Source organism: Pongo pygmaeus, chromosome 22, assembly GCF_028885625.2.
Source record: "Pongo pygmaeus isolate AG05252 chromosome 22, NHGRI_mPonPyg2-v2.0_pri, whole genome shotgun sequence".
NCBI lineage: Eukaryota > Metazoa > Chordata > Mammalia > Primates > Hominidae > Pongo > Pongo pygmaeus.
Genome location: NC_072395.2, coordinates 54,501,475 through 54,645,653, shown reverse-complemented (window position 1 = coordinate 54,645,653; position 144,179 = coordinate 54,501,475). Strand labels below are relative to the sequence as shown.

Below are 144,179 nucleotides of genomic sequence, written 5' to 3'. Positions count from 1 at the left end.
CTCAGCTTGGCTTTGACCTCGCACCCTGTGTGTGTACCCAGCATGCTGCACATGCTGTGTGTGTGTGTGTGTTTGTGTGTGTGTGTGTTTGTGTTTGCGTGTGTGTGTGTGTGTGAGGGGGACAGCCCTCCTGGGATTGCATTGTCCTGAGGGCAGCCCTGAGTCCTCTGCACCGTTCAGCCCAACAGCAGAGACGGACAGACCACAGAGAACCCGACTGGAATGGCTGGAGACTCTCCATTGGATTTTTGCCTCCAGGGTGAGCTTAGGACCCGCATGGCCAGGCTTTGGGCTCGTTGCTGGAGAGCTGCCCCTGCTGTGGAACTCACAGTGTAGCCTCTGGCTGGATCACTCCCTTCCCTTGGCTCTGCCAGCACTTGTCAATCTCAAAAATCCAATCCACCCTTGAAAAGCAGAGGTTAAGCAATGTGCTAGGGACAGAGAGGGGGCCACGGAGTGGATGTCTCAATTTACTGAGTGACACCAGGCCAGTGACTTGACCTTTCGGAACAGCTTCCTGACCTGGAAGGTGGGGGTGAAAGTGCTTTCCTCATGGGTGGCTGTGAGAATTAATGGATTATTACAAGCAAAATACTTAGGCACAGTGGATGGCACATAATAAGAGCTCAACAAATAGTAGTGATCATTATGAATATAATGTAGTTTTCCAATAAGTGGGTGGCCCCCTGAGGTCCCCTGAACTCTGTGGTGTCTGTTTGAGGTCAGGTGTGTGAGTCGCCTGGCACACCTGCACTCTCTTTGTTTGCCCAGGTAATTGCTCACCTCCTGCAGAGGCTATTCTGGGGCCAAGCGACTCCTCCCTGGGCCTGGGCAGGCAGTCCTGGGCCTGTGACAACACTGGAATCATAAAGACAAACAGGTTGGCCCTGTCAGCTGAACTCACCTGGGTCTTTGGGAAAGTCCCCACTGCAGCCATGTCCTGCGAGAAGCTGGGAGGTTTGCAGGTTGAAGGCCCTGCCTGCCACAACTTCCCAGCACATGGGGCTTCCTCCAGGCCAAGGCACTGAAGGGGCCACGGGCAGAGTGGCCCGGCTTAGGATTACAGCTGCAGAGCCAGGCCGGGCGGGGGCATAGTGGGGTGGGGGAGTTGGGCAGACGGGTCTCTCACTGGTGGGGTGTTTCCCCTCCCCACCTCTCACGCCTGGGTATGGAGGAGTCAGCGTGGTGTGTGATGCGAGGGGTCTGTCATCTGGGGCGGGAATGAGCCTCTGTCTCCCGGACCTTGGCTCCCCCCACTCCCTCCCTCGTAGGCCTGGCTGCTGCCTGGCCCTTGTCACCCTGGACAAGTTGATGACACACGGATGGACGTTCGCTCAGGTTTTCAGAGGTTGGGGAATTATTCTTCCCGTAAATGTTGCTTTTAAAAAATTATTGTGATAAAATATCTAACATGAAATTTACCATCTTAACCATTATTAAGTGTACAGTTCATCAATATTAAGGACATTCGCATTGTTTTGCAACCAACACCATCATCCACCTCCAGAACTTTTTCATTTTCCTAAACTGAAACTGTCACTCCACGAAGCACTCACTCCCCATTCCCCCTCCCCAAGCCTTGGCACGACCCCTCTACTTCCTGTCTCTCTGGATGTGACTACTCCAGGGACTTTATATAACTGGAATCAGACATTACTGTTCTTTTCTGTCTGGCTTTTTCACTCAGCATAATGTCCTCAGGGTTCATCCATGTCAGAGCATGCGTTAAGATTTTCTTCCTTAAGGCTGACGAATATTCTGTTGTATGGACAGACCATATTTTGTGTATCTGCTTATTTGTCAATGGACACCTGGCGGCTTCCACCTTTGGACTGCTGTGAATAGCGCTGCTATGAAAGGGACGTGTGATTATCTCTTTGAGTCTCTGCTTTCAATTCTTTTGAGTATAAACCCAGAAGTGGAATTGCTACATCTACAGTAATTCTGTGTTTAATTCTTTGAGGAATTATGAATGCTGCATTTTTCTTTTTTGAGACAGGATCTCCCTCTCTTGCCCAGTCTGGAGTGCCATGGCACAATCAATCTTGGCTCACTGCAGCCTCAACCTCCTGGGCTCAAGTGATCCTCCCACCTCAGCCTCCTGAGTAGCTGAGACTACAGACACAAGTCACCACGCCCAGCTAATTGTTTAATTTTTTGTCGAGATTTGTTGAGGTCTTGCTGTGTTGTCTGGGCTGGTCTCAAACTCCTGGGCTCAAGCCGTCCTCCTGCCTTGGCCTCCTAAAGTGTTGGGATTACAGGCGTGAACCACTGTGCCTGGCCATGAATGCTGCATTTAAAGCAGGGATTTTAGAATGTGTCAAAAGTGGGATGAAGACATGTTGCACAGAATGAAAAGGGTGCCCGGATCATGTCTGTCTGGCTCTCCATGACCACAGACAAGTGATTTCACCTTTCTGAGCTTCTGTTTCCTCGTCTGTAAAACAGAAGTGCCTTCTTCCTTGTGCTGTGTGGGGTTTTGAGAAAAGTTAACTTAGCTTGGAAAGTGCTGAGCCTGGTGGTTGAGAGCTGGGGTTGGAAACCATGCCACCGCTCTTGTTTTTGCACTGCTGGAGAGCCAGGAATGGTTTTCTCACATTTTGAGTGTTGTAAAAAATAAAAGAATAGGTGACAGAGACCACATGTGACCTGCAAAGCCACTTTTTCCTCCCTGGCCCTTTGTAGGAAAAAGTTTGTGTTTTAGTTTAGAGATGGGCTCGAAATCAGACGCTTGTGTCCCTGGGTGGCCTCTCCTCATATAGGCCTCCTGACCTTGACCAAGTGCTCTGTGATATGGTTTGGCTGTGTTCCCACTCACATCTCACTTCGAATTGTAATTCCCATAATCTCCATGTGTCATGGGAGGGACCCAGTGGGAGGTAATTTGACCATGGGGGCAGTTATCAGGGATAGTGAGTGCTCATGAGATCTGATGGCTTTGTAAGGGATTTTTCCCCCTTTTGCTCGGCACTTCTCCTTGGTGTCGCCGTGTGAAGAAGGATGTATTTGTTTCCCCTTTCACCATGATTGTAAGTTTCCTGAGGCCTCCTTAGCCATTCTGAACTGTGAGTCAATTAAACTTCTTTCCTTTATAAATTACCCAGTCTTGGGTATGTCGTTATTAGCAGCATGAGAATGGACTAATACAGTAAATTGTATTGGTCTGTGCCTCCGTTTCCTCATCTGCAAAATGGGAATAACAAACCCACGGGGTTCTTCATCAAACTTGCATCAAGTCACTGCTTAGTAAGAAAACCCCAACTACCTCGTTTCAGTTGGGACACACTCAGCTCCTTCCAGCACATTCTACAATGCATGTCTTGTGTTTGCTGAGTCATGCAGTTAGGACGTGAGGCTCTCAGCGGCAGGGGTCTTCACAGGCTTTGTTTGCTGATGTGTCTCCGGGGTGTACAACAGCACTCTGCAGAGAGCAGGCACTCAGTATTTGCAGAGTGAATGCAGACCCCACAGGGTTATAGGAGAAAAAGATGGGTTAATACTTGGGAGACATTGAGAGCAGTGCCCAAGACCCCCAGGCATGCTGGGGGAAGCCTTACTCCAGGGGAGGTTCCTGGGGTGCCTGCTCTGGGTTCTGCTTCAGCCAACACAAGGCAGATCCAATGCTAGGTGGCAGAGTGGAGAAGGCCAGTAGGCCTCCTGGGGCACGCAGAGAGGCACGGTGCCAAAAGGGGTACTATTGGCCAGATGACCCAAGGCCAACAGTCAGCTTTCCTGGGACCTGCCCAACGGGTCCCTGACACCTTTTTGAGCATCACCCAGGAGCCTGCCAAAGACCAAAGCATTAGTCCTGTTACCGCCATGGGTCGCAGAATCTGAAGCTGCCCTCTGCAGAAGCCCAGCTCTGCCAAATTTGCAACAGTTGACAAATGCCTCTGCTGTACTCACTCATTTCAGTGGAGGTAATAACCTCTTAATGATGACCCTACAGGAAAGAAATCATCCCCATTTTATAGATGGAGGCACGGAGGCTCTCAGAGGCAAAATGACTCACCCAAGCTCTCACTGTTACTAAACACCCATTACTCGGACTTGATCCCAGGGAGGTAACCACTGGGTCTGCTGTTCACAGAATGGGTGAATGGAAGGTGCATGTAAGAAGGAGGCGTCGGAATCACCGGTGTTCTGGGGAAGGGGTAGGGAAGACACTGCCTCTCCTGGAAGGATCAAGGATGGGGTGGGAGGTCCTTCTTGGGGCAAGACTTGTGGCTGGGAGGGGAGGATGAGGGGAGCGGGGGTTGACTTCATGTTGCAAAGAGACACAGACTCTGAGTGATGACTAATTTTAGGTGTCAACTTGACTAGGCCATAGGGTACCCAGATTAGGCATAATTTCTGGGGGTGTCTGTGCGGATGTTTCCAGAAGAGATTAGCATTTGAAGTGGTAGACTCAGTAAAGCAGATGACCCTCCCCAGTGTAGGTGGGCATCATCCAATCCCCCGAGGGCTTGGATAGAACGAAAGTGGAGGAAGGGGGAATTGACCCTGTATTAGTCCGTTTTCACGCTGCTGATAAAGACATACCTGAGACTGCGAAGAAAAAGAGGTTGGATTGGACTTAAAGTTCCACATGGCTGGGGAGGCCTCAGAATCATGGCAGGAGGTGAAAGGCACTTCTTCCATGGCGGCAGCAAGAGAAAAACAAGGAAGAAGCAAAAGTGGAAACCCCTGATAACCCATCAGATGTTGTGAGACTTATTCACTATCACAAGAATAGCACGGGAAAGACCGGCCCCCACGACTCAATTACCTCCCCCTGGGTCCCTCCCACAACAAGTGGGAATCCTGGGAGATAACATTCAAGTTGAGATTAGGGTGGGGACACAGCCAAACCCTATCAGTCCTCTTGTGCCTCCTGCCTGCTGAGCTGGGACATCTCCTCTTACCTTCTCTGGCCCTGGGACTGAGAGTTCCACCATCGCTCTCCTGGTTTTCAGGCCTTCGGATTCAGACTCAATCTCAGCACCATCACCAGCACTCTTGGTCCTCCAGCTTGCAGATGGCGGAGCGTGGGGCTTCTCAGCCTCCATAGCCATGGGAGCCAGGTCTTCCCAATAACTTTCCCTCCCTCCTTTCTTCCCTCTCTCTCTAACTCCTACTGATTCTGTTTGAGAAATCTAAATACCCTTCTCTTTGATTACCTACATCTGCACACTTGGAGGAAATGTCTTCTGACTGGCTGGAGGCTCCTGCACTTGCCTCTAAAGACAGTGTGATGGGGGACAGAGTGCGGTGGACATCAAACCCAAAAGGCTCCCATTGACTCTTCATGGCCTGTCATCGTGGCCTCTGGGAGTTGACTTAACCTCACTGGTGTGCTGACCTGACTCTTCACGCAGCCCAGGTCATTGTTTGTGGTTCTCTCCAAGGCAGGCCATGCTCCCAGCACAAAGCCATGTTGAGTAATTCATCCATTCACCAGCGAGGGCAGGGGCGGAGGTGGCTGGAAGGAGGTGGGTGGAGAAGGAGGTAAATGAGGTGGTTTTGTTGACAGATAAGTAGACCTGTGTCATGGAACAAGTGTTCCACGACAGGAAATGCAAGACCAGTAATGTCCAGGAAGTTCCAGGACAGCCAGCGACCTGCCACGGCAGGCAGCAGCCCCTGGGCCTGGGTCAGAAAGGCACAGCTAGCAGGTTGGAGGAGCCCCCCTTGCCCCTTCCATCAGAGGCTGGAAAAGGAAAATGAGATTGTCTGCAGAGACAAATGGAAAGCCCTTCAGACGGCAGCCTGGGACCGCGCGCGCCTTCTCCAGCTGGTTCAGCAAGAGGGATGGTTACTGGAACGGGAGGAGCTGGCAGAGGAGGAAGGAGCACTGACTAAGAGTGACTCGAGTGCCCAGAGCGTGGCTGCACACTTGGAGCATTTCCACACTTGCAGCACAGGAGCCGATTGTCATCCCAGACTCTTCCCTCAGCCACCTGAGGGAAAAACGGCAGGTAAAATGGGAATCATGATGTTTTCTTAAAATGAGGAATTATAAACACACGTGAATCTGTGATCAGTGAGAGTTTTGGAGGAGAGAGGGGGGCTAGGGCTCCTCCCCCAGACCACACCGCCATGCCCACAAATGCGTTTCCAATTACACCATCTATGGAGGATACGGCAAGCCCTTGCAAACTGGTTACCTGGAAAGAAAGGAGAGAAATTTTGTGATGTGGTGAGGTGGGGACCTGTGTCCCCACCAAATCTCATGTTCAGTTGTTATCCCCAGTGCTGGGGGTGAGGCCCCGTCGGAGGTGGTTGGATCATGGGGTTGGATCCTTCATGAATGGTTTAGCACTATCCCCTGGTGCTGTCTTGTGATAGAGTTCTCATGAGATCTGGTTGATTAAAAGTGTATGGCACCTCCCCCATCTCTCTCTCATGGTCTCGCCATGTGAGACGTGCCTGCTTCCCCTTTGTCTTCACCATGATTGTAAGTTTCTTGAGGCCTCCCCAGAAGTAGATGTCCCCATGCTTCCTGTACAGCCTGCTGAACCGTGAGCCAATTAAATCTCTTTTCTTTATAAATGACCCAGTTTCAGGTATTTCTTTATAGCTATGTGAGAACAGACTAATACACTTTTTTTTTTTTTATGTTAGTATTTTTTGAGAGTTTGCTATGGGTCTGGCACTGACTTAATCCTGTGGGTACCTTATTTCCATTAATCTCTATTAATTTTTGAAAACTGAGCTGGATGCTTCAATGGCTTCAGCTTAGAGAAGAGGAAGCAGAGGACAGAGAAGAAACTTGCTGTGATCATATAGGCAATAGAGGTAAAGCCAGGAGCTCAAATCCACCCAGAGGTCACAGATGAGGCATATCAGGAAGGTCTGTGCTCAGCCCAGCAGCTGTTGCGGACCTCGCAGATGCTGCCTTGGTCTCAGAACAGCAGGCCCACTGTTCTGATCAGAAGGTCCAGAGTGAGGACTGACCGTGGCTTGTCACACCCTGAATGATGGCCTGGTCATGGCTGGTTCTGCAAGAGCTGGTCAACTAGAGGATCACTAGACCCCGTAACACCACCTGAGGCCTCTGTAGCTCAGAGAGTGTGAGCTAATGGAGAAGTGACTGGAAGGCTCAGGTGTGACTCAGGCAGGCCACTTGGACCGCTGCGTGGACCTTCCCTCCCCAGGAGCCTCAGGCCAGAGCCAGGCTTCTTGGAAGGGAGTGGCTGCGGAAAGAAGAGGAAGAGAAATAGGTGGGCGGGATTTCAGCGGGAGGGAAAGAAGAGCCCACCCGGCCACATCAGTGCCCACCGCGTCTGAGCTGTGTGGGACGGATGAGGACTGGCCTGCTGTTGGGAGCGCATCACAATCCCAATAGACACAATCCCGAGTGTCGAAATCCTGAAAAATCAGAATCCTAAAAATATGATTCTGTAAAAAATAATTTTAAAATGTTAGAAAATATTTATATTTTTAAAAGGGAATTTATTTGCAAAACATAAAAATAAAACATAAACATACGTTTTAAAATTAAACATAAAACTAAACATTAAACATAAAAAGCACAACGGAACACTTCATAGGCCACTTTAATAAAATGGGCAGTAAGAACACATGTTTTTGTAAGCACAGACAGGTGTGCTAATGAGAGGCACACAGGTATATCAGCTATGAGCAGATGAACCGTATTCATAAGGAAATGGGTCAGAAAGGGAGATGTGGTAACGCAGATCACTATGGTTGGTGATTGTGTGCACCTGGCTTATAACTGCGGTCACCTGAAGTGCCGTGATGGACAACCTAAGTCTACTGACAAGATCGCTCAGCAACCTCGATGGGTCCCCGCCACATACATATGCAGTCACCCAAACAGCTGAGAGAGATCTGGACAAATGTTGTCTTTCACAAATGCAGATGTACAAAAAAGATATCTTTTCATTTATTAAGGAAGTTTCAACGCTTTTACGCACACACACAGCTTGCAAAGAAGCATTGTGATAGTTCACTTTTATGAAGTCAGATTTGCAAAAAATGCATAAAAAAATCAGAACTCTAAAAATCTCTACAAGCCTGGGTGACATGGTGAAACCCTGTCTCTACAAAAAATACAAAAATTAGCCGGGCGTGGTGATGTGTGCCTGTAGTCTCGGCTCCTTGGGAGGCTCAATTGAGCCCGGGCAGTGGAGGCTGCAGTGAGCAGTGGCCGTGCCACTGCCCTCCAGCCTGAATGACAGAGAAAGACTCTGTCTCAAAAATAAATAAATAAAAAATAAAATAAAATAAAAGTCCCTATGCAATTTATACCTCCAGTATTGGAAATGATGCAAAGATGAAATACACAGCATACAGAATTGTGAATGAAAATGCTGACAATTTAAAATAGTGAAAAAAAACTTTAAAAAGAAAAGAAACACAAACAAAAAACTTGTCCTGTAATTGCCAATTTTGGGATGTTAGATGTTGGGGGTTTTAGCGATTTTGATCTTTTGGGATTTCAGTATTTGGGATTGTGGTCCAAACTTGCTGCTTTTCTATCTTGTGCAGTCCAGGGATGCTGGGAACAGTGAGGGAGAGGAAGGTGATGGTTTTACGGAAAGTGCAAGTTTTCTTTGAGGGACTTAACAGCTGCATGCTGAGATGGGGCTCTAGAGCTCTCCCTTGTCCTTGTGGTCCGCAATGGGTGGTTGACTGCCAAATCCCAGACTCCTATCTTCAATACATGACCAGTATTCCGTCTTCTCTTCTTTCCCTGCCACGGTCTAGGCCAGCCCCTCTACCTCATCTGGACTGGTGCGTTGACTTATCTGCTTAACTCTGATGGCCCCTTCCTGGTTCCATCCCATCTCTGGTTCAGCTGCTTCTAGCTCTGACCTTGGGCAAGTTACTTAAACCCCAGTGTAAGCCTCTGTTTCCTAAGCAGTGATTATGAGGGTTGAGTGAGTGAATATCTGCAAAGGACTCAGAACACAGCCTGTACACAGTAAGTACTGAATAAATAAATGTTGGTTGTTTTTTATGATTGCTGTTTTTTTTTCCTACCACACTGGAGCCAGCAAGCTATTTAAAAACACATGTGATTATGTCACATTCTGCTTTTGAGTCCGTAAATGGGAATTATTTTCTGAATGATATTGGAAAAGAATCAGGTTAGATTTTCCCTAATTTATACCAAGGTAGTTTGCCTGTGAATTTAAGATAAATGTAAAACAATATATATTAGAGGACAATACTTAATGGATCTCAGTTCTGGGAAGAAATTGTTGGCATAAAATTAATAGAAGGAACCACCAGTGAAAGTATGAGTACATAAAATAAAAATCTCCTGGGGTAAAAATGATGCAAAGAGAAAAAATTTGAAAAAATATTAGCATAAATATGGCAAGCAAAGGGTTGAACTCCTAAATATATAGAAGAGCTCCTATAAATTAATTAAAAAAACACTCCACTAGCAAATCGGCCAGAAAGCATGCACAGAAATTGCACAAACCAAAGGAAGCTCTGAGAACTCTGAGAACAATGAAGCTAATGTTGATTGCACACTCAGGTCGCAGACACCAGCGGAGAGACCTGTGTGCATGACCTCATTTCATCTTCACGAGAGCTCCCCAGGTCACTAGGTCCTCATCAGCAGAGCCAGGGTCTGAACATCTCTCGGACTCTGAAGCCTGCACCCTTGACCACTACACTGTATAAATACACTTTTTAAAGGAAGCTCATTTTTCAAAGCTCAAAATAACTGACAGTCAAAGAAATGCAAATTAAAACAATGAAACAGTGGCATCTTCACCTGTCAAAGTAACAAACACTTGAAATCATGACTTCCGGCAGGCATGCCTACACTGTGGTGCTGGAGCACAGATTGTTCAACCTGTTTGGAAAGCGATTTTGAATTATGTATGAAGAGCCTTAAAAGTGTTCTTACTCTTTGCCCTGGAGATTCCATTTCTAGAAATCTATTCTAAGGAAGCAGAGATATGATCAAAGATTGTGAAGGAGAAGGCTAATTAAGGCATTATTTATAATAGCGAATGTCAGAAAGAGCCTAAATGATCCCAAACCAAGGGTTGATGAAATAAATTATGGTGCATTGATAGGGGATATTATGCATCTATTAAATAGCACATTTTGAAGAACACTGAAAGTGGGGGAAAAATCATAGAGGCAGGCAGGCCACGTGACACAGGAAAGCAGACCTTTAAACTAGATTTTGAGGGAAAAGGAATTTTCCAGGCAAAGGTGATGGTAAGAACACTGCAGACAGAATTCAAGGTGAGCAAGAACTGGAGGTTTGGGAAGCTCTGGTGTTCTGGGGTGGGCTGGGGGAGTCTTGAGGGAGCGCAGCTGCTGAGGGGCAAGGATGGAGAGTTGATTAGGTCAGGTGTCAAATGGGCCCAAGAACCAATCGACTTTTAGACAATATAGAAATATTGAAGAGTTTTAAAGAATCCCCACTCCCATTATAAAAATAATACATTCTGAAAGCAGACAATTTGGAAAACATCGAACATGATAAATGGGAAGACACAGACCTCTGCCATCTCGCCACCTTGGTGAACGTTGTTTGTCACCATGTGCTGACAACATTCTGTTCTAGGATATAGGTGAATGGCCAGGTATTTCATGAAAGTAGTCACTGTAGATTTTAATATATTATAACAACAATAACTATGAGCCTGTCTCCCCTAAAGAGTATGGACACCTCAAAAGTAGAGTAGGGACGGTGGCATATCAGACTTCATACTCCTAGCATCCAGCATGATTCAGGGCTAAATTATTATTGCATGGATGAGTGGATGGATGGATGGATGGATGCATGCATGGATGAATGGATGGATAGGTGGATGGACAAATGGATGGATGAGTGGATGGATAAATGGTTGGGTAGGTGGATGGATGGATGAGTGGATGCATAAATGGATGGATGGGTGGATGGATAAATGGATGGATGGATGGCTGGATGGATGGATGGATGGATGGATGGATGAATGGATGAATGGATGGATGAATGGATGGATGGATGCGTGGACGGATGGATGGATGGGTGGATGGATGGATGGGTGGATGGATGGATGGATAAATGGATGGATGGGTGGATGGATAAATGGATGAATGGATGAGTGGGTGAGCAGGATTTTCTTCTGTTACATCATCTTTACACAATCTGGTGACCCTCCCTGTATGAGTGAGGTGACTTGGTAGAAAGGATCTTGGAGCAGGACTGCTCTGTGACCCACTGATGGGCATCTTGGGTAAGGTGTTTCACCTCTTCAAGCCTCAGTTTCCTCATCCTTAAAATGGTGAGAGACTGAGTATACAAACAGATGTGGGGACCCACTCCACAGATGTCATCCAGAGGTGACATAAAGATTGCTTTAAGCTGAAGACATTTGAGATTTAATAGATGCAGAAAAAAGCCTCCTCAGACCTTCCATTATCTGATTAAAAACAGCAACTTCTGGGCAAGGAGGCAACCATAATTCTCTTCTTTGGGGAAGTTTTATGGCCCTGAAGAAGATGGAAAGACCACTCATACCTGTGTAGACGAACATTATCACAAACTTTATCGCCCTTCTCTTCTCCTAAAATCCCATTTGTTTTTCCTAAAGAAAATGATTTGTTTTTCTCATAAAAGCCACTTCTCCCCCATTTCCTTTTCCCTACTAAGTAGGTGTACAAGTCTTTAGCTATTTATCGGCCAGCTACTTTTTTTTTTTTTTTTTTTTTGAGACAGAGTCTTGCTCTGTCACCCAGGCTGGAGTGCAATGGTGCAATCTCTGCTCACTGCAGCCTCCACCTCCTGGGTTCAAGCGATTCTTCTGCCTCAGCCTCCCGAGTAGCTGGGATTACAGGTGCACACTGCCACGCCTGGCTAAGTTTTGTATTTTTAGTGGAGACTGGATTTCGCCATGTTGGCCAGGCTGGCCTCGAACTCCTGACCTCAGGTGATTCTCCCGCCTTGGCCTCTCAAAGCGCTGGGATTACAGGTGTGAGCCACTGCACCCGGCCCTGGATACGTCTTTTGTTGGCTCCCGTAGGCACATGAAATAAACCCGTTTCTCCTGTTTATCCGTCTTTTGTCCATGTAATTTGCAGCCCTCAGTTACTGAACCTTAGAGGGTAAAGTAGTTGTTTCCTTCCCTACAAAGACAATTGAGAGACTCACAATCTTTGCAGCAATCAGCCCAGAATGGTCAGGAGTTGGTTGATGACTGCCAGCTTTTCTAATTTTTGTTCCTACTTCTAATTTAGAGCCAACCAGAGAAAGTCAAATATGCGCCCCTAGCCAATCCCCTAGGATGTCCACTTCCACGAGCCTTCCCGGCTCCCTTTTGAAGACGGCCTCATCGGGGCACCCCTGGAGCCTGTCGTCCACTACGAAGCTCCCCACTGCCTGCCCTGAGTCTCTGCCAAACGCAGGTGGTGGAGGTGGCCCCCTCGGTAGAGCCTGCTCAGAATACACAGCCTGCGCTTAGTCTCAGGTGGGTGGTCTTCGTTTGTTTCCACAATGGGGCTGATAGTTGTTTCATACATGTCAGATGCTTGACAGGAACTGCTGTCCTGCTTCGGAGCAAGGGGACTTAGCGAGAGGCCCCTCCACCCTGCGCCAAAGTCTCACACGCCTGCCAAACTGGAGAAGGTTTGGCTTTGGCAGACGTAAATATCGTAGGTGGTTTTCCATCTGCAGCTGCTCAGCAGAGAAACAATTTGGAGAAGGAACAAGAAAATGCTGCATTTAGGAGTTGAAAGAAGCAGCAATTTTGCAACAAGGTACAGAGCAGCTTTCTTAAGCGTGATGCTGGATTCGGAGCTGGGTTTATATCCCAGTGGTACCTGTCTCTAACCTTTGCTAGGTACTTACTTCCCTGTCCCTAAAGTGGGCCTGGCATTAGTGCCTACATCATAGGACCCATGTGGAACTCAGAGGAGAACGCAGGCTGACTTGGTGAGGAGGTCTAAGTAAACACAAGCGTCATTTCTCACCATTCCTGCGTCCTAGGGACAGTCCCTCATCCATCCTCTTCTTCGGGTAAGGTCATGGCTGCAGGCAAGGGCTGAGCCTGGGAAAGGCATTTCCAAAGCGGCCTCCAAAAGCAAAGTGGGTGCTGATGAGTGAGAATCAATAGCACTCATCCTCCCACACCTGCAGGAAGGAAGGAAGCTGCTACCTCTTGCCTGGGGGCAGAGATAAAGGAGGACTTGGAAGAGAGTCCTCAGAAAGCTAGAGACACTGAAATGGAGCTTGGGCTTTGCCTGGGGGAGCTGGGAGGACCTGGGGTTGGAGGTCCCTGTGGATGAGAGGAACTCCTGCTGATTTTGCAGCCTGGAAGGCTGAAGTCTAGACATGCTTGTGCTTGTGGCTTTGGGGGTGCAGAACTCTGTATCTCACTCTCTGTGCAAGGAGGGGATGATCGCTGCTCTGCTTCCTTCTGAAGAGCTGGTGAGTGTGCAGTGATGGAAAACCTGGTGTGAATGTTTCTGTTGAAGAGCTGGCAGGGTCCTTTGCTTTCCAGATATGTGGGCAAGGCCATCTGGAGAGTAAAGGCGGTAGAAGACTCCCTGATGCCAGGTTCTGAGGGCTTACATAGGCTCTGCCTCCTTCTATTCCCTTGATTGGAGCAAAACTCTTTTTGGAGATGCATCTGTTTAGCCCCAGCCAGGCACCCTCCACCTATTATCTGAATTTTAGTCATGCCAGGAAGCCACCAAGGCAAGTCCTGCTAGCACCACATCCCAGGTGAGGGGTGCAGGTGCCCTGTTCAGCAAGAAAGCTTCAAACCTGGATTGAGAGGATCCCAGGGCTTCCCTGTCAACCCACCCTTGCACATGGATCAAACTTTATCTCAACGAGGCCCCTGTTAAAACTCAAATGTTCAGAATATGACCACAGTATTCATTTCCTGGGGCTGCTGTAAAAAATTACCACCAACTCAATAGCTTCGAACAAAACAAACTTAAATGATGTTGGGAAAACTGGATATCTACATGTGGAAGAATGAAATGAGACCCTTATTTCATACATATACAAAAATCAACTCAAAATGAATGAAAGACTTATATGTAGGACCTGAAACTGTCAAACTGCTAGAAGAAAACATAGGGGGCAAAGCTCTATGACATTGGTCTAAGCAATGATGATTTTGGATATGACACCAAAAGCACAGGCAACAAAAGTAAAATCATAGACACATGTGATCATGTCAAACCCAAAAGCTTCTGCACAGCAAAGGAAACAAGCAACAGAGTGGAGGGACACCCTATGGAATGGGAGGCGATATTTGCAAGCCACACACTTGATAAGGGGTTAATAGCCAAAATGTATAAGGAATTCAAACAACTCAATATCAAGAAAACAACCCAATTAAGAAATAGGCAATGGACCTGAATAGATATTTCTCAAAAGAAGACATCCAAAAGGCCAATGAGTATATGAAAAAATGCTTAATATCCCCAACCATCTAGGAAATGTAAGTCAAAACCACAATGAGATATCACTTCACACCTAATTATCAAAAAGATGAAAGAAAACAAGTGCTGGTGAGGATGTGGACTATCCTCTATGCACACTATTGGTGGGAATGTGGATCAGTGCAGCCATGACTGTTGGTGGGAATGTGGATCAGTGCAGCCATGACTGTTGGTGGGAATGTGGATCAGTACAGCCATGATGGAAAGCAATATGAAGTCTCCTCAACAATTAGAGTAGAGCTACCACATGATTGCTGGCAATTTCACTTCTGGATATACATCCAAGGATGTCAGTATGTTGAAGGGATGTCTGCTCTCTCATATCCATCGCAGCATTACTCACAATAGCCAAGAGATGGAATTGACCTAAGTGTTCATCGGTGAATGAATGGATAAGAAAATGTGACATACTTACAGAGTGGAATATTAGTCTGCCTTAAAAAAGAAGGAAATCCTGCCATTTGCAACAACATGAATGAACCTAGAGGGCATTATGTTAAGTGAAATAAGCCAGGCATAGAAAGACAAATGACACAATCTCACTCATCTGTGGAATCTACAAAAGCCAAACTCTTAGAAGCGGAGAGGAGAATGATGGTCACCAGAGGCTGGGGGTGAGAGACTTGGGGAGATATTGGTCCAAGGACACAAAATTTCAGTTAGACAGGAGGAATAAGTTCAAGAGATAGCTTGTATATCATGGTGACTACAGTTAATAATAATATATCATATTCTTGAAAATTTCTAAGTGAGTAGTCTTTAAGTATTCTCACCACATAAAAATAAGTATATGAGGTAACACATATGTTAATTAGCTCAATTTAGCCATTCCACACTGTATATATATATTTCAAAACACTATCGTACATCACAAATATCAACAATTTGTATTTGTAAATTTAAAAAACTGAAAAAAAGTAATTAGAAAAAAAACCCGATGAAACAACATAAATTTATCCTCCTAGAGTTCCAGTTTGGGTTGGTGTATGTCTCAGGTTAGGAAATGAAGTAGAGCTGGAATCTCCCACCCTGTGCCTTCATGAGAAGGTTAGCCTCACATCAGGTGCAGCCAGAGTAGCATCCAAGAATGCAGAGGGAGGAAAAGAAAACCGGTGATGAGGGCCTGTGTGGGGTGACCCGGTGATGAGGGCCTGTGCGGGATGACCCCGTGATGAGGGCCTGTGCGGGATGACCCGGTGATGAGGGCCTGTGTGGGATGACCCGGTGATGAGGGCCTGTGCGGGCCGACCCTGTGATTAGAGCTTGTGTGGGATGACCTGGTGATCAGGGCCCGTGCGGGATGACCTGGTGATCAGGGCTTGTGTGGGATGACCTGGTGATCAGGGCCTGTGCGGGATGACCCGGTGATGAGGGCCTGTGCGGGCCGACCCGGTGATTAGAGCTTGTGCGGGATGACCTGGTGATCAGGGCCTGTGCGGGATGACCTGGTGATCAGAGCTTGTGCGGGATGACCTGGTGATCAGGGCCTGTGCCAGCCGACCCAGTGATCAGAGCTTGTGCGGGATGACCTGGTGATCAGGGCCCGTGTGGGATGACCTGGTGATTAGAGCTTGTGTGGGATGACCTGGTGATCAGGGCCCCTGTGGGATGACCTGGTGTTGAGGGCCTGTGTGGGCCGACCTGGTGATTAGAGCTTGTGCGGGATGACCTGGTGATCAGGGCTTGTGTGGGCTGACCTGGTGATGAGGGCCTGTGCAGGATGGCCTGCCCTTGGAATGATCCCATCGCTCTCCTGCATTTGAAATATCTAGGTGTTGCAACAGAAGCCACCCTGACAGTTAGGAGGCTGCCCTGTTATTATAACGCCAGAGAGAGTTCATTCTAAACAGTGAAAAGGAAAGAAAGAGAGAGAGAAAAGAGAAATTTAGAGTTCGGACAAAAGCTACCTGAAGCAGCACTCCTTGTGAATCAATGTTATACCTGTTCATCAAGAGGATGTCAAATTTAGGCATGGCAATGTTTAGCAGTGATGACAGTGTGGGGGGAGTTGCACCCTAATTTAATTTAATGGAAGGGTATTTGAGTTTCGAGTTGTTTTTTATTTTTGAGACAGAGTCTCACTCTATTGCCCAGGCTGGAATGCAGTGGCGTGATCTCGGCTCACTGCAAGCTCCGCCTCCCGGGTTCACCCCATTCTCCTGCCTCAGCCTCCCAAGCAGCTGGGACTACAGGCGCCCGCCACCATGCCCGGCTAATTTTTTGTATTTTTAGTAGAGATGCGGTTTCACCGTGTTAGCCAGGATGGTCTCGATCTCCTGACCTTGCGATCCGCCTGCCTCGGCCTTATTTGAGTTATTTTTAAGGCTCTACCTCCTGATGTGGGGTCAGGTGAGTCATGCCACGCGCCAGGACCATCTTCGGCTTTGCAGCAGAACTCCGCTGTGTTCACCATCCTCCCTTCTCCCAGGCTCTTCTGGGACCGGTGTGGCCGTACACTTCAGGTCCTTCACCAGAACCTTCGAAAAGGGAGAGTGAGCGAGGCAGAGCCCGGGAAAGGCAGGACATTCCAGGGAGGGCCTGGCGGCCATCCGGGTACCATACTTTCTTTGTCCACCTGGAGTTCCTGATGGGCTGGACAACGTTACAAGTCAGCTTTTCTTGGCTTGCCAACCCTCTCTTTAAATTTCGTCATCTTACAACATTTACGAACCAGGAGACTTCAACTAAAACTTGACGTCCTGCGGCATTGGACGTGCTTGCCCAGGAGTCTCCTTCCACTGGAGTTGAACCCGCTGTGCCCTCTGTGGGCTCCAACTCTCACAGCCCCGGGACCCCTCACTCATAGACCCCATGTCCCAGGCCCTGACTGCATTGGCATTTGTAAGACCAGATAAAAACCTCTTGTCCTCAATTCTGAAGTCTAAAATACACAGAAAAGCCTGTTCTGTAATTCATTTGATGGCAAAATCTGATCTGATACGTGACTCATGCAGTAGCAGTTTCTGACCTGCTATAAAAATGCATTTAATGATCCTGCTCAGGGTGTGGGGACTGTGCTCTGTCACAGAAATATGAAGAGTGCTGCCCTTAAATATTAATAGACCCCACCATCAGGTTTGGGGATTGTTTGGTACGTGCACCATTTTACTTTCCTGAAATTCAAAAATTCTGAACCTCTCTGACCCTAAGTGCTGAGAGGGGCTTGTGCAGTGCTGTGGGTGGGGCTCACAGTGAGTCAAACCAACCAAGGCGCCCACTCACCTGATCGTCACACACCAGCCCCATTGATTCTCACGGCAGCCCCTGGTGAGGGGCTTCTGTGGTCCCCATTTTGCAGATGAGGAAACTGACATATGAAAGCACTAGGAAAGTTGCCCAAGGACACATGGCACAGGCAGGATTTGAACCCAGGTGTTCTGGTTCCAGGGGCCAGGTTTTTAAGCAATATGGCATGATGGCTTTTGACGCCTGATCTCAAACAGAAAAGATACTTCCTGAATTCATGCTAAAGATGCAGCTCCCTAACTCCACGTATTGAATAAGGTTTCCCCAGAGCTTCTGTCAGGATAGGAAAGGCGCTGGGCTTTCATGGTCCAGCCATCTGATTCCCGAAGAAGCAACGAGGCCCTGGCTAAATCACAGTGAGATGAATCCCTGGGGACTTGAGACTTGCATAAACATCAGAAGAGGGTCCCCCGACTTTGGCAGAGGAGAACACCCTGAGAGACGCAGAATGGAATAAGAGAAGCTCGCGGACATTGGATTCAGCCAGAGTTGGGTAGGAAGCCCAAATGAGTAGCTCGAGCCTTGTGACAATTGTCAATTCATTGTTCACTTGTAAAATGTGTAATGTCCTTCATAGGTGTCTTAGTCCATTTGTGCTGCTAGAACAAAATCCCATAGGCTGGAGGGGCTTATAAACAACAGACATTTGTTTCTCACATTTCTGGAGGCTGAACATCCAAGGTCAAGGCCCCGGCAGATTCAGCGTCTGGTGAGGGCTTTCTGGTTCTTAGAGCGCACTTTCTCGCTGTGTCCTCACTCAGCGGGAGGGGAGAAATCTGATCTTTTCATCTCATTATAGGGGCGCTGTCCCATTCATGAGGGCTCCACCCTCAAGAGCTGATCACCTCCCAAAGGCCCTGCCTCCTAATATCAGCAGATCGGAGGTTAGACTTCAATATATCACTTTGAGGGTGGTGTAACCATCTCAACCCTAGCAAGAGGTTTTAAGTTCCTTGAAACTTAGAGTGCTGTTTTCCTTCCTTCCTCCCTTTTTCCATTCACCATTTATCAGACACTGTGTTAGACACTAGGCAATTAGAGCAAAAACCCTGCTCCCTGCCCTTGAGGAGTTCCCAGCCCCTCCTGCACTACCTGAGGGCTTGCCTGTAGCAAGCATTCAGTAAGCTACAAAATGCAAAGTATAACAAATGGATCTACCCCTTTGGAGTAGAAAAACCCCAGTGTTATCCCAAGAATGGCCACGTGGCTTGGTCCTTGAGATAACATGATGTGCAAACACCAGGACCCAAGGACTCGTAATCCATTTGGCTATTGATAGCAGCAAAGACATTTTTCCTTCCCCTTTGGGAAACAGTCATGGTTGCTGTTCAAGCTAAGAGTGAGGGTCTTGAAAGCAGCTCTGCACCGGGAAAGCAGTTTCAAGTCCATACCCCACTGCCCACCTGCCCCACGCTGCTGATTCCAGACCAGGGAGTGGAGCCAGGCAGTTACCTTAGGCCCCGTGCTCTGCACCCTGAGGGTGACTTTCCGAGGGTGTCAGCTGGTGGCCATGACCACAGGCATGGACACCTCACTGTGGAGGTCCCCTGTCTTGAGCAGGGAGAGGCTGGTACACTGTTGACAAGAGGGTAGTGGGGTGGGAGGGCCAGAGGCACCAGTTCAGGTCCCCCACCTCTGAGTCCCTGAATATTCCTGGCTTGTGAGCTGCCCTTGAGTTTCCCTTTGTCTCCATCGCTGCCTCCCCTCCCTCTCCCAGCAGCAGCACTGCCAGGACTGTTCCCCCGAAACCAGGTGTGGGTGGGGGTGTTCCCAGATGCAGGAGACAGGAAGACCCAGGAGCAGCCTGTGGTTGGCAAGGTGGGGTCCAGGAGTGGTGTCAGGGGATGTCCTGGCTGCTCAGCACAGCAGGAGGCAGGCCCAGCTAGGAGGCAGGAGGAGGCTGGGGAGGGGTCCCTGCAAGGGTGGCAGGGAGTTGTCATTTGGGAGGTGGGCTAGATGTGGGGGAACTCCACAGGCCTGGGGCTCAGGAGCAGCTTCCAATTCCTAGAGAGGTCTGGAGCGTGCAATGAGTATTGGAGAAACAGAAGTTCCAGTTGTGGAAAAACAGGGGTTCCCAGCAGGGTGACAGGCACTGGGGACAAGGTGGGGTCAGTTGCTGGATCGTGTACAAGACAAGGGCTCCCTAAGAAGAAAGCAGGTCAGAACTGAAGGCAGAGCTGGGTGTGTGCCCCCTTAACCAGCCCCTCCAGCCACAGGCTCAGGCTCAAGTCCTTGCGGTTGGCTGAACAATGGCCTCCAAAGAGAGCCTCATCCTAACCCCAGAACGGGTGAATGTGACCTTACCTGGCGAAAAGGACTTTGCAGATGAAAGGAAGGATGTTGCAAGGAGGAGATGATCGTCTATGATCTGGCGATCCCTAAATGCCATCACAAGTGTCCTTACAAGAGGGAGACGGAGGGAGGTTTGAGTACAAAGGAGGAGGAGGTCACGCGACCACGAGGCAGAGATGGGAGTGATGCAGCCACAGGCCCAGGGACCCCCGCAGCCGCCGCAAGCTGGGAGAGGTAGGTAGGATCCTCCCAGAGCCTCTGAGGGTGCTGCCCACACCTCGGTTTTCACGTTTCACACCTAAGACTCATTTCGGAATTCTGGGCTCTAGGACTATAAGATAATACATTTCTGTGGTTTTAAGCCACTAAATCCATACCCATGAATTCAGCAACTGCAGCCGCTCCTGCAGTCCCAGGGGTAGGAAGTCAGGTCCATTCTCCTTGCCCCGGGGCCATCTCAGGAACAGAAGCTATTTGGGAAAACATTTTGTGGAGGTGGGGCTGGGAGAGGCTCTGTTTTTATTTTATACCTTCCTGTACTGTTTGGATTTTCTTCCAGTACAGGTCTTTGTTTTTCGCAATGTCTCCAGGAGTTATCCACGGGGAGAGATTTTGTGCTTCCTTGTTTGTACTCGTCTGTGTTAAAAGAAAACTCTCACACCCACCGCCTGGTCGAGGTCGTGTTTGCCGGGTCCTCTGGTTACTCACAGCGGAGGAATTTCGTATCTCCAGCTCCCGCCCCACCCACCTCTCCTGGCTCCTCTCCCTCCTCCCTTTTCTCTCCCTCCTCCCTCCCCTCATATCAACCCCCTCTCCTGCAGGAGAAAAAATAACCTAGTCTCTCCCTGCCCATAGCACCCCAGCCCGTCTTGTTACTGACACCCCTGTCCTCAGGAGGCCTTTTCAAGGTACATTTTCCCACTGGAAGGTGGTGCCTTTTCCACGCAGCACATGCTGCCTCCCACGGATGATGTATTTCACCTTGTTACAAACTAATGATAGCTACCATTCATTGCACACTTATTTGACACCTTTTGTAAAGTCAGGGCTTGACCAACATGGTTTCTATCTGCACAGCCATTTCATCAACCGGCTGCTGTCACCCCACCTCCAAAACAGCAGCTAGTTGGTGAAATAGCTTTGTCAAGGTGAGAAAACTACAGCTGTGGGAAATCTGGAGACTGGTCCAAGTCAATGTGGCCAGTGATGACCGACTAGAGTGTCACTGGCCTGTCTGACTTCAAGGTCGGCAGGCCAAAGTGGGCGCTGCTTTTGTAGACATCTGCAGCTGGCCGCTACCGGAGGCTGTGGGCTCCTTCTTCAGCCTCAGGGAGGAAGCTTCTTCCCCATGGGAGCAGCACCTGTGCTGGGGAGGCCCTCATGGTGATTCTCACATGGCCGAAGTGTGCACAGGAGCCTATGTGGGCTCATGTCTTAGAAATCAGATGCTGGGAATGACTTCTCCTATGCAGCCTCCAGCTCCACTCTGCAGCAGGTGAAGATCATTTTTCCATCCTGCCCTCAGAGCTACAGGTAGAGAGTCATTGATTTCTTCTATCATTATTTTCAGTGGGTTTCCGAGTAGAGGTGCTCACACATGCACTTGTGTTTATGAACACACACACGTAAAGATCAGTAGGTTACCTTTAATCTTATTTTTTTCAGCTTAACATAGCCTTTATTGTGTGAAAATCTGAAGCAAAAATGATGTAAGAAACCAAACAAATCTGTCTTTATTGTTTGAGTCTGTGATGTGTGTGCATGTGTGTACCTATGTGTGTGTCTGTGTATGCATGAATGAGTGTGTGTGTGGTTGTGTGTATGTTAGATACATGCCTTTTGACTGATCTCAGCTCCCAAATCCATTTCTGGAGCCTTAAGAAAATGGATGAAATTTACACGGTCAGCACCCTGTGGGGGCCACAGGGCATTGTCTGATACCTCGGTGAGCAGGTGGGTGAGAACAGCCTCTGTCTAAACTGCCTGTCTGCAGTGGGTGGACCTGGTTTTTTATTTAAAACACTCGCAAGTGTTGGATGCCTTCTGAAGATAGCACAGGGGATGAGATGGTGACAATGAGGGGACTCCCCACCCCACCCCTGGCCACCGAGAAGAAAAGTGGAGAATACAATTGCCTTCAGAAGGTCAAGCTACAAAACCTACACATGTCTGGGCAGAGGTCAGGCCCTGTACATGGGCTGGCTGGCTCTGCGTCTGGGGAAGCCTGGATGTGCCAGGCCTGGAGGTGTGTGTGTGGGGGAAACCTGTTTAGGGAAGAGCGGTCCAGCTGAGGAGAGCAGGTCTGGAGGCCTCCAGTGAGATGGCGGGAGGCGGAACATCTTACAGCAGAAGCAGAAAGTGATGGCGCGGGAACGGTGAGCCTTGACAGCTGCCTCTGTTCTGGAGCCGCTTGGCCCAGCGCCCCTGCCTCTCCGTCCAAGCGCCCCTGCCTCTCCGTCCCAGTGCGGCCTCCCTGCTTCCTTCTGATAATCCCCCTGTCTGCAGGCCAAGATGCTGTGCGGGTCACTCTCTGGGCTGCCTGACATTCATTCTTCTCACCCAGGAGAAGCAGATTTTCTGGTTTGTGCCTCAGCCTCATGGGTGTGCCCGTGCCAGGCAGGGTGCGAGACCTGAAAAACCTCTCAGCCTTCTGAGTCACAGGTTGTACCCATTTTGCAGATAAGGAATCAGAGGCACCACGAGGTGAAAGGACTTGCCTCAGCTGCTCAGTGAAGCTGGAGCTTGGGCCAAGGTAGTTGGGGCCCAGAGCCCATGCCCTGGAGCGCTGCGTGGGTGAGGTGCTCAAATCGCATGAGGCTGGAGTTTCTGGGCCTGCCAGGGTGGGGAATAGAAGGCTCACCGTGGAGGCACTGACCCTGCTCCAAGGGGCTCAGAGTCTAGTGAGGGCCAGACACAAAGCAGGTCATTTCTACATTGTGATCGGGGTACTGAGAAAACTGAGGTAGCGGGAGATTGTGTCTACTTCTGTAGACAGCCACGGACACAGCACATGGCGGGAGACGAGAGAGAAGCCACTGACCAGCAGAGGCTGTCCCAGAGGCTGGTGCTGGGGGCCCTGCAGGGGTCCAGGTGCCCCAGAGGCTGGTGCTGGGGGCTCCCCACAGGTCCAGGTGCAGAAGGGCTTTCCCAGATGAGGGAACAGCAGGTGTCAAGGCTTGCAGCAGTGACTGTGCTGATGATGTCCAGGGCCCCCAGCTGTGGGAGGTGGCGGGAGTAGGGCTGTGGGGTGAGGTGAGGGGCCTCGACTAATTCACCAGCAGCCCTCGAGCTGTCTTATGGGCACTGGACCATGTGAAGGTGGCTCTGGGGTCTGATTCATGTTCCGAGAGTTCTTCAGCTGCCCTGGTGGGGGTTGTGTGAGAGAGCGCCAGTGAAGCAGGTACAGGAAAGTTCTTGTCCCCCACCTCGTGTTAGTGCAAACGGAGGTAAACTGAGGAGCACGGGAAAGGCTGTGCTTCTGCAAGGGAGTCACGAGTGAGCAGAGTGCGTGCAGGCGGCTCACCCAGGCCTGCTGTGGGTCCTCAGCCCTGCCTCCCAGGAACCCCGGAGGGCCGCCCTGCTCAGGCTGTTCCTGGCATAAGCGCGTGACAGCAGGGAAGGTACAGATGTAGGATTCTAGACTCTTCTGCCAACAGAAGAACCGAGCACCATGGAGCCTCCTCCCAGCTGCCCTGGGCACGCTGGAAATACCTCCGCAGGCTGTTTTCTTTCTCTTCCTTTCAGTGCCGAACGTGTGTTGTTCTGTGCCCAGAGGAACTGGCTCTTCGGGTTCTGTGAGTCCAGGGGATTGGATCCATTGGAGCCCCGGGGCCTGGGAGTCTAAATTTGACCTTGAGATTTGCTTATTTTGGGGAGTCAGGGCTGGTTGCCCACAGCAGGGTCTTAGCATGGAGCCAGGGTTCCACGTCCCCCTAGTTCCAACTCAGGGCGAGGAGGCGGAAGGGAAAGGAGGGAAACAGAGCAGTGGGGAGTTTCACTTTTGTTCTCTCTTTTCTGTGTGCTTCCTTATGTTTTAAATAACATTTATGTGTCATTTACCAGGCGGCGTGTGCGTTATAATTCCCTCAATTTTACTGATGAGGAAATTGAGGCAGGAGGAAATTGAGTAGCTACAGAGCTGCCCTGCGGAGCCGGGCCGTCTGGCACTGGAGACAGGCTTCTATCCACTCTGCCTACGGTTCACAAAGTGGGGTCCCAAGCCAGCGGCACCAGCATCACCTGGAACTTGTGACGAATGCACATTGCAGGGCCCTACTCCAGACCCATGGAATCTAGGGCAAGGCTCAGCCATCTGTGCCTTAGGGAGCTCTCCTGGAGATTCTCACACTGGTCCAGGGGGTTCTTCAATCAAAGACACCTTTGCTGAGCACCTACTTACTACATAAGCCATTGATGAGATTGTGCTAGAAACATGCAACTATGCTAAAAACAAAGACTATCACCTGTCCTTTCAGAGCTATGCAGAGCAGCCTGAGACTCACAGCAAAACAGCTTTTGTCTCTGGGCAGTTACAGAGCAGGTTTGTTTGTTTGTTTGTTTTGTTTTATGCTTTTTGCCAAATACTAGAGGCCAGAACTATGGAGAGGCTGCTTAATCCAGGGCCAAGAGGGCTCCAAGGAGTCTGCAAACCTAGATCTCCGGGAGGCCCTGGTTAAAGGAGGCTAAATCCGTTGGGACAGACATGGGTGTTTCAGGTTGGGATCTCATGGCTGAGTGTGCAAGCTGTCAACCCTCCTGTGTATGCTTTATTCCCGTGCTTTTGTTTTTTTTTTTTTGTTTTTTTTTTCCAGATTTAAAGATTAATAGGAAATGAGCAATGGCAGCTTTGGGGACCTTTTGTCTTTGCTTTGGCATTTTGGCCATTGGCTGATTTTAAGAACAAAATAGAACTATCTGGTGGCCCCAAGCCCCAATGCATAAGCTCAAGGTGGAGTCCCCAGGGCTGTGTCTCCCAGTGGAGAGTTTGGTGCCCACTCTGTGATCACAGGGGAAGCTGCTGGGCCATTTTCACCTCCTCCTCCCACATACACAGGCATGCTTGCGGTAGACTCACAAGAAGTTACAGAACGTCAGCTGCCCCCCAAAAGCATCTTTTGTGAAAGATGCTTTTATATCCAAAAGCAAGGATACAAAAGCAAGGATATATTAAAAACAAGCAAGCAGCTGAGGCAGGCGGATCATGAGGTCAGGAGATCCAGACCATCCTGGCTAACACAGTGAAACCCCATCTCTACTAAAAATACAAAAAATTAGCTGGGCATAGTTGCACGTACCTGTAGTCCCAGCTACTTGGGAGGCTGAGGCAGGAGAATTGCTTGAACCCAGGAGGCGGAGGCTGCAGTGAACCAAGATCACACCACTGCACTCCAGCCTGGGTGACAGAGTGAGACTCCGTCTCAAAAAAACAAAAAAACAAGCAGGTGCAGGTGCTCATGCCTGTAGTCCCAGCTACTTGGGAGGCTGAGGTGGAGGGATCACTTGAACCCAGGAGTTAGACCAGCCTGGGCAACATAGCAAGACCCTGTCTTAAAAAAAAAAAAAAAAACCCGAAATTGAAAAAAACAAAACAAGCAAATAGACCTGAAACACTCCAGCTACCCCTTGTGTAAGGAAAGCCAGCAAGAGTTAGTCCCAACCTCATCCCACTCCCCAAACCCCTTCCCAGACCCCACTGCCCACTTCCCATGGGAGGGAAAGGGGAATCATTAGGGCATTCCTTACATTCCAGCTGTCTGGCAAACTTAAATCGGTTACACCTGGAGCCACTGGCCCCACTTAGTAACCCAAGGATACTCGTGGATGCAGGCTGCTTTCCTGACCCAGAATTCGGTGCCCACGAAACAGCCTCTCAATCTGAGGACAGGATTTTGACATTATCCCTGTGCCTCTTAGAAGAGCCCGCTTCCCCTTCAGGAGATGTTCCTATGTGGAAAGAGTGTATGGACGGCCTCTGACCTTAGACAGTTCCGCAGGCCAAGCCCTCTGGCCTCTGCCACTCATTAGCTGGGCCCGTTACATAACTTCCCTGGGCTCTGCCATTCGGCCTTCCCACCAGCAGAAGCTGCAAGGCTCGGAAGGGCATGACGTCACTTGCAGGGCATTCCATTGGGCATCGTGAGTCACAGGCCCGCCCAGATTCCAGGGTGTGGAAGAGACTCCGCCTCTCTGTGAGAGTTGCTGTTAAGTCACATTGCAAGGGGGTGTGAACTCAGGGAGCGGAACAATTGTGGCCATTTTTTTGTTGTTGTTGCAAACAATCTACCTCACAGGGATGGCTGCATTTAATCCTCACAGCAACCCCACTGGCCAGATAGGGAAACTGAGGCACAAAGAGGTGAAGATCCTCAGCCCCATCAGGAATTGCAGGGCATAAACCCTGGTCTGCCTGCCTCCAGAGTCTAGGCTCTTGTTCTTACCCTCAGGGGCTGGCCTGTGTGCTGGGGACCCCAAGGCACATGGCCCAGTTCTTGCCCCATTGCCCATCGGTGCTCAGCTCCCAGTTACCGCAGTCACCCTAAGGCACCTGGAAAATGGAGGGAAGCAGGAGCAGGTTTGCTTCTGGTGCCTCCGGCTGCCTTGGAGAAGTCCAGGCCTTCCTCTTCCCTGCAGAGGAAGCTTATGGTTTTATCTGAGTCCTTTTCGCTGTGTGCTAAGCTTCAGGGTTATAGACAGGCTGCTCCCTTTGGTGGCCTTTGTTGGAACGCCATCAGTGTGTACCTTAGGTTCATAAATAATTCAGACTGGCAGCTACCCAGGAAGGAAGCAAACGCCCAGAGCTCACAGCCAAGGCAGGTTACAACAAGAATGCGGTGAGTAGTGCTGCAGATGGAGAAGCAGGGAGGCAGGAATTCAGGGAACACTTGCCAGCTCCCAGCTTTCCAGGTGGTCTCGGGACCACGCTTGTCTTGCAGAAGCTGCGTGCCTGGCCCCCAGCGTGCTCAGGGTGGCCACGGGTGGCTAACCTAGCACCCTCCCCAACCTTCTTCTCCCCTGCCTGCTTCCACCCAGAGGATGGAGAGCTAAACACCATCGTAGAGTCCCCTGCAGACAGAGGTGACTCAGAGATGACCTTGACAAAAGATCCAAGAACTGCTGACATCCTGGCTCTGAGAACGTGAACCTCAGAAGCCCCCAGTGGAGACATCGCTCTAGTCTTCTTGTGATGGGAGAAGGACAGTCCCTACGTGTTTAAGGCACGGTGGATGGGTTTATTCTGTGACTTACAGTCCAGTGCCTCCTGATAGTGACAGAAATCGCCAGAGTTCTGACTTGCTTTTTCCGACCTGCTTTTATTCTGCTCACTCTAACAGAGCCAAGTATTTGGCCAGTGTTCCAGTCCCTCCTGTGGACCTGAACACCACCTCAATGGTTTCCTGTTTACCTCTTAGGCTGCTAGAATTAACCACTCGCCATTGCGCCCCTGCGTCTCCCTACAGCCCCTCCCTCATGGTCTTGCCACCACACTGAGCTAATTTCTTTTGAATTTTTTGTAGAGATGGGGTTTCGCCCTTTTGCCCAGGCTGGTACTCTTCTCAAGCCGTCCTCCTGCCTCGGCCTCCCAAAGTGTTGGGATTCCAGACGTGAGCCATGGCACCCGGCCGGCAAAAATTTCTTAGAGACAACATCAAAAGTATTCGATGTTTAAAAACAAAAACTAAAACCATAAATTGGACTTCGTCAAAGTGAAGAGGTTCTTCTGCTTTTGAAAGACATTGATAAATGAATGAAAAGACAAACCACAGGAGAAAATACTTGCAAATCACCCATCTGATAAATGACTTGTAGCCATATAGATAAAGATTGCTTGAAACTCAATAATAAGAAAACAAAGAACCTAATTTTTTTAAAAAAGAAAAGAATAGGCGGGGCGCAGTGGCTCACACCTGTAATCCCAGCACTTTGAGGGGCTGAGGTGGGTGGATCACCTGAGGTCAGGAGTTCGAGACCAGCATGACTAACATGATGAACCCCTATCTCTACTAAAAATACAAACATTAGCCGGGCATGGTGGCAGGCGCCTGTAATCCCAGCTACTCAGGAGACTGAGGCAGGAGAATCACTTGAACCCAGGAGGCAGAGGTTGCAGTGAGACAAGATCGTGCCATTGCACTCCAGCCTGGGTGACAGAGTGAGACTCCATCTCAAAAAATGAAAATAAAAAAAAGAGAAAAGAATAGATACTTCACCCACCATAAAGAAATGGTAAATAGCACATGAAAAGAGATTCAGCAGCATCAGTCATTAAGGAAACACAAATTAAGACTACAGTGGCTATTACTACAAACAGCTTAGAATGACTGCAAGAAGAGCTCCCACACCAAGTGTTGGCGAGGATGTGTAGAGACCGGAACACTCACACCCTGTGGTTAGGAATGTAAAATGGTACAACCACTTTAGAAAACTGATGGTTTCTTGACAATTAAACACACAGCTACCACATGACCCCATTGTTCTGCTCCGAGGTATTTATCCAAGAGAAAAGTCTGTGCCCAAGTGAAGACTTTTGCATAAATAAGCAAAAGTCATAGCAGCTTTATTTGTAATAGCTAAAAATAGAAAAAACCCAAATGTCCATCAACGGGTGAGATGGATAAAGGAACTGCAGTATATCCACACAATGGAAGGAGGCATATGCTGACTATCTTGTTGATGCTGAACATCTTGAACACATGTTCAAAACTTGCACGTGTCAACACATGTGAATTGCACACTTTAAATATGTATAGTTTATTATATGGCAATTATATCTCAATTATGTTGTTTAAAAGATGCTTTTGATGCTTTCAAGATTATTAGTAATTGGGGTCAGGGCTCAGGGGAGGGTCAAAAGAAAACTTTTTAGAGTGATGAAAATGTTCTATTTCTTGATTGTGGTGATGGTTACACCACAGCCACCAATTGCTAAATTAAAATAGGTGGATTTTATTGGATATAAATTATAACTCAGTGAAGGTGAGGAAAAATAAATTTGCACTAAAATATCTTGGTATATAAGGACAAGGGGAAAATACTGTGGTGGCGTGTAATTTTTGTTTCTAATAAAGTGAAAATTGTAATTGCAGAGAAAAAATTAAATGCTCTTTCAAAAAGTAAAAAATAACATATGTTTACATTAAAGCAAAAAACAAATGCCTTCTTTGTTGTATTGATTATCTGGATATTAAAAAGCAATTACAAGCTGAATAATTATTATTTTTTTTGTGACATAGTCCAGCTCTGTCGTCCAGGCTAGAGTCCAGGGGCGTGATCTCAGCTCACTGCATGCTTGACTTCTCAGGCTCAAGCAACTCTCTCATGTCAGCCTCCTGAGTAGCTGGGACCACAGGCATGCACCACTGTGCTCAGCTAATTTTTTCATTTTTATTTTTATAGAGATAGTGTCTCCCTATGTGGCCCAGGCTGGTCTCAAACTCCTGGGTTCAAGAGATATCCCACCTTGGCCTCCTAAAGTCCTGGAATTATAGGCGTGAGCGATCGTGCCCGGCCTGAATAATTTTTCTTGATACCTATTCACATTCTTCAATCAGTTTTTAAGCCTTATTTGTTTCTATTGCCATTAGTGGCATTTTTCAGAAGAATGTACTATTTTCAGAATTGCCTTATTTTAATCTTTCATAAAATTGCCTGGAATCTTCTCCAAGAAGACATTTTTGTGGCTAATGAATTTGAATTTGCTGACCAGCTAGGTGGAATCTTCTCTGTAGACCCTGAGGTTGTCAGATGAATGAGCAGCTGTAGAGGTAAGATCTGAGTTGACTCTGCTCAGGGGAAGACAGTCTCAGTATTTTCTAATGAAAAGGTCGATATTTCACCCAGATATTGTCACAGGTCCTGTGTTCTGAGTTCAATCCAAAGTCTTTCATAAATGTCTTTATAGGGCAAAATGAGTCAAATAGGCTTTTTTCATGTATAATTCCTTTGAATGTTTTATCAAATTTATGTGCTAAAAATCACAGGCCTTTTCAATTTCATTCCATTCTCATACATAATAAGCATACATACAATTAAAATATGAGCTTTAGCAAAAATCTGTTTCATAAATTGAGATGCTCCAAGAAGCAATTTTAGAATTCTGAAGTTATTCTCATACACTATTCAGGTAGACATTATGCGTTTTATTCAGTTTCTCTCTTTCTTTTGTGGTAAGAAATTTAAATAGTCTTTCTGTTTGCAAACTTGTTTTTAATAATTGCTAATAATTAAAACAATAATAATTGTCTTAATAATTGTTTTTAATAAAAGCTTTACATTTATTTAATGATTTGAATAAAAATTAAGTTATTATTCAAATTAACTGAATGGGCTTTTCTGTTGGAAGCATCTGATAATACACATATTATATCCACATCACTTAACTGTCTGTGAAATTCTGCTCATGGAGGTAACACAATAATAGCTATCACGTCATCGAGTAAATTCATAAGAAAACTCAGAGTTGACAAAGAAGGAAATTAATGGGCACTGACATTTGATCTACATGAAAAGTCCCAGAGTGACAAGGCTGCAGGCGTCAGTCACTGTCTTTGGCTGTCTGAAAAGAGTTACCAGCTTTTGAGGTCGATGCTGCTGTTTCTTCTGCTTTTCATGTGCTTGGTGATGTCACTGCATTTACCGCAAATGATGAACGTTCACAAACATTTTGTGTAAGTAGACATCATGATCAACTTTCTGGAGGAACAGAAATCCAATAACTTAACTTCTTATTTCACATGCACTTTCATTTTGTTTTCTAGCTCACCATGGCCCAAAGGTCTTATTATGAATATAAAAACACATTTTGCTAAATGCTGAGAGCATTAGAGCTACACCACGAAATGTAGAAGGACCCCATCGCGGCAGCGTGGTCAGGCGCCGCTCTGCACGCGCTCCGCTGGCACAGCTCAGTCTCCATGTTCTGAACAAATCTCCCAGCGCCCAACTTGTCATTTCCAGCTGCTTCCCACTGACCTTGCCAACTAGTGCCCTCATAGCTTTCTACATCTTTCTGGCCTGGACTCAGGCCACGGCACAGCCGCTGGTGCACCCACTGGGCAGAAGAACTGGCAGTGTCAAATGCTCCTCCCGCCAAACCCACCAAGACTAAAGGGGCTCCCCTGCTCCCAGCCACTGTGTCTGGGTGCCTTTGGATTTTTCAGGGAGCTCCTCATGTTGTCCTTGGAAGAGAAGCTTTAGTGATAGGAAAAGGAGGAATGGCTGATTGCTGGCCTTCTTTCAGAGGTAGCCAGCGTTCCAGTGGGGACTTGTGCCTCCTGTTCACTTTAACAGGAGAGACTATGGCAGAGGCAGACCTGCAGTGGAGGTGCCAGGGCAGCAGGGAGAGCGCCCTTCTCACCAACTGTCACCCAACGATGCCACCTGCTGAGGCTCATTGCATCTCAATTATTTTGCAAAATGGGGTTTTCTAATTCTGTAATTTCTTCCATATTGATCAGCTTGAATTCCCTGTAGGAAGAACTGACCTACAGCAACTTGGGCTATGTTTTAACCCTGCAAGAAACTGTCTGTGGAAAAACAGAACAATGGTTTCATGACTTCCTTCCATTGCTGATTTTTAGCGTGAGAAGTGGCGTCCTCATCACGTCTGTGGTGCCCAGTGAGCTGGGCATTTGGCAGGTGTAGGCTCTGGACTCGAGGACTCCTGTGTCCAGTATCTCTGTCAGTCACACCCATTTTGTTTGAGGCTGTTTTGTCCTGTCTATGGCCATGAACCGCCGGCCCTGCTGTCCTCCCACTCTTGCTTCTGTCCCCACAGGCTGGCCGGGCGCATCTCCCCGTCTCTCTGTGGACCTGCAATGGGCCTGCCCCAGGGGCTCTGCCCCTCAGCATGGGGGTGGCATCACCAGCCGCAGGCGGGCCTGACCCCTCACTTCGGCGCCTGGGAAACTGAGGCACAGCTGATGTGAACTGTCTTCCCTGGGGTCACATGCTGGCCGAGGGCGAGCTCAGCCTCCTGATCCCGTCTGTTCACTGCCCGGTGCCCCACCGCTCCTGCTCTCCGTGGCTTCCGCATGGGCTGGCTCCCTGTGGTGGCCCCAGCCCCGGGGAGGACAGCAGGGTGGTGGGGGTAAGGCGTGGGGTGCCTGCAGGCTGCTGGGAAGACACACACAAGTTAGCTACATCCCCTCCCTAGAAAGGAAAAGAAAATACAGCCCCACACTGTGGATGCCCACTTCTGTTTGTACAAGTGAGTGTGTGTGTCTAAGTGTGATCTTATGTCTGTGTGTGGTGTGTGTGGTGTGTGTGTGGTCTGTGTGTGTGTGGTGGATGTCTGTATGTGCGTGGTGTCTATGTGTGGTGGGTGTCTGTGTGTGGAGTTTGTGTTTTTTGTGTGTGGTGTGTGTGTGTGGTATGTGTGGTGCATGTGTGTTGTGTATGGTATATGTGCTGTCTATGGTGTTCGTGCATGTGTGGTGTATGTCTGTGCGTGTCCATGTGTGGTGTATGTGTGTGGTGTTTGTAGTGTGTGGTATATATCTGTGTGTGGTATGTGTGGTGTGGTGTGTGTGGTGTGTATGTGTGTGTGTGTGTGCTGTTGTGTGTGTGTGGTATATGTGTGCATAATGTGTTTGTGTATGGTGTCTGTGTGGGGGTGTGTGTATGGTTTGTGTGTGTGGTGTGTGGTGTTTGTGGTGAGTGGTATCTATGTGGTATGTGGTGTGTGTGTGTGTTTCTCTGTGTGTGGTGTTTGTGGTATGTGTGTTGTATCTATGTGGTATGTGTGGCGTGTGTTTGTGGTTTGTGTGGGGGGTTGCGTGTGGTGTCTATGTGGTGTGTGTGCGGCATCTATGCAGTATGTGGTGTGTGTGTATGACATGTGTGAGTGTGGTTTCTGTGTGTGTGGTGTTTATGTGGTATGTGTGGCATGTGTGTGTCATTTGTGTGTGTGGTTTGAGTGTGGTGTCTATGTGGTGGGTGTGTGTATGTTATGTGGTGTGTATATGATGTGTGTATGTGTGGTTTGTGTCTGTGGTGTTTGTGGTGTGTGGTGTGCGTGTGGTATATGTGTGGTGTGTGTCCGTGTGTGTCTATGTGTGGTGTATGTGTGTGGTGTGTGTAGTGTGTGGCATGTATCTGTGTGTGGTATGTGTGGTGTGTGGTGTGTATGTGAGGCATGTGTGTGTGTGTGGTGTGGTGTGTGTGGTATATGTGTGCATGGTGTGTGTGTGTATGGTGTCTGTGTGTGGTTTGTGTGTGTGGTGTTTGTGGTGTGTGTGTGGTATCTATATGGTATGTGTATGTTTGTGTGTGTGTGGTATTTGTGGTGTTTGTGGTGTGTGTGTTTTGTCTGTGTGTTCTGTGTGGTGTGTTTGTGTGTGTGGTTTGTGTGTGTGGTGTTTGTGGTGTGTGTGTGGTATCTATATGGTATGTGTATGTTTTTGTGTGTGTGTGGTATTTGTGGTGTTTGTGGTGTGTGTGTTGTGTCTGTGTGTTCTGTGTGGTGTGTTTGTGTGTGTGGTATTTGTGGTGTTTGTGGTGTATGTGTTGTGTCTGTGTGTTCTGTGTGGTGTGTTTCTGTGTGTGGTGTTTGTGGTGTGTGTGCAAGGTATCTATATGGTATGTGTGTGTGTGTGGTGTTTGTGGTGTGTGTGTTGTGTCTGTGTGTTCTGTGTGGTGTGTTTGTGTGTGTGGTATTCGTGGTGTTTGTGGTGTGTGTTGTGTCTGTGTGTTCTGTGTGGTGTGTTTGTGTGTGTGGTATCTATATGGTATGTGTATGTTTGTGTGTGTGGTATTTGTGGTGTTTGTGGTGTGTGTGTTGTGTCTGTGTGTTTTGTGTGGTGTGTGTGTGTGGTTTGTGTTTGGGGTCATTGTGTGTGGTATCTATGTGATGTGTGTGTTTGTGGTGTCTATGTGGGGTGTGTGTGTAGTTTGCATATGGTGTGTGTAGTATATGTGTGTATGATGTGTGTGTGGTTTGTGTGTGTGCTGTGTGTGGTATATGTGTGCATGGTGTGTGTGTTATGTGGTGTGGTGTGTGTGGCATATGTGTGCATGGTGTATATGTGGTGTTTGTGGTGTGTGTGTGGTTTGTGTGTGTGAGGGAGTGTTGTGTGTGGTGTGTGTGTGAGAGAGACAGAGAGAAGTAGGGGGTGGTTGGAGTCAGCTCCATCCTGCCTCAGTTTCTCTATTTCCCCTTGGGTCAGGAGGGCCTCATTGGCTTCGGGGTGAATCCACAGGCCCCTGGGAGCTGGTTCTGTAAGGTTTCTGGCGCACAGGGCTCCGCACCCCCATTCCCTCCTGTAACGCTTGCACTAGCACCCAGTTGCTCAGGTCATCTCGACCAGGTCTGTCTGCTGGAAGACGGTCTCTGTCCACCTTGGTGAGGCCCGTGACCCGGGGCTCTGCCACCCAGCAGGGCTGTGGGGCCCAGGCCAGCCGTGTCCTCTCCCGCACGGCCTCTGGCTGTGGCCAGCTCAGGTGATCCGGGCCAGGCCACAGGTGGCCCAGGTGTCCCTGTTGCTGGAGAGGGTTTTCTCCAAGGGCTCGTGGACACTTTTCTCACCATCTTCTTTGTCTTCATGGAAACGGATTCAGGCTGTGCACTCGCTCACTCTCATACCTGCTCTTGAGGGCAGCCTCTTAGAAGGACCCACAGGCCAGGCCCTGGATCAGAGAGAAAAGATAAGAACCGTGATGCCGCCGGCATGACCTCACTCCTGGGTGAGTGAGCCGGCCCCCAGCAGCTCCCTGGGCGGGACTCAGGAAATGAGGTTCCCTTTCCTGCCCCAGCAGTGGTTTCTCGGGTGGTCTGTGGCTTCCACCACCGTCCTCCTTGTGCGAAACTGTCCCTGCCCTTTGGAAGCCTCTGTAAGTGTTTCAGCCGTGCCACGGACCAGTGCACGGGACAGGACGCACTGCCCGGAAATCTGAGCTCCATTCTCTAGCTGTAATCCCTTCATGCCCCAGGGAAGTCTTTTAATCTGGCTGTGACTGAGTTTCCTCAATGCGAGTAGCCAGCTAACCGTTCCCTGCCTCCTCTCCAAACCCCCACAGGATCTGGCATGAGAACTGAGAGTTCTCTATAAACGCAAGCCTTCATTACTCCAGAACGCTCACCTCCACAGCAGGCACCTGACTGTAAGACCCTCAGATGTTGAGGGCCCTCCCAGCAGAAGGAAGGGGTCTGTGCCCGAGACACGGCTGGCACCACCTGCGAGTGCAGGCTCCCTCCTACCCGAGCTGGAGTTCTGTCTCAGCCTTGCTGCTGCTTCTTTGGGAACACAAAAATCTCTCTGCTCACAGTTTCAGGCCTGGGTGCCCCGGGCAGTTTTGCCTGCTGTTTCATTACCCACCTTGGCTTGGGGAGGATTGATTTGACAACTTTCCACCCCCAAAGGAAAGACGGTCTTGAGAAGGAGACAGACAGAATGCCCATCGTCTGTCAGGACAAAGCTTTACTCTAAGCCTCCGTCTTCGGAGTCTCTGGGTAGCTGCCACTGACTTAGGGCCCAGCTGTGGGTACCCCACCTCCTATGACAGTATGTAATAAGTGCTGGTTTCTTTTCACCAAAACAAAATTACTCAAAAGAAACTGGACCTTCTGGGAACTGCCTGCTCTCATTTGAAGGTCAATTTCAATCTTTGGCTTCATTAAAAAAAAAAAAAAAAGAAAGAAAGAAGAAGGAAAGAAAGAAGAAAGAAAAAAGAAAAGAAAGAAGAGAGAAAGAAAAGGAAGAAAGAAAGAAAGAAAGGAAGAGAAAAAGGAAAGGAAAGAAAGGCAAAGAAAGAAAAAAACACCCAAATCTGACTTCCACCTCCCAAGGCAGAATGTAGCCCAGCCTCGGGGTTTTCTGGACCCACTGCAGGGCAGCTGCCATTTCTCCCTCCCTCCCTTCCTCTGTCCACACCTTTCTCCATGATCCTGATCAGGGGGAATCCTGCACCCCTTCTGGTCTGAGGAGCAAACTGGCCCACCCCATATCCCTGTGCACCCCATGCCTCTGCCTGGGAGACTCTGGGGCTCTTTATCAGGCTCACGGGACACGTGCTCGCTCAGAAGGGCAGCCAGCTCACACAGTGCCATGCTGTGATCCTACCAGGGCATGGTGGGTGGACGGCAGAGATGGAGGACCGGCCGCCTCCCTCGCCTCCTTCCCTGTCCCCCTCCACCTCCTGTTGCTGCAGTAACCTGGCAGATGACCTGCTGGACTCGCCTCTTCTTGGTGCTGGGAAGCCACCTGCCCACCTGCGTGCTGACCCTTAGTCAACAGAAGCCAGCCGGGCAAGCCCCGCACACAGGCCGTGGCTGGGAGATTCTGAGAACTGTAGGACGCGACCCAGTGCTCCTGGAGTCGCAGGCCAATCAGGGAGAGCTTGCTGTGGAGGCTGCAGGTCCTTCACTGCTGTGGTCCAGCACCTGGAGTGTGTGCTAACAGATAGCCCGGGATGAATGGAAGCCTCAAGGGCGGGTGTGCTGCCTGATTCCTCCCTACACGCCCAGCACGCAGCCCCACCGTTTTCATGCCCAGCAGGTCTAAACAGACGTTGCTGAGGTTGCAGGGGCGCCTCTCCTCATGGAGGAAGTGGGCTTCCTGCTCTCCTTGAAGGATGTGTAGGGCTCTGCTGGGGATTGCTGTGGGCTGAATAGACCCTCAAGTCCATGTGTGGGAGCTCCAACCCCCAGGGCCTTGGAATGGGGCTGTATTTGGAGATGGGGTCTTTACAGAGGTGACTAAGGTAAAGCCAGGTCATGAGGGTGGCCCTGATACAATCAGATTGGTGTCCTTATCAAAAGAGGAGGTGAGAACAGACACACAGAGGGAGAAGATGCCACTGATAAGCCAGGGAGGGAGGCCTCAGGAACCAGCCCTGCAGCCCCTGGGATTGACCTCCAGCCTGCAGAGTTGTGAGCAAATACATTCCTGTAGTTTAAGCCCCCAGTGTGTGGATGATCATTCAGGGATGAGCTCTTCTGGTGGGGGATCCTGGCCACCCTGCGGGTCACTACGGGAAGGACAGGGTGAGGGGAGAGATGCTCTGGTGGTGGGTGGGGTGTGTCTAGGAGACCTGATTTTCTTTCGCTGGAGCTTTGTTCTCCTTTGACCTGATAAACACCTGGGAGTAGCTGACGAATGCTGGTGCTGGGCCTGCTGCGGTCACCAGGGTCCCGGAGGTCCCCGAGCCGGCTGCTCGAGTGTAATTTTCTGGCACCCAGGTCAGGGGAGCAACTCTTCCATAAAAGACAAGCCAGAGCCCCCATGGGGGGCTGTGTCATCCTGAAGGTGCTTCCTCCTGCCTCCTGCCCTCTAGATGTCTGGCTGAGGTGCAGCAGGATGTTCCATGGGAGAGGGTGCCGAGCTTGGACCCCAGAATCTCGCCACGTTGGGGATCTGGGACTCTCACCTGCTCTGAGCTCCAAGCGCCTCAGGCCCCGCGTGGAAGCACCGCAGGCCTCCTCCTCCCGCTGCTCATAGCTCCCAGCTCCCAGACTGAGCCAGCCCATCTTAGCATTCTGCTGCTCCAACGCCAGGGATGTTCTAGATGGGGCTGGATGAAACATTCCTCAGAAAATCCCCAAAGTCAGAGCCAGCACTGACCGAACTCTCAGGGCTGGAAAACTCAGTGGCCATGGATTGGTTGGGCCGGGGGTGAGGCCTGGGGAGTGCTGGCCAGGACCCCGGCTCCTACAGGGCCCCGGAAGTCCCAAGTGCTGGGCTCCGGTCCCAGGGCAGCTGGCCCTCCTTGGCTGGCTCAGCAGACCCACAGGGGCGCTTGGCAGCATTAAGTCATTAATCCCCACACTTTCCTTGTGAGGTAAGCGTTATTATCCCCAGTTTTCCGGCAAGATGAGACAGGTAGGTCGCTCTAATGCTTAGACCGCGGGGCCGCCCAGCTCAGGCAAGCCAGTGGGGGTGGGGGCTGGGGTGGAGGGTCCTGCAGCCCGCAGTCTGGGGGGCAACAGAAGGGGTAAAAGGTTGGGGGAGGTCGGGGGGTAGGGACAATTTGCATGGGGGCTCAGATCCCCCACCTCTGCATCTCCCCTCCCTTCCTCCAACACCCTGAAGACCCCACATTCTACCTGTGTGTGGGGGTAGGGCAAGGGGTGCTATGTTGGGGGCATGGGGTGCTGTAGGCAGCATGGGCAGAGTTGGGTGGATGTGAGGATTCTGTGGAACAGGACAGAGGCTCAGGGGTGGGGGCACAGGTCTTAGAGCCAGGCTGGGTGGGAAACAGGACAGAGGCTCAGGGGTGGGGGCACAGGTCTTAGAGCCAGGCTGGGTGGGGCTGCCCAGCTGGCCGCAGGGTGAGGGGCAGACGCTAGCCCCACCTCGCCCGGGGCATTTTCCTTTGAAAAGGAGTCCAGATGACGAGTCCCAGAGCCCAGAAGTCTTGAGGACAGCCCGGCACCCGCTAGAGAACGTGGTTTTCTGAAACCAGATGACAGCGCCCTCAAGATGGAGTGGCTCTGGGCATCTTTAGCCCCTTGGGGGGTGGTGTTGGTGGGAGGTGCCTTGGCTTGGAATGTTAATTTCTTTTGGAAGCACCTGCTGGCTGATCCATGTCTGGCTGTCCTGGGAAGTTTCGCCCAGGGATCTGCCCCCGGGGTCTCTCTCAGGTAAGTATGGCGCCGCGAGCCAGGGCCAGTCCCCGTCCTAATTCTGACGCCCACTGATCATTTGGTCACCTGGGTCCTGGGTTCCTCACTGGGACAGTCCGGGGAGAACTAACTGGTCTCAGGAGGCTCCTCGCTTCCATACCAATGCTGTGGGTCCCGCCCTCGTGGCTCCCCCTGTACCCCGATACTCAGGCATCAGGTTCTGGCTGATCTCAGGGCTTCTCATGCCCCTCACCTTCTCAGTTTTCTACAGAGCATCTTCCCCTGAGAAAAAAATCAGGAGAAAAAAATTGCATCTCATTTTTACCAACCTTTAAGTGAAGTTCAGAATTTCCTTCTATTTTGAAAGTAAACCACTTGCAATGGTGTTCCTGGTTAGCAAGTGACCTTGTTCCCAGCTGAAGTCACAGAAAGGTTCATATTGCATCTCAGGTGTTGCTGCTGTCTAGAAATGATGTTTTCACTCATCATGGTGGTAAAAGTGTGGTGGTCGTTAGATCCCATGCCCAGTCTTACAATGAAATGTGCTCATAGAAAGCTCAGACACTATCATATCTAACTTTGTTTTTTGAAGTCTGGAAAATGTGTTTTAACATCATTAGTTTCCTCTGGAATCCTACATGCTATTTTAAAACACTCTGAGCAGCATCCGTGGTACAAAACGTTCAGGAAGTCCTACTTTATAAAAACACATCTCCTCCCGCACCCCAGGCTGCTTCTGGTGGGGGCTGCCCCCTCCCCTCCCACTGGCTCTCCTGTACCCCCAGGGCTAAAACTCATGCCTTTGCCCAGGCCCAGCTCTGGCCACACACGTTCACGGAATGCCCCTCTTTACAGAAAAGCATCCAAATGCCCTGGAAACCAAGGCTCTCCGTGAGCTGACCCCACCCCAAATCCAACCCCAATCCCATCTGATGAATCTGGTGTCTGTCCCCAAGCAAAGCATGTTGAATGAATGCTTGTCAATCAGTCATCAAAACCAGGACGGGGTCAGCTGTGCCTGGGGAGGTCTCGAAGGCCTGGGTCCTGCCATTAACGCATGTGCTTCCCCTCTCTGCCTCTTCCCTCTTCTAGAATGAGAGGCTGTGCCCGTTTCCTTGGCTCATAGGTAGTGCAGAGGTGAGGTCATCCTTGGAGCTCCCCAGGAGAGGCTGGAGAAGGCGCTCTTATGACTTTATCAGATGCTTTCCCTTGGGGTAAGCAGCCCAGGCAGGAGGCCCACCTCCCTGCGGCCCATAGGGGATGGTGGAGGGGGCAGCTAAGAGTGCACCTCCCCTTCAGATACAGCCCCAGAAGGGAAGGGTGCTTCTCCCAGAGAGGCCCCGCCGGGTCCTTTGGGGAAGGCTTCCTGTTGCCAGTCTATTCTCTTTTCTCCATTGCTGCTTCCCCACGTCAGGTTGGCTTGGGAGCAAGGTGGTCCATGGGTGCCCCAACTGGAGGCCGTGGAGCACAAGGAGGAAAGCAAAGCCTTGGGGTGTATAGATCTCCAGCCCTCAGCTGCAGGGCAGCCTGGCCCTGGGCCTCACTGAGTGTCAGTTTCCCTGAGGGTAAGATGGAGTCTCGATGCCTTTCTGGTGGGGTCGGGACTGCCATGTGCATGAGGAGTGCCGTGTGTGTGAGGAGTGCTGTGTGTGAGGAGGAGTGCTGTGTGTGTGTAAGGAGGAGTGTCACATGCATGGGGAGTGCCATGTGTGAGGAGTGCCGTGTGTGTGAGGAGTGCTGTGTGTGTGCGTGAGGAGTGCTGTGTGTGTGTAAGGAGGAGTGTCACATGCATGGGGAGTGCCGTGTGTGAGGGGTGCCGTGTGTGTGTGAGGAGTGCTGTGTGTGTGTGTGAGGAGTGCCGTGTGTGTGTGTGAGGAATGCTGTGTGTGTGTGTGAGGAGTGCCGTGTGTGTGAGGGGTGCCGTGTGTGTGAGGAGGAGTGCTGTGTGTGTGTAAGGAGGAGTGTCACATGCATGGGGAGTGCCATGTGTGAGGAGTGCCGTGTGTGAGGGGTGCCGTGTGTGTGAGGGGTGCCATGTGTGTGAGGCCAGCCCTCGTGCCAGCCTCAGGTGGTGTTCAGTCTCCAGGCAGCTTTGTGCCCTGGATGGAAGGGCAGTGATGACCTGATGCCACCCAAGGTCTCCTGGGCAGCCCTCCCCAGTGGACACAGAGGATCCCAGTGCCACCTTTCTCCCATCCTCTGCAGAGGTTGAGCTACTCCAACTGGAGCTGTGACCACCAGCCAGCAAGGCCCAGGCCAACCACTGGGACCACTGGGCCTCACAAGCAGCCGTCCTGCCCGGGAAGTGAGCCAGGCTAGTAACTGCTCTACAAGATGCCAGTGCTGTTTGTAAACACACGACCCAGCTCACGAGGCCCCTTCCTTGACTGTCGGAGGGGCTGTGCTGTGAGGACACGGGCCCCCTGACCCCAGAGGGAGCTGGGGTCCACTCATGGGTGGGGAGGCCTGCTGCCAGGACACCCAGGACCCCATCGCAACCTGTAAGCCTCCCTCTGCCACCCACCCACTGTGTGCCAAGTTCCAACAGGGACCTGAAGCAGGTGCTGCTAGGCTGCCCACATACCAGCCTGGAAGGGGCCATGCAACCTGGCGGTTCCCTGTGCTCCGGAACTAAGGAAGAGCAGGGAGGGAGCCTCCCCAGAAGGCTGACAAGGACCCTGGGGGCTCTCACTCAGAAGACAGGGACAACATGGGGCAAGGGCTCCCGCCAGCGACATCGGTCAGCCCAGCGACAGCGCCCTATCCAAGCAGCCGCTGCTTATGTGCAAAATCACAAAGGCTGAGGACCCTGTCCAAGCGGACACTGCTTAGGTGCAGTCACAGAGGCCATCTGCAGACCGAAAGAGCATCGAGGCCGGCAGCTTTTGCACTGTTTGCCTGCTTTTAGCAGAACAGCTCTGCCTTCTTTAGAGGAAGCTTTGAAGATGCTGATAGACCGAAGGCGGCCCCACATGATCTGCTGGGCTCCCCCAGCCCTGTCTGAGCCTGCAGGGGTTCCTGGAAGCCGCAGCGTGAAGCCCCCTCTCTGTCCCAGCGTGTCTGCTCATGGGGAGATGGGGGCCCGTGGGTGAGGCAAGTTCCCTCTCACATTCCATGCCGGCCCCAGATGAGTCAGTTTAATCCTGTAAGCCTGGGTCTGGGCGCTGCCCCTTTCTGAACATAACATTGGGTTGAAAGCCAGCCCCACGGTTCATTGACACATTGTTCAGGACTGCTTTCCCACGACAACAGCAGAGGCGTGTGACAGAGCGCAGCGTGGCCCACAAAGCTGAAAATGTTCAGGATCTGCCTGATTCACAGAGCCATTTAGCTGTCCCCTGCCAAAAACAAACAATCAATGGGGCTCAGGGGTGGGTCCAGGAAGGAGAAGGAGCAGATTGGGCTGGGAGGGGCCGACAGCACCCAGTCGGGTTAGATATGGGTCGTCTGAGCTGCAGCTGAACCTGGCGTTGGAAATCTCCCGTCTGAGTGGCTTACTACACAGCTTCAGCGCACTGGGCCTCCACGACCAGACCCAGGGGCTTCCTTCTGAGGAGGTATCTTCATATCTTGAACTTAGTGGAGGGATCACAAGACCCTTTTGCTGGAAGGGAGTTAAAGAGCCAGAAACCCTTCTGGCCTCTTGTCACCTCCTCTGATTTAGCACCTGCTGTTTCTGCGATATTTTATAGTCTTACCTGACCGCCAGAAAATTCAAGGAGTCTGCCAGTAGGGGATTGTCAAGCTGCTGGAGAAGTGGCCATCACGATTTAAGTCCGTACTCACACGCTTGCTGGATAAACAAGAGCCCCCTCCCTCTGCGGGTAACACCCCCAGAGTGCGACAGTTTTGAGAGTCAGAACTGCTGAGGGGCACTGTCAGGTTCCCCCGTAAGCAATTATACCCACCTTGGCCCTGCAGATTTCAGAGAAGACATGTTGGTCCCTTTGATTTTGAAAAGTCAATCTCTGCATGAAGACATTGAAACAAACAAGAGGGCTTGGGCGTCAGCTACAGACGTGCAGTGAGTCACAGCAGCACACGCTCCCGACCCTTGCCCGCGTCTGACAGAAGGGAAGTGAACCTCTTTTGACACAGCCTCTGTGAAGTCCCCTTAGCTTTGTTGTGTTCTTTCCTGTGAGCAGGGCTCAAGGCACATGGCCTTGCCACTTCCGTAGGGGACCTTAAAGTGGAAGAACGCGCCTTCACGTGCTGGCTGGGAATGCGAAGTTCCCGAATACCCAGCCAGTGTTCCTGCCAGTGTCCTGGCTGGTTTTACGGTGCGAACACTGGGGCTTCTCCTTAAGTGTCCGGCTTCAAGTCAGCCCTGCAGGTTTTCCTCCTCTGTGTGCAGCCTCTCCTGGAGGACCCTTTCATGCCTAGCCCCAGGGTGGATGAACACTGGATCCTCCACAGGGCTTACTCCTTCTCCAGGTGACCCTCCTGCCAGGGCAGCCCCTGTGTCCCATCTTGTGGTGACACACACACCTGGCAAACGTGAGTGTTTGGGGTCTCGTGGAATACACCGAGCTCATTACAATTGCATCTCTTTTTTTTTTTGAGACAGAGTCTCACCCTGTCACCTAGGCTGGAGTGTAGTGGTGCGATCTCGGCTCACTGCAACCTCTGCCTCCCAGGTTCAAGCGATTCTTTTGCCTCATTCTTCTGAGTACCTGGGATTACAGGTGCCTGTCACCACCCTCGGCTGAATATTTTTAGTAGAGACAGGGTTTCACCATGTTGGCCAGGCTGGTCTCGAACTCCTGACCTCAAGTGATCCTCCCGTTTTGGCCTCCCAAAGTGCTGGGATTACAGGCGTGAGCCACCACTCGTGGTTGCATCTTTGATCCTCTAAATATCAATGGTTCCGTTACTGGTGCAAAGGAATACACCTCCAAGGATAAACACTGGCAAGGTGTATTAGTCTGTTCTCACACTGCTGATAAAGACACACCTGAGACTGGATAATTTATAAAGAAAAAGAGGCTTAATGGACTCACAGTTCCATGTGGCTGGGGAGTTCTCACAGTCTTGGTGGAAGGTGAAGGCAGTTCTTACATGGTGACAGGGAAGAGAGAGAAAGAGAGCCAAGCGAAAGGGGCTTCCTCTTATAAAACCATCACATCTCATGAGACTGATTCCCTACCACAAGAACAGTATGGGGGAAAACCCCGTGACTCAGTTATCTCCCACCAGGTCCCTCCCACAACATGTGGGAATTATGGGAGCTACAAGTGAAGATGAGATTTGGGTGGGGCCACAGCCAAACCATATCACAAGGTCATTTGTTAGCCAAGCTAGATGAACAGGGGCTGAAATACTAGATGACATGATCATTGTCTCTGCTCTTTCCTGGGCGTGGGCGGCCCCTCCAAAGATCACTCTCACCCTCCGGATCTCAGATCCAATATCACCTCTTCTGAGAGGGCTTCCTGACTACCAGACCCAAAGATGGGCTGCCATGCCCCGTCCCTAGCAGCTGCACCCGACGTCCTCACCATGTTGACTCTCTTGACAGCACAGCACCTGCCATCATTCTGGGTACTGGTGCATTGTCCGTCTCCACCTGGAGGATGCCAGCTTCAGGGAAGTAGACATCACAGATGCATGGACCTCCGAGTCTGCAGTGCATAACGCAGTGCTGGGCATAGGGAGGAGCCCCATAAATATTTGTGGAATGAGAGAAAGAAAAAAGGAATGAATGAATGACTACAGGCTATTATCTATGTTAATGAAATTACCAGTAGCGTTTTGCTGCATTGGGGTCCATTCATTCTCAGCTTCTAGTTTTTTCTCCTCTTTCTATCCTGCTGCGGATTGCTCCACCCACTGTTGTAGGTGAGCCTCTGTTCTACGGCAGGGCCATTGAACCTGGAAGCTAAATTGAAGCTGCCTCAGTTAGGAAGCAGATCTCAGATGCCATGTGGGACCAGAGACTTTGTAAGTCCACAGGTGAGGTTAGGGACCATGCAAGGCTGACCCCATTGCTACAAACACCAAACGTCAGCTGCATCACTCAGCAGAGTGTCCCAGCCACAACTGCAGGGGGCCACTGGACCACCATGAGCCTGGGAGCCCTGGCTCTTGACAAAGGTCCTGGGGTGATGCCTGGGTCCCTCCACAAGGGCGGAAAGCCAAGAGAGTCCTCTGGGGACAGGAGGCTTTTGTAGGAGCCCAGAAACTCTGCATCCTAAGGGATGATGGCATTCTTCCTTGCAGGGATGGTGCAAAAGCCCAGGATTGTTGGCTTATCTGAGCTGCCATCTCCTCCCTTGTTTTATGGGTTAGACTGATGTGGCTGGAATGGAGTATGGTACTGAGATCAGGAGGATCTGATGGGATCCTCATCAGATGATCCATCCTCATGATGTGACTCGAATGGAGTATGGTACTGAGATGGGATCAGGAGGCCCCAGCCCACTTCTCCAAGAAACTAAAAAAAACTGTGGAGGCCTAGGTGGGCAGATCTCTTGAGGTCAGGAGTTTGAGGCCAGCCTGGACAACATGGTGAAACCCCGTCTCTACTAAAAATACAAAAATTAGCTGGGTGTGGTGGCATGAGTCTGTAGTCCCAGCTACTAGAGAGGTTGAGGCAGGATAATCACTTGAATCCAGAAGGCGGAGGTTGCAGCGAGCCAAGATCACGCCACTGCACTCCAGCCTGGGCAACAGAGCGAGACTCTATCACACACACAAAAAAATTGTGGTAAATATACATAAATAAAATTTACTATGTTAACCAATCATAGATGCACAATTCAGTAGTGCTAAGTATATACACACTGGTGTGCAAACAACCTCCAGAACTTTTTCAACTTGCAAAACTGCAACTTTGTGTCCATGTAAAACAACCCCTCTTTTCTCCATCCCCGGAGTCCCTGGCAACCACCCCCAAGGGATGTTTTAGTGACTTCAGTGTCTCCACATGATAAGGACGTTGAGAATTTGAGGTGAGCACCAACACGTCAGGTGCTACACAGTGGCCCATGAGAGATTTATATATAAATTATTCCTGGTGGCCAAGCCCATGGCTCATGCCTGTAATCCCAACAGTTTGAGAGGCTGTGTCAGGTGGATCACTTGAGCCCAGGAGTTCGAGACCAGCCTGGGCAACACAGTGAGACCCCTGTCTCTACCAAGTAGTAATACTAATTATCTTCATCTCCTGGATCTCCAGTGCAACAGAGAAGGACTCAGGTTTTAAGAAGGGCCTGCAGAGGTTCAGTTCCCAGCAGTGTAGTCATCTTCATCTCCTGGATCTCCAGTGCAACAGAGAAGGACGCAAGTTTAGAGAAGGGCCTGCAGAGGTTCAGTTCCCAACAGTGTAATCATCTTCATCTCCTGGATCTCCAGTGCAACAGAGAAGGACGCAGGTTTAGAGAAGGGCCTGCAGAGGTTCAGTTCCCAACAGTGTAATCATCTTTATCTCCTGGATCTCCAGTGCAACAGAGAAGGACGCAGGTTTAGAGAAGGGCTTGCGGACACTCAGTTCCCAGCAGTGTGACACTGCGCACCTTGGGGTTCACACCTGACAGTGACGTTGGGGATCCCTGCCTGGCTGCACCGTGCTATTCCCTCTGCCCTTCCCAGCACTGTGGATGAAACTGGCTCCTTCTCCCCGCTGGCCTTAGCCCTCTCCCACCTCCTAAAGAGGCAGCCCCAAAGGGATGGCCATGCCCACCGAGCCCGTGCCACTCTTGCATCCCTTTCTGCTGTTTTCCTTCAGAGCACCTGGCTCTAGAGCCACAGGTCCTCACAGTGGGCGTCTCCTGAGGCTACCATTTCTCAGCACACCCTGGAGAGGGTGAGAGAGAGCACTGAGCGGATCATCAAGAGCGTGGCCGCATTCCAAAAGTCCTGCTTTGGAACGGACTGACGTGTGTGAGGCATCCACAGCTGCCCTACAGAGGTTGAGGGGGACAGGCTTTCAGCTGCAAAATGTTCCCGTAGCTGCTTCTTCCTTCATGCTTGACCTTCTGAAATCAGCTATGCATTACTTCTGAAATTTAAAAAATTCCAGAAAAAAAAGAGAAGAAAATCCAGACAGGCTAAACAAAGTGTCTCAGGCAATTCTGCCGATGAACCGGGTTTGGAAATGCTAACTTCTACCCTGGAATGTTGGCATGGCCAAGGTGATGCCAACTGGCTCCAGGTAGCGGGACGCAGCGAGAGTGTTTGGCAAAGGTCGCGGACTGGTGACCTGTGAGTCAGCCGGATCTGACCAGTCCAGTGTCCTGGGCCAAGTCTTCCCAGTGTAGGGTAGTTGCTCACACTGCAGTTCACAGAGTCCCCTGGGGCTGGTGCACTCTGTACTTCCTGCCTGGCCCTGTAGGTGTTCAGCTTTGCGATAGCTGGTGGGGAGTGGGGGCAGAGGGGGGCAGCTCCACCAACTGCCGTAGAGCGGAACCTCAGCCCTGTCCCAGGACTCAGGGTTGCCCACATGAGGGCAGGTGCATGCTGAGGTGGCCCCACCCGGATCCCTGTACCTGGAGCGGTGTTCTGGGCCTAATGGCAGCCTCCAGAAGTGACCCCTTACTCCCAGTCTACAACCAGGGCCTCACTGCCTGATGTGGGGTACAGACACAGCACTTTTCCTCAGCAAGGGGCAATGCAGTGGTGTGACCACACGCAGAGGCTGTCTCAGCTCTTTCCTTCCCCACGGCCCCCGGCTTGCTCAAGGCCCCCTCCCATAGCCACTCATCTTTTCAATAGACTGGCCATGAGAATCCCTCTCTCAGGCTCTGGGTCTAGGGAAGGGGTCCCAGGAAGCAGACTCTGCAGATGAGACCCCGTCCAGGTGGGATCCCTGCCACTTGGGCGGCCCTGAGGGTCCCAGCACCTGGGATGAGAAGATTCTCAGCCCCAGCGTCCAGGGAGCTCCCCCTCAGCCGGGTGAGTGGGCGGGTGGCAGTGGAGGGAGGCACAGTGGCTGGAAAGTCACAGGAATGGTGGTTGTAAAGGCTAGAAGTGGGCAGCTACACCTTCAAAGAGGAAAACAGGCCATCTCGGGGCTGAAGTCAAGGGTCTGAGACACGGGGAGGGGACCGTGAGCTGTGGGAGGGAAATACTTGGGCAGGTGCATCTGAAGTCTTTAAACCCCAGATTCCACTTAATTCTCTGGGCTTGCAAAAGTGGTCCCCTGCCCTTTGCTCAAAGATAGATTCCCCCGTTCGCCCTCACCCTCTCTTCTGCTTAAAGGTAGAAAGGGGCCTGGTATGGCGGTGTCTTGTGGGACAAATCTTGGCCTCCTCAGCACCTGCCTCCCTCTCCTCTGGGTGTCTGCTCAAATCGCAGCACTGCCTGGCTGACACCTGCAGCAGGACCCAGAAGACCATGCCTGAAGGGGAGTCTCCAGGGCTTTGGATCCAGGGACACAGGGTGGGGAACCCCTGGGAACCCCAGAGTCGGTATGAAGATTCTTTTAAGCTGAAGTCATATAAGAAAGATTTAATGGATGCAGAAAGAAACCTTCTTAGAACTTCTCTTATCTGACTAAAAGAAACTTCTGAGAGGTGAGAAGTGCCACAGTTCCCTCTTTGAGGTGGCTTCTCCTCCCAGGAGAGATCAAGAATAAACCTGCTATAAATTCCTTCTCCAGGGCAGTTTCGTGACCGTGATGAACACTCACATCTACATAAACAAACTCTATCCTTAGCTTTCTCATCTCCCATTTGTCCTGCTAAAAGCCCATGTGTCTTTCCTAAAGCAACTTTGTTCTTCCTTAGAAACCTGTCTCCTTCTCCCTTTCCCCTATAATTTAGGCACATGCCATGGTCTAAACGTTTGTGTCTCTCCAAAATCCCTTTGTTGAAATCTAATCTCTAACCTGGTGGATTAAGAGGTGGGGCTTTGGGGGAGATTAAATCCAGAGGGCCCCACCCTCATCCATGGGATTGGTGCCCTTAAAAAAGAGGGGAAAGAGGCTGCCTCATCCCTCCCACTGCGTGAGGATGCGGGCAGAAAGTGCCATCTTGAAAGCAGAGAGCGTGCCCTCATCACACACGGAATCTGCTGGCACCAGGGAGGTAGGGGGTGAGGCTTGACTCTGGAGGTGGAGCTTGGACATCAGATCAAATTGAGGACTAGCTAAAACAGGGCTGGGGTGGAAGCAGCTTTCCATCAGAAAGCCCACCAGTGTGCCACGTCAGTTGACCATCGCCATGGCAACGCCTGGGAGTTACCACCCCTTTCCATGGCAATGACCCAAAGACCCGAAATTCCCTAGAAATTTCTGCATAACCCACCCTTAATCTGCCTGCAATGAAAAGTAGGTGTCAATATGACTACAGAACTGCCCTGAGCTGCTACTCTCTGCCTGTGGGGTAGCTCCACTCTGCAGGAGCAGTCCTGGAGCTGTAACTCCACGGCTTCAATGAAGCTGTTTGCTTCTACCTCCGCCTTGCCTTTAAATTCTTTCCTGGGCAAAACCAAGTGTCTTCACAGGCTAAGCTCCACTTTGGGGCTTGTCTGCCCTACATCACCTTGATCTTGGATTCTTCAACCTCCAGAACTGTGAGAAATAAATTTCTGTTGCTTGGTATTTTGTTCACACTGCAGGCACGGACCCTTTGAGTTCCTCACCACTAGCACTCTGCATGTGTGTGTGCTGGACATGGTAATCAACTCTGCCTTTTCTTTCCTTTTTTTTTTTTGAGACAGATTCTTGCTCTGTCGCCAGGCTGGAGTGCAGTGGCATGATCTCGGCTCACTGCAACTTCCACCTCCCAGGTTCAAGCAATTCCCCAGCCTCAGCCTCCAGAGTAGCTGGGACAACAGGCGCACGCCACCACACCCAGCTAATTTTTTGTATTTTAATGGAGACAGGGTTTCACCGTGTTGGCCAGGATGGTCTCGATTTCCTGACCTCATGATCTGCCCACCTCAGCCTCCCAAAGTCCTGGGATTACAGGTGGGAGCCACCGTGTGCCCCCCACCCTGCCGCCTCGCGTGCTCTGCTTTTTCCCTTGCTAATCTGTCTTTTGTCAGTTTAATTCACAGGCCCTCATTTGCTAAACCTATAAGGGTAGAAGGAAAGGTTTTTCTTCCCGAACAACAGAAAAGAACGCTGGATAAGAAATTTACTGTCATATAGGCTCTCCCTGTAGCACAGGATTTGACACCTTAGAAGGACCCTGGGAAAGTTCAATGCACCATTAAGATGGCCCTAAAAAGCTTGGAAAAGCCAACAGTCCATATTAAGTGAAGAATAGTTGCACCCTGCATGGCAGTCAGTGGCTCAGGGAAGGGGCTGTGCTAGAATGCGTCTACTGGGGAATGTTGGAAAACCTATCAGCTGGGTTCCTTAGGAGGGCCCAGGGGACACTCCACGGGGTGGGCAGACACCAACACTACCAAGAATCAGAGTGGAGGCTGTTCTCTCTAGAATGCGGATGATGATAGGAGATGCTGTTACAGAACTAACTCCCTGGCAGCAGTGGGGGTAATGGGCTGCTGGACTGGCAGAGACTATTCAACCCTTAACCATCAGAAGCAAGGTCAGTGCGATCCCTGTACTGCACAGCAAGATCAGAAAGGCAGCCAGAGACTCCTGGCCTGCAGGAATCTGGAGAGCTGGATGGCAGAACATAGTGGTCCCAGAAGAGAGATGGTCAGGTGTGATGGGAGGTTTATGTGCCAGCTTGGCCAGGCTGGAGTCCCCGGTTATTCACTCAAACCCTTGTCTTGATGCTGCTGTGGAGGTGTTTTGTGAATGTGACGAAAGTCCATCGTCGGTTTACCTTAAGTAAGGGAGATTGTCCTGGGGAATCTGGGTGGGCCTCATTTGATCTGTTGAGAGGCTTGAAGAATAGAGACGAGGCTTTCCTAAAGAAAAAGCTCCCCTGGGGATGCCAGCTTTGGTCTGTGCCCCAGAGTTCCAGCCTGTGCCTCCTGACTTGCCTAGGCGGCCTCCACCATCGCACACGCTGATTCCTTGCAATAAATCTCTTGACATGTATTTCCTATGGATTCTGTTTCACTGGTGGAACAACGACTGATACAACAGTTAATACTAAGAATATTATTTAGGCCAGATGCAGTGGCTCACACCTGTAACCCCAGCATTTTGGGAAGTGGAAGGATCACTTGAGCCCAGGAGTTCAAGACCAGTCTGGGCAACATAGCAAGACCTTGTCTCTATTTATAAGATAAGATAACATTTTAAAAAAGAGTATTATTTAATATTTAAAATCAAAAGGTTTTAAGAATGAGTGGCCATCATTCTTAATATCTTTTGACTGGTAGAAAGTCACAGTCCTTTGTCAGTTTCCAGACCTGAGCAGGAACCCATGGAATGGAGAAACCAAGTCCCCACGATGAGATGCTGTAATCCCAGCATGAGAAAAGCTGCAGTGATTCCCCAGGCCTTTCCTGGAGGGCCCTGCAGCCATTTTTTCAGGTAGTCCACTGGAAAAGGAGCATGTCCAGATCTTTTGGGGGCTGTTGGATTTAGAGTCTGAATTAATTCTGACATCTAGAGATTCAAAGCGCCTTCACGGCTCCTTGCTAGGAGGGTGAGGGTGTATGAGGTGAAGTAACACATGAAGTTTTCCAGTTCTCGGCTCATCTCACACAGTAGGTGCATTGGGTCCTCTGACCCATCCAGTGGTTGTAACTCAGGTTCTGGAAGGTAAAGTGTTTTTTGTTTTTTTTTTTTAATCTGTGTGTGTGTGTGTGGCATATGCTCAGAATGGAATTTTATTCAGCCTTAAAAAGGAAGTTCTGACATTTGTTACAATATGAATGAACCTTAAGAACATTATGCTACGCGAAATAAGGCAGTAACAGAAAAACAAATAATGTATGATTTCACTTACCTGAGGTACCTAGGGTATCAAATTCATAGAGACGGAGTAGAATGGTGATGGTTAGGGGCTGAGGGGAGGAGGAAATGGGGAGCAATTATTTAATGATATACAATTTCAGCTTTACAAGATAAAGAGGAATTCTGGAGGTAGATGGGGTGACTGTTACATGACATTATGAATGTAGTTAGTACTGCTAAACATTACATTTAACAATGTTAAGATGGCCAATTTTGTGGTAGTATTGTTACCACAGTAAGAAACTGGGAAGAAATGGTGTAATTGGAGGTGAGAAAAGATGAAGTAAATTGCACGAGGGAAACGCTGATCAACTTACACGGAGGCGAATTAAGCTACTGTGCAAAACTGATGAAAGAAGAAATGAGAGTTAAGTATATTATTTATCATTTCAAAATGAGTCAAGGAAATAATTGGAAATCATGCCATCATCAAATATTAAGGAGAATATGAGAGAGATTTGGCAGTGTGAATGAGCCACATTTCATTTTTATTTATTTATTTATTTGAGGCAGAGTCTCGCTCTGTCGCCCAGGCTGGAGTGCAGTGGCATGATCTCGGCTCACTGCAAGCTCCGCCTCCCAGGTTGACACCATTCTCCTACCTCTGCCTCCCCTGTAACTGGGACTACAGGCAACCGCCACCATGCCTGGTTAATTTTTTTCTTTTTAGTATAGATGGGGTTTTACCATGTTAGCCAAGATGGTCTCGATCTCCTGACCTCTCGATCCGCCCACCTCAGCCTCCCAAAGTGCTGGGATTACAGGCGTGAGCCATTGCGCCCAGCCTACATTTCATTTTTTCTATGAGACAGTGAATAGCATTGTTTGCAATGTATAAACTTAATTTAACACACGGATGGTGGTTGTCATCATATTCCCATCTGATATGGTTTGACTCTGTGTCCCTGCCCAAATCTCATCTTGAATTGTACCCTCTTAATTCCCATGTGTTGTGGGAGGGACCTGGTGGGAGATAATTGAATCATGGGGGTGGTTTCTCCTATACTGTTCTCATGGTAGTGAGTAAGTCTCACGAGATCTGATGGTGTGATAAGGGGAAACCCCTTTCGCTTGGCTCTCATTCTCTCTGTTGCCGCCACCACGTAAGAAGTGCCTTTTGCTTTCTGCCACGATTGTGAGGCCTCCCAAGCCACGTGGAACTGTTAAGTCCATTAAACCTCTTCCTTTTGTAAATTGCCCAGTTTCGGGTATGTCTTTATCAGCAGTGTGGAAATGGACTAATACACCGTCCAATTCACCAGTCCAGCCTTTGCCGAAGCTGGGTGGGTCATGTCCATGACAGTAGACCCCTCCAATCGCAGCTGTTGGGCTGGGTGTGGGGTCTATGCTAGAGATCACTCCAGCCTCTGGTATGATGTTTGTAACCATCTGGCTTCAATACCCACCAGAGAGAAGGATCAGAAGCAGTTTTTATTTACATGAGATAGACAACAATACACATGCACCATCTCTCCCCAAGACTCTGTTAATTCTGCTCTGTTGCAATATAGCTGGTGGTGACCCAGACCACCCGGACATTCTGCAGAACATCACAGTGGCCCATTATATGAACCCCATGCTGATTAGACCTAAGGAGCAAGAAGGGACAAGTCCTGTATTCTGACAAGGACTTGGCAAAACATGTGCATTCCAAAGGGGAGTAGATAAACTCTATATTGCTTCAGGGGCCAGCTGCATTGGTGAATTTTTTAGAGTGGTCTGGGACTTGCCAGAACATTCCCTCCAAAGTAAAGTACAAGCTATTGTAGCTTGCACCTCCTACCATTAAGAAGGAAGCACAATGCTTGGCAGCCTTTTTGGATTTTGAAGGCAGCATGTGCTGCACCTTGGAATACCTCTCTGACCCACCCATCAGGCGAAGTGGAAGGCTGCTAGCTTTGAGCAGAGCTCAAAGAAAGGAAATGTGTGGCAGGTTGAGGCTCTGGCACAAGCAACCCTGTTGCCAGGACCATAGGACTTGGCAGATTCCTTGTCCCTAGAGGTAGTTGAGGAAGAGGAAGATGTCAGGTGGGGCCTTCAGCACGACCAACGGGGGTGTTGCAGGGCTGACGGCTAGAGACCTGGAGCAAGGCCAGCACAGGTGCAGCAGAGAATTGCACTCCATTCACAGGGCCCCTTCCCTGGGCAGCCTGCTGGGCCTTGGGAGAAACAGAGCATCTGCCCATAGGACATATTGGCGCAATGGAATATCTGCACAATGGAACATTAGCCATAAGAAAGCAGGAAGCTCTGACACATGCCACAACACACGTGAACCTTGAAGATATCATGCTGGATGAAAGAAGCCAGACACAAAAGGCCACATACTGAATGATTCTATCTGTATGCCCAGAATAGGCTAATTCATAGAGACAGAAAGGAGCTTAGTGGTGCCAGGGGCTGGGGGAAGGAATGGTGGGGCTGAGGAGTGATGCCTAGAGGGTGCGGGGCATCTTTTTGAAGTGACGAACGTGTTCTAAAATTGACTGTGGTATGTACCCAAAGAAATAGAGATCCTTCTGGCCGGGCACTGTGACTCATGCCTGTAATCCCAGCACTTTGGGAGGCCAAGGCGGGTGGATCACCTGAGGTCAGGAGTTCAAGACCAGCCTGACCAACATGGTGAAACCCCGTCTCTACTAAAAATACAAAAAATCAGCTGGGCTTGGTGGCGGACGCCTGTAATCCCAGCTACCCGGGAGGCTGAGGCAGGATAATCGCTTGAACCTGGGAGGTGGAGGTTGCAGTGAGCTGAGATCATGCCATTGCACTCCAGCCTGGGCAACATGAGCGAAACTCCATCTCCAAAAAAAAAAAAAAAAAAAAATGAAAAGAAATTTAAATCCTTTAGAAATATAAATCCTTCTATCATAAAGACATATGCACTTGTATGTTCATCCCAGCACTATTCTCAGTAGCAAAGGCATGGAGTCAACCTAGATGCCTGTCAACAGTGGACTGCATGAAGAAATGTGGTCCATATATACCATGGAATACTGTGCAGCCATAAAAAGAACGAGATCATGCCCTCTGCAGCAACATGGGTGGAGCTGGAGGCCATGATCCTAAGTGAATTAATGCAGGAACAGAAAACCAAATACCACATGTTCTTACTTAGAAGTGAGAGCTAAACACTGAGCACATATGGACACAAAGAAAGGAACAGTAGGTGCTGGAGTCTACTTGAGGATGGACAGTGGAAGGAGGGTGAGGATCAAAACGCTACCTACTAGGTCTTATGCTGGTTCCTGGGTGATGAAATAATCTGTGCACCAAACTCCCGTGATGCACAATTTACTCAGGGAACGAATCTGCACAGGTACCCCCTGAACTGAAAACAAAAGTTGGAAAGAAAAACTAATAATAATAATAAAGATAAAATTGACTGTGGCAATGATTGTGTAACTTTGTGAATATACTAAACACCGTTGGATTGTACAGTTTACCTGGGTGAATCCTATGGCATATGAATTACAGCTCAATAAAATTATTTTAAAAATATTTTGAATTAAAAAATGCAAAAAAAACTCTCTACAGTAAGGTGCTAGTAGGTGCTAATGCCTCACATAAAATAAACCTTTTGTCCTCGACCTGGTCCCTTGGCACTGCTTAGCTCTGTTGGGAGGCCCTAACTCCCTCGCTGGCTGGGAAACAGGCCTGCGTATCACCCCCAGTGAGTCTCTCCGGCCACTAGTTGGATCTTCGTGATGTCTGGTGTGACCCTCGGTTCTCTGACCTCAGTGACTCTAGCTTGAGTCAGGCTCCATCTCCTTTTCTCCTGGCCCAAGATCTAGAAGAACTGGATCCTCACCCTGGCTGTGTGATCTTTGGTAAGTTACTCCACCTCTCTGATCTGTCCTCTCTTGTTTCATCTGCAAATTATGAGCAGTGCCCTAGGTCAAAGATCATCAGGTTTGATTTGAAGGCTTTGCCATTCATAAATTTGTGTTTTGCATTTGGTCTTGTTAAGAAATAAGGAGAAAGTGTTGTAAAAATTCTGTTTCTCTTTGGTTTTATACTTACCATTTTAGAAATTAATAAGATATATGCCACTTCCTGTTTCTCAATTTCAACTACTAAGAGTGATTTTTAATGACTGTGTTGAGGAAATAAGCCATTTCCAGCAGCAGCAGCCAGGAAGGGATGGTGCCCGTGGGGAGGGCATGTCCATACTCTTTCCCAGAACCCCAAGCCAGCAGGGCCTCTCGGACACAACGATGCTTCGCTGGACCCCTGGGCTGCTCACGCCCTCTCTGCCTCCTTTCCTTGGCTGCAAACCAGACGGAACTCCGGGAGGGAAAAAAAATTGTGACATTGCTGTGAAGTATTTGAGGACAAACATGGGACAATCTCTTTTCACCCCTGGTTGCATTTCAGAAATAAAGCTGGCCATCCACTGGGAGGGAGGCGGGGTTCAGAACACCAGGGAGCAGTTTCCCCCTCACTCTCCTCGGCCTTTTGCAGGGCAGTATATGCAGCAAATATGTGCAACCCATCCCTTCCTGCAATTTGGAAGGAAGGACCTGGGGACGAAGAGGGGACACCCTCTCCGTGTCCCAGACCTAATCCTCCACCCGCTTGGCTGTTCTTCTACTATCTCCTTCCGCTGCTCCAAAGTTCTCTCCTGTTGATGAGCCTCAGCCCTGCAGAGCCCCAGACAAAGTTTGTGACATGCAGGAACCTTGGCTGAAGGAGTGGGCAGGCAGGATAGACTCTGCAGGGCCCAGTGCAAAATGAAAATGTGGAGCTCCTCGTTCAGAAAGTATTAAGGATTTCAAGACATCCACAGCAGAGCTTTAACGGACGCACAGGCCCTTCTGAGCTCGGGAGCCTGGGGGTGCGTGCCTTGGTGGCTGCTCGTGGGCGGCTGTAGGCCTTGGGAATGGACGAGAATAGAATAGAGGAAGAGTGTATTTGTGTTTTGCCCGCACCATGGTGATGAGTATTGTTTAACTAAACAACCAAACCAAAGAAAGGTGCTGCCCTCCAAACAACCTCTCTCCCAGGCTCCCTGTGTGACCTTCTGGCCCTTGGAGGAGGCACAGATGCGTGGAACAGAGCCAGCAGACACCACTTCTCTGGAAGTGAAGATGGAGCCAGGCTGGGTGCAGGATTAAGTCAGTCAATGCAGCTTATATGCAGTCTCAAGCTATTCCTGTTTGGCTACCATGTGGTAACCAGGTTTTAGAGAGCAGGTGAAGACAGAGGAAAGGAGATAACAGAGGTCCAAAATGTCCCTCAATGTGAAAACCTGGTCCCAAAGAACTTACACATGCCCTTTGCCACCTGCAAGCTACTTCACTCACCTTGAGCCTTTTACCCTCCCAGTAGCCCTGCGAGTGTGGAGGAACAGTCCCTAGCTCATTCCATCAACGTGGAGTCCAGTTTTACCCTCCCAGGAGCTCTGTGAGTGCGGAGGAACAGTTCCTTAGCTCATTCCATCAACCTGGAGTCCAGTTTTGCCCTCCCAGAAGCCCTGTGAGTGCGAAGGAACAGTCCCTAGCTCATGCCATCAACGTGGAGTCCAGCTTTGCCCCCCAGTAGCCCTGTGAGTGGAGAGGAATAGTACCTTAGCTCATTCCATTAACCTGGAGTCCAGTTTTACCCTCCCAGGAGCCCTGTGAGTGCGGAGGAACAGTCCCTTAGCTCATTCCATCAACCTGGAGTCCAGTTTTGCCCTCCCAGGAGCCCTGTGAGTGCGGAGGAACAGTCCCTAGCTCATTCCATCAACCTGGAGTCCAGTTTTGCCCTCCCAGTAGCCCTGTGAGTGTGGAGGAACAGTCCCTAGCTCATTCCATCAAACTGGAGTCCAGTTTTACCCTCCCAGGAGCCCTGTGAGTGCAGAGGAACAGTCCCTTAGCTCATTCCATCAACCTGGAGTCCAGTTTTGCCCTCCCAGTAGCCCTGTGAGTGGAGAGGAATAGTACCTTAGCTCATTCCATCAACCTGGAGTCCGGGGCAGGCTGTCTCTTGCTCAGGGTCAGTGGACAGTGAATGGGGGCTGGAACCCAGATTTTCAGACTCCACATCAAATATCTTTTATCCTCTAAGTGCTAGATGGTGCAATTAGTAAGCATCTTCTAAGTTCTGTCACCAGGAACCTTAAAATGCTTACGCCAGCCGAGTGTGGTGGCTCACACTTGTAATCTCAGCACTTTGGGAGGCCGAGGCAGGCGGATCACTTGAAGACAGGAGTTTGAGACCAGCCTGGCCAATATGGTGAAACCCCGTCTCTACTAAAAACACAAAAAAATTAGCTGGGCATGGTGGCGGGCACCTGTAATCCCAGCTACTCCAGTGGCTGAGGCAGGAGAGTCGCTCGAACCCAGGAGGCGGAGGTTGCAGTGAGCCGAGATCACATCATTGCAATCCAGCCTGGGCAAGAGCGAAACACCGTCTCAAAAAAAAAAAAAAAAAAAAAAAAAAAATGCTTATGTCAAGTGAGCTCGCTCCCCAGCACACCGAAGCAAAGCTCTCCTGTTCCGCCAGAGTCTAACCTAGGCTGACGGACTCGGCCTGGGGCTGCCCCCGTGGGAACCATGAGAACTCAGTCAGGCGAAGTTGGACTCATACTGCTTTTAATACATGTTTTTAATTTTATGATTCATCTTTTAATGCTGAATCTGTTTTTGTTGTTGCTTAAAATTTAGCTTTTAAAAACTGTAAATACATGTTTGTACGGAATTGGGATTATGCTATAATAAAGTCTTTTTTTACATACTATGAACATTTTCCCTCATTATACATTCTTCTGCAACATTTTGAATGTCTACAAAATGTTCTATTTTATAGGTTTACCCTAATCGATTCAATCAGCGTCCAATTGTTGGTGGTTTTCAATTGTTTACAATGTTTTATTTTATTTTGAAATCATCTTACTTCAACAATTCCTGAATGTGGTCCTTTAATTTGGGGCTTTTTTTTTTTTTTTATGAAGTCTTGCTCTGTTGCCCAGGCTGGAGTGCAGTGGTGTGATCATGGTTCACTGCAGCCTCGGCCTCCTGGGCTCAATGCAATCCTCCCACCCCAGGCTTCCAAGAAGCTGGGACTGCGGACAGGTGCCACCATGCCTGGCTATTTTGTGTGTGTGTGTGTGTGTGTGTGTGTGTGTGTGTGTGTGTAGAGACAGGGTCTCACTTTGTTGCCCAGGCTGGTGTTGAACTTCTAGGCTCAAATAATCCTCCTGCCTTGGCCTCCTAAAGTGTTGGGATTATAGGCGTAAGCCACCACACCTGGCCTAACTTGGGACTTTTGAAAAAACCAAGACATTTTTGGAAAGAAGTCAGTATTTTGGCTGAATTAGATAAAAGATGACATAATAATGGCAAGTCCCATACATGACTCATTTTGGTGCCTCAATGCAGGTTTCATCTTGTGGAGTTATGTTGAGCTCCCACTCACAGCTGGGAGACACTTTTGGTCCCAGGAGGGACAGACAGGGACGTCTGGGTACGGTACGGCGGCTGCCTCCGGACACGGGACACGGGTCTGCGCTTCACTTCCCTCTGCCTCCCCCGGTGCCCAGCTGGTCACTGGCCATCTTGAGCCGTGAACACTTCTCTGCTCTTCCTGCCACCCTGCTGCTGTGCCTTATCTTCAGCTTCGCGCATCCGCGGAGACATCACCCTCCCTTGGAATGCATTTGCTTTGGGTTTCCAGCCCATTGGTCTTGCAGTCCATACTTCAGTGTTGTAAATGTGGAGCCAGACAAAGCTGTCGGAATGTACGAGGTCCAGAGGGAGGCCACTAACTCCACCCCGCTGTGGCCCTCTCTGGTGGGCTTGTGGCCTCCGTCCTGTGGTCCCAGCCATGGGTACAGCTCCAGCTGGAAGAAGTCAGGAAAGGAAAAGAGGACAGGCGCCTGCTCATGAAGGAGCTGTGTGGACACTGCCTGTTCCCTGTACATTCACATCTGGTGCCACACCTTAGTCTCAGGAGTGGGAGGGCAGGCTCCATCCAGGTGGAACTGGGGCATGAGGAAAATACAGAGGGTCTGGGGTCCTGGTCACCAGTTGCCGTTTTGACCCTAAAAAGGGCTCAACATGGCTGTGGATGTATCAGGGAGAGAGGGACCTGTGTCCAAGTTAAAAGTACTCACTTACTAGCAACTTCAGGAGGCGACGGGTATCCCCATCTGCCTGGGAAGGCAGCATTTTTTTTTCTTAGTTGGCAAGAGTCTTTTAACATGAGGGAGGCTTAGAACTAAACATCAGAATGATGGAGTAAGTCTAACCACAAATATCAGTATGGGGAGAATTAAGTCTAGAGTAAAAATACTGGGCATATTTGGTATTTAAAGTGTTTGAAATATTAAGAGAAATTGGCACATTAGAGGAACAACACATTTAATTAGCCTTGTGATTTGGGTTTAAATCATGTCATTGAGCAATTGTTTTTAGCCTGTGATTTTGCATGGAAAATATAAGAGCATTTTACTGAGCTTTTGCACAATGTTGGGACAGTCCAGGGCATGGATATTCACCTGTTCAAACTCTACTTGTTGGATTTAGTGGAGTGACTTTAGTACTGGAGATGTTATTGCTTCTTGGAACCATTTACAATAACTTTAGAAGACAATAATGAATTTGCAATGCAGTTTAACGTGTTTAAGGGAAGCTCATTTATTAGGTTTGTAAATATGATTGATACCATTAGGGCGTTTAGTAGTTCAAATCCATTTGTTCAAACATTAATCTTGTTTTTTTGAGACAGGGTCTCACTCTGTTGTCCAGGCTGGAATGTAGTAGTGTGATCACAGCTCACCACTGCCTTGACCTCCTGGGCTCAAGCAATCCTCCCACCTCAGCCTCCCAAATAGCTGGGACCTTAGGATGTACCACCACGCCTGGCTAATTTCATTTATTTTTTTTTAGAGATGGGGTTTCACTGTGTTGCACAGGCTGTTCTTGAACACCTGGACTCATGTCATCTTTCTGCCTCGGGCTCTTAAAGTGCTGGAATTACAGGCGTGAACCACCACACCTGGCCAAACATTAACTGAATTGAGTCTCCTTGAAAATAATATTAAAATTGTCTGGCTTGACAAATAAAATGAGTTGATTTGTAAGGTGAACTTCAAAACCCAAGGAAAACTAGATATTGAAATGTGAAACTTATTACATTCAATATTGGTTCTGTCTATATTTTATGGCATAACTCTATTTATCTCATCATTTGGCAACACATTTTTATAGTTGTCATAAACCCTTTGGGCCATGGATGGGACGTTAGGATGTACCACCACGCCTGGCTAATTTCATTTATTTTTTTTTAGAGATGGGGTTTCACTGTGTTGCACAGGCTGTTCTTGAACACCTGGACTCATGTCATCTTTCTGCCTCGGGCTCTTAAAGTGCTGGAATTACAGGCGTGAACCACCACACCTGGCCAAACATTAACTGAATTGAGTCTCCTTGAAAATAATATTAAAATTGTCTGGCTTGACAAATAAAATGAGTTGATTTGTAAGGTGAACTTCAAAACCCAAGGAAAACTAGATATTGAAATGTGAAACTTATTACATTCAATATTGGTTCTGTCTATATTTTATGGCATAACTCTATTTATCTCATCATTTGGCAACACATTTTTATAGTTGTCATAAACCCTTTGGGCCATGGATGGGACGTTAGGATGTACCACCACGCCTGGCTAATTTCATTTATTTTTTTTTAGAGATGGGGTTTCACTGTGTTGCACAGGCTGTTCTTGAACACCTGGACTCATGTCATCTTTCTGCCTCGGGCTCTTAAAGTGCTGGAATTACAGGCGTGAACCACCACACCTGGCCAAACATTAACTGAATTGAGTCTCCTTGAAAATAATATTAAAATTGTCTGGCTTGACAAATAAAATGAGTTGATTTGTAAGGTGAACTTCAAAACCCAAGGAAAACTAGATATTGAAACGTGAAACTTATTACATTCAATATTGGTTCTGTCTATACTTTATGGCATAACTCTATTTATCTCATCATTTGGCAACACATTTTTATAGTTGTCATAAACCCTTTGGACCATGGTGAACTAAAAAATAAAATGAAAGTGCATGCAAAATATAAAATTAAGTTATTGGATTTCTGTTTCTTCGGAAAGTTGATTATGATGTCTACTTATGCAAAATGTTTGTGAAGGTTCATCATTTGCGGTAAATGCAGTGACATCACCAAGCACATGAAAAGCAGAAGAACCAGCAGCATCGGCCGCAAAAGCTGGTAACTCTTTTCAGACAGCCAAAGACAGTGACTGACACCTGCAGCGGTGTCACTCTGGGACTTTTCATGTAGATCAAATGTCAGTGCTCATTAATTTCCTTCTTTGTCAACTTCGAGTTTTCTTATGAATTTACTCGATGATGTGATAGCTGTTATTGTGTTACCTCCATGAGCAGAATTTCACAGACCGTTAAGTGATATGGATATAATATGTGTATTATCAGATGCTTCCAACAGAAAAGCCCACTCAGTTAATTGGAATAACTTAACTTTTATTAAATCATTAAATAAAAATAAAGCTTTTGAGGCCAGGTGCAGTGGCTCACGCCTGTAATCCCAGCACTTTGGCAGGCCGAGGTGGCAAGATCACCTGGGGTCAGGAGTTTGAGACCAGCCTGACCAACGTGGAGAAACCCCAACTCTACAAAAAAATTAGCCTGGCATGGTGGCACATGCCTGTAATCCCAGCTACTCAGGAGACTGAGGCAGGAGAATTGCTTGAACCTAGGAGGCAGAGGTTGCAGTGAGCAGTGATCGTGCCATTTTACTCTAGCCTGGGCAACAAGAATGAAACTCTATCAAAAAAAAAAAAAAAAGTAAAGCTTTTGAACATTCGTCTTGTTGAAGATGTATCATTTGCTCCTTTTAAAAATGCAAGATGTAACTTGCAGTTAACTATTCAATATTGCTGGTGTCATTGTTCTTATGGTGATAATACAAATACAAATGTTGGTGTCATACAGCATCATGTAAAAATGTGCTATTATCAAATTTAAAAAGTATAGAGCAGGCCAGGTGTGGTGGCTCATGCTTATAATCCCAGCACTTTGGGAGGCGAAGGCGGGCGGATCACCTGAGGTCAGGAGTTTGAGACCAGCCTGGCCAACACAGCAAAACCCCGTCTCTACTAAAAATTCAAAAATAGCCAGGCGTGGTGGCAGACGCCTATAATCCCAGCGACTCGGGAGTTTGAGGCACAACAATCACTTGAATTCAGGAGGCAGAGGTTGCAGTGAGCTGAGATCACACCACTGCACTCCAGCCTGGGCAAGAGAGCGAGACTCAGTCTCAAAAAAAAAAAGTATAGAGCAGAAATCAAGTTGGAACTGTTTTTAGTGAATGAATAATTTATACGTGAGTCTTAAACTTTAATATGACTCTAATTGAAGAGAAAGTTGCCAATATTAAAACTTACAAATTTTTTACATGTACCAAAATGCAACATTGCCACAACAATGCTAATAGAGGTGGCAAGAAGGCCTTAATCAGGGCAATATATACTTTCTTCCTTTTTGCTCCATCATTAATCAGATTTTAGAAGTGCACAGCCCCAGAGAAAGTAGTTTATAAATCCATCTAAATGACTTACAATAGATTCGTGTGTGTGTTTGTGTGTGCATAATTGGGTCTTCTAGACTTACCTTGCATTTAGTTCCAAATCAGTGGGAAATCTTTAATCAAACTATTCAACAAATACATAACTAAAAACTTCTTTTGAAACTTTTAGCAAATTATTACGATTATTAAAAACAAGATTGCAAACAGAAAGACTATTTAAATTTGTCACCACAAAAGTAAGAGAGGAGCTGAATAAAATGCGCGATGCCCACACCATATAGGAGAGTGACTTTGGAATTCTAAAATTTATTCCTGGAGTGTCTCAATGTATGGAACAAATTTTGTAGAGCTCTTATTTTAATTGGATATATGTATAGTATGTATCAGAATGCAGTAAAATTGAAAAGGCCTATGACTTTTAACACATAAATTTGACAAAATATTTAAAAGAACCATGCATGAAAAAAGCCTATTTGACTCAATTTGTCCTATAAGGACACTTATGAAAGAAAGATCCTTTGGACTGAAGTCAGAACACAGGATCTGTGACAATATCTGGGTGAAGTATTGACCTTTTCATTAGAAAAAATTGAAACTGTCTTGTCCTAAGCAGAGTCAACTCATCCACAGATGCTCACTCATCTGACAACCTCAGGGTCTACGGAGAAGATTCCACTTAGCTGGTTAGCAAATTCAAATTCATTAGCCACAAAAACGTCTTCTTAAAGAAGTTTCCAGGCAATTTTATGAAAGATTAAAATAAGATAGCTCTGAAAATGATGCATTCTTCTGAAAAAATGCCACTAATGGTGATAGAATCAAATAAGGCTAAAAAACTGATTAAAGAATGTGAATAGGTATCAAGAATAATTATTCAGGCTGGGTACAGTGGTACCTGCCTGTAATCGCAGCACTTCAGGAGGCCAAGGTGAGAGAATCACTTGAGCCCAAGAGTTCAAGATCAGCTTGGGCAACATGGCAGAATCCCTGTCTCTACCAAAAAATACCAAAATTAGCCAGGCATGCTGGTACGTGCCTGTAGTCCCAGCTACTGGAGAGGCTGAGATAGGAGAATTGTTTGAGCCCAAAAGACAGAGGTTGCAGTGAGCCGAGACCATGCCACTGCACTCCAGCCTGGGGACTCTGTCTCAAGAAAAAAAAAAAAAAAAAAGAATAATTATTCAGCTTGTAATTGTTTTTTAATATTCAGATAATCAATACAACAAAGAAGGTATTAGTTTTTTGCTTCAATGTAAACATGTTATTTTTCCTTTTTGAGAAAGCATTTCTTGAGGGTTTCTTGAAAATTAAACATACAACTACTGCATGACCTCATTGTTCTATTCCTAGATATTTGTCCAAGAGAAATGAAAATTTAAATTTAAATTTAATTTTTTTCTCTGCAATTACAATGTTTGCTTTATTAGAAATAAAAATTACATGTTACCACAGTATTCTGCCCTTGTCCTAATATGCAAAGATATTTCAGTGCAAATTTATTTTTCCCCAGCTTTATTGAGTTACAATTTGTATAGAATAAAATCCACCTATTTTAATTTAGCGATTGGTAGCTGTAGTGTAACCATCACCACAATCAAGAAATAGAACATTTTTATCACTCTAAATAAAGTTTTCTTTTGACCTTCCCCTGAGCCCTGCCCCCAGTTACTACTAACCTGGAAAGCATTTTTAAGGCTTTAAACAAGGTAATTGAGGTATAATTGCCATATAATAAACTATACATACTCAAAGTGTACAATCTGACATGTGTCGACACATGGGCATGTCCTGAAACCACCCAAACAACAAGACAGAAAGCATATGCCTCCTTCCATGAGCGGATATACCACAATGTGTTTATCTCTCTTGCCTGTTGATGGACATTTGGGTTGTTTCTAGTTTTGGCTATTACAAATAAAGCTGCTATGAACATTTATGCAAAAGTCTTCACTTGGGCACAGGCTATCATTTCTCTTGAATAAATACCTCTGTGTAGAACGATGGGGTCATGTGGTATTGTGTATTTAATTGCCAAGAAACTGTCAGTTTTCCAAAGTGCCTATACTGTTTTACATTCCTAACCACAGGGTGTGAGAGTGCCAGTCTCTGCAGCAGCTCTCACTGTAGTTATTCTAAGCTGTTTGTAGTAATAGCCATTGTAGTATATATATATATTTTTGACAGCGTCTTGCTCTGTTGCCCAGCTGGAGTACAGTGGCACAGTCACTGCTTACTGCCGCCTTGACCTCCTAGGCTCAAGCGGTACTCCCACCTTAGCATCCCAAGTAGCCAGGACCACAGCCTAGCACCACCACACCTGGCTAATTTTTTCTTTTTTTTTTTGTAGAAATGGGGTTTCATTCTGTAGCCCAGGCTGGTCTTGAACTCCTGGGCTCAAGTGATCCTCCTGCCTCAGCCTCCTGAGTAGCTAGGACCACAGGCTAGTTATATCATGCCTACCTAATTTTGTTTATTTATTTATGTATTTATTTTTGTAGAAACAGGAGTTCACTATGTTCCCCAGGCTGGTCTTGAACTTCTGAACACAAGTGATTCTCCCACCTCAGCTTCCCAAAGTGCTGGAATTAGAGGCGTGAGCCACCTTCCCCTGGCCAAACATTAATTGAATTAAGTCTCCCTGAAAGTGCTATTAAAAACCCAAGGAAAACTAGACATTAGAAATGTGAAACAATACCTTTGATGTTAATCAAAAGTGAAGGAACTAAGAACGGTGCTTTTTGTTACACAGGCTGCTCTTGAAGACATCAAGAATCTCACACTAACTGTTTTCTGCTTTCCTACCTTAGCCCACAGGAAAGGCCGCCCATCCTAAACACACCCTCTCCACTGCCTCCCAGCCAGCCCTGCCGCCCCCCGACAGTCTCACCTCTCCTCTGATGAAATTGCACGGAGATTGGATAACTGCCCTGTGGTTTTAAGTGGAAAATATGGCTTCCCGATTGAACTTAAGACTGTTCTATGAGATAATAGACCCTTTTTCTCTGAATCTGGGTAATTCAATCCTGTCTATCCCCACGTGAAAGTCTGTCCGGTTGGAGAAATATTTAGTAGCCCCTGTGCTCTGCAGCCTGGTGAATTCCAGGGGCTGTGAGCTTTTGAGGGGTCTAAGCCCCCAGAGCTCAGAGCAGGTGCCATGCCTGTGACAATTCCTTAACACACTTGTGCCACTCTCTCAGAGAAATCCATTGTTGGAAAGTCCATTTAGTGGTCAAGATGATGAGATTAGTAAAACTCGGAAAATTTTACTGCTGAATGACTAATGCATGTTTTTTACCAAGCTATTTTCCTCGTATCATGTTCAATTTTGACAACTGGGAAACTGTCTGCATTTGTATCAGAAGAAAGGAGAGAGACAAACAGGATTTCTTTCCATGAACATGCACGCTGCCTTCCTTTCTGTTCTGTGACTCACGGATGTGCCGGCCAGCCTTCTGACGGAGGCCCTGAAATGGGGATATTGTGTTCCTGATGATAGGATCTGAGCACTCCGGGGGCCACGACGTGATTTGGATCAATGGGGTCATTGTTCTTTGGGGGGTTTCCAGTAAGGCATGGGTTTTCTCAAAACCCTGTGACTAAGCTGTGATAAGCTGCTGGCTCGCTGGGGAACCTGATAGGGTCTGGCCCTTTTGACCTTTGTGGATTTCTCTGGCTCTTCCTGGTCCTCTCCCACAGTACCCATAGGATGATTTCTTTCCTTTCTGCCTTCTCTTTTTACCTTTGCTGAAAAGACAGATTCAGTGAAAGCCTGTGTCTTGTTCTATTACCCAAAATGTTAGCATCCACCACACTCAGGGCACTCCCCGTGAGAAGCAGCCCCCTCACATGGTCCTGTCCCTGTCCCAGGGAACGTGCAGCCCTAGCTCTAACAATCTGCAGCATGAAGGGGGCTGGACTCTCTCCTCTGTAGTCGGTCTTTAGACACTCTTTGGAAATAATAAATATTGTGCAAAGAAAAGTGGATAAAAATTGCATTTTAGGCAGGGTATTGGAAGTGCCTCCCCCAGCCCGGGCACTTCCCTGCCAGGTCATTCCTTTTGGGCTAGTCATTGCTTTCCCCTTGAGGCAAATTCCTCCTTAGATGGGCCCGTCCTGAGAGGGACTGAGGTCATTGGAAAGGTGCTGGCTGGGCTCAGCACCTGTGGGCCTTGGTGTCAGAGAGACCAGAGTTTGAGTGTGACCCAGCACATTCTGGCCATGCAACCTCTGCCAGGTTTAGATGATCCCACGTGGATTTCTCTTCTATAGTTAGTGACAGCAACAACCAACATGCACGAGTTAGTTCTCAACTGTGTTTGAAACGCTGGTCACCTTCTCCTTATCTCAGGTCAGACACTGTCTTGGTAACAAGCCCTCAGGAACCGGTGGTGGCATGTCAGAAACCGCTAGTTATCTCAGGGGCACGGCCTCTTGCTTTGACTATTTTCCATTGATGGGACATTTGACATCTCTGCCAGGGTTCATATTAACTTGAAGAAAATGGACAGTGATGCAACTGACTCTGTCTGCTGGCGATACAGTTGAATTTGTCTTGTCGAGATGCTAATAGCTTACTGAACAATAGATCATCACCCAACAGGAACTGTTTTATTGCACCGTAGGGCCCTGTGATCTGGCAACATCCTTCCAGCATACCTTCTGTCAGGGACTGTAGTCTTTCATTCTTTTTCTACTTTTTGAACCAGCTCTGCCACCATGCTGGCTTCTGTACTGAGTTCCGTAAACCATTGACAGATGCTCCTATTACATAAAAGTCATACTTTTAACTTGTAAAAAATTCAGCCTCAGCAAGGGCATCATTCTACCCCCACACCTTTTCAATCTCTGCTGCCTCCCTCACCTCTTCTTTTCTCCACCCTCACATCCTAGAAAATCCATCCAGTCAACTGGGAGCAGTAGCTCACACCTGTAATCCTAGCACTTTGGGAGGCTGAGGTGGGTGGATCACCTGAGGTCATGAGTTTGAGACCAGCCTGGCCAACATGGTAAAACCCTGTCTCTACTAAAAATACACAAAATTAGCGAGCTATGGTGGTGGGCACCTGTAATCCCAGCTACTTGGGAGGCTGAGGCAGGAGAATCGCTTGAACCCGGGAGGCAGAGGTTGCAGTGAGCCAAGATCGCACCATTGCACTCCAGCTTGGGGGACAAGAGCAAAACCCCGTCTCAAAAAAAAAAAAAAAAAAAAGAAAAGAAAAGAAAATCCATCTAGTCTCAAGACTTTAGGTACCTAGATGCTGACTACAAAACTGACCCATCTCTAGGATGGAGAGCTCTCCACCTCCATGGCTGTATGGCTCCCCCAGACCTCTCGACTTGCATAGCTGTTCATGTCTTAAGAGCATCCACATTGAACTCATCCCAGCTGAGCTCCTGGCTGCCTCCGGTACTTGCAGCAATCTTTCTCCTTAGCTCTGCAGTGGAAATGCCACTCTTCTGGTTGGTCCAGCTGAGGCCTGAGAGGAACCAGGGGGTAACAAATACCCTGGAACTTCACAGCTGGAAGCAACACTCATTTCACTTGCTCCGTCTCTCCACTGCACTGCCTCTAGCCTGTTAGTCTTCTCGGTTTCCTGAACATCGCAGGCATGATCGTGCCTCAGCACCCTTGGCCCCCCCTCACAGTCTATATCAAATGTGTGAGGAATTCCTAGTGGCTCCACTTCAACCGTCCCCAACTAGGCACCTCTCTCTCTCCCCTCCACACCACCCTGGGCCACGTCGCCATCAGGCTCTCACCTGTGTCCTGGCCACAGCCCCCACCTGGTCTTGAGTGCCCTGCTCCATTCACAGGGATTCTCTGAGCACGCCTCTGCTCTAAACCATTTCTCCAGTGGCTTCCAACATCACGTAAAGCAAGAGCCAAAGTCCTTTCAACAGCCTACAGAGCCCCATATTCAGTATTCTCAACAGTAGAGAGCCGGAGAACCGGCAGTGTGAGGAACCCCAGAATCCCTGCCAGCGTGGTTCGGAGGCAGCAGGCCTGGGGTGGGCCTGATAACTGGCATTTCTACCGAGTCTCCAGGTAAGGCTCTGCTGCTGGGCCTTGCCCTCCGTGATCTGTGCTTCCAGCCCCCGGGAACCACATGTGGAGGCGAAAGCAACTCCGCTTGGATGCCAACCCACCATGTTGACTTCGAATTGACCCCAGTTCCGGAAGGCCTCTATGATTTCTAAGTGATCTGCTGTTTGTTGTGTAAGAGCATCCACTTAAATCTCACCCTTAGGTCAAAACAACCTTGACCATAACTCCTTTCCTTAGGCAAATTCACGTAGCATTCTTGCATATGTGAAATTTCCCTACAATTGTCCTATACCTTCCTTCTGGCACTGTGTAAGTCTGAGGAATAATGGGGATCCACCATCTAGTCTTGCTGCTGACAGAGATATAGACATGGCTTCTGTTCACAAGTTCCTGTTAAATGTTTCTTTCTGGATTACCGGGTGGCTCGCACCTGTAGTCCCAGCTCCTAGGGAGGCGGAGGCTAGAGGATCGCTTGAGCCCAGGAGTTTAACTCAGCAGTGAGCTATGATTGAGCCACTGCACTCCAGCCTGGGTGACAGAGCAAGACCCTGTCTCTAAAAAAATTAATGAATAAATAAATGTTTCTTTCTAAGAAACTGGATTTTTCAGCCTCTTTCTTCAGCCTCTCAGCTTCCTCAGACTTTGGAGGTAGGTTTGCATAGACCTGCCCACTGCAGAACACACACCTTGTACATTCATGCCCTTACACGGTCCTCTCCCCCTAAATGTGGTGGACCCTGGGACTCACTTTAATTAATTAAATGTGGCAGAAGTGGTGCTGTGCCACTTACGGGCCTAAGCCCTGAGAAGACTTGGCAGCCTCCACTTTTGCACTCTTGGGAGCTCTGAACCACCACATAAGAAGGCCAGCTAATCCTGCCAAAAGTTCCATGGAGAGAACACACAGAAAGGCCACAGAAGGGAGAGAGGCCCTGGGAACACATGGAGAGACATAGAGAGAGAAATCCAGTCATCCCAACACCCCCATTCTGGCCAGCCCAGCTGACATCCCGTCTAACAGCAGCCACATGGAGGGCCACCAGCAAGACCAGCAGAAGAACCACCCAGATGAGCCCAGCCCAGATTGCAGACTCATGAAGAAATAAAATGGGTTGTTTTCAGCTGTGCAGTGTGGGGGTAGTTTTTCATTTCTGTTTCTTCTCTGACCTCAGGTCACATGCCCTTTGCTGTTGTCAAACACCACAAACACAGTCCTGCTTTAGGACTTTTGCACTTACTGGTCTCCCAGCCTAAACTTCTTTTCTCCCAGCTACCTGCTTGGGGTATTCCCACACCTCTTTAGGCCTCTGCTCAAATCTCACCTGAATACCCTATTTGAAATTCTAACCCTCTCAATCTCTCTCCCCAGCTTCATCTTTTCCAAAGGACTTACTACCATAGGAGGCTTCCCAGATTTACCTGCTTATTTCTTTGTGTCTGTCTCCCCCTCGAGAATGTGAATTCTTTGAGGTGGGACCTTTCTCAGGGTCTAGAGTATGCGTAGCACATTATAGGCACTCAGCAAAAAATATATTAGGAAGGAAAGAAAGAGGGAGAGAGGGAAGGAAGAAAAGAGGGAAGTAAGGAGAAACAAAAGAGGGAGAGAAGGCTGGGCACAGTGGCTCACACCTGTAATCCCAGCAGGCCGAGGTGAATGGGCCACTTGAGGTCAGGAGTTTGAGAGCAGCCTGGCCAACATGGTGAAACCCCATCTCTACTAAAAATACAAAAATTAGCCCGGTGTGGTGGCACCTGCCTGTAATCCCAGCCACTCAGGAGGCTGAGACAAGAGAATTGCATGAATCCAGGAGGTGGAGGTTGCAGTGAGCCGAGATCATGCCACTGAATTCCAGCCTGGGTGACAGAGCAAGAGTCCATTTCAGAAAAAAAAAATTAAAAATAAAAAATAAGAAAAGAGGGGGAGAGGGAGGAAGAGAGGAGGGAAAGAAGAGAGAAGGAAAGACATGAAGGCAGAGCAGAAAGAGGAAGGGAAGAAGGAAGGAAGGCCAGCCCACTTCGTAACTAGGTTGTTATAGAAAACACCTGGCAGGCTGCCCGGCACATCATAGAAGACCCATAAAGCAAAGTGTCCCACTCCACAGATCCCCTCGGTGAGGATCGAGGTGGACAGCGAAGGAACTGAGGCCAGGGAGGCAGATGAAAGGGGAGAGGGCCCAGAGCAGGGGGCTGGAGCTGAAGATGGGCTCGAAACACTCTGAATTTTTCTGTGTGGGGCGGGCTTGGCTCCAAACCCTGGCTCTTGTCCTGAGTGGAGGAAGAAGTCAGCCTGGCTGTCTCCCCTGCCCTTGCAAATCCAAGGCTTCTCCTGCATCTCCTGGGTTCAGGATTGAGAACAAGAAGAGGAACCTCCACAGGGCCACCCAACAGTAGCAAGAGCCCTTCTGTTGTGCTTGGATCTCAGCCACATAGGCAAGGTTGTGGCACTATCAGCTTCAGGGTGTTTGGGAACATCCCACCCTCAACCACACACTGAGCTTCTGGAGCCACTGTTCTCAAACACTGTGTACAAAGAACATTGGGAATTTGTTAACATGCAGATTCCTGGGCCTGGCCTAGATCCTAATTCGAAAGGGCCGGGCCCAGACATATGCATGCTATCACAAGCTCCTCTGTGATTCCAGATTCTGATGCAGATAGTGCCTGGGCCACTCTGGGCAGTCCTGCTCCCTGGGAACTTGTTGCCTTCCCCAGGACTTTGATGTGTGTCAAAGATGACAGAAAGTCCTCAGAACCCACTGTGGGCAGACAAGGGACCGGCAGAGCTGGTGGTCCTCTCTGCTTACTCTCTCTTTGCTGGACCTCCCTCTCATAAAACTGCCCCCACCTTTGATTCTTTCTCCAGGACCCATATTTACCTGTCTGCACACGATCTCCCCAGCAGAGAGCATTCAGGAGTCATGAGGTCAGAAGAGGGAGGGGAGCATTGGAGTCACACCCCTGCCCCTTCATCCCAACCCCTGCGAGGAGCAACATGGAGTGTGAGTCAGGGCAATGAGAATGAAGAAAGGCCCCACAGGGCTGTGCAGGGCAGGATAAGGGGCTCCCTGTAAGAAGCCAGGGCACTGTCCCACATTTGTCCTACCAGGGGAGTCCTGTCTTCTGCATCTTGACTGGACATCAGAAGCAGGCCTAAATTCTTTATCTGGGTATGTTTAGAAGAAACATAGGCCTGGCAGAGTCAGCACTTGATGGTGGGTGGAAGGATGAATGGATGAGTGGGTAGATAGATACATGAATAAATGGATTGATGAATAGATGGATGGGTGAGTGGATGGATGGATGGAGTGAGTGGATGAATGGATGGATGGAGTGGGTGGATGAATGGATGGATGATGGAAGGGTGGATGAGAAGATGAATGGATGGTGGATGGAGTGGGTAGATGAATGGATGGATGGATGGATGGATGACGAATGGAGTGGCTGGCTGGTGGATGGATGAAGGACAGGTGGATGGATAGAAGGATGATGGATGAATAGATAGATGAAAAGATGGATGGTAGAGTGGGTGGAAGGATAGATGGATGAGTGGGTAGATGAATGAATGGATAAATGGATAGATGGATGGTGGATTGATCAGTGGATGATAAATGGAGAGGGTGGATGTATGAATGGATATATGGAGGGATGATGGATAAATAGACAAAAAGATGGATGATGGAGTGGGTAGATGGATAGGTGGATGGATGATAAATGGATGAATGAATGGGTGGATGAATGGATGAATGGTTGGATGGATGGATGGATGGATGGATGGATGGATAGGCAACCTTCACCTCTCTGGTTTGAGGTTTGGATTCCGTGCTCTCCGGGGCTCCTGCCAGTCCTGGTTGTGTGAGGGTCCATCACTGTAGAATCAGACTGTTGGCTGTGGGGGCTGGGGGTGGTTCTTATGCTGGCAGGGAAAGCGTGAGAGCAACTTGCGGGTGAGACAGGATGAGAAAGAATTGTTGAAGGAGGGAGAGGGAAAGGAGGGCTATAGCAAGGTAGTGGGGGGAGGAGAAAGGCGAAAGAGAGAAAGGGGGTAAAGTAAACCGAGTCTGGCAGCTTTGAAGGTTTCCCCAATTGCAGACCCAATTACTTCTAATAACACCTTGGAGCTCCTTGGCGCCTTCTCCCAGAAGCTCAAAGCCTTTTATTGATGCTGTGAAACTGCTTGACGTTCCAGCAGGGAAGACAGAGATGTACCATTAATAACACCATTTATTGCCCAAGGTCACAGGGCACTGGGAGCAGGCCCTAGAGGGGTACGGGGCTGGGCACATAGAGGAAACATTCCCTCCCCTGATATTCCCTCCTCACAGCCCCGCAGGCCTGGTTCCTTGTATGGTCTGCCCTGCCCGAGCTCTCAGAGAGCCCAACAATGAATTCATAAGCATTAGTAAGTCACCAGTTCTCACGACACACTGTGAGGTCACAGCTGTAACCGACTCATTTTCAAACCAAGGACGCCCAGACTGGGGCAAGCCAAGTGACTCCTCCTAAGTCACTCAATGTGTCAAAGCTGGAACTGGGAATGGGTGAATTTCAAGATTTGAAGGCCAGGGTTTATCCTTAGCCCACCTGGCTGGTGTGTCCACAAGCCAACATTGCAAAGAAGTGAGGAAATCAATAGTTGCTGCAGCCCCCAGAGCACTCTCTCTGCCATCACCATGTGGGGCTTCAAGCCACTTTGCTTCAAGCCACTTTCCTTCAAGCCACTTGGCTTCACAGGGCCTCAGCTCCTTATCTCGCTGCCCCCTTGCTGGGTGGGCCTCCCTCTTCCCAACCTGCTCTTCCACATCCCTCCCTGCCTTGATTAACTGAGGTCCTCCTTGTTACCAGAGTCACAGGCTGAAGGTTCTGCAGGTTAGGATGGAGGGGGCGGACTGGCGTTCCTCAGGCCTGAGTCAAAGAGATAAATTATCCAATAAAGCAGCATTACCAACCCTCTAAAAAGAATCCTCAACACAGCAGCCAAGAATGCACCTGAAAGGGCGTGATTTCTTGGCTTCCTGGCTCCAGAAGTACCCTTTGTACCTTTATTGAGATGAGAAAAATGCAGTGCATTCTTGAGCTGGGCCTCAGGGGAAGTCTTGTGGAGACTGGCAGGGGTGAGGCCGGTAATCACCCTGCCTGGGGCCATGAGTCCTCCACCTGCAGGTTCCCAGGAACCAGTCCCAGGCTGCGGAGCAGGCGGGAGCAGTGGGGTTGGGGGTGCACCCAACTCTGAGTGCAGGGCTGCTGAGAGACAGGCTGGGAGAAGGAAGGAGGAGGGGCAGCTCAGTGGCTGCTCCAGGATCATGGCACCACTTGTGCCCCATGACTGTGGCTGGGCCCATTCAGTCTGCTCTGTCTGCTTCCCCAGTAGAGGAGTGGCACCATGGGGGCAAGACCCTGGTCTCAAAAGCCTCTGTAGCTTCAGGGACAAGCACAGCTCCTGGCATGCATTTTAGCAGGTGCATAAGACTTTTCTATGAGATGGACGGATGATGGATGAATGGGTGGTGGATGGATAGAGGGATGGATGGAGGATGAATAGATGAGAGATGAATAAACAGATGGACAGATAATGGAGAATGATGGATGGTGGGTGGATGATGAATGGATGGATGGACAGTTGGGCTGATGATGGATGAATAATGGACTGATGGGTGACAGATGAATGATGGATGGTGAATGGATGATGAAAGGATGGAGGGATGATAAATAGATAGAGGGTGTATGAACAGATGAGTGGATGGATGGACAGATGATGAATGAGTGATGGACAGTGGATCAATGTGAGTGGAAGGATGGATGGACAAATGGATAACGGATGGTGCATGCGTGGATGGATGCACAGATAGAAAAATGAACAGGATTCTGGGACACAGGGAAGATATTTGGGATCCTGCCCAAATCCCCATTGTAGCAGGCAATTCAATGAAATACTGAAAAGAGCCACGCTTATGTATGGGGTGTTTAGAAGGAGGAGGAGCCCCTCTTTCCTCTTCCCCAGCAGCCCACACAGGACCCAGGCTTGGATGTACAGGCACAGAGCAGGGGAGGAGAGTGACAGAGGGAGAAAGGGGTGCTCAGGAGCGGTGGGGAGCTGAGGATGGGGGCCCACAGTCTCCCAGCTTCCGTGGCCTCTACCTCTGCCTTTCCCCCAAGTCAACTGGCAGGCCCCGGCCAGGCTAGCAGTTCTGGGGAGAGTCTAACCTGGGGGCGTGACTCTGCTATGTGGACAGGAGCTGCAGGGGCCCCCAATTACACCTACCCTTTCCCTGCGCACCTTTCATCTGGTGCAGAGGGCTGTGATTACCCGCCCCCCACCCTTCTTACAAGTGACATAAAACTGTGGCATTCAGAGCGGCGACTTTCAAGCTGCCCCTGACTTAATGAGCTGCCAGTGGAGTTCTTGAGCTGGGTCAGAAGGAGGGGCTGTAATTGCATGTTGCTGCTGGAGGGAGTCCTTCGCTCTGGCATTAGGTCTGAGGGGCATCTGGGGGAGCAAGTGAAGGCTGACAGGTAAAAGAGGAAGTTGGTCACTGCCTTCCAGTTGGGCCTGGTGCCCAGGCCTAGGAGCCTCCAAACCTCTTGGCACAGAGGATCTGCCTGAGCCCACAGTGGAGCCCAGCCCTTGATACCCACACCTGGCCTGAAATAACCGTCCCCTTTGCAGGTGGCAGGGGCTGTACCTGGAAGCAAATGAGCTGAAGCTCCAGGGGCCCAATCTACTCCAACCCAGGGAGCACCCAGAGCTTCTGGGAGCTATAGAGGGTTGTAGGTGAGGAGAGGATGCCAGAATTCAATCTATTTAAAAGAGATTGCAGAAGGGCAGAGGAAGAGACCTGAATCTCCATGGCGCTAACACTTTCTGGTGATTTATTTGCATTCTAAATAGGAACTCATATTTGTATCTTACTTTGTTTTAATGACTTTATATTATTTTTCTTAAAGAGAGCGAATTGTCTAAGCTTCAATCCAAAGCACCTGAAAGGGCTCCTGACTGCTGGTGTGTTCACAAGTCAATGGCAAACAATTGTGAGCTGGAGGTGAGACCCACCCTGGCCTCCACCCAGCCCCATTAACCACACAGAGCCTGGGTACCGTGTACTCATCACAGGATCGAGACATTTGCTCAAGGACTCCAAGCATCAGGACTGTTGCCCTGTCTGCTGGGTGTCCCCAGACACGTTGCCTCCATGCGGGCTGGCGCTCATCTGCCTCTGCCTCATTCCACCAGAGAGCACCTCTGGCACTCCCGACATAGGACAAACCAAAGCCCCTCTGCAGCTCAGAAACGCTATTTTGATGACTCCCCCACCCCGTGCCTCTTCCCAGGTCATGAGTCAAGCCACTGCTTGAAGGAGCTCCTCCCTCAGGCAAGGCACTGTGCCAGCTGCCATCAGCTGCATAGCTGGGCCTATTTCTCTTGTTCGCTGTGGTTACAGGTGGAATCATGCCCCACCCCCAAACCCCAGGGCAGGACACCCGGTGTCCCTTGTCCCTCCCAGAGGGACACCTGTGCCCTCATGCAGCAGCTCTGGTAGACACATTCTTCCGATAACCCCATCTCCTCTTCCGCAGGGCCAGCTCAGGAACATCCACTGCCCCCCACTCCTCTCCTGCTATCCCCATAGGCACAGCGGCAAAGCAACCCTTTCCAACCCATCTTCTCATCTGCCCCTACTCACTGCTGCCAGGGAGGTGCCATCTCCACGCCTATCCACTCTCAGGAAAGGACATAATCCACCCTCCCTCCAAGAGCTCATGGACTGCCAGGATCCTAAACATCATCCCGCACTCCTGCTGTGTGGGGGCAAGGCCTCTCCAAGTGCCCCCACTGGCTGCTGCCCTCCTCCAGTCCCGCCTGGGCCCCCGTGCCAGACCTGCCTCAGCTCTCCTCTGTGGGAGGATGTAGTGGTTGAATTGTGTCCCCTAGAAAGAAATGTTCAAAAAGATATGTTCACAATCCCTAGTACCTGTGAACGTGCACTTATTTAGAAATCGGCTTTTTGCAGTTGTAGTGAAATTAAGAAGAGGTCATACTGGGCTGCAGTGGGCCCTAAATCCAATGAGTGTCCTTATTAGAGACAGAAAATGTCCCATTGAGACAGAGAGGAGGAGGCAGATGTAGGCAGAGAGTGATGTGGCCATGAGCCAAGGAGAGCCAGGGATTGCTGGAGCCACTGAAGCTGGAGAAAGGCAGGGACCAATTCTCCCAGAGCCTCCCGATGAAACCAGCCCTGCAGTCACCTTGATGGCAAACTTTCAGCCTCCAGAACTGTGGGAGGATCAATTTCTGTGACTTTAAGTCCCCGGTTTGTGGTGCTTTATCGCAGCAGCCTCAGCGAACGCATGCCGAGGCTGGCAACCACGACAGCAGCTGCAGCCCAGCCCAGGCCGGCCCCGCCACCCTCTCCTGCTGGATCCTTCCCTGGGACAGCCCAGGCCTCCCTTCCAGGGAGAGGGAAGCACAAGGAACAGGGTGAGGGGGTGAGGGGCAGGGCAAGGTGCTTCCCACGACCGTGTGGAGCCGGCCCAGGGAGGGAGAACCCCCAGACACATTTGGCACCCCAAGGGGAGACAGACCTCGGATTGAACCACACCTTGACATGTGTACTTGGGATTTGTCTTTTCGGGGGAGGGAGAGGTCAAAAAATAAAATAGAATTCCAGCTTTAGGGCAAATGACTGAGACCATCAATTCATGTGTAGGTATTGACTGAAGTTGATCATTTTGACTCTCAAACTGTGGTTGTAAATGATAATCGCCATGAATTCTGCAAATGATGATGGTGCAACAGTTTAAATCCCTAGGAAGGAGTTGGCTAAGATTCTGTCAACACAACCTCAAGCCCTCGGTGTTTTTGGCTTCTTCAGGAGAACTGGATGATGGAAAACATTTTTTTTCTTTTTAATCATAGCTGCCTGAATTGCTCATCATTGCTTAGACGGCTTGGGAAGGCAAACATATTTCCCCATAAATTCTCAATTGTCCTATGCAGAGCATCATGAGTCACCCGGGGTTCTTAAGGATGAATGGATGGTGGAGCAGCTTCTCAGGAAGATTAGTGAGAAGTCATGGCTGCGCTTGCCAGGCCAGGCCTCTGCAGAACTGACTCACGTGGACAAGGAAACAGCATCAGGGTAGGCGGCCTGACACGGAACTTTGAGATCAGCGATTCTGCAACCTTCCATGTAGGTGTACCCACATGTGTCGGGGCATCTCCCCATTTTGTTGTTGCTTTTTGTTATAGGTATGTACAGTAAGTCTTCACTTAACATGCTTGATAGGTTCTTGGAAACTGTGACTTTCGGCAAAATGACATATAATGCAACCAGTTCACCACAGGTTAGTTGACATAAACAAGAGTTAAGCTCTTAAGGCATATTTCTGGTTGTGAAAACATCACCAAATTTTTATTGTTGGTCTTGTTTTTATTTATTTATATATTTTTTTGCTTTTTGTTTTTTTTGAAACAGTATCTCCCTCTGCTGCCCAGGCTGGAGTGCAGTGGCACAATCACGGCTCACTCTATCCTCCACCTTCCAGGCTCAAGTGACCCTCCCACCTCAGCCTCCCCAAGTAGCTGGGACCATAGACACATGTCACCGCACCCAGCTAATTTTTAAATTTTCGTAGAGACGCGGTCTGGTCTCAACTCCTGGTCTCAAGCAATCCTCCCCCCTTGGCCTCCGAAAGTGCTGGGATTATAGGCATAAGCCATCACACGTGGCCCAAATTTTGAAATAAAGATCAAAACACTTTTAATATTAAACATTGAAACAAATATGAGCTTTTCATACATTTAAGAAAAATTAAAAACTAGTAACACTATTGAAAGCAATCTGCAGATATGGTACAATCTCTGTCAAAATAGTTCACAGGAATAGAAAAAAAAAATCTTAAAATTTGTGTGGAACCACAAAAGACCCCAAATAGCCAAAGAAATCCTGAGCAAAAAGAACAAAGCTGGAAGCATCACACTGCCTGACTTCAAAATATGTTGCAAGGCTATAGTAACCAAAACAGCATGGCACTGGCACAGAAACAAACATATAGACCAATGAAACAAATTATTGACAGAAATTAATCCATGTATCTATAGTGATCCGATATTTGACAAAGGCACCAAGGACACTCATCAGGGAAAATGTGGAGTCCTGATAAGATAAGTAAGCAACAATCAGGAAGGGCCCCAGGTGGGGAAGGGCCCCAGGTGGGGAATAACAACAAACAATTGTTCTGAGAGATGGCCAATCACAAACAACCCGATGACAGGATGACAATGACCTAGTTCCTGGTGGCCCCAGCAGCATGACCTCCTTTCGTTGGCCCCTCCAGCATGACCCTATAAAACTTCCCTCCAGCCCCTGCCTTTTTGTAGACAGCCCATTGCAACCTTGCAATCTTGCAACATATTCTCATACCTTCTCTAATAAATCTGCCTTTCTTTACCTACTACTCTCTTGGCAAATACCTTTACCACCTGCGACACCAGCCCTAGCTAGTCACCACCCGTGACAGAAAGGCAGAAATCTTCCTTCTTTACCTTTTTTCATGTATGTGTTGGCCATTTGTATGTCTTATTCTTGGAAATGTCTGTCAGATCATTTGCCCATTTTTAAATTGAATTGGTTTTGTTGTTGTTGTTGTTTTGCTCTTGAGGTATTTGAGCTCCTTGTATATTCTGGATACTAATCCTTCATCAGATGAATACTTTACAAATATTTTCTCCTATTCTGTAGATTGTGTTTTCATTTTGTGGATTGTTTCCTTCACTGTGCAGAAGCTTTTTAGTTTGATATAATCCCATTTGTTTATTTTTGCTTTTGTTGCCTGTGCTTTTGAGGTCTTATTTGTAAAATCTTTTCCCAGACCAATGTCCTAAAGCATTTCCCTGTTTTGTTTTTTCTACGAGTTTTATAGTTTTGGGTCTTGCCTTTGAGGTCTTTGATCCATTTTCAGGTGGCTTTTGTATGAAGTGAGAAGTGGGGGCCTAGTTTTATTCTGCTGACATCTGCAGTCCCAGTATTTATTGGAGCAATAGTCACAACAGGTGAGATATGGAATCTTGGCTTGTGTCCAACAACAGATGAATGGATAAAGAAAAACGGGGCGTATATACACCATGGAATACTATTCAGCCATATATAAGAATGAGATCCTGTCATTCATGGTAATGCCCTTCCATTGCAGCATCAGATCCACATCCACACTCACTCCAGACAAACGGAACTGGAGAGCATGATGCTGAGTGAAACAAGCCAGGAACAGAAAGCTAAACCCTGCACGCTGTCACTCACACATAGAAGCTAAAAAAAGTGGATCTCATAGACATAAAAAGTAGAACAAGGGGCCAGGTGTGGTGGCTCATGCCTGTAATCCCAGCACTTTGGGAGGCCGAGGTGAGTGGATCACCTGAGGTCGGGAGTTCGAGACCAGCCTGACCAACATGGAGAAACCCCGTCTCTACTAAAAATACAAATATTAGCCGGGCGTGGTGGTGCATGCCTGTAATCCCAGCTACTTGGGAAGTTGAGGTAGGAGAATTACTTGAACCCGGGAGGCAGAGGTTGTGGTGAGTGGAGATTGCACCATTGCACTCCAGCCTGGGTAGCAAGAGTGAAACTGTCTCAGAGAAAAAAAAAAAGTAGAACGGGGATGTTGGAGGCTGGGAAGGATAGGGGGAAGAGGGGAAAAGAGAGAGACTTGTTAAAGGACATAAAATTACTACTAGATAGGAGGAATAAGTCATTATGCTCTATACAACCGTGGGATGACTCTGGTTAATTATAATATATCATATAGTTTCAAATAGCTACACGGAGGATATGAATGTTACCCACACAAACACATGATAAATGTTTGAGATGAGGGCTGGGTGCATTGCCCTGATCTGGTTACCATCAAATGTTTTGCACATGTTCTTCTACTTGTGTCATATTTAACAATAAAGAAGTTTCCCCATCTTTAGGCTGGGCGTGGTGGCTCACGCCTGTAATCCTAGCACTTTGGGAGGCTGCAGAAGACTGATCACTTGAGGTCAGGAGTTTGAGACTAGCTTGGCCAACATAGTGAAACCCTGTCTCTACTAAAAATACAAAAATTAGCCGAGTGTGGTGGCGGGCGCCTGTAGTCCCAGCTACTCGGGAGGCTGAGGCAGGAGAATCACTGGAACCCGGGAGGCAGAGATTGCAGCCAGCCGAGATTGAGCCATTGCACTCCAGCCTGGGTGACAGAGCGAGACTCCATCTCAAAGAAGTTTCCCCATCTTTAACAGTCTGAAACCATTGCTTTAGTCCACCCACTCTCTTATACATCATATGGATGGAAACATTACTACGTACCCCACAAATATGTACAATTATGTGACAATTTAAAACATTTAGAAAAACAAACAAAAAACAAGTAAGATAACTATGTACCCAATTATTTCAGTTCGGGGTGGAGTGTCTGGAGCTTCTCCCGGCAACTCCGGGTGGAAGGCGGGAGCCAGCGTGGACAGGACACTCTTCCATCAAGGGGCACACCCACACCCACATTGCCTCAGATGGGGACAATTTAGACCTGCGAATTCACCTAATGTGCACAGTTTGGGCTGCAAGAGGAGAACACTAGCGTGGACACTGGGGGAATGTGCAGACTCCACACAAACAGTGGCCCCTGGCTGGGGAGTGATTTTTTGTTCTCATCAACATTGTAATGAAATGACATTGGACAAAATGACGTTATTTGGGGACCTGCTGCACTGCATACATGGGGACATCCTGTAAACACAGAGGAGTAAACATAGGTCCCCCTCTCTCTAAGCATGTAGTACAGTACATACAGGTGTACACTGTATAATGTAGCCAGTGGACTAAAGCAACCGTTTTCGGACTTTTAAAGGTGGGGAAACTTCTTTATTGTTAAATACGACACACATAGAAGAATGTGCACAAAACAAACAAACAAACAAACAAAAACACAACTCAATAGTGATCACAAAGCAGACCCCTGTGGCCAGCACTGACCAGCCCTGCCTCCATGTTGCCTTAAGAAAAAGAAACACCTGCTGGAGAAAAAAAAGCAATCCTCTATTTCGGAAAGCATGCTTAGGTGGTAAATTATAAAGGAAAGCAAAAGAGTTATTATAGCAAAAGTTCTCTGGGTAGAAAAGAGAGGAGTGGGGCGGAGGGGACTGGGATTGGGAAGGAACACAGAGCAATGAGGACCTTGTTGGCCCCAGGCTTCCCGTGTGCCCATCCCTGCCCAGTGCTCTGTGCAGCAGGCCTTTGTTCTTCTTCATGGCTGTGTGGTGTGGTATTCTGCTGTGGGATTCCATCGTGAATGCTCTTTTGGACTGTCTCAGTCTGGGGCTATGATGATATGTTGCCACAAACTCTCTGCGTCTTGCTAGGGAGTGCATGAAGGCCAATGCATTTTCCCCTTTCTCCCTTCCCTCTTCTCTCTCCCCTGCCTATCCTCCTTCCCTCTCTTTCTTTCTCCCTCCCTTTCTTCCTGCTTCCTAGGACAGGACTGTGAGGCCCTGTCTGCTCCTGACTGGGGCAGCATGGGGCCCCCACCAAGGCTGCACCCGGGAAAGCAAACCTGTGTCCAATCTCCCGAATGCCTGCAATGGTGCCCCTTGCCCAGTGCTTCCTCCTCCCAGCCCACTGAGGGTGCACACTAGACCCGATTTTCAGCCTTGGCTACCAGATCTTTTCCTCCTCAGCAGAAATATGCATGGTGCAATTTGTAAGGAGCAGCCTGTGACCTTGGGATCCGTAAAGGGCCCAGGCTTTGCTCAGGTGATTCTTGTCTGGATGACCCCCTCCCCTACTCCTCCAGACCCTGTGCATCCAGCTCACCTTCTCATAACCCACCTCCTCCAGGAAGCCTCCTGGGGTTGCCCTAACCCCTGTACACCCTCCTTCTTATGCTCCCGGTGCCTTGGGATCTACACTGCACCCCCTGTCCCCACTCTGTATGCAGGAGGATGGGTGTGTGAATGCCACCAAGTTGTTTCATTTCTCACCAGGTTAAAAATGTTCACATCTTCTGATTGGACAGTCCAAGTTCTAGAACTCTGTTCACATAAATGCTACCAGAAGTGCTTCAGGATGAATGGACAGGCTGTGTTGAGTGTATAAACATGGGCACACACCTTCAATACAGCACCTGGTTATGGTGAGCCAAGATCTCACCACTGCACTCCAGCCTGGGCAATAAGAGCAAAACTCTGCCTTAAAACAAACAAGCAAGCAAGCAAACAAACAAACAAAGAAAACTGAGACAGTTAAGTGGGAAAAGCCAGTTTCAAGCAACAAGCCTAGCATAGTTCCATGTTTAGAAAAAACCCAGACTCCCACGAGTGTCAGGGTTGTGTGCATGGGAACAGCTCAGGAAGGGCATGTGGTCAGCTTTGTTAGGATCGACCCAGAAAGTACAGTGGGGAACCTTCCATCACTTCCTTTATACAGCTTGTATTCTTCAAACTTGTTATAATGAGCATGTGCTTACTTTCATAATTTAAAAATAACAATAAAATGTTGAATGAAGAAATAAAACAATTTGTTAAAACCTATGGAAATGTGCTACACAAAGAGTGAAACCTAACGTGAACTATGAACTGTAGTTAATGATCTATCAATATTGGTTCATCAGTTGTAACCAATGGAGCACACTAATTAATGCAAGATGCTGAGTATAGGGGAATGTATGTGAGGGAGAAGGAATATGGGGAGACTTTCTGTACTAGCTACATAATTTTCCTCTAAACCTGATATGGTTTGGCTGTGTCCCCACCCAAATCTCAACTTGAATTGTATCTCCCAGAATTTCCATTTGTTGTGGGAGGGACCCAGGAGGAGGTAATTGACTCATGGGGGCCGGTCTTTCCCACACTATTCTCATGATAGTGAGTAAGTCTCACGAGATCTGATGGGTGTATCAGGGGTTTCTGCTTTTGCTTCTTCCTCATTTTCTCTTGCTACCACCACGTAAGAAGTGCCTTTTGCCTCCTGCCGTGATTCTGAGGCCTCCCCAGCCATGCGGAACTATAAATCCAGTTAAACCTCTTTTTCTTCCCAGTCTTGGGTATGACTTTATCAGCAGAATGAAAATGGACTAATACAAAACCTAAAACAGTTGTAAAAATAAAGATTATTTTTAAAAAGAGAGAAATAAGATAACTAATGGACACTCAGAGTAGAGCAGAAATTAGCAATTTTTTTTCTGCAAAGGGCCAGATGATACAGTAAATAATTTTGGCTTTGAGGGCCATGAGGTCTCTGTGGAAAAGACTCACATTTGCAGTTGTCTTCTAAAAGCAGCCTTAGGCAATGTGTAACTGAAGGAGTGTAGCTGTGTTCCAATAAAACTTTATTTAGAAAAATAGGCAGCAGGGCCAGAGCTGTAGTTTCCCAGCCCCTCGTGCAGAAGCAAGGAAGGGTTTGGGTAGGTTTTTCATCAGATCAAGGAAAAAGCCGAGAAGTCACCCACTCATCTCCGACAAGCTAGGAACCCCAGAAAACAGTGAGATTCTTTTCCTTGCTATGGTAGCTGGTTTCTATCACATTCATAGCAACATAGATTTTAAAAAAATGGACTTACTAGTTCAGTTTCACGTTGTCTGACCTCAACAGAACTGAGGGTCATTAATGGCTGAGGATACAGAGAGTGCTGATAATGTAGTTAGACAAGATTCTTCAAAAAATAATTGCCCTGCTCCCTCTGGGCCATTGCACCAGCTCCTCTGCCGTCTGCACGGATTTCTCCTTCTGCAGATGTGGCCGTATGATTTCCAAGGTCTGGGACTACCATAGCTTTGGTATGTGGGTTCTTGCTCTGGGGAACTTGGAAGCTCTGGTGAAAAGGTCAGCTGGAGAAAACTATTGTTTTCATTTCATGAGAAAGATGAAAAAGATAAATTACACAAAATGCTTTTGGTAAATCGTGAAGTTGTGTGGACAGAAAGGAGAAACAATAGGCATTGTCATTCTCAGCGTTCACTCTGCAAAGACTACGGGGAGAAGAACAGATGAGACGATGGCCCCGTTATTGGTCCTGTCATGAGTCAGGTCCAAAATACGTGACATCTATTCAGTATCTCATGGAATTCTCACAGCAACTCTATGGATTAGGGATGAATGTACCCATTTTGCAGATGAGAAGCACAAGGCTTAGAGAAATTGAGTACGTTTTCCAGGAAAGTATAGCTTTAAAACTGCTAAATATTGGAGCTGATCTGAATCCACAGTCTGCCCAGGAACTACCTCTAGTGAGGGAAGTGTGGTGAACGTGTTTCCTTCCTTTTCAAGTTGGCCTCAAATGCCCAGCTCTGGGTCTGCCTGCATCGGTGTGCGTGTTCCATGAACGGTGACACACGTGTGAGTGTCACCACCTCAGCGGCGGCCTGCTCTGCTGACTCAGCCCCCACGAGGGCCACCCTGGGCTGAGCCGCCCATGCCCTGAGCCACGAGGGATTTTCCGCAGTCCTGACTCAGATCAGAGGCCGGGAAGGGCTGCTCAGAAATGAGCTTCGTGGGTGAGCTCACGCTGGCAGGGGAGGCCAGGGAGGCCAGTGCCGCAGAAGTGAGAGATGGGGGCAGCTTTGTTCACGGTCACCGGTGCCGCTCCATCCCTCCACTGCTGTTTTCTCCTGTTACAGCCGGGTCCATCTGAGAGCTTGGGACCCGTCTTCTGCCCGTCTTGGCTGAGCAGGATTAGGCGGTAGCTCCCTGCTTCTCACTCAGTGGGCGCTCAGTGCTGTCTGCTGAGTGACATGACTGTGTCCAAGCCTTGGGTGTCTCTTGCATCTCCTCCACGGTGTATGTACTGGCTGAATAGTGTCCCCCAAAATTTGTGTCCACCTGGAACCTCAGAATGTGACCTTTATTGGAAATAGGGTCTTTGCAGGTACAACTAATTTAATTAAAATGAGATCATAGTGTATTAGGGTGAGCCCCTAAATCCTGTATGACTAGTGTCCTTACAGAAAGAGGAGAACAGGCACAAAACACACAGAGGGGAGACAGCCACGCAACAACAGAGTCAGAAATGAAGCAACGCGTCCCCAAGCCGAGGAATGCCAGCTGCCATCAGAGGCTGGGGAGATGAGGAATGACCCCCGACCCCAGAGCCTTCCGAGGGAGCAGGGCCCAGTGGTCTCTGCTTGTCCCTGTTCTTTCAATCTGCTTCCAGATTCCAACAGGAAATCTTGGTTTTGGGATCCTAGCCTCCGGAACTGTGGAAAGATGAATCCCTTTTGTTTTAAGCCCCGAAGTTTGTGATGATTTTTTAGGACAGGACACTCACATGGTGTATACACAGGCTCTCCCTGAGCAGAAGGTCACAAATCCTATCCATGAATCAACCAGGCGGGGCACATTTTCCTTCCTTCTTACCTTGTTACAACTGGCTAAGTAACTGAGTTAGGAAAGAAGAAAGAGAAATAACAATAGTAATAATAACACATAGCCTGAAGCCCTCCTGGCCCTATTATAAGTGGAGGTGTCCAGACCCAGTGGCCGTCTTCGCCTCCGTAAGGGGGAAGATTTGCTTGCCCAGAAGACCCAGATTGTCCAGAGAGAATTCCTCTCTCCTGATGTTCTGGTGTGCTTGTGAAAATGGGCCTCAGCTCAGTAGGAAAATGGGTTCAGAGAGCAGCAGGAGCTGGCTGTCCCGGCTTCTCTGCCTTTGGGGTGAAGCTGGTGGGGGGAGGGAATGTGCTTGTCCTGGGGTTCCCCAGGATGACGGGTCTGGGTTGTGGATTTCCAATACCATTCTGAACAAGCTGCGTTCAGGCAGCTACTTTTGGGCGGGGTCCAACGGGGAGAGGCAGATGGTGCTGTACGTCTGGGTAAGACCAGGCTTTGAACCCCAGCTCCCCCAGTCATTGGCTCCTGTTATTAAATAACAGCTGCCTTATCTGGCATTGAAAGACACAGAGTTAATTTAAGTAAAATATCCAGCACACAATACAGTCTTAGTAAAAGTTTTTTTTTTTTTTTTTTTTTTTTTTTGAGACAGAGCCTCATTCTGTCACCCAGGCTGGAGTGCAGTGGTGCGATCTCTGCTCACTGCAACCTCCACCTCCCGGGTTCAAGCAATTTTCATGCCTCAGCCTCCCACATAGCTGGGATTACACGCGTGTGCCACCACGCCAGGCTAATTTTTTGTATTTTTAGTAAAGACAGGGTTTCACTATGTTGACCAGGCTGGTCTTGAGCTCCTGACATCAAGTGACCTGCCAGCCTTGGCCTCCCAAAGTGCTGGGATTGCAGCGGTGAGCGCCCGGCCAAAGGTTGTTTTTTAAAGGATTCCTCACAAAGTAACAGAGGTTATTAATTTGCGCAATATGTTTTAAATTCTTTTTATAAGACCTCATCATCGATTTCCTAATGTAATCTGGAAGCAGATTAAAAGAACTGGGACAAGCAGAGGAATTGACCTTGTTCCGCACAAACTGAAACGTCCCTTGGGCTTACCACTTCTTTATTGATTTGTTGCTAAGCATGCACATGAATATTTGAATAGATAGACTACCTGCCCCAAATGCTGTCCCCGTCCACTGCCATCTCCTCAGCTGGGCCCTGCAGACATCACCAAGACTAAAGGGAAGGAGAAAGACTCCAACCCTTGGCAAAGCCAGTGACTGACAGCTGCAAGGCTCAGGGTGGCTGCAGCCGGGGGGAGGTCCCTGGGCAGGTGCCAGCCAAGCCTCGGACTTCCCTCAAACCAGCACCCCTGGGACCCGCCCCCCATCTTCTGGTTGGCCATGCATCAAGGGTGGCCAGGCACTTCTGGGGCCAGCTGGGTGGGTTAGAGAAAGGTTTTCCTCTGAGCTGGAGGCAGTCAGGCTTGCAGCCCCCAACTGGCACCCGGCACTCCTCAGGAGCAGGACCCTGGAGCTGGAGGGGCATACACCACCCTTGCCCTTTGTGCAAGTGGCAGAGGCTCAGACGGGACAGCAGGCTGAAGGCCTTGGGGGTGCCAAGTGCTGTCCTGGTGGAAATGAACTTGAGACCCATGACACTGGGCAGGGTGGGCAGGGAAGGCACCTCCCCTTCACTAAACGGCGATAGCAGGAGAGACAGGGCTTGTGGTAGAACAACAAGGTGTTTGCTCACCCATGTGTGTGGCCCCTTGGCCAGCAATGACCTCCATTCACTGGTTCATTCATTCACTCGTCATTTCCTGTTCTCTCTGCCTGGAACTTTCTTTTGGACACCGACATTTCTGTCCTGTACTTCCTTCGATTTCTGCTCAAATGCCCCCTTAGAGATGCCTGTCCTGTGGCCACCCCAAAGACCACAAACCACAGAGCACATCTCAGGATAGGGGTTGGACAGACACCTCTCTGAACCAGGATACCTGCTCCTCAGCCTTCCTGCCTGGAATTGATGCCTCCCGTTCTGCCACCGGGGAGGAATCTGCCCTCTCTCCTCCTTCCCTGTGGAGACAAGTGGGAAAGGGTGGAGGAAGCAGCTCTAACGGAAACCTTCATCTCTGCTTTAGTCTCCAGTGCCATACCCAGTTGTCTTTCTTCATTGCGCCTCCATGTGCTTATTGCCTGTCTCCTCCAGTGAAAGATCTGCCCACAGCAGTGAGGACCTGTAGGGCTCGATCACTGCTGTATCGCCAGCCCCGAGAATAGTGCCTGGCACCCTGTGCACACTGATAGAGAATTTAAAAATTATCGTGCTTTCTTACCATCTGTATTAGTCCATTTTCACACTGCTGATAAAGACATACCCAAGACTGGGCAATTTACAAAAGAAAGAGGTTTATTGGACTTACAGTTTTACGTGGCTGGGGAGGCCTCACAATCATGGTGGAAGGTGAAAGGCACGTCTCATATGGCGTCAGACAAGATAAGAGAGGTTGTGCAGGCAAACACCCCTTTTTAAAAGTGTCAGATCTCATGAGATTCATTCACTATCATCAGAACAGGGCAGGAGAGGCCCGCCCCTATGATTCAATCACCCCCAATCTGGGTTCCTCCCATGACATGTAGGAAGTGGGAGTTACAATTCAAGATGAGATTTGGGTGGGGACACAGCCAAACCATATCACAATCTCTATGGAGTAGAAAGTGAAAATCTTTCATAATCCTAAACCTCCTCCCAAGTTGATCATTTAACAATTTGCTCTACGTTCTTCCACATTTTAAAGCAGATGTTAATTTTTAAAAACAACCATGGATGCTCTTATATTTAGCATTTTGCAACGTGCATAGCAATATATCTCAAACGTCTTTCCACGTAAGTACACTACTTGATTTGTTCTTTCAAGTCATATACTATATTCCACTGGTAGATGCGCCATAGCCTATGTGATAAAAACCTTGCTGATAGAAGTTCAGGTTGTTTTCAAATTTGGCTCTTCTAAATCATACTGCAATAGAGAGTACACACACACACACACAGATCCACACACAAATAAATACACAGTACACATGCTTTCATGTCTTTGTGTAATGATGGAAACATTTCAGAAGCTGATCAATGGATCTGAAGAGTTTTAATTTTATTAGACATTGCTAAGCTGCTCTCCCAAAGACTGCACCAGTTTATACTCTGTCTTAGCCATCTCAGGCTGCTCTAACAAAATACCATGTCCAGGTGGCTGAAACTACAGACACTTATTTTCTCTTTGTTTTGGATGCTAGAAGTCTGAGATCAGGGTGCCAGCGTGGTTGGGTTCTGGAGAGGGCTGTATTCCAGGTTTTCAGACGGCCGTCTTCTCACAGGTTCTCACAAGCCCTTTCCTGGGGCATTTGCAGAGACAGATAGATAGATAGATACACAGAGACAGATTGATCGATCGACCTTTCTCTTCTTATAAGGGCACTAATCCCATTATGAGGGTCCTACTCTCTTGACCTCATCTAAACCTAACCACCCCCAAAGGCCCTATCTGCAAGTACCATCACATTGGGGGTTAGGGATTCAGTATATAAATTAAGGAGGGATGTGAACATTCATAGAGGCCGTAACACAGCCCTCAGCCCTCCATCCGTGTCCTGAGCACACTCCTTAGTCCTATATGCATCAGCAAATGAGTCACACTTTTAGGGCTTTATTGGCAAAGTTTTTAACACTTTTTTGGAAACAGGTTAATCTCATGGTGTTGTCTTTTTTTTTTTTTTTTTTTTTTTTTTTGAGAGAGTCACTCTGTTCCCCATGCTGAGTACAGTGGTGCAATCTCGTCTGACTGCAACCTCCACCGTCTTGGTTCAAGCGATTCTCCTGCCTCAGCCTCTTGAATAGTTGGGATTACAGATGTGCACCACCACCATGCCGGGCTAATTTTTGTATTTTTAATAGAGACGAGGTTTTGCCATGTTGGCCAGGCTGATCTTGAACTCCTGACCTCAGGTGATCCACCTGCCTCAGCCTCCCAAAGTGCTGGGATTACAGGCGTGAGCCACCGTGCCCGGCTCATGGTGCTGTCTTGAGTGCTTTCATTCTGTGTTTACACTGTGTATGTGTGTCTGCACATGTGCTTGAGTGTGTGTTACATACATGATTGGACCCGCTGGGTGAACTTCTTCAATGGTTGGTCACCGTGCAACCTCATTACTCTGCTTTCACTGGATCAACACTGGAAAACACACACACTGGGTAGCCATGATCATGTTGGCATCTGGTCCAAATGAATAAATGAAGGTTGCGTAGCCTACCACATTGAACAAGCCCTGGTCACCCTGACATGATGCATGGGGAATGCGGACCCCACAATCTTGCCCTGCACTGAAGCAGGGGGAACCACTCTTCCACGGGGGCAGGCGACATCTGTAAATTCTGCCTCTCTTCCTAGAAACCACGACAACTCATTAACAATAAGGCTAGTGAAAAAAAATACAGTGTAGATTTTCTTACTACAAGTTAATTTTTATTATATTTTTGAGTGGACTCGTATTCTCGGGATCATCAAAGTAATAGATTAGAGGATAAACTGAGTTCTTTGTTAAAAAAGAGAAATAATAACAACCATCACTCAAAAGAGGGTCATTATTCTCAAAATCAAAAGGACCAAATCTATAAGTAAAATATAGAACACAAATATGAGTATTTTAAAAATGTGAACCCAGCATTGGTGACTTAGTTTTAACAAAATAGCATAATCCATCAAATTAAGCTTATGTTGTTAATTTGAAATGTATTGGTGTTGTATTCTAATTTCATTGATAAATCTCTTTGGCTTTTATTTACATAAGACCTATCATGGCTGGGCAATGTGCCACACACCTGTGGTCCCAGCTACTCAGGAGGCTGAGATGGGAGGATTACTTGAGCCCAGGTGATTGAGGTTGTAATGAGCTGTGATCACACCACTGCACTCCAGCCTGGACAACAAGCAAGACTGTCAAGAAAAGAAAAGAAAAGAAAAGAAAAGAAAAGAGAAAAGAAAAGAAAAACAATAAAACAACAAAAAACTAGAAGAGCTATCAACGTAATATATTTGTACATTCTCTAGTGTTGCTACACATACAAGTAGCAGTAAAATAAAAATACTTTAACAAAAACTTAGGAGTCCACAGGATTTTTTTAAAAAGAGGATCCCTAAATGTAAGCTTGGGAAATTCTGGTTTAAGGAAGACTAAGCTGAATGTTACACATCTCAGGCTTGGTCTGACTTGGAGAGGTGGAAAGTTTGTTGGAGCTGGTGAGAGATCCCAGGAGCTGTGAGAATTCCTGCTCGCAGCTTTGACTGTAGCTCTGAACAACTTAGTTCATTCACAGGATGGAGCCCAGGTGTATTTGGCAGTGAGTGGAGGAATCTAGTCTTCAGACAAGGGGCAGACCAGAGCTAGATCAGGGGCTCTTGGAATTATCCTATTAGACCACTGAAGTGTAGGAAGGGAAGCCAAGGCACGTGGCCAGAGCATGCCATTGGAGTGGGAGATGTCAAAGGGGAGAGGGCTGTGAATCAGGAGTCATTCAGGCCCCACATCTGACCCCGTGGTCCCAGGAGGTCTGCCTGCTGACTGGGAGACCACTGCCCTGCCCAAGTGCTTTCTACGTTGGTCCTGAGGGTTCTGTCCTGGGGATGCTGCCAGAATCACAGGAGTCTCTGTCCCGGAGGGCTGGGAAGGCAGCTGGCAACTGAACAGCCCATTGGCCATCCTGCCTGGCTGGACATGCGGGTTGTCTTTCATTTGTTATGACTAAGAATAGCACATTACCTCTTAAAAACTTTCCAGGCCTAGAAAATTTTCCCCACCCATTGGGGAGCAGGATGCTGGGCTCCTGATTAAATGCTTATCCTGGCACTTGAGCAGATTTGAATCTCTTTTTAAGGAATCTTTGGCCTTTCCCACAGGCAAGCTGCCCACAGCATGGGGAAAAGCGGCCGGTGCTCGCGTGAGGACGTCTCCAGCTCATCTGCTCCTGTATCTGAGAGCTGATGGCTGCTTTTGCATCTGCTTACTGGAACATTTTGCTTCCTTTATAATCAGCAACACAGAATATGGAATTGGCATCATTCTTGGGCTACACAGACTGATTTCTAGTTCCTGCCAAAAATATGTTTGAAACATCACTGAACAGACATTGTTTAAAAGTCTTGCTATCCATTTTTATTTTCCCAGTTTCATGTTGCTTCAAGTTAAAAATCATGAGAAAGCAGCAAACTGATTATTTTAGCTCCCCAAAATAAATTACTTTACTGAGTCATAAGTTAATGCAGTATCCTTGCATTCCATCTAGAGCCAGTATAAGAATGTTCCCCCAGTCTTCTGCCAAACCACACAGAAAGATGGAGTCTCAAATGAAAGTCTACGCAATATGCTTCTTCTGGATTGGCAACAACACAAAAGTGAGACATACACTCCCTTGGGCAGGCAGTGGGGAAACAGATACTTTCATATATTGCTGGCAGAGTACAAATTGGAGGCAAAGTGGCAATTTCCAGCAAAACTATGAATGCATATCCACCTTTTGACCAGACACTTATGCTTCTGGGAATCTGCCCTCCAGCTCTGTTTGCACATGTGCAAAATGATATTGTGCATGAGATGATTTCTTGTGGCATTTTAAATAATGGTGAAAGACTGGAAAGAAGCCAAATATTCCCTTTTTTTTTTTCTTTGAGACAGCGTCTTTCTCTGTTGCCCAGGCTGGAGCTGGAGTGCCATGGCAGGAGTCACAGCTCACTGCAGCCTCGAACTCACTGACTCAAGCAATCGTCTCACCTTAGCCTCCCAAGTAGCTGGGACTACAGGTGCGCACCAACACATCTGGCTAATTAAAAAAAATTTTTTTAATATCTTTTAAGTACAGTGTCTTGCTATGTTGCCCAGTCTGGTCTTAAACTCCTGGCCTCAAATAATCTTCTGGCTTCAGCCTTCCAAAGTGCTGGGATTACAGATGTGAGCCCCTGGCCAGAAGCCAAATATTCTTAATAGAGGAGTAGCTAAACCTTTACAGAACTCCCCCACTGTAAAATACTATTTACCTGTGAAAAAGAATAAGGGGGTTCTCTAGTTAGGATGAGGAGAATCATGGCCCCCAAAATGTACCTGTTCTAATCTCTGGGACTTGTGAATATGTGACCTTATGTGGCAAAAGGGATTCTGTAAAGGTGATTCAGATCCAGATCTGCCTCACTCTGAAACCCCACTCCTCCACTGTGGCCCCGAGCCTGGCTAGAGATGCTGCCTGCTCCCTGTCAGACACGGTGGACCCGCCAGCATCCCCTTCGCCCACCCTGCACTGAGTGGGGGGAAGGAGGCTGCACAGACCACTCTGTGTCTTGCATTCCTGTCACTCCACCGTCACCCACACATGCAGGGCCTGAGGGCTGTTGGAATGCACCTGTTCATAGGCACATGTATTTATTTAACAGCTCTGTGCTAAAGTGTAGATGAGGAGAAGGAATTTGTGCCAGGGTGTATCAGCTTCCTGCAAACTCAGCAGCCTGAACAGCATATTTAATGCATTGCTGGAGGTCGGGAGTCTGTGATGCATCTCACTGGGCTAAGACCTAGGGCCGGCTCCTCCTGGAGGCTCCAGGGCAGAATCTGTTCCTCGTCTTTCTCAGCTTCCAGAGGCTGCCCTCATTTCTAGGCCCATGGGCCCTCCCTCCCTCTTCAAAGCCAATGACGTTGGATCTGGTCCTCACTGCCACACTTCTGGCTGCTCGTTCCCTTTTAAGAACCCTGTGAGGACTCTGGGCCTGTGGGATCACCCGGGATCTCCTCCTTAGGTTAAGGGTGATGTTCACCAATCCAATTCCACCTGCAACCCCAACTCCCCTCTGCATGTGACATAATGCACTCGTGGCGAATAGGGCTAGGGTGGAGGCATCTCGGTGGGATGGTGGGGTCTTCACTCTGCCTGCCACACAGGAAACAGGTGGCATCCAGGACATTCCGAGCCCCCACAGTTCCTAGAATAAGACCCAAACTCTACCCAGGGCCATGATGGCACTGCGAGGTTACAGGCCCGATGGCCCCTCCGCCCCAAACTGGGTCCCTGGGGGACTGGAAGGAGCCGAGCTCTTCCACACTCAGGTCTCCTCTCCCTTGTCTTCTGCTCCTTCTCTAGTTTCAGGCCTCGCTCCTCCCACTGCCCCTCTCAGGTGTGCTCCCCACTGGGGCTTCTCCTCCCGTGCTCTGCTCCGTTGCAGTTCCCGTCGTCTGGTTTACTGCCCCCTTTCCTGGATTACGTGCTCCCTCCCGGAGGCATCAACCACACCTGCCTGTCTCTTACCATGCTGTGCCGAGCACAGACGTCAGCCTGACCAGCACGGAACAGGCCACCAGACCGTAAAATCCATGGCAACAATCACACCACGCATTTCAATGGCCCATTCGAAATTTCCCTGGTGTAATCAGGCCATCTTGGCATGCGTCTGGCGGCAGAGGCCAGGGAGGTTTGCAGCCGACACTCTCCACATATCAAGCTGAAGTGCCTGTGTCTCGGCGCAGGCTCTGTCGTCTGCCCATCACACCGTGGCTTATCTTTTCGTGTGTCTTCTGGGTTGAGTTCATCAATGCAGAGGCTAAGACTGGTCTGGTCTCCACGGAGTATCTAGCCCTGTGCCTGGACATAGCAGGGATTCAATAAGGCAGGTTTGCGGAATGGATGAATGAGTGGATGTATGAACAGCAGGAGTGAGCTGATTTACAAAGAGTGGTAGAGAGGGGCCAGGGGAGCTTCCATTCTCTGAACTCATGGAAATGCATGAAATTGCCCAGAGCATCCACAGCCAGAAGTTGAAACTGCAACCTCTTCCCATGAGATGTGCGTTTCCTGGGGCCTCTGGCCATCCTGGCTTCCAGTTCACGCACGCTGTAGGAGAGGCAGCCAGGCAGAGCGAGCCCGAGCCCGGTTGCCTGGGCTTGTTCCCAGGCCCGAGGAGCCAGCTTCCCACACTGTGCTCCAGGATCCCATCAGCTGCCGCAGCATCAAAGCCAGGTCCAGCCCCTGAAGCTAAAGTTGCTGGAGGCAGACACACATTCCTGGGTGTTTTGGCAGTAAGACTTCCCGGCAGAGGGCAGGGAAGGAATCTGGGAGGTGCTGCCTTTCTTATGAGGACACATTCTGAACCAAACTACACAGAAGCTGTCCCCCAGGCTGAGGCCCAGCCCTGGTTGGATGGCAGGGGCTGTAGGCACTGTCAGGGTCAGAGGGGGGCGCTCTGTGATCTGCTGTGGAGCCACGCTGCCCCCTGCCGTTAGTTCTGAGTGACGCTGTTCATTCTTCCCACCCAAATATTCTCCCAAATGTCCCCAGCCCCAGAGAGCTCAACCTCCAATCCTTGCTTTGCTCACACTCAGCCCCTTCAGCACTTCAGGAAGGCAGGGATTTGAGCAACTGAACTCAAGGCATTTGGCAGGGGCCAGTTTTGCTAAGAAAAGAAAAGAAAATGCCTCTTTTATTGTTGTAATGCCCCAGACAAAGGCAGAGAAGAGTTCATGTCACCCTCAGGAATACCCAAGGATATTGAGCATATGTTTAAATGGGATGAGAGGTGGGCGTCGGGAGTTCTACCGCCTGCCCCCTTTATTCCCTGAGAAGGGGTGCTGCCTTGTCTTCAGGATCTGTGTTTCTGGATGTCCACAGCAGACTGCATGACCTCCTTCTTAGGCAGACGTGGCAGGTGTGGCTACACCAGTCAAGACAGGGGAGAGAGCTCTCTCTTCTGGAAGCTTCAGTTCTGAGCTCAGGTGTTTGTCCTGCCCTCAGGATATGCTGGTTTCCAGCAAACAAGAATCACAGAGAGACCCTTACCTTCCAGTGGATGTGAGTGGTCATGCGTACATGTGGGTGCATCTTCCCAGTGCAGAGAACCAGACCAGTCCACGCATAATATGTGTGTGGCAGAGCCCCCACTGCCATGCATATCATGTATGTGGTGGAGCCCCAGCTGCCATGCATAACACATAGGTGGTAGAGCTGCAGCTGCCATGTGTAACTGGTGTGATGGAGCCCCAGATGCTGGGCTGCACCCCACAGTCTTGAGGGACTGGCACTTGTTGCCAAAGCTGGAGAGAAGGTGCCATGCCCAGGGCCTCCATCTTGTCTGTGGTCACTGCACCTTCCGCCTTACACTGAGGCTCCCAACCCCCTTTGCACAGGACCCAGAGTGTCTCTAGATATGATTGAAAAATTAAGGTGATATAAAACACAGTGCAATAAAACACACCGTCTTATACACTTAAGGCACAAGTGGAATCCTGAGGCAGAAGGAAACCCATTGAGCACCCTCAAGAGGTCGCTCCTTGGGCTTCAACACCAGCACAGGGGGCTGTTCAGAAGGGGAAGCCCGGAAGGAAAGAAAGGGATGAAGCTGCCGTATCTGAGAGAATGGCATCTAAAAGGTGAGTGAGAATTCTGAGTCTTCTCTTTTTAAACAACTCTCTGGATGTGGCGTGGGCTTCAGTGGTTGCACCTTTTTGCTCAGGAATATGTTCTGTGTGGGAGGTGGAGGCTGTCTGCAGGGGTCAGCTGAGCCTTGGCTACCCACAAACCCTGCAAGGGCAGATTCCCTGGGAGAGGAGGGAAGACATTGTCTTGTAAGTCATGCTTTTGCAATACTCACTAAACAAAGATAATTAGACAAATATAAACAAAAGTAAACAGACAGGCCTCGGAGAAGTTTCTGAGATGTCCCAGCAGACATCCATCCTGGCAAAGCTAACAGGGACAGTCCAGCTCTCATGACCTGGAATTACACTTAAGACCTTTCTCCTTGAGGAGGCTCACCTGTAACAACTTATTTTTGTATAATTTATAATTTATTGCATACACCTTAATTCCCTCCTTAACTCATGAACCCCATTCTCATTTTTTCTCATTGCTCCTAGCTTACTGCCTCCACCTCCTTTTTTACTTTCTTTTCTTTCTTTCTTTCTTTTTTTTTTTTTTTTGAGATGGAGTTTCGCTCTTGTTACCCAGGCTGGAGTGCAATGGCACGATCTCGGCTAACCACAACCTCCGCCTCCCGGGTTCAAGTGATTCTTCAGCCTCAGCCTCCCAAGTAGCTGGGATTACAGGCACACACCAGCACACTCAGCTAATTTTTTGTATTTTTAGTAGAGACTGGGTTTACTTTGTTGGCCAGACTGGTCTCGAACTCCTGACCTCGTGATCCGCCCGCCTCGGCCTCCCAAAGTGCCGGGATTAAAGGCGTGAACCACCGCGCCCGGCCTCCTTTTTTACTTTCTAATGACCCTTTATATTGCACAAGACTGTTAACATCCTCCCATGAACAGTTCTCGGCGCATTCCTGTAATTTGGACCATGAAACAGGCAATCAATCCTTTTTAGAAATTAGAGGATTTAAATCACCTCAAGTCCTTGTGTTCCTTCTACTATTGACAATCGCCTCTAAGAAAGTAACAATCAAACTCCCCAAGCACCACCCAGACTTTCTCAATACACAACTGTGGCGGTTGGTCTGGACCTTGTATCTCCTAGGGGACCGAGGACCTAGGGGACTGGACACGTAGACTTGTGCCACACTGCCCCCTGCTGGCTGAAAGTGCTACGTCTCCCCTTTCTGCTCTCATTGCCCTGCTTCCTAGCAGCTGGCGTTGGCTGGACGGGGCTGTGCACCTAAATCTTTAACAGCTCGAGAAAACGTCTTACTCCATAAAAGAAGGTTAGATTGCAATCACAAGAGGCTCTTCAACTTATTCCCAGGTCTTTAAGGCACAGGCTATAAGCAGAGCTTGTTCTAGCATATGAAACACCTGACAAACTGCCTCCTATCAGCAGGCATTTGGGGACCCGTTACTACACCCTCCATGCTGCACGAGGCCAGACAGGGGCCTCAACAGCCTGAAGACAGTCCTTCTCCTTCAACGGCTTGACAGCCTTCTGCCCACCAAGTGCAGCACATAGATCTGCTTCTACCAGTTGCAGGAGACTGGGAGATGAACGAGATTTGCTCCCCCATGGTCGTCAACCCAAAGCTTTTGTGGGCCATGAATGCTGTCCTGTCCTGCATGAAACTCTTATCCTGTTAGACCCTGCCCGGTGTACTGCATCGGATGCGGACCACACCTGTTAGACCCTGCCCGGTGTACTGCATCGGATACGGACCACACCTGTTTCACATGCTGTATCTAAGTGGAGAGAGAAGAGGAATGGGAATTTCGTTTGCCTGCCCCCTCCCTTCCAGGCCATCTTAACTGAGGACACGTTAATTAACTGCCTCTCTTAGAGTGGCCCCATTCTAGGCCTGGTACCGAAATGTGAACATCATGAAGAAGCCTCTTTGGGAACATGCACCTTAAGTCTTCCAGGCCGGGCAAGGTGAAATCTTTCTTCTGTGTGGGGTCCTTGGAGGGTGCCAAGGTGAGTCCCCTCTTTCCTACCTTGTCGAGCCTGTTAGGAAACCTGAACCCAGGCTACAGCACTGCCTGACAAGAACATGTTGGGGCCACAGACAACAGCCACGGAGGCAGTGCTGCACTTCCTAGGAGCCACCTTTAAAAAAAGTAAAAAGAGGCCAGGTGCAGTGTCTCGCACCTGTAATCCCAGCACTTTGGGAGGCCGAGGCTGGTGGATCATTTGAGGTCAGGAGTTCGAGATCAGCCTGGCCAACATGGTGAAATCCCGTCTTGACTAAAAATACAAAAATTAGCTGGGGGTGATGGTGTGCGCCTGTAATACCAGCTACTTGGGAGGCAGAGGTGGGAAAATCGTTTGAACCTGGGAGGTGGAGGTTGCAGTGAGCTGAGATTGCACCACTGCACTCCAGCCTGAGAGACAGAGTGAGACTCCATCTCAAAACAAAACAAAAAAAAAGTAAAAAGAAACGAGTAAAATTAACTTGAGTGATACATTTTATTTAACCGTATATATCCAAAATACCATAATCTCAACATGTAACAATATGGAAACTATTAATGAGACATTTGACAGCGTTTGTTCTGCATTAAGCCTTTGGAAGCCAGTGTGCACCTCACACCGAAGGCACATTTCCATCAGTCCAGCCACGTCTCAAATACAAGGTGCCACAAGAGGCTCGTGGCCCAGGATCTGGCAGCACAGCCACGGTCTGGGCCTGGCTGAGCCACGTTCTCTCTTCCTGACCTAGAAAGACAGCCATTCCACCAAGGAATAACAGGTGCCCAGCAAAACAGTTCTGGATAGAAATGGCCATGAAATTTACCATCATATCCTTCTCCCCATATCTAAATCCTATACCATTGCATAAAGCTCACCTTTGTGCTGAAAAAAGGAATAAATGACTTTAACTCAGATCTTCCAGATATTCATTCCAGTGTTCCCTTCTTTCCCAGTATATTACAGTGTAGACCAACATCGAGAGACCAGAGTTCTAGAACCCACGGTGGGACTTAGAGTGAGTTGCTTCTGCCTGGCTGGTTTCAACATCAGTCATTGAGCATGTTGGACTAGCTCAGTGATATGGTTTGGATCTGTGTTCTGCCCAAATCTCATGTTGAATTGTAATCCTAGTTTTGGAGGGGGGGCCTGGCGGGAGGTGATTGGATTGAGAGGGCGGTTTCCCATGAATGGTTTAGCACCATCCCTAAGTGCTGTTCTTGTGACAGAGTTCTCCTGAGATCTGGTTGTTTAAAAGGGTGTGGCCCCTGCCCCTGCTCTCTCTTTGTCCTTCCCTGTCGTGTGACGTGCGGGGTCCCCTTTGCCTTCTGCCATGATTGTCAGTTTCCTGAGGCCTCCCCAGAGGCTGAGCAGAGGCTGCCATGCTTCCTGTACAGCCTGTGGAACCGTGAGCCCATGAAACCTCTTTTCTTTATAAACTAACCAGTCTCAGGTATTTCTTTATAGCAGTGCGAGGACGGACGGACACAGTCAGTACTCCGTAGATGTGTTCCATGGCTCTTTGTCTTTGGTACATTAGTGGGCATTAAAGAAAAGATCCTACTGTTGGAACTCTGTCCTGAAAACCTCTGGCTTTGAGGTTTTCACTTCTTCAAGGACATCTCAGATCCTGTGATGTGCTGGTATAAATTTCCCTACAGTAAACAGCTGATACTAGGTGGTCCCCACCTTACCGAACCCAGAGTGTTTTCTCTCGGGGCACTTCTTCCCCCTCTCTTTTTTTTTTTTTTGAGACGGAGTCTCGCTTTGTCGCCCAGGCTGGAGTGCAGTGGTGCAATCTTGGCTCACTGCAGGCTCCGCCTCCAGGGTTCACACTGTTCCCCTGCCTCAGCCTCCCGAGTAGCTGGGACTACAGGTGCCTGCCACCACGCCTGACTAGGTTTTTTTTTTTTTTTTTTTTTTGTATTTTTAGTAGAGACAGGGTTTCACCATGTTAGCCAGGATGTTCTGGATCTCCTGACCTCGTGATCCGCCCATCTCGGCCTGTCAAAGTGCTGGGATTACAGGCGTGAGCCAACCTCTTCCCCTCTTAAGAGACTTGGGTGTCATGGAACACAGGATGGCGACTCTGGACTAGCAGTTCTCCAAGACACGCTGCTCCTCTGACACCCTATGATCACAGGGCTTTAAAAGTGGGGAGTGACTGGGAACTCCTGTCAGACAGAATGCTCAAGTGTGTTAGGCCCTTAGGACTGCCACGGCAGAGTATCACACATATTATAGCCTCAAACAACAAAAAAGTAGTATCTCATTATTCTAGAGGCCAAAATCCTAAAATCAGGATGTTGGCAGGGTTGGTGCCTTCTCAAAGCTCTGAGGGAGAGACCACCCCTAGCTTCTCTCCTCGCTGGTGGTGGTAGCTGGCAATCCCCAGCATTCTTGGTGGATGGTTGCAGCCTTCCCGTCTCTGCCTGCTTCCTCACAAGGCCGCCTGTCTCGCTGTGTCCTCTCTTCTTATGAGTACACCAGTCTTTGGATTCAAGGCCCGTGTGGGTATTGCAGGATGATCTCCTCTCTAGGACTTTAAACAACTGCATCTGCGTAGACCCCATTTCCAAAAAGGTCACATGATGAGGTTCTGGGTGGACATGAAATTTAGGGGAACACTATTCGATCCATGACAACAGGGAATCCTTATGTTTGAGAAAAGGCAAAATAGGACAGGCAGGACTGCCCTACCTTTGTCAATGTTGCTATTTGCAAAAAGGGTCTCTTACACAGTCCTATTCTAGCCTGTTTTCCTGTGTCCTGGAAGAACAAAGGTACTTGCCAAGGCTGCTCTTCAGCCCTGCTGGACCCATGGTCCCTCCACAACCCATCTCGGTGTGTTGGGAGGAACTACAGGGGTGCAGATGAGGAAGGACCTGGGTCTCCTGCAGGCCTGGTGAGCCGACTAGTGCAGGGTGTGCCCGAGCTCTCTTCTTTTGCTAATGTCACCACATTCCACAGGATGTTGGCAGCAAGTACAGTACTGGCAGGGTAAAAGGGAAGGACTCCTGGGAACAGAAAGGGCCAGTAGGCTTTTTTATTTTACTTTATCTTTATTTATTTATTTTTTGAGACTGAGTCTTGCTCTGTCACCTAGGCTGGAGTGCAATGGCACAGTCTCGGCTGGCTGCAACCACCGCCTCTGGGGTTCAAGCGATTCTCCTGCCTCAGCCTCCCTAGCAGCTGGGATTACAGGTGCCTACCACCACGCCCGGCTAATTTTTGTATTTTTAGTAGAGATGGGGTTTCACCATGTTGGCCAGGCCGGTCTCGAACTCCTGACCTTAGGTGATCTGCCTGTCTTGGCCTCCCAAAGTGTTGGGATTACAGGCGTGAGCCACCACGTCCGGCCCCAGTTGGCTGTTTAAAAAGCAGTTCTCAGCGGGGTGCGGTGGCTCACGCCTGTAATCCCTGGCTCGTGGGCTGCCTCACCCCAGTCTCTGCCTGCACCTTCATGTGCCTTTCTCCTGTCTGTGTGTCTGTTGCTTCTCCGGAGTCTTTGGACTTAGTGCCCGCCCCACTCAGGTCTGACCTCTCCTTACCTTGATTCCATCTGTAAAGATCCTACTCCCAAATAAGGTCACCTCCAAGGTACCGGGGCTTAGGACTTGGACGTATCTTTTTGGGGCCACCATTCAGCCTGCGACAGTGGGGAAGACGCCTGCACACAGGGAGAGAGCCAGTGCCCGCCTTGCCCTTCAGCACGTGGAGCCATTTGCAAAAACCAGAAATGTTCCAGGGAAAGGCGAGGAGGAGAACATACACCCTCTGGGGGAATAGTTATGAAACCTCAAGAGTGCAGAGCCCCACACTTCTTTAACTGGAGACAGTGAGAAATCCCGATCCAAAACATCCCAAGAACAAAGCCCAGGGCTGCTGGTGTCTTCTCCCCATATCTCAGGTCAGGCTTCAACACGCTTCGAATCCGGGCCAGCCTGCTTTTAACCCCTGCCGGCGGTGTGTGTGCCCAGAGGCCTCGGCTCCCTTGGGCTCCTCCCCCAAAGTCAACAGGCTCAGGTTGCAGGGCCCTTTGTGCAAGAGCAGCCCGCTCCGTCAGGTTACAGGGCTCTGTGTGCAAGGGCAGCCTGCTCTGCTCACCCACGGCCTGCTGGGCCTGAGGCTGGCCCCCAGCCACTGTACGGGGGCTTTGGATACGCGCCCTGCACACAGCTCCATCCCAGCCCCACTGCCCACTTGGAGCCTGGCACGTCCAGTCTTTGCCCGCAGGCCTTGGGTGGGCAGCCCGAGCTTGCCTGTAGCCTGGGAAAGGGGCTGGGCTGACGAGGGGAAGACATTGTGAATCGGAGTCTGGAAGGTCGCAGTGGGAGATGGTACCGCCAGCTTCAGAGTCAGCCTGGAGCCAGGTTCTAACCCAGCTCTGTCTCTTTCTGGGAGTGGGAACTCGTAGCCGCTCAGTTCCCTCATTTGTAAAATGGGATAATGGGAGCAGCCCTCCATAGGTTGTGGTGGGTTACAAAGAAAACACAAGGCCTGGCTGTCAACAAATGGTGGCTGTAGCTTTCATTACGTTAATGCAAAAACCATTGTGGTTTTTGCCATTGAGAGTAATGGCAAAAACCACAATGACTTTTGCACCAACTTAACTTTATCCTTGGCCTCACATTCCTCATTTGCAGATTGAGGAAAATAACCTCCAGACCCGGTCCAAATCCTGCTGCTGCCTCCACTCCCGGCTCCATTACGCTGTGCCTGCTCTGAACTGGCAGGCACAGCTGGTCCTTACTCCTTTGGGACACCCCAGTCCCCAAGGCAGCTGAACCCCTCTCTTCCCTGTTCCTTTAGGGTCAGCCCCTGGCCTGAGGTCAGCCTCCTGGGCTGGGAGCCGGCACTGGGCACTGGGCTCAACGCGAGGCTGCTGCCGACGACAAAGTCTTGATGCTTTTTGAACAAGGGACCCGCATGTTTGTGTTGAACTGGGTCCCCTTGAATCATATGGCTCAGCCTGCACTGGCCTAAAGGGATTCTAGAGCTTCCCTTACTCAGAAGCCAGGACCCTGGTTGGGTGGGAGGAGAAGAGAAAGGCGGAAGGATGGCCCAGCTCCCAGGGAGGGGACTGCAGAGTGGAAAGCAGGGAGCCGGGGATGGAAAGGCTCCAACAGATTCCCTGTGACACATCAGCAGGACGACTGGGCTTTCATCCTCCTGGGTGGGATGTGCCTCCATCAAACCTTGCTACTGGGCACATTATCTGTCCAACATGAAAAAGAAGAAATGAGAAAAAAAAAAGAAAGAAGAAAGAAGAGAGAGAGAAAGAAAGAAAGAAGAAAGGAAGAAAGAAAGAAAGACAAAGGAAGAAAGAAAGAAAAAGCTTAGGCTGGGCACAGTGGCTCATGCCTGTAATCCCAACACTTTGGGAGGCTGAGGCGGGTGGATCACCTGACGTCAGGAGTTCGAGACCACTCTGACCAACAAGGTGAAACCCTGTCTGTACTAAAAATATAAAAATTAGCTGGGCATGGTGGCACGCACCTGTAATCCCAGCTACTTGGGAGGCTGAGGCTGAAGAATTGCTTGAACCCGGGAGGTGGAGTTTTCAGTGAGCCAAGATGGCACCACTGCACTCCAGCCTGGGTGACAGGGAGAGACTCTGACTCAAAAACAACAACAACAACAACAAACCAGAAAAAGAAAAAAAGAAAGAGAAAAGACTAAAACAGGGCAAATTCCAAATCCTGGACTGTTGCTCCAGTTTTTGCACTGGGGAGCACAAGAAACAAGGATCATGGATGGCATCTTGGGGAGTTTTGGCTCTGGGGGGAGAAGGAGGTTCTTGGAGGGGTGGGATGGGGCCGGAGGAAAGACTCTAGTTTAGAGCCGAGTGGGAGCCTCTCACATTGGGGCGGTTGCTGCAGCCTCTTTGCTGAGTCCTTAAGGGAACCGCCGAGCAGACTATGCTCAAAGGTCATCACGGCAGGGCAGGCCTCGAGGGGGGCCCACAACTGAGTCTCTGATGTCACCCCATGCAGGCTGGCAATGCTCCCCTGGGGGCTGCCCACTATTCCCTCCTTTTCTCTTGGTCTTCCTTCCTTGGCTCTTGAGTGCCACTGCCCATGTAGCCACGCTGTGCCCAAGGGGATGGCCCGCCCTCCCTGCGTCACCCCTACTGGCCCGTTGGCCCCTGTGATAAAGTCCACCATTTCTACCCTTTGGTCCCAGGCTCTGCATATTGTCCCCCTCCATGCCCCCAGCCTGTGGTGCTCCAAGACAGCCAAGAGACCCCAGGCTCACCCCAGTTACGGCGTCCCGGCTGCCATGGCGGCGTCAGCGCTGTGGGTATGAACTCACTGGCTCTGGTTCTTTATACAAAACCTATACATACATATTCCTCCTGAAATGTCCTGAAACTTCAAAGGACAGAGAAAAGCTTAATTGACCCTGTAATTCCAACATCCAGAGAAAATCTCTTGTAACAGTCTGGTGTCTTTTCAGTGTTGGCTGCAGGCAGTATGCCCTGTTTTAAAGCATGAGACAAAGTGTACGGGTTTGGGTCCTGCACCCCTCACTTGACAGCAGAGTGAACACCCGCCCCCCTGACCACCACCCCTTAGTCTCTACTGGGGCTGGGGAGCTAAGGGGCTGCTGGGGGATGGGTGAAGGAAGGGGACACTCCAGGCTCCCCAGGGCAGTGATATTCTACACATATAAATAAGGATTTTCAGTGCTAAAATATTGTTTTAACGTATATTGTCATACGTAGTGCAGCCCACTTAGAGACAATGTGTGCCAAGCCTCTATGGCACACAGGAGTCGCACGACATATGAACATATGCATTACTCAGTGGTATACTTTGATGATCTCTGAGTATTGCCCACTCCTAATTCCCTGCATCTCCCTAGAAAGAAAGCTTCCCAGAGGAGGTCACCCCTCCCTCTCACCCCCTCCCTCTCACCCCCTCCCACTCACCCATGTGCCCTTCCCTCCCTCTCACCCCCTCCCTCTCACCCATGTGCCCTCCCCTCCCTCTCACCCCCTCCCTCTCACCCCCTCCCTCTCACCCCCTCCCTCTCACCCCCCCACCCCCTCCCTCTCACCCCCTCCCTCTCACCCATGTGCCCCCACGCTGCACGCAGTGTTCGAGGTGAGCTCCCGATGACTGGGAAGGCCATGTTCCAGACTTGGGGCCCAGCAATCAAGGGCGTGTGACCCTGAGGCTTTCCATATAGAGTGCCAGCCCCGGGGATCATTTTCAGATCACAAATAGAACAAAAAAGAGGGAGAGAAAGTAAGGAGAGAAGAAAACTGGGGAAAGGTAAACTAAAAATGGAAGAGAAATGACTCTTTGAGTTTAAAGGCAGCGGTGATCACAGGGGAGGAAGGAGGAGGGAAGGAAAGAGATTTTGGAGGAAGAAGGAACCAAAACGCACATCACACTTACTGAACGTTCTCCCCCCGCAGGCTTGGTTCTAAGAATGTTGCATAGCATCTCATTTAAGCTTCACAACTCTCTGAGTGGATGTCATTATTGTCTCTGTTTTCTGTGGGAGGAAAGATAGGCACAGAGAGGTTAAGTGACTTGCCCGAGGTCACACAGCCAGTGGCGACAGAGCTGGGACTTGTACCCGGGAAGTCGTCCTCTTGACCCCTAAGTTACAGACTAGAGTGGAGGATGGGACATTTGTTGAGCCCTTGACCCTCCTCTTCACCCCTTGTCCCAAAGGGAGGGACAGAAGGGCTGGGCTGAAAGAGCCTGGGGCAGTGTGGGGCCAGCCTGGGGAAACCCCACCACAAGCCACCAAACTGGATGTCTTCTCAGTGTCAAGGTCATGGGGCCAAGCTTTTCTTTTTATTTTAAAGCAAACGTGGACAGTTTATGGAGCAGAACGACTGTATTCCATAACCTTCAGAGATAGCACGATGTCTTCGAAGACAGTTTCAACTCCGAGGAGACAACTCAGGATGCAACTTGGCTTCCCTCTGCCTCAGGTGGGGCTCTGTTCCAGGAAAGATTTGCGAGGTGCCAGCTAGCTAACTGTCTTCATTTTACAGCTGCAGGAGCTCTGCCTGGTGAGGTTCTGGGACTTTCCCAAATACTGATGTGAGTAATTCGTGGCAGAGCTGGGATAGAAGCCAGATTTTCTTTTTCTCAAATATTCAGCCACTCCAAGCTGTCTCCAGTGGGCTTGTCTGGGGTTAGACCGGTGGAACAAGGTGCCAAGCCCGTTACCCTGCAGCCAGCGTCACAGCCCCTGAGTGCTCACTCAGCCATGCAGGGAAACCACAGAGGTCACGTGCCCCCCATGCGTGGCCCAAGGCCCTGCCCTCTGCCCCCTAACCAGCTTAAACATGTACCCTGGAGGGCTGTCTTCTCCCATTTGACAATAGGTTTAACGGGACCAGGTGTAGAGCAGAAGTCAGACTGGATCTTCTTCACACACGGGATGTTCTCAAACTGGGTATGTCTAACATGGGGTGGGGGTCATCGCAGACTGGCAGAGCTGGTGACGTTTTTTGTGGCTGTTTTGCTTAACCAGGGTAGGATGCGTAATAACTCACCACTTGTGGCACCCTGCACTGACCAGCCAGATGGACACTGCCATGTGCTGGAGCAGGCTCCCAGGGACACCTGTGGGCCAGGACCTCCCCCTCCAGCTGCTGGATGGTGGGAAGGCCCCCATAGGGAACACCTGGAAGGTCTTGGTGAAGCGGCTATTTATGAACAGGCCCAGGTGTATTTCAGGGATAAGCAGCCCACCCTGCTGTCTCCATCCTCAGCTCAGTCTTGGCCCACTGCAGCCTCCACCTCCCCGGCTCAGGTGACTCTTCCTGGGCTCAACGAGAGGCTGTCGCCATCTGTACAGTCTTCATGCTTTGTGAACAAGGGATCTGCCTCCCGAGTAGCTGGGACTCAGCTGGGACCTCAGCCTCCCGAGTAGCCGGGACTACAGGTGTGCACCACCACGCCTGGCTAATTTTTGTATTTTTTTTAGAGATGGTGATTCACCATGTTGTACCAGGCCCAAGCAATCTCCCCGCCTTGGCCTCCCAAAGTGCTTGGATGACAGACGTGAGCCACAGTGCCCGGCCTCGGCTAAGTCTTCTTCAGGGCCTCTCTCCAGGTCAAAGCCAGGGAGTGGGTGGTGGCCTCAGTCTTCTGAAGTTTTAAGCAAGCAGGGGCCCTCTGCAAGCTCCTTAGTGGTTGCTGGCGGGATCCAGTTCTGTGAGCCTGAGGGTCTCAGTTCGTTGCTGGCTGTTAGCCAGAGGCTGTCTGTGGTTCCTCGACATGTGGATCTAACACAGCTTGTTGCTTTACCAAAGTGAGCAAGCTGAGAAGGCCATAGAGAGAGAGTCCCGCAAGAAGGAAGTCAGAGGTTTTTGAAACCTAGAGTAGAGACGTTCCATTACTCTTGATGCATTCTGTCCATAAGAGGCAAGTCACCAGGTCCAGCCCCACTCGTGAGGAAGGAGTCACATAAGGAAGCAAATCTCGAGAGGTGATCACTGAGGGTCATCCCAGAGGCTACCCAGCCAGCCCTGAGTATTCAGGGTGGAGTTAGCTGGACACAGCGGTGATGACTGATGCCCACCGTGCACTGCTTGTTTACCAGCCCTGTGCTCAAGGCCTTCTGTGAATTACATCTGACTCCAGGACGTGCATCCTGTGGGTCTTCCTGCTCACATCTAGTAGCACAGAGAAGGTAAGGGACTGACAAGGGCAGAGCCTGGTGCTAACCCCCATCCTCTTGATGCCATAGGCTCAATCTGATCACTGGCCATGATCTTGCCCTTTCTCAGTGCAGTGGTTTGCTCTAAGTGGGCTTCCTGAAGAAGGTGGCATTGGGTGCAATTATGAAGGAAGGAGATGCTGGTGACATAGCAACCTGGATGAAGGATGTTCTCACTGCGGAAATGGCAGGTGCCAAGATGTGGTTCCCTGATGCTGGGCTGTGGAGGTGGCGATATGGCCTGAGGCTAACTCCATTTGCACATTCTGGACACTGCTACCCTCTGGAGATATGCTGCTACTCTTGGTATTTGTACTTGTCTGTTTTCTTGCTGCTGATAAAGACATACCCTAGACTGGGCAATTTATAAAAGAAAGAGATTTATTGGACTTAGAGTCCACATGGCTAGGGAGGCCTCACAATCATGGTGGAAGGCAAGGAGGAACAAGTCACATCTTATGTAGATGGCAGCAGGCAAAGAGAGCGTTTGTGCAGAGAAACTCCCATTTTTAAACCCATCAGATCTCATGAGACCCATTCACTATCATGAGAACGGCACAGGAAAGACCCGCCCCCACGATTCAATCATCTTTCACCGGACCCCTCCCACAACATATGGGAATTATGGGAGCTACAAGGTTAGATTTGGGTGGGGACACAGAGCCAAACCATATCAGTATTCTCGACAACAACCCCGTTTCCACTCAGCCAACGTTGACTCTTGGCCTGGGTTTACAGGAGACAAAATGCCAAACAATGACCAAGCCACCTCTCAGAGGCACTCCCATGACCATGTGCCCTATCTGGGCTCCTCCCTGCACACAGGCATCACAAAAAGCGCAAGACAAACACATTGCACAATGCCAGGAGGAAGTGCACCGGTGTTAGCATCGGCGACCACCTGTGCGTCTCAGATAAATCAGTCCTTTCCCCATCTGGGGATCTGTTCTTCTGTTAGTTACAAGTCCAAGGGTCTGCCTGCCTCACACGGTTGCAGATGCTTTAGAAGTCCGTTTTCTCTTTGTGTTTCTTGCTCTGGTTCAACAAGTAAGAGCAGAGAGGCAGAATTTGCAGCCAGAAAGCCAAGAGGTTGACATGGCAGCGGCGGTTCTGTCGGTGGGGCTCTCCCCCAGGCTGTGCACTCGGAGAGCCTCATGTGCAGATCTAAGCTGTGCTGGCTCGCAGCCACCCGATGGGAGAGGGTGTAGGAGTTCCCTACAGCAGCGGTGACAAAGGACCACAAACCGGGTGGTTTAAAACAGTAGAAACGGATTCCCTCACAGTTCTAGAGGCCAGACATCCAAAATCAGTTTCACTGGGCTGAAACCAGGGTGTGGGCAGGGCTTGTCCCTCTGGATGCTCTGGGGAAGGTCCTTCCCTACACCTCCCAGCTTGTGGTGGCTACCAGTGTTCCAGGGCTTGTGGCTGCACTGCCCTTATCTCTGCCTCCATGGCCACGCAGCCTCCTCTTCTGCAGTGAAGTCTTCCTCTGCCTTCCTCTTATAGGGGCTCTTGCAATGCCATTTAGGGCCCACCTGGCTAATCCGGGATAATCTCCCCACCTTAAAATCTCTAACTTAATCACATCTGCAAAGTCTTTTTTTTTTTTTGCCATGTAACATCACAGTCACAGTTCCAGGTATCCAGATGTGACTATCTTTTGGGAGCCATTATTCAGCCTCTGACAGATGGTAACTGCAGGACAAGGAGATGCCCTTGGCCATCTGTTAGGCTATGGGGCACCTCTGACCTCTGTCTCTGCACTGTAGGTGCTCACTGACACCCATGGAGGGCAGGTCTAGACTGGAGAAGGTAAGAAAACATGTTGGAGTTGGAGATGACCTTGGTACCCAGAGGGCACCCCTGGTGAGGGTCATCTCTTCATCTTCTCCTTCCTCCTGTCATACCCCAGGGCTGCATGGGACACCAAGACAACCACCATGCCCACCTCCAACCCAGAAAGCACAAATTCCAGGAACGTCCCAGGCTGTCATCCTGGGGCAGAACCAGCATTGTGTGTCATGTTCCTGCAGCCTAGGCATGGCAACAATGGGTCTCCACCCTGACCCTGAGTCAAGGTGTGAGTTTGAATCCCATCCCGGAGTGCATCACTGTCTGGGATCCTGTCCCTGTGGGTTCCTAGTGGGACATGAATGCGGGGCAGCTGTGGCCTGGGAAGGAGGCGCCTTAGCACACAGGACTTGGCCCAGCAGGCCAAGCTAAGACACATGCACACACACAAATGTCCACACACATGCACATGTTACCCAGCAGGCCAGGCTAACCCACACGTACACAGGCACACACACGTGTCCACACACATGCACATCCACAGGGTGTCCTGCAGGCCAGGCCAGTTGCCCAGGCTGTTCCCACTCCCTGGTGAAGCTGCTGTTTCTTGGAATTGTTCTGCTGGTGTTGAGCCATGGAGACTTTGTCTGGGGTCTGCAGGGGTCAGAGCCCAGAGATGCAGGGACCCCAGTCTCTGCTTGCTCCACAGGCTTGCTCTGATGAGCGGAGAGAAGTTGTTGAAGGTAGGAGGGCGAGTAACCTCACTGCTGTTGACCGAGTTGGTAGGAAGGAAGCTGGGAGACCCCTCCCAGGCCCACCCTGCTGGAGTTCCCAGAAGGAGCACCCTGAGGAGTTTACTCTTGACCAATGAACTTCACTCTCCTCTGTCCCCCCAAGACCCAGGAGACCCAAAAGGCAGGGGTCTGGGTTCCCACCTAAATCTCACCTCTAATTGTAGTAATCCCCACGTGTTGTAGTAGGGACCTGGTGGGAGGTCATTGAATCATGGAGGTGGGTTTTTCCTGTGCTATTCTTGTGATAGTGAATAAGTCTCATGAGATCTGATGGTTTTATAAAGGGCAGTTCCCCCGAACATGCACTCTTGCCTGCCACCGTGTAAGACGTGCCTTTTTGCTCCTCCTTTACCTTCTACCATGATTATGAGGCCTCCCCAGCCATGTTGAACTGTGAGTCCATTAAACTTCTTTTCTTTATCAATTACCCAGCCTTGGGTACGTCTTAATTAGAAGCGTGAGAACAGGAGTCTGGGTTCCCACCGCCTAGGTTAAGGGCATGCAGTCACAGAGTGGCTGCCCCCAAATTCCCTCTTTAGCACCCCAGTGTGATTTCCCGAGGCTGCTGTAACAAATATAACACCACACACTGAGAAGCTGAAAACAACAGACATTTATTCCTGGTGTGGGGGCCACAAGCTCAAGATGTAAGTGTCCGCAGGGTCACGCTTGCTCTGAAACCAGAGGGAGGGTCCTTCCTGCTGCTTCCAGCTTCTCGGTGCCCCTTGACCTGTGGCCACAATACCCTAGCTTCTGCCTCCATCTTCAAACGGCCTCTCCCTGTGTGTTTCTGTCCAGATTTCCTTCTTCCTATAAGGACGGCAGTCATCCTGAACCAGGGCCTGCATTAATCCAGTCTCACTGCAGTTTACCTTGAATATATCTGCGAAGATCCTGTTTCCAATAAAGTCATATGCACAGTGCCAGGGGTTGGAACTTGAACACATCTTTTTGGAGACACAACTCAACCCCAACAACTCGGTGAGTGAGACCTGACACCAAAGCACACACCCGGCTGACAGTGTTGGCGCGGAGCCGGCAGCTCTGTCCTTGTCCCTGTGGAAATAAGGTTATTGTGGCTGCAGCTATTAATCAAGAGCTGTTTGTTGATAGCTCCAGAGAGACAGCACGATGGAGATGCCAGGATTTCACCCAGAAGGGAGCCAGAGCCCGCTGGAGAAAAGGAGGCCAGACAAGCTGCTTCAGGGAATCCCATCTATACCCAGTGTTGGGGTCATTGGACCTAAGCAGTCAAAGTCCACACCTGTCAGACATCTTAGAATATCAGGAAAAGGATCAGAAACACCAGCCTGAAATGTCAGGGGAGCAGATGTGAGCTGTGGGGAATCTCGAGGCAAAACCTTTTTCAATAGCTGAGCTTTGCAATGTTGGTGAGGTAGTACACACTGTTGCCTGAATTTAAATTCCGGTTTGTTATTTTCATTATTTTTAGAGTTCCTCCTTGCTTTGATACAACAAATTATTATTATTAATTTTATTTATTTATTTATTTATTTTTGTGACGGAGTTTCACTCTTGTTGCCCAGGCTGGAGTGTAACGGCACAGTCTCAGCTCACCACAACCTCTGCCTCCTGGATTCAAGTGATTCTCCTCCCTCAGCCTCCCAAGTAGCTGGGATTACAGGCATACGCCACCACGCCTGGCTCATTTTGTATTTTTAGTAGAGACAGGGTTTCTCCATGTTGGTCAGGCTAGTCTCAAACTCCTGACCTCAGGTGATCTGCCCACCTAGGCCTCCCAAAGTGCTGGAATTACAGGCATGAGCCACCGCACCCGACATATTTTTTATTTTACTTTAAGCTCTGGAGTACATGTGCTGAATGTGCAGGTTTGTTACATAGGTATATGTGTGCCATGGTGCTTTGCTGCACCTAACATCCCGTCATCTAGGTTTTAAGCCCGCATGCATTAGGTATTTGTCCTAATGCTCTCCCTCCACTTTACTCCCACCCCCGACAGGCCTTGGTGTGCGATGGTCCCCTCCTTGTGTCCATGTGTTCTCATTGTTCAACTCCCACTTAAGAGTGAGAACATGCAGTGTTTGGTTTTCGATATAGCAAATTATTTGATATAGTGAAGCATTGTGCAAATGATCTCCAGGATTCACAGTAGGAGGACAATTGTGTCAGGGCCCAGAGCAGGATACCCCCTAAATACAGCACTTTGGGATGCTGAGTATTTTAAGCTGGAGGAAACTGGAAAACAACAGAAATAGGACGTTCTCTCCGTGACCTCCCTTCCTTCTCTCCTGAAGACTCGCATGTGACAAGTGTCCTGCCCCGCATCCAGAGGAAAGGAATGAAGACCCAGAGAACCTGGAGATGAGTCTGAAGAAACAGGCCTTGCTAAGTTCCCCGTCGTTCATTATGATTAAATCGTACCTTCTCTTGGTCCAATTACACTTTTACGTGACTATCCCTTCTTCATTAAATCTAAGCATAAAAATACAGTTTTCCCTGTGTTTTGGGCTCTCTATATCTGAAGACTCATGTGTTATGTAAAACTTCGGTTAAATACCTTTGTTATGCTTTTCTCTTGTTAATCCGTCTTTTGTGATGGGGTGTCAGCCACGAACTTGGCAATGGGTGAGGAAGGTATTACTTTCTCTCCCCTATCATTGCCGCCCTTGCAATTTGTTCTGCAAAGAGGTCTATATCACAAACAAGGCTCATATATGAAAAAGGAGGATGCCAAGTTGTACCAACAACAAGGCCACAAATTTATCAAAAGAATAAGCAAGTTTCCTTCCCCTACCCCAGCACTCAGCAGCACACACACTACAGAAAAAGGATTTAAAGAAATCACACCAACATCTCTACCATGGTTCCCTAGGGAGCAGTAATATGTGCAACTTCTTTTCCTTCACTTTTTATAGAGATTGTGACTTGCAGGGTGGGTGAAATCCTTGCCGCTTGTCCTGCAGCACTGAGCAAAGACAACCCTTGCTCTATCTCAAACCTAGAACCATGAGCTTTGGAGCCCTTGGAAAGCACCCTGAGTCTCTTTTGTGTGAGCAAGCACTCTTTTATATTTGCTGGTTTACTCTGGGAGGAGGGCGGCCAAACGAACTTTCTCAAGGGCATACCTTCAAGTTTCCAAGCTACTTGAGTCTCAGGGTGAGCAAAGGCTTATCTAGGATTATTTACCCAGTAATAGAAATGGCCCTTTGAGAAGTCTTTCTACCGCGGTGTCAGCAGTAACCCTTAGTTAAAATGTAAATGATTAACACATTCTATGGAAAAGGACATAGAAAGCCCATTAATGCTATATCATAGGACTTACAGATATTATTTGCTGTTGCTTAATGTACTTACAAAGTATAAAGGCCATAAATGTCCAGAGAGACATGCCAACAAATATCACATTTGCATCGCAGTTTTACAGATTAGATAGTAAGTAAATGGCATGGCTCATATTTCAAAGAGTTTCTTAACCCCTATTGTCCACTCGACCAAGGAATGTTACCAACTTCGGCGGAAAGGTTCTTTCTGAGAACCGAAAAATCTGGTGCCAGCTAGACCCCTTCCCAAAGCCACACTAGAAGTCCCCTCTCGGTCCCATGGTGACTTTACAGAACTCGTTTTTCTGGAAGGAGGTTGCCACCTCCTCAGTCTTTGTGCTAATGATCAACCAGGTTAAGTATCGCAATGACGGGAACAGAATATTCCAAGGACATCGTTGCCCTTCTCCAGTTGCTAGGCAACACCTCCTTCACCTGAGATAGACAAAACAGGTCAGGGGAGATACCAAAAAGAAGGCTTCTTATTTCAGGTCAGCCCCACTGCCCCTTAGAAGCGGACAGGACAGGCGAGCCTCTCTGGGGGCCACCTACCCAAGTGGCATCGTTGTCCTCTCGTCTCCAGAGTCCTCGATTCGATGGAATCGACAGTGAAGCCCCTAGGTGTGGCCGGTGTGTGTTACCAAGTGCAATCCCTGGAGAGGAATTCTGCTGCCATCCACTGTCTCTCATGCAGCTGCCACCTCGTGACCGCCGGGGACCTGGTTCAGATGCTGAGTGAGGGTTTATGGGCTCCATCAATATACTGGATGACAACTTAAAAAAAATCACTCAACCATAGGAGAGGCTCCTAATCCCCAGATTCAGCGATTGCAGTTTTTGGATATTTGCAGTCAGTGAAGTGGGATGCTGCAGCCCCTCCCAAGGCCTTTGAGGTCAATGGATAGCATTGTCTGGAAGAGTCTTCAGTGCGGAGGCAATGAGGGAGATGGAAGATATGGTCGGCTTTCAGTGCCACAGAGTCCTGGCTTTGCATACTATTTACTGATCCTGCAACCTCGGGCAGGTCAGCATTCAGAGACCCTATTTCTTCTTCTTTTGAAAAGTATGTACAGGCCAGGCGCGGTGGCTCACGCCTATGATCCCAGCACTTTGGGAGGCCAAGGCAGGTGGATCACCTGAGGTCATGAGTTCGAGACCAGCCTGGCCAACATGGTGAAACCCAGTCTCTACTAAAAATACAAAAATCAGCTGGGTGTGGTGGCAGGTGCCTGTAATCCCAGCTAATTGGGAGAGTGAGGAAGGAGAATCTCTTGAACCCAGGAGGCAGAGGTTGCAGTGAGCCGAAATCATGCCATTGCACTCCAACCTGGGCAACAAGAGCAAGACTCCATCTTAAGAAAAAAAAGAAAAAGAAAAAGAAAAGTATGTACATATTTTCTCCTAGGAATCAGCCCAACAGAAATGCTTGCACACAAATATATGAACAAGAGTGTTTTTGATGATGTTCTTTGTAATAGCAACAACAACAGCAAAAGGAAACAAGATGAAAATCATTAATAGAGGAATGATATTATTTTGGCATATCTGTATAGTGAAATAATACATAAGCATTAAAAAGAAAGAGGTAGAACTGTGTGTGCATGTGAGAAGAAGGGCAAGGTATTTTATAACATGGGCAAACTGATGAGGTATAAGCACATTATAAAAATCTATGTGTAGAGAAACACGTACCTATTACACTTACCTAATATACATACTGTCAAGATTTATACAAGTGTGAAACTCTAACAGCAGGTAACTGTGAACAGCAGTTCTCTAATACCTAATCTATGTTCCACTGGTTTTGCTTATATAAAATAAGACAGGGGGGCTGGGCATGGTGGCTCACGCCTGTAATCCCAGCACTTTGGAAGGCCGAGGCGGGCAGATCACAAGATCAGGAGATCGAGACCATCCTGGCTAACACGGTGAAGCCCCATCTCTACTAAAAATACAAAAAATTAGCCAGGCATGGTGGCACGCGCCACGATTAATAACGCCATGGGGTAGGAATCAAAGACAGATCCTGCGACATAGGGTGCTCCGGTTCCAGCGGCCCGCGATGCTATCGCGTGCATCCCCCCACCGAAAAAAACCAAATGCATGGAGAGCTCCCGTGAGTGATTAATAGGGTGATAGGCCTGTGATCCATCGTGATGTCTTATTTAAGGGGAACGTGTGGGCGATTTTGGACTTTATGGCCCTGAAGTAGGAACCAGATGCCGGATACAGTTCACTTTAGCTACCCCCAGGTGTTATGGGCCCGGAGCGAGGAGAGTAGCACTCTTGTGCGGGATATTGATTTCACGGAGGATGGTGAGGTACTTGGGAGATACTTGGGAGGCTTGGGAGGCTGAGGCAGGAGAATCACTTGAACCCGAGAGGTAGAGGTTGCAGTGAGCCGAGATCACGCCACTGCACTCCAGCCTGGGCAACAGGCAAGCTTCATTTCAGAAAAAAAAAAAAAAAAAAAAAAGACAGGGACAGGTGCGTTGGCTCAGGCCTCTAATTCCAGCACTTTGGGAGGCTGAGGTGGGAAGATCACTTGAGCCCAGGAGTTAGAGACCAGCCTGGGCAACATGGTGAGACACTGTCTCTACAAAAACTTAAAAAATTGCCTGGTGTGGTGGCGCAAAGCTGTAATCCAAACAAGGCTCAAGGCTCATAGGAAGCAAGTGGATGGTGTATCTCCTCAGTTCTTTTTAATTTATAGCAATTCTCTCCCCATCCTTTCCTGACATTTATTTATTGAAGAAAATCCTGTTATTTGTCCTAAGGGGCTTCCTGCATTCTGGACTAGCCTGTTTGTGTCTGTAGGGTGTTGTGTAAAATTTTCCGCTATGGTCGGTATTTTCTGCAAAATGGGAGATCCGCAGATGGGCTGAAATGCAGGTTCAATCCTTTGGAAAAGAAGACATCCCGGGAGGTGTTGGGTGCCTCCCTCGTGGGGATGTTCAGGTTGCCCCCGACTGAGATGTGCTGGCCTGTCCCCATCAGCTTTTCGACCCTCAGTTTAGCAGATGATGAGAATCATGGCTTAGAGCTACTATTCCACTGGGCATTGCAACAAAGCGATTTTCTAACTCTTGTTCTTTCTGCATTTATAGCTGTAATTCTTCTATAAAGAATAACCTTTCTTCAATATCTATTGACTTAGCCTGAATCGGTGCTTTTTTTTTTTTTTTTTTTTTTTTCCCGAGACAGAGTCTTGCTCTGTCGCCCAGGCTGGAGTTCAGTTAAGCCATCTTGGCTCACCGCAAGCTCCGCCCCCCAGGTTCACGCCATTCTTCTGCTTCAGCCTCCCAAGTAGCTGGGACTACAGGTGCCCGCCACCACACCTGGCTAATTTTTTGTATTTTTAGTAGAGACGGGGTTTCATCATGTTATCCAGGATGGTCTCAATCTCCTGACCTCATGATCTGCCCGCCTCGGCCTCCCAAAGTGCTGGGATTACAGGCGTGAGCCACTGCACCCGGCCCTGAATTGGTATTTTTATAGGAAAGGCCAAGCACATGATTTATTCTGTCTTTTTATAAATTTTCTGAAAAATTTTTTTTGCCCTAGTAACCTCTAAAGATTTCCAATTGTATATACCTGCATATAAAATTATATATCTGCTGTTGTAATGGTTAATATTGAGTGTCAACTTGATTGGATTGAAGGATGCAAAGTATTGTTTCTGGGTGTGTCTGTGAGAGTGTCGCCAAAGGAGATTAGCATTTGAGTCAGTGCGATGGGAGAGGTAGACCCACCCTCAGTCTGGGTGGGCACCATCTCATCAGCTGCCAGTGAAGCTAGGATAAAAGCAGGCAGAGAAATGTGGAAGGACTTGACTTGCTGAGTCTTCTGGCCTCCATCTGTCTCCCATGCTGGGTGCTTCCTGCCCTCAAACATAGTACTCCAAATTCTTTAGCTTTTGGATAGACTCTTGGACCTACACCAGTGGTTTGACAGGGGCTCTTGGGCCTTCAGCCACACTGAAGGCTGCACTGTTGGCTTCTCTACTTTTGAGGTTTTGGGACTCTCTGCAAAATAGAGGGGATTCAGATGGCAGATAGGAGGCAGGACTAGCTTACAGCTCTCACTCGGACAGACAGAGCAGTGTGTGGAGACGCACATCATAAACTTTTGCTCCAAGAACTACCGCAAGAACATACCAGAAAAGCCGAGAGAATCCACAGACTCTTTGAAGGAACAGGATCAACGCTGCAAGCTCCATGGGACGTGGAAAACCTGTGAGTCCACTTGCTTTCTCAGCAGGGAGGCTCATGCTCTGGGGCAAGTTCTCAGCCCTGGTCACCGGCTGCGTAGAAATGGACTCATTGCTATTGGGAGTGCACGGAGGGAGTGAGACCAGCCTTTAGGACTGTGGGCTGCGTGGGAGCAGGGTGAGGCCTGCGACTGCTGGCTTTCCCCCACTTCCCTGGTGACCTATATGACTCGGCAGAGGCAGCCATAATCCCCCTGGGAATATAACTCCATTGGCCTGGGAACCACATCCTCGTCCCCCACAGCAGCCACAGCAAGTCTTGCCCAAGGAGAGGCTGAGCTCAGACATGCCTATCCCTGCCTCTACCTGGTGGTCTTTCTCTATGTACCCTGGTAGATGAAGACAAAGGTCATAATCTCTTGGGAACTCTATGGCCCTGCCCACTGCCTGAGAAACCTGAATACTTAGGGATACCCAGGTGTACCTAGGGCTGGTTCGTATCCTCCCTACAGGACTGCAGCTGACACACTCTTGACAGTGCCACCTTCTGGCTGGAGGCCAACTAACACACCAGCACACTAAACCAAAACACAACCAAGGACCCTCACAGAGTCTACTTCAACCCCCTGCTCACTCCATCAGGGCAGGTGTTGGTATCTACAGTTGCAAGACCTGAGGATGGATCACATCACAGGGCTCTTTGTAGACACTCCCCAGTACCAGCCTGGAGCCTGGTAGCTCCGCTGTGTGGCTAGACCTAGAAGAGCAATAACAATCACTATAGTTTGACTCTCCCCATTCCTAGGGGAAAGGGGGAGAACACCATCTCAAGGGAGCACCCCATGGGACAAAAGAATCTGAACAACAGCCCTTGAATCCCAGATCTTCCCTCTGATGTAGTCTACCCAAATGAGAAGGAACCAGAAAAACAATTCTAGCAATATTGTAGCAGGACAAGCTGCAGACAAAACCCCTCAGACACCGAGTTAAAGAAGGAAGGGCCTTATTCGGTCAGGAGCTTCGGCAAGACTCATGTCTCCAACAACCGAGCTCCCCGAGTGAGCAATTCCTGTCCCTTTTAAGGGCTCACAACTCTAAGGGGGTCTGTGTGAGAGGGTCGTGATCGATTGAGCAAGCAGCGGGTACGTGAGTGGGGGCTGCATGCACCGGTAATTAGAATGGAACAGAACAGGACAGGGATTTTCACAGTGCTTTTCTATACAATGTCTGTAATCTATAGAAAACATAACTGATTAGGTCAGGGGTCGATCTTTAACTACCAGGCCCAGGGTGTGGCGCTGGGCTGTCTGCTTGTGGATTTCATTTCTGCCTTTTAGTTCTTACTTCTTCTTTCTTTGGAGGCAGAAAGTGGGCAAAAGACAATATGAGGGGTGGTCTCCTCCCTTAATATGACAAAACAAGTTTACTTAACACCTCGAAAAGATTATACCAGCTCACCAACAATGGATTCAAACCAAGAAGATATCTCTGAATTGGCAGAAAAAGAATTCAGAAGGTCGATTATAAGCTAATCAAGGAGGCATCAAGGAAAAGTGAAGTCTAACTTAAAGAAATTGAAAACATGATACAGGACATGAGAGGAAAATTCTTCAGTGAAATAGATAGTGTAAATAAAAAACAGTCACAACTTCTGGAAATCAAGGACACACTTAGAGAAATGCAAAATGCAGTGGGAAGTCTCAGCAATAGAATTGAACAAGCAGAAGAAAGAAACTTAGAGCTTGAGGACAAGGCTTTTGAATTAACCCAATTTGCCAAAGACAAATAAAAAAGAATAAAAAAATTGAACAAAGCCTCCAAGAAGTTTGGGACTATGTTAAATGCCCAAACCTAAGAATAATTGATGTTCCCAAGGAAGAAGAGAAATCTAAAAGTTTGGAAAACTTATGTGAGGGAATAATAGAGGAAAACTTCCCTGGCCTTGCTAGGGATCTAGACATTCAAATACAAGAAGCTCAAATAACACCTGGAAAATACATCGTAAGAAGTTCATCACCTAGGCCTATAGTCATCAGGTTATTTAAATTCAAGATGAAGGGAAGAATCTTGAGAGCTGTGAGGCAAAAGCATCAGATAACTTATAAAGGAAAACCTATCAGATTGACAGCAGATTTCTCAGCAGAAACCCTACAAGCTAGAAGGGATTGGGGTCTTATCTGTACCCTCCTTAAACAAAACAATTATCAACCAAGAATTTTGTATCTAGCAAAACTAAGCTTCATAAATGAAGGAAAGATACAGTCTTCTCTAGCAAACAAATGCTGAGAGAATTCGCCACTAAGCCAACACTACAAAAACTGCTAAAAGGGGCTCTAAATCTTGAAACAAATCCTCAAAATACACCAAAATAGAACCTCCTTAAAACATAAATCTCAGAAGACCTATGTAACGCTAACCCAATAGAAAAAAACCAAGGTATTCAGGCAACAAATAGCATGATGAATAGAACAGTACCTCACATCTAAAAACTAACACTGAATGTAAATGCTAGTCTAAATGCTCCACTTAACAGATACAGAATGGCAGAATGGATAAGAATTCACCAACCAAGTTTCTTCTGTCTTCAGGAGACTCACCTAATACATAAGGACTCACATAAACTTAAGGTAAAGGGGTGAAAAAAGATATTCCATGCAAATGGACACCCAAAGTGAGCAGGAGTAGCTATTCTTATATCAGACAAAACACACTTTAAGGCAACAGCAGTTAAAAAAGACAAAGAAGGACATTACATAATGATAAAAGAACTAGTCCAACAGGAAAATATCACAATTCTAAATATATAGGCACCTAAAACTGGAGGTTCCAAATTTATAAAACAATTACTACTAGACCTAAGAAATGAGACAGACAGCAACACAGTAATAGTGGGGAACTTGAATACTCCACCGACAGCACCAGAGAGGTCATCAACACAGAAAATCAACAAAGAAACAATAGACTCAAAATACCCTACAACAAATGGATCTATCAGATATTTAGAGAACATTCTACCACTGCAGCATATACATTCTATTCGTCAGCACATGGGACATTCTCCAGATAAACCATATGGTAGGCCACAAAACAAGTCTCAGTAAATTTAAGAAAATTGAAATTATATCAAGCACTTTCTCAGACCACAGTGGAATAAAATTGGAAATCAACTCTAAAAGGAACCCTCAAAACCATGCAAATACATGCAAATTAAATAACCTGCTCCTGAATGATCATTGGGTCAACAATGATATGAAGATAGAAATCAAAAAATTTTTTGAACTGAGCAATAATAGTGACAAAACCTGTCAAAACCTCTGGGATACAGAAAAAGTGGTGCTGAGAGGAAAGTTCATAGCATTAAATGTCGACATAAAAAAGTCTGAAAGAGCACAAATAGACAATCTAAAGTCACACCTCATGGTACCGGAGAAACATGAACAATCCAAACCCAGACCCAGCAGAAAAAAAGAAATAATGAAGATCAGAGCAGAATGAAATGAAATTGAAACAGGAAAAAAATACAAAAGATAAATGAAACAAAAACTTTTTCTTTGAAAAGATAAATAAAATTGATAGACCATTAGAGAGATTAACCAAGAAGAGAGAAGATCCAAATAAGCTCACTTAGAAATGAAATGGGAGATATTACAACTGATACCACAGAAATACAAAAGATCATTCAAGGCTACTATGAACACCTTTATGTGCACAAACCAGAAAACCTAGAGGAGGTGGATATATTCCTGGAAATATACAACCCTCCTAGATTAAACCAGAAAGGTATAGAATCTCTGAACAGACCGATAATAAGCAGCAAGATTGAAATGGTAATTTAAAAGTTGCCAATAAATAAAAGTCCAGGACCAGACAGATTCATAGTTGAATTCTATCAGACATTCAAAGAAGAATTGATACCAATCCTATTGACACTATTCCAAAAGACAGAGAACGAGGGAATCCTCCTTAAATCATTCTGTGAAGCCAGTATCATGCTAATACCAAAACTAGGAAAGGACATAACAAAAAAAAGAAAACTACAGACCAATATCCCTGATGAACATAGATGCAAAAATCCTTAATAAAATACTAGCAAACTGAATCTAACAGCATATCAAAAAGATAATCCACCATGACCAAGTGGGTTTCATACCAGGGATGCAGGGAAGTTTTAACATACATAAGTCAACAAACATGATACACCACACAAACAGAATTAAAAACAAAAAATCACATGATCATCTCAATAGATGCAGAAAAAGCATTTGAAAAAATCCAGCATCCCTTTATGATTAAAACCCTCAGCAAAATCCGGCATAGAAGGAACATACCTTAAGGTACGATAAATCCACAGCTAACATTATACTGAATGGGCAAAAGTTGAAAGCATTCAAGGATGGTCATTTTTACCATTTCTATGCAACATAGTACTGGAGTCCTAACCAGAGCAATCAGACAAGAGAAAGAACTAAAGGGCATCCAAACTGAAAAAGAGGAAGTCAAACTGTCACTGTTTGCTGATGATATGATTGTATATCCAGAAAACTCTAAAGACTCATTCAAAAAGTTCCTGGAATTGGTAAATGAATTCAACGAAGTTTCAGGATACAAAATTATGGTACACAAATCAGTAGCTCTGCTATACATCAACAGTGACCAGGCAGAGAATCAAATAAAGAACACAACCTCTTTCACAATAGCTGCAAAAAAAATAAAATAAAATACTTAGGACTATATCTAACCAATGACATGAAAGACCTCTACAAGGAAAACTAAAGAACATGACACAAACAAATGGAAACACATCCTATGCTTATGGATGGGCAGAATCAATATTGTGAACATAGCCAAACTGCCAAAAGCAATATACAAATTCAATGCAATTCTCATCAAAATACCACCATCAATCTTCACAGAACTAGAAAAAAAAATCCTAAAATTCATATGGAACTAAAAAAGAGCCTGCGTAGTTAAAGCAAGACTAAGGAAAAAGAACAAATATAGAGGCATCACATTACCTGACTCGAACTATACTATAAGGCCATAGTCACCAAAACAGCATGATACTGGTATAAAAATAGGCACATAGACCAGCAGAACAGAATAGAGAGCCCAGAAATAAAGCCAAATACTTGCTTTGACTGATCTTTGACAAAGCAAACAAAAACATAAAGTAAGGAAAGGACAACCTATTCAACACATGGTGCTGGGATAATCGGCTAGCCACGTGTAGAAGAATGAAACTGGATCCTCATCTCTCATCTTATACAAAAATCAACTCAAAATGGATCAAAGACTTAAGTCTAAGACCCAAAACCACAAAGACTCTAGAAGATTACATTGGACAAACCCTTCTAGACACAGGCTTAGGCAAAGACTTCATGACCAAGAGCCCAAAAGCAAACACAACAAAAACAAAGATAAATAGATGGGACTTAGTTAAACTAAAAAGCTTAAGAAATCATCAGCAGAGTTAACAGACAACCCACAAAGTGGGAGAAAATCTTCACAATCTATATATCCAACAAAAGACTAATATACAGAATCTACAAGGAACTCAAACAAATTAGCAAGAAAAAACAAACAATCACATCAAAAAGTGGGCTAAGGACATGAATAGACAATTCTCAAAAGAAGATGTACAAATAGCCAACAAGCATATGGAAAAATGCTCAGCATTACTAATTATCAGGGAAATGCAAGTCAGAACCACAATGTGATACCACCTCATTCCTGCAAGAATGGTCATAATTAAAAAAAAAAAAGATGTTGACACAGATGTATTGAAAAGGGAAGACTTTTACACTGTTGGTGGGAATGTAGACTAGAACAACCACTATGGAAAACAGTGTGGAGGTTCCTTAAAGAACTAAAAGTAGATCTACAATTTGATCCAGCAATCCCACTGCTGGGTATCTATCCAGAGGAAAATAAGTCATTATGTGAAAAATATACTTGCATGCGCATGTTTATAGCAGCACAATTTGCAATTGCAAAAATATGGAACCAGCCCAAATGCCCATCAATCAATGAGTAGATAAAGAAAATGTGATGTATATACATACACACACACACACACAATGCAATACTATTCAGCCATAAAAAGGAACGAAATAATGGCATTCCCAGCAACCTGAATGGAGTTGGAGACTATTATTCTAAGTGAAGTAACTCAGGAATGGGAAATCAAAAGTGGTATGTTCTCATTTGTATGTGGGAGCTAAGCTATGAGGATGCAAAGACCTAAGAATGATACATTGGACTTTGGGGCCTCAGGGGAGAGGGCTGGGGTTGGTGAGAGATAATAGACTACACATTGGGTACAGTGTACACTGCTGGGGTGGTGGGTGCACCAACATCTCAGAAATCACCACTAAATAACTTATTAATGTATGAAACACCACCTGTTCCCCCAAACCTTACTGAAATTTAAAAAATGAAACAAGCAAACAAACAAAAAATGGTTCAACATGTAAGAATTTTTTTAAAAATCTGCAAAATAAAAAAACAGATCATAGCAGGATGATCGTGAGGGTCTGACAGGGTCTCACTCTGTCACCCAAGCTAGAGTACAGTGGCACAATCACAGCTCACTGCAGCCTTGAACTCCTGGGCTCAAGTGATCCTCCTGCTTCAGCTTCTGGAGTAGCTGGGACTAAAGGCACATGCCACCATGACTGGCTGAACTTTTACATTTTGTAGAGACAGAGTCTTGCAGTGTTTATCAGGCTGGTCTTGAACTCCTGGGCTCAACCAATCCTCCTGACTCAGCCTCCCAAAGCTCAGGGATTACAGGTGTGGGCCACCATGACTGGCATATATATATGTGTGTATATATATATATATATATATATAGAGAGAGAGAGAGAGAGAGAGAGAGAGAGAAAGAGAGACAGAGAGAGTGTATTTTAAGTGTAAAACAAAGGGAACAAAAGGTAGTTGAGAAATTCAACAGCTCGTGGATGATTCTGCTTTTCCCATTTTAATTCATGTTTCTTTACTGTGTAATCAAAACCTTTTCTTGGCAGTTGGATATAAGGAAGAGAATGAGAAGGAAAATAGGTAATTATTCACCGAATGGATAAATGCATCAACTGCTTTCTTTCTTCAGAGTCAGAGAGCCCGTCTCTGATTCCTAACAGTGTACCTCTTAGGGACGTTAATTACCCTCTGTGTATTTCAGATACTTCACCTGTAAAGGGGTTGTCACAGGGTCGTGGCACAACCCTAGAGGTCTACACACAGAGGCTCTCAGGCTCCCCTTTCCCAGATCTGCACACCTCCCCAGCTTCTGCATGTGTTTGCTTCTGACAGCCCTTACCCACCACTCCCTTTGGAGGGCAGCTCTCAGGCTACGTATTTGGCCACATATCTCCAGGAGTCTGAACTGCCTGGGAATTCACACCCCCCAACCCCAGGGCAGCCTCAGTTGTAAGCCTGACAGGTGTGCGCCCAGCTTCCTTACTCCAAGGCATCACTGATACTCCAGTGCCCCGTGTGGGATCAGGCTGAGGCCAGGACTTGGCCCAAAGTCACCCCTGGCTCGGTCTCTTCCCTGGCCTGTTCATCCGCTCATTTACTGGTTTTCCCAGGAAGCACTTCCTGAATATACTACTCGTCCACGAATCCAGTCTCAGGTCTGCCTCTGGAGAATCCAGCTCACTCCAGGGCTGTGGTGGGATGGGATGGGATGAGGTATGTGCAGAGCTGCCCACCTGCCAGGTGACCTGTCCAGGTGAGTGGCACTCCCAGTAGCTTGGTGCTGCCCAGGACATTCCCCACGAAACATCCTTCAGGATATTTTCCACGATGCCATTTCCTTGCTTTCCTCTCATCCAGAACTTCATCTTCAGGACTCTGCTAAGATCACCTTTGTTTAAAAACCTCCCCGACCCTTCTTAGCACCAGCTGACATTTCTCCCTCCAGAATTCCTATGACATGTATCGCCCACACCAAACCATGCAGTTCATCATTATGGATCGTCTGGGCTTTAAAATTTATTTCAGTGTATAAATCTCATCTCTCCAAAATGACATCCCCCATAAATGAAAGATAAATAAATACCATATTTCATTGATTCAAGGTTGTATTTTAACATCTGTGACACTGGGATACATCTCCTTCTTCTTTTTTTTTTTGAGACAGAGTCTCACTTCATTGCCCAGGCTGGAGTGCAGTGGTATAATCTTGGCTCACTGCAACCTCTGCCTCCTAGGCTCAGGAGATTCTCCCACCTCAGCCTTCCGGGGAGCTGGGATTGCAGGTGCATGCCACCATGCTCAGCTAATTTTTTGTATTTTTGGTAAAGAAGGGGTTTCCCCATGTTGCCTAGGCTGGTCTGGAACTCCTGGGGTCAAGTGATCTGCCCGCCTTGGCCTCCCAAAGTGTTGGAATTACTGGCATGAGCCACTGCACCTGGCCCTGGGGCTACATTTTCCAAGTGAGGACGTATAGTAGCTTAGCTGGCAATTGCCATTTTCGCTTAGAGGTGCATAAAATCATGGAGTACCTGACTATGCATGACGTCTTAGTCTTGGTCCAGCATGGCCTGTCTCACACTCGTGTGTGTGGTGTGTGTGGCATGTGTGTGGGATGTGGGTGTAAGGTTCGTGTGGTATGTGTACATATCATATGTTTGTGTGCATGGAATGTGTATGTGTGTGGGTGTGGTGCATATGTGTAATGTGTGTATGCACGGGGTGTGTGTGGTATGTGTGTTTGTATGGTGTATGTGAGGGTGTGTGTGTGTTGTGTTGTGTATGTTGTGAGTTGTATTGTATGTGTGTCTGTGTGGGGAGCATGTGTGCATGTGGTGTGTGTATGGTATGTGTGTATGTGGTGTGTGCATGTGTGGTGTGTGTGCTGTGTTTATATGTGGTATGTCTAGGATATGTGCGTGTAGTGTACATGGTGTTTGTGTGTGTTGTGTGGTGTGTGCGTGTGTAGTGTGTCTGTATGTGCCTGTGGGTTGTGTGTATAGCATGCATGTGTGTGGTTTGTATGTGTGGTGTTTGTGTGAGTGTGGTGTGTGTGGCACGTGTGTGTTTGTGTATGGTGGGGGTGTGTGGTTTGTGTGCAGTGTGTGTGTGTTTGTGTGTGATATGGGTGTTTGTGTGTGGTATGTGTATGGTGTGTGTATGTGTGTGAGGGGTGTCTGGAGTGTGTGGTGTGTGTGTGTGGGGGGGTGTGTGCCTGTGTGGTGTGTGTGGGGGGCTGTGTGTGTATGGTATGTGGCATGTGTGTGGTATGTGTGGTGTGTGGGTGTGTGTGTAGTGTGGGGTGTGTGTATATGTGGGGGTGTATGTTTGTGGTATGTGGTGTGTGTGTATGTGTGTGGGGGGTGTATGTATGTGGTATGTAGTGTATGTGGTGTGTGTGTGGTATGGGGTGTGTGTATATGTGTGTGGGTGTATATATGCAGTATGTGGTGTGTGTGTATATGTGTGGTGTGTGTGGTATGTGTTGTATGTGTGTGTGGTGTGTGGCATGTCTGTGGCATATGTGGTGTGTGTGGTGTGGGGTGTGTTTATATGTGTGTGAAGGGTGTATGTGTGTGGAGGGTGTGTGTGTATGGTATGTGGTGTGTGTGTATATGTGTGGTGTGTGGGGTATGTAGTGTGTGTGTGGTATGTGGGGGTGTGTGTGTGGTATGGCATGTGTGTGGCATGTGTGGTGTGTGTGGTGTGGGGTGTGTGTATATGTGTGTGAAGGATGTATGTTTGTGGAGGGTGTATGTGTGTAGTATGTGGTGTGTGTGGCATGTGGTGTGTGTGTGTGGTGTGTGGCATGTGTGTGGCATGTGTGGTGTGTGTGTGGTTGGGGTGTGTGTATGTGTGTGGAGGGTGTGTGTGTATATGTGTGTGGTGTGTGATATATGTGTGTGTGGTGTGTGACATCTGCGTGGCAAGTGTGGTGTGTGTGTGGCATGGGGTGTATGTATATGTGTGTGGAGGGTGTATGTGTGTGGTATGTGGTGTGTGTGTATACGTGTGGTGTGTGTGGTATGTGGTGTGTGTGTGGGGGTGTGTGTGTGTGGTATGTGGTGTGAGTGGCATGTGTGGTGTGTGTGTGGCGTGGAGTGTGTGTATATGTGTGTGGAGGGTGTATGTGTGTGGTATGTGGTGTGTGTGTATACGTGTGGTGTGTGTGGTATGTGGTGTGTGTGTGTGGGTGTGTGTGTGGGGTATGTGGTGTGAGTGGCATGTGTGGTGTGTGTGTGGCGTGGAGTGTGTGTATATGTGTGTGGAGGGGGTATGTGTGTGGTATGTGGTGTGTGTATATGTGTGGTGTGTGTGGTATGTGGTGTGTGTGTCTACTGTGATGTGTGTGTATATGTGTGATGTGTGTGTATATGTGTGTGGTGTGTGTGGTATGTGTGTGTTGTGTGTATCAAACTCTGCCTAAAACGAGCCCACGGTGAACACCAAACACCATGTGATGTGAATGGTTTAAAAGCCTGAAGCGTTTTAAACCAAGTGCCTGAAAGATTTTAGCCTCACCAGGTATCTGTTTGCATTTAAATAACATAAAGGACCGTTTTCTTCAAAGACAAAAGTATGTCGGTATTTCAAATAGTAAAAAAATTCTCAATGAAACAAACTGTGAGCGCCTACTGCATGCAGGCACTGTGCCTCTAGCCAGAGATACAAAATTAACACTTTGGCGCTGACCTCCTCGGAGTGGACAACCCGGCAGGGCTGAGCTAGATCTGGGGGCGAAACACAGCCAGTCTGGTTCTCCGTCGTTAGAGTTGCAAGCCTCAGTCTCTCTGCCCTGCCTCCTGCCCCACAGCAGCACCACGAGAGCAGCCAAGGCTGTCCAGGAGAGCAGTGGCCGTGTGTCCTGCTGTTCCATCAGCTGGAATGCAGCAGTGGGACTGGCCTGAGGCTGAGTGCTGGCAGAGGGAGGGCCACGGACAGAATCGCCAGTAGTTTATCTGGGGCCCTGCCGAGCAGGGTCATGGGTGTTGTGCAGCAGTTCTCAGGAGCCCCGGGCCCTCTTCACCTGGGCCTGGCACTCTTCCCTGAGTATATGCTGGCACCTGAGGTGAGCCAACAGACCCGAGTGCAGGACTAATTCACCTGGAATGTCAATATTTGGGTTCAGGGTGACTGAGTTCATACAAGTACCAGCTATACTTAGTGTGCATTCTTGTAAAACAGGAAGAAAAATAAAACACTTCTCTGACCAAAATAGTGTTCTATGTATGTGGAAGTCCTCCCCACAACCCCAATGATACAAGGTCATGTTATCAGAGTCAGAAAAAGTTTTCCAGTGGGCTCTCTCTTCCTCCTTGTTCCAACTCCATCTAATGGCCATCGTGCCACCCTGGGCTGGGAGTAAAGAAGTTTAGACCCGGAAGACAGCCTAATGTTTAGTAAAAACAAAAGAACATCAAAGAAACAAACAACAGCTGGGGTCCAGAGAAGCTGAGGTTCTGCTTCCATGGTGCCCAGCTCATCAGCAAACCCCACAGAACTCCATGATCATGCCACAGGCGTAGGCTCTAGGGACAAGTGAAAACTCCCAACATGCTCTGGTCTGGAGGCCCCATTAGTGGTGGCCTTGTGGGTCCTTATCAGCAATAACAATACCAATGACAGCCAAAATATCCTCCTGACTTTAACCCAGGTCTATTTCTATTGAATTCCAAAGCCTCCGGTATAAACTTCTGTACAATCTCCAAGCATTCACCTGCAGATAACACAAACCCCGACTAGCCTGTGCTCATGTAATAAGGAGTCACATGGCCTCACAGGGTTGGGGCAGTGGCCCAGCCATGCCATCAGGGGACTATTGCCCTTTTCTTCTCTCTGTTTTGCCATCCTTGATGTTGGCCTTCATTCCCCAGGTCATTGCTTCACAATCGCAAAATGGCTGCTGCAGCTCCAGGCATTGCTTCTGTGCTTCAAGGAGGAAGAAAGAATGGGAGAAGGAAGGTGGTACCTGTTTCAGGGAAGTAAAAATTTTCACAGAAGCCCCAGCAGATCTCTGTGTATGTCTTATTTGTTGGAAGTATCATGTGGCCGCTACTAACTTCAAGCGAGTCTGAAAAGGTGAGTATTTTTAGCTGGGCACGTCACCTGCCTGAACACAATTGGGGTTCTATTAGTTAGGACATGAGGAAATGGGTATTGCATTGGCAACTAATAATGTCTGCCCCAGTGGGTGAGTGAGGACACTGGCATCTCTCTGCAGGGGTGAGATGTGAGTAAAAGTGCCCAGCACGGCGAGGGAGCTGGCACATGCCATCCAGCTGTGCTTGCTTTGTGTCTTGCAAAAATGATACAGTCTTATCACTAAGCTCTCCCACTTTACAGGGAGTGTTAATAAAACCTTGACCTCAAAGAATTGAGAATATCAAGTGAGGACATCTTTGCACAGAGAGGTGGTCCCCCTGGTGTGGGAGGAGGGTCTGCAGTCAGTCCGCTTAGTGTGCGGAGCCTGCGCGGTCCTCCCAGAGGCCCTTGTCCATGTGTTCCAGGCCCCACCTCGCTTCCCTGCTGCCATGCCTGGTGCCTTCAGTTCAGACTCGCTGGCTGTCTAACCCTAATGCATGGGAAAACCCAACAATCCTCAGGAGGTGTGGGTGGAGAGAGAGATGGAGAGAGACAGAGAGGGAGAGAGAAAGACACACAGACAGAGAGAAAGAGAGAGAGGGAGGGAGCTTGCTTGCTTCCTTCTGGTGGCCCCCTGGCCTTGGGCCTTCACCACCCTGTTTTGTGGCTGCCCACCCTGTCTCATCCAGCCCCTGCTCTGAGGTCCCTTATAGAATCTTGGGCATCATTTGCTGATGATTTCAAATGGCTCCCATGAAATTCCAGGACACGAACCATCTGCGTCCTTTCCCCGTGACTCCCTGGCTCCTGGTGGCCATTTGTCCCCCGCTGTGTCTCGGGGAACAGCCGCCGTGTGTGTGGGGTGTAGGGAGGCTCCACTTGAGAACAGAAAGCCTGGGTGACTCTTCTTAGAGCGTGATGTGCTTTCATATAAAAAAAGTCTAAAGAACAACTCAATGCTCACTTTTCAGAAGGGCCCTGGGTCTGCGGCGGCGGGCGGGGTGTGGAGGAAGCAGCCGCGCTTTCCTGGTTCTGGGGCAGACGTCACCCAGCCTGCACATCCCTCCTGATTCATCTGGGAGGCCAGTGCTTTTGGGCCTGTCTGCTCCATCCTTTCTGCACTTTGCAGGTGGCAACCATGAGCTCTGTGTCTCATCTGCACCTGGGTGAGTCACTGGGCGGGAGAAGTATTCAGAAAGGAAGGGGATTAGGTTGTTCATTGTCAGCCACAAAAGGGAGGGAGGAGAACAGTTAGAAACTAAGTCCTTTTGGCTCTTGGAAAAAACCTTTTGTGATCCTGAAATTCAAGCTCTCACTCTACAAATAAACTGAGGCCTGGCTTTGGCAGGGCTGGCCTCCCTGCCTCTCCTCTGACCTGGTGGGAGGGTCTGCCCTCCCTGCGCGTCTCATGTCCTCAGCCCCGGCCCAGCATCTCCCGGAGGCCACATCTGCTCCTCCAGTGCTCTCCTGGGCAGCGCCAGCAGAAGGCCAGGCACTCCTCAGACCCTGCATTTCCACAGTGGGGCTCCATATCGCCCCCCAAACCTGTGCCTCTTCCATGTTCTCACAGTAAATTAAGGCACCATGCATCCCCTTGCTGAAGCTGAGGATCTCAGTGACAGCCTTGACCCCTTTCTGTCCCTCACATCCACAGCCAAGCACCCTTCCAATCAGAAGGCTTCTTCCTGTGGACTCTCACATCCGTCCCTCTCTGCATCCCTCCTGCTCTGCCAAATCCAAGCTTGTCACGTCTTTCAATGATGGCCTTTCAATCACTTTCCTCTTGCCGGTCTTGATTTTTTGATCTGTTTCTCTGCTGCAGTCGCAGAGGTCTTTACACAGTACCCTCCAGCTTACTCATTCTGCAGCACCCAAGGCTTTTAGGATGTCAAAATTCCAAATTGGGACCTTCCTACTCCTTTCTTAACGCTCATCTTCACAAGGTTTGGTATTCAGAAAACGCTGGCAGGTGACTAAAAGTAAGCAGGAAGAAAGGAAGAAGCTCTGTATGTCTTTATACATTCTCATAAAACAGAACAAGCTATTCCACAGCACACAGAAGAACTACTTAAAATCCAAATTCTCTTTCTCCCTCTCAGTACCTGGCTCGAAGACTCCCCTAAATCCTCCCTGTCCCTCCCCCAGCTGCTGGCTATGCTGGCCTTCCTCTAAACCTCTTCATGGAGGCACCATGTCATGGACCCCAAAAGTTAAGCAAAGGGCAAGTCGCCAGCCAAAGTCCTCAGGAAAGAGACTTGTTGATTGATTCCTCTGTCTTCTTGTAGAAGTCTGAGCTCTCCACCTGCACTGCGCTTCTTTGACTAGATTGGGCTTTGCTTTAGCACTAGTTCTAAAGACCCTTGAATTGAATGGCAATCCCACATTTTTATATTTTCCCTTTTAGGGCCCCATGCCTTATAGATTGTAAAATGAAATGCTATTGAATACAGGAATCTCTCCTAGCTTTGTCTGACCGCACAATCACAGTTGCTAAAGCTATTCTCCTGACATCGTAGAAACAGACCGCCTCCTAATATGGCTGTTCACCACTTCAGAAGAGCATTTACTCTGGCAGCCAAGCCCTTTTATTGTACCCCACCCCAGATCTCAGTTCCAACTTTTGACCCCCTTTAGCTTTGCACACCATGGATTTGTGCTGCCAATGGCTGGTGAAAAAAAGCTGGGTTCATGGAGCAGGCATGGGTTTTCTGCAAGCAGAGAGGAGGGAGATTAGGGAGAGGCATGGCTTGCGACTGTCTCTTACCATCAGATACATCCACTTCAAGCCCTCTCTTCCCCACTCCCCACATCTGGTAAAGACTAACTGTGCCGTGCTAAAAGCCAAAGACCTCCTCATGATACTACACAACCCACATCTAACAGCAGAGTTGCGCATGAGTGTGTTCATATTACAAACCCTCTCTTAAAACTCTGAGCTGTGTCCCATCTGAATAGACACAACTGTTCATCCATCTAAGTGTTTTTCTTGTTAGGAATGAACCCCATTTCTTGTTTGAGGATGTTCAGGTTATGGGCAAGAATGTTGAAAGAATGGCAAGGAAAAAAAACTGCTGTGGTGTGAGTCCTAATTAACACTTTGGACTTTGAGTTTATTAAAGTGGGTGGTTATAGATTGTAAACTGAGGTGTAAATATTTAAAGTATGGAACATTTTAAAACTGAGGCTTGGAGAAATATATTCATGGAAAAAGGACACATAACTCATCTTTATTCATCAGAGTTTTAAGTGATTTCCACCTCTAGTTATTTGAACTGACTAGGTAATTTGGATCAATAATCCAAATGAAAACAACTCTAAAGCTGAATAAAATGTCTTTTAAAAGTGTTTAAAGGAATTGGAGCTGTAACAAGGTGGTAACACTGTCTGGATGAAGATCTAGGAAAAGAAAGAAATCTAGAGAAGTGCAGCTGGCTTCGGGTGCTGCCTGTGTCTGGGGGTTTCTGCTTTTTCAGGAAGAGGAGGCTGGGAAGCTGCGCAACACTTTTGGCTGCCTCATAAGGCAGGAAGTCAAGTGCAGGAGTCCAAGTTCTGCCAAGATTAAGGCCTTCATAAAACCCTCAAACTGAGTTGGGATCCCAACTCTTTTGAGTGAGGAGTAAGGAGAAACAAAAGGTAAACCTGTTCTCACATATACTTGTCTCAGCTTCAAGACACCTGAGTGGCCCTAAAAAATATCACCACTGAAATTGTATTAAGGTAATCCCAGATTGATGGTATCTCCAGGCACCTGACTGAAATAAAAGAAAACAATCTCTGGAGAAAGCAACATCCTATCAGGTCTCAAATTCTTTCTAAGCAATCTCTTAAATACTTGTTTGGCATTTTATCAAAGATTGACAGAAGCACAGGAGATGTGACAACCTAACTTAGAACTAGCAGAAAGAACTGGCACACAAGCACCCTAAATAAAATAATTATCAGACACAGTCTCTAAAATAATTGTGTTTATGGTGTTCAAGGATATGAAAAACAACATTTAAAATATCAATAGAATACCAAACATATTCATCTATGGAAATTAGAGCAGCTTTGGGGAAAAAAAAGAAATTCTAGAACTGAAAAATACAATAACAAATTAAAAGTGCAAGGAGCATGTTTTACAACAGAATGGAAACAGCTGAAGAGAAAATTATTAAACTGGAAGATAGACCACAAGAAAATAGCCAGATTAAAGCAAGCAGAGACTAAAGATGAGAAAGACAAGAGAGAATATTAGACTTGAAATACATGGTGAAAAGACCAGAGTTTCAGGATGAGAGAAGAAAGAAAATGGACAGAAGCAATATTTGAGGAGATAGCAGCTGAGAAAATAATTTATTTCTTCTCTTTATTTTATGGGGAGTTCAGAGTTTTTTCTGAGCTTAATTCTTAGGAAGATGAAGCACTTTTAAAGTGCTCATTAATTGCTATCAAATAAGCAGAGAGTAAAAGCCTCTGTTTTTACTTAACTTAAAGTAAGGAGAACTTAAAGTAGTTCTAAACAGAGTTATTTTAAAATAGACTAATCAATTAATATTGGAAATAGGGTTATCTTAGCCAATATTCTATTAATATCTATTTTGGTACTTTGGGAAAATAGTGGAATGGTTTCTTAACCACTTGAAAATAGGGAAACTACGATTGTTCCCTGAGAGTTAAACCTTACGATACAGAAGTAGCTGATCAGGGCAAAGATGTGCAAACCTTTTTTAATGACACAGAGTAGTGCCCAGGAAAGCTGAACTTGACAATGACCTGAATGATATCATGTCTTAATCAATTAGGTGTGTAAATGAAGGGCCAATTTTATCAGCCAAGCAAGCAGAGTAAAAGGAGGGTCACAGAGACAAAGATTGGCTGGGCTTATAGAAGTTTAGTCTAGGGGCAAGGACAATAAATATTCCCATATCCCAAACAAGACTCTTCCATTAAAAGATTCCGTATATCCCATTTATCCAACTGACTCCCTTGTTGTGAGCCCAGATCTACCATTGCAATTCTCTGATTATGGTTTGGATTCCTAGGCTCTCAATGAAGAAAAATGGTCTTTGGTGATTGTGTACTTCACTATAAATTGTAAGTTAGTGTTATGGTTTATACATCAGTCTCTGTTACACTGATTAATGTGAGTCTACTACTACAGATGCATTCATTGAAAAGCCAGGGGTCTGAATCCATAGGACAGGGAGGCAAAATATAGAACAGGTTATATTTGTCGAGGTAATGCCATTCTATGATTCTCTTAGATTTATTTTTCATTCTTTAAGTTAAAGTCCTGGCACCGTCATTGTCTATTTATTTTTTTTTTAAAGTTAAAGCAATATTATCATATATTTAAGAACTGTATCTACTATTAAAAGATATCATAAAACAGCTTATCCTTCTCTCACTCCCACCCAATTCCAATACCCAAAGATAATTAATCACTCCTCATTTCTTCTGGAATTTACCATCATAACTTTGAAGTCCTGCATACATTCTATTTATTTTTTATTGAATATGTTGATGAAAAAAATTAGAAACATGATGAGTCTCTACTGTCTTGGAAGTTTTCCTGTCTTTATTTATGACTGATTATTAAAATATTTCAACTATTGGATTAATGTTTTTCATATGTGCTTTCTTATTTCTGATCGCTTTTCTTTTATATCATGCTGTTTTGGTTTTAAGAATGTACAAATTCATGACAATTTTTTGACAATTTCCCCTATTCCCAGAATAATTTGTCCTTTACATGTTAAAATTCTATTTATTTGTTTTGATTTCACTGGTATATTATAGCCTTTCCCAGCTTTATGTTTGTGGTGGGCAGACTCTTCAAATGGCCTCAGTAACCCGCCCCCATCCTGGAGTTCATGACCTTGTTCAATTCCTTCCCTATGAGCGTGGGAAGGATCTGTGACATGCATCTAACCAACTGACTACCACAAAGGTGGCCAGATGTCCGTGATTACAATAATGTAAAATTTAACATCAGTTTTGTTGGACTCTCTCTCTCTGCTTTGCTGGTTTTGAGGAGGCAAGTGGTCATGTTGGATAACCCACTTGGCAGGAACTAAGGGCACCTGTAGGAGCTGAGGTGGCCTCTGGACAACAGGAAATTGAAGCCTTCAGTCCAACAACTGCAAAGAACTGAATCTTGCCAACAAGATGAGTGAGCTTGGAAGTGGATCTTTTCTCTGGTTAAAGCTCGATGCAAACTTAGCCAGCCAGACACCTGGATTAGAGCTTGGCTGAGACCCAAGCAGAGGACTCAGTGAAATATGCCTGTGCTCTATTTATTATTTAAGCGTTAAAAAGCTGATAAGAAACTGTGTTTCTTTTTTTTTAACTTTAATTTTAGGTTCAGAGGTACATGTGCAGGTTTTTGTATAGGTAAACTCATGGCACAGGGTTTATTGTACAGATTATTTAGTCATCCAGGTACAAAAGCCCAGTACTCAATAGCTATTCTTTTTAATCTAACCTTCTCCCACTCTCCACCCTCAGGTAGGTCCCAATGTCTGTTATTCCCCTCTATGTGTCCCCATGTTTTCATCATTTATCTCCCACTTATAAGTGAGAATGGGAAACATTTGGTTTTCTGTTCCTGCATTAATTGGTTAAGGATAACGGCCTCCATCCATGTTCCTGCAAAGGATACAATCTTGTTCTTTTTTATGGCTGCATAGTATTGCCTGGTGCATATGTACCACAATTTCTTTATCCACTCTATCATTGATGGACATTTAGGTTGATTCCATGTCTTTGCTATTGTGAATAGTGTTGCAATGGACATACATGTGCATGTATGTTTATGGTAGAATGATTTATATTCTTTTGAGTATATACCCAGTAATGGGATTGCTGGGTCAAATGGACAGAAACTTTGTTACTAAAATTTAAAAAGAGTAGCCACACAAAATATTGGCAAGGATGTGGAGCCAGTGCAGCTCTCAGGCATTGCTTATGGTACAGCCACCCTGGAAGACAGTTTCACAGTTCCTTAAAAAGTCAAACATCACAACAAAATGAGATATTATTACAAATGTATTCAAATACCCAAAATTTGAAACGCCAACACCACCAAACACTGGTGAGGACTCTCATCAATTGCTGGTGGGATGCAAAATGCTACAACCAATTTGGAAAAAAAATTGGCAATTTCTTGTAAAACTAAACATACTCTTACCATACAATCCAACAATCATGGTATTTACCTTGGTATTTATCCAAATGAGTTAAAAACTTATGATCAGCTGGGCGTGGTGGCTCACACCTGTATTCCCAGCACTTTGGGAGGCTGAGGTGGGTGGATCACTTGAGGTCAGGAGTTCAAGGCCAGCCTGACCAATATGGTGAAACCCCATCCCTTCTAAAAATACAAAAATTAACTGTGTGTGTGGTGGCAGGCACCTGTAATCCCTGCTACTCTGGAGGCAGGAGAATCACTGGAACCCAGGAGGTGAAGTTTGCAGTGAGCCAAGATCATGCCATTGCACTCCAGCCTGGGCAACAGAGTGAGACTCTGTCTCAAAAATTAAAAAAAAAATTATGATCACACAAAACCCTGCATGCAGACATTTATAACAGCTTTATTCCTAATTGCTAAAACTTGAAAGCAACTAGGATGCCCTTCAGTGGTAAATGAGTAAATAAACTGTGGTACATCCATACAATGAAATATTATTCACCACTAAAAAGAAATGAGCTATCAAGCCATAAAAAGACATGGAAGAAACTTAAATGCATGTTACTCAGTGAAAGAAGGCAGTCTGAAAGGCTGTATACTGTATGATTCCAACTACATGATGTTCCGAGAAAGGCAAAACTACAGAGACAGTAAAAATCTCAGTGGTTGCCAAGAGTTAGTGGGGGAGGGATGGATGAATCAGTGAAGCACAGAGGACTTTTAGGGCAGTGAAATAATTCTGTATAATGGCATCAGGGTGGACACGTCATGATCCATTTGTCAAAACTCATAAAATACAAATAGCAAGTGTGAACCCTAAACTATGGACTTTGGATGATTATGACGTATAAATGTAGGCCATAGATGGTAACAATGTGTGCTCTGCCACAGAACATCGATAGTGGGGAGGCTGTGCATGTCAGGGAGGAGAGGGGGAGGGATCATATAGGAAATCTGTGTACTTTCTGCTCAATTTTGCTGTGAACCTAAATCTGTTCCAAAAAATAAAGTCTATTAAAAAAAAGTTAAACATACATCCTATATGATCCAGCAACCTCACTCCTGAAATTTATTTCATAAAAATAAAAACTTGTGTTCACACAAAAGCCTGAACATGAAAGTTTATTATAGCAGCTCTATTCACAATTGCTAAAAACTGGAACCAACCCTAATGCCCTCCAACAGGTGATAGATAAACAATCTGTGGTCCATCCATACCGTGAAATACTAACCAGCAATAAAAAGGAACAAACTATTGGTGCACTCAACAACTAGGTTGAATATCAGAGGATTAGTGAAAGAAGCCTGCTAAATGCTACATGCTGCCCAATTCCCTTTATTTTTTTATTTTTATTTTTATTTTTGAGATGGAGTGTTGCTCTGTCACCAGGGCTGGAGTGCAGTGGCTCAATCTTGGATCACTGCAACCTTTGCCTCCCAGGTTCAAGCGATTCTCCTGCCTCAGCCTCCCGAGTAGGTGGGATTAATGGCACACACCTTTAAATAAAATTCTCTGCCTCCTGATCAGTGGTGAAAAAAATTTAAAAAGAAATTCTCAAAAAGACAAAAAGATAGTGATGGAGAACAAATCAGTGGCTGCCAGAGTTTGGGGATAGGGAAAGATGTGAGTATCAGGGGGTAGAATGAGGGAGTTTTGGAGTGATAGGAATGTTCTATATCCTGAATGGGGTGGCAGTTACATGAATCTATATAACTGTTAATATTCACCCCCCAAATTCAACATTGCTGTACAATAACTTTTTTTTTTTATATTTGTTGTGTTTATTTTTTCTTTTTTTTTCCTATATTCATCATTTCTTCTTTTTATTATTATTATTATTATTATTATTATACTTTAGGTTTTATGGTACATGTGCGCAATGTGCAGGTAAGTTACATATGTATACATGTGCCATGCTAGTGCGCTGCACCCACCAACTCGTCATCTAGCATTAGGCTGTATAATAACTTTAAAATGAAAACATACTTCATATCTAGAGACTGTACCATATAAAAATAAACATACACCAACCATATGATCCAGCCATGCCACTCCCGGGTATCTATCCAAAAGAAATGAAAGCACATGTCTGTGCAAAGTCTTTTTTTTTTCTTTCTTTTTTTTTTTTTTTTTGGACATGGAATTTTGCTCGTCACCCAGGCTAGAGTGCAATGGTGCAATCTCAGCTCACTGCAACCTCCGCTTCCCGGGTTCAAGCGATTCTCCTGTGTCAGCCTCCTGAATAGCTGGGATTACAGGCATGTGCCACCATGCCCAGCTAATTTTTGTATTTTTAGTAGAGATGGGGTTTCATCATATTGGCCAGGCTGGTCTCGAACTCCTGACCTCGTGATCTACCCACCTCAGCCTCCCAAAGTGCTGGGATTACAGGTGTGAACCACTGGGCCTGGCCTCCTGCAAACTCTTGTAGGCAAACTACAATGTTCTTAAACAAGTGAATAAAAAAATGTAGTATCTCCATTCAGTGAAATCTACTCAGAAATGAAAAAAAATGAATCCCTGATGCAGGAGATGACATGGACAAGTCTCAAAGTCATTATGGTGAGTGAAAGGAACCAGGCAGAAAGAGAGCACCTACTGTCTGGTTTCATTTGTACAAGATGATAGGGAATGCAAACTCACCTGCAGTGATAGGAAGTGGATGAGGGATGAGAAGGTGTCAGCAGGAAGCGGGGCATTGCAAAGGGGCACAAGGAACTTCTGGGGGTGGTGGATATGCTCGTTATCTTGACTATAGTGAGAGTTTTACACATGAATACATTGATATATATTTCATATAACATATATGTGTATATTTGTAAAAGTGCTGTCTTATCCCAGTTTTGAGGCCCTGGCCAGAGGCCAGTCAGTTCCCCTTCATAAGCAGCTGATTACACTCTCACACTCAGGGGCTGCTATATACCTGCCCTAATCACCCCAGAGCCAGGTACCAGACAACTAGGGAGAGTCCCTGTGCCTTAGAGTCTGTAGAACTGTTCAAATTAGCCAATCCACAAGGAACACCCAAAACCTAGTGTGAAATTAAATAAGTAGGAGGCCACTGCTTGAAGCTGTTTCCATACTTACAGTTCTTGCATAGTGTATTGCAACCTAACTTACTATGTAAACAAATTGAAACCTAACTTAGGAGTATAACAGCTGAGGCTCAGCCAATCATAGGCAGCCAACTCCTGACACCATGCCCACATAAGGCAGATGCCTAGCTGTAGCCAATCAGGTGATTTCCCTACTTTGCTTCCATGTTCAGCCTATAAAAGCTCAGCCTGTAGAATCTTGCTGCTCACACTGCTGGGCAGAGTTCCCTGAACCCCTTCTGGATCTGAGTGCTGCCCAATTCATGAATTGTTCTTTGCTCATATAACTCTGCTAAGTTTAATTTGTCTGAAGGTTTTCTTTTAACACCATCTACTCTCACCTTGCTGGTGACACAGGAACTGCCCCCCACAGCTCCAGCTTGCCGTTACCCTGTCCCCAGGCAACCCTCTATGTGGCCCTGCCTAACAGCCTTCTCTCATTTGGAAGTAGCAAAGATTGCTGCTTTCATCTATCTGAGTGTCACTGGGTTGCATCCTGCCATCAAAAGAACCTTTATATCAAAACATGCCTATGTCAAAACTTACAAAACTGGGTGCTTCTAATGTGCATAGTTTATTGTAAGCTGATAATACCTCAAAAGAGTCATTTAAAAAACCCTATGAGGTAAAATCAACAGAATGAAAAGGTAACCTATGCAATGGGAGAAAATACTTGCAAATCACATATGCAATAAGTGGCTAATATACAGAATATATAAAGAATTGCTACAATTCAGCAACAACAAAAAGCCCCAAATAACCTGATTTTAAAATGAGCAAAGGACTTGAATAGACATTTCTTCAAAGAATATATACAAATGGCCAAGAAGCATATGAAAAGATACTTAATATCGCTTATCAAGTGAAATGCAAATCAAAACCACAATGAGATATTACCTCACACCCATTGGGATGGCTACTACCAAAACAATGATAATAGAAAATAATGAATGTTGGTGAGGATGTGGAGAAATTAGAACCCCTGTGCACTCTTGGGAATGTAAAATGGTCCAACTACTGTGAAAAAGAGTACGGAGGTTCCTTCAAAACTTAAAAATACAGTTACCATATGATCCAGCAATCCTACTTCTGGGACCCAGAAGAATTGAAATCAGGGTCTTGAAGAGATATTTGCACATCCGTGTTCATCACATCATTACTCACAATAGTAAGATGTGGAAGCAATCCAGGTGTCTATGGACAGGTAAATAAATAGACAAAATGTGACACACACATGCAAGAGAATGTTAATCGGTCTTAAAAAAAGAAGGAAATCCTGTCCCATGTGACAGCACAGACAAACCTTGAGTGCATGATGCTAAGTGAAATAACCCAGTCACAGGAGGACAAATACTATTATGATTCTACTTCTATGAGGAGTCTAAAGTAGCCAAACTCACAGAAACAGAAAGTAGAATATGGTGGGTGTCAGCACTGGGAAGAGGGGGAATGAGGAGTCCATGTATAATGTAGAGTTTCAGTTTTGCAAAATGAGAAAGTTCCAGAGAGCACAATGATATGAATAGAGTTAACACTATTAAACTGTGGGTCTAAAAATGATTAAGATGGTACATTTTATGTTGTGTGTTTATTACCACAATTTTTAAAAACTGTGAGGTGAACAGTGTGGTTATTTTATTTTTTTTTTGTTGAGATGGAGTTTCGCTCTTGTTGCCCAGGCTGGAGTGCAATGGCGTGATCTCGGCTTACGGCAACCTCTGCCTCCTGGGTTCAAGTGATTCTCCTGCCTCAGCCTCCAGAGTAGCTGGGATTACGGGCATGCGCCACCACGCCTGGCTAATTTTGTATTTTTAGTAGAGACGGGGTTTCTCCATGTTGGTCAGGCTGGTCTTGAACTCCCAACCTCAGGTAATCCACCTGCCTCGGCCTCCCAAAGTGCTGGGATTACAGGCATGAGCCACTGTGCCTGGCCTGGTGTGGTTATTTCTATCTTCACTTTGCAGATATGAAAACTGAGGCTTGGGAAGACTAAGTTACTCTTCCAAGACCATTTTTTCACATATTGACCATTTGTGTATCTTCTTATGTGGAATATCAGCCTGTGGCCCATAGTTTCATTGGGTCATTTGTGTTTTTAAATTTTATGTTATTTCATTTTATTTTCAAGTTGTACCAGTGTTTTACATATTCTGGATACAATTCTTTTGTCAGCTGTATGTATTGCACATATTTTCTCCCCAGTCTCTCTGTCGCCTGTTAATTTTCTCGTTACCTGTCTTCTTCTTGCTTTTTTTTTTTTTTTTTTTTTGAGACGGAGTTTCGCTCTTGTTGCCCAGGCTGGAGTGCAGTGGCACAATCTTGGCTCACTGCAGCCTCCGCATCCCAGATTCAAGCAATTCTCCTGCCTCAGCCTCCCAAGTAGCTGGGATTACAGGTGCCTGCTACCATACTCAGCTAATTTTTTGTATTTTTGGTAGAGATGGGGTTTCGCTATGTTGGCCAGGCTGGTCTTGAACTCCTGACCTCAGGTGATCTGCCTACCTCAGCCTCCCAAAGTGCTGGGATTACAGGCATGAGCCACCGCATCTGGCTGCTTTCTTCTTTTTTTTAGAGGCAGGATCTCTCTCTGTTGCCCAGGCTAGAGTACAGTGGCATGATCACAGCTCAATGCAGCCTCAAACTCCTGAGCTCAAGGGATCCTCCTGACTCAGTCTCCCAAGTAACTGAGACTACAGGAGTGCCTGGCTAATTAAAAAAATTTTTTGTAGAGACAGGATCTTGCCATCTTGCCCAGGCTGGCTCTGGTCTCAAACTCCTGGCTTCAAGCAATCTTCCTGCCTTGGCCTCCCAAAGCGCTGGGATTACAGACATGAGACACCACACCCAGCCTAATCTTCTTAATAATTTTTATTTGATAAAGTCTAGTGCTTTCTGTGTGCTGCCTAAAAAATGTTTGCCTGCCCAAATGTAGGAGTTTATAGTTTTCATTATTACATTTAAGTCAATAATTCACTTGAATTAAATTTTGTATCTGGTATAAGGGAGGGGAGGCTTATTTTTTTGGATATGGATATCTGTTTGCTCCAGCTTCATATGAGTGGCAGGGGGGTGCACCTGAGGGGCAGGTGGCCATCGAGAGTGACTGGAAGATGTCCCTGCAGTCTGGGAGCCTCGGATGCTTCCTGGGCAAAGGCTGAGCTTTTTCCTCGCCCACTCCCAGCAGCTCTGTTGGCTCCTCTTGTTTAGCTGGGTCCCCCATTTCCTTGGGCCCCTCTGCTCATTTCCCCTTGCATCCTAGGGGGCCCAAGGGTGGGGTCTGGAAAGGAGGCGGTGACAAGCCCAAGGCCTGGAAGGACCCATCCTGTGGACTTTGCCAACACTGGGAAGCAGCAGCT

At 47.9% G+C, this 144,179-nt stretch overlaps 1 pseudogene; it reads left to right on the top strand.

Annotated features, from left to right (window-relative positions):
* The first annotated feature begins 103,839 nt into the window (after positions 1–103,839).
* Positions 103,840–103,937, top strand: LOC129022760 (small nucleolar RNA U13; annotated as a pseudogene).
* Positions 103,938–144,179: the final 40,242 nt, after the last annotated feature.